The sequence below is a fragment of the Phacochoerus africanus genome, chromosome 9, assembly GCF_016906955.1.
Source record: "Phacochoerus africanus isolate WHEZ1 chromosome 9, ROS_Pafr_v1, whole genome shotgun sequence".
In the NCBI taxonomy this organism is placed as follows: domain Eukaryota; kingdom Metazoa; phylum Chordata; class Mammalia; order Artiodactyla; family Suidae; genus Phacochoerus; species Phacochoerus africanus.
In genome coordinates, this window is record NC_062552.1 from 90,184,035 (window position 1) to 90,328,213 (window position 144,179).

Genomic DNA, 144,179 nt, shown 5'->3' on the forward strand with positions numbered 1-144,179 from the left:
AGCCATCATTATTCTTCTTTAAATTGTTGAGGTTTCTGGGAGGCAAAGAGTGGCATGTTGCAGACTTGAGAGCATCACAAATCAATTCAAAGAACTAGTTCTTGCAGACCAATGTCCACCTGGTCGCAGCAAGTTCCCTTCTAGTGGCAGGAGCTTACAGGTTCTCCTTCCTTCCATGCAGGACAGTTCTGCTGAGTTAAACATAATTCTTCTCTATGAAGTCAAGACTTCAGTCTATTACTGACCTTTGCCGAAGCAGTATTTTCCAGGCTTCTCACCCCACCCTCACAGCCACCCTCATTCTTGTTCCAAACTGGATCTCAGGAAAGCGTTCTCTTGGAGCACTGCAGGAAAACATATGTGACATTCCTTGACAGTGACATCTGCTTTGAAAACCCTGAACCAAGACACTGAGTGTAGATTTTTCATGGGACCTGACTATTACAGCAAATACGGATCATGGTTCACTGCTAAATTTACACTTTGAAAAGCTGTGGCTACATTTCCTGATTCTCCCTCAAAGCCCTCATGTTGTCCACTGCACTTTATTCTAGACTACAACGAGGGTCCCAGAGGCCACAGAACACTTCTCATGTTGCTTCTGGATGAGCAGCAAAGTCAAATGCCAGGATGGAAGATGGTGAGCTTGCATCTCACCTGTGATCTGTGTAAGAGGGGAAAGTGACTCTTTCCCCCACAGGAAGAAAAGTGCCTGCATTAAATGACCTGCACAAAGTGAGTTTGCCAAGCGCATCCTCCTGACAGCAGTTTAAATGGCTATGAGAAATTGTGCTTGCTCTTCATTCCATCAGCCCCAATTTCCAGGGACCTCAAACACCAAGTCCTCTCAAAATATGGCTAAAGGCTGGCAGATATTCGCAGATAGCGTTTCTGCAAATGGAACCCGAAGACAGTTATGTACAAAGTTAGTTTATAGAATACCTATCCCATTGTTTCTTGAACTAGATCAAAATAGGAATAAATATTATTCTTACCACCTAATCATCATGGAAAACTTAGGATACATGGAGGGGGGAAAGTAGATTTCTAAAGATATTGCATCAAATATTTGATTTTCTATATCAGACTATCTTTGATGCTATTGCGCCAATTTTCAAATGGAAACTATGATAAGTGATATTTTTATATGCAAAAATATATGTAGCCTGTACTTCAAGCCCAATATTCATATGATCACTCTAACTTCCCCGCCAAGTCAATTTGTTAGGTCCTTGGGATCTGAGGAACTTTATGGATGAGCTTGAGTGTTTCTCATCACTTTGAAATGCATAAAAGTTATTGCACATCCTTACACACCCCTTGCTTAGTGTGCCCAAGGGCTATATCCTTCCTCTTGCACCTTGGGCCCAGGACACTGGAAGCCAAGCACACAGCTCTGGGATAATAAGGGAGGAAAGCTCAGGACACCCCCAAATCAGTCACCTGAGTTACAAACATATGGACAGCTGAAATGGGTGCTAAACTAGGGGTCACAAAAACAACTCTCCCCCTGGGCTATCCAGGTGTCCTCTGGACAGCGATGGACAGGAAGGGTGGGGCAGGTAAGGTTGCTGGACAAGGTTCTTCCAACATTTCCTTTCCCCAGAGGTTGTCACATCAGGACCTGTTCTCTAGTCTCTGGCAGTCGAAGAGCAATCAGGCCACCCCCAACGAGAGAAGTGGCAGCCAGAAGGATGGGGACCACTTTGGTGATCCCAACAAAAGAAGCAAAGATAGTGTTTCCCAGGATGGCACCAAATTTGCATAATCCATTGAGGATGCCAAAGGCTGTTGCCCTGTAAAAGAAGAAGAAAGCAAATCATCCTGGAAGATAGAAAACAGATCTCCTTAGATGTGTGGGACTGGGTTTTTTTAAGGAAATATAGTGAGGGTGTGGGAGGGAACTTTTTTCCCCTAAATATAAAAGTAACATATTCTCATTTTAGTCAAATTTGGAAATACAGAATAACAAAAAGATGCAAGAATATACAACTTCACCACTGAAAGAAGTCACTATTATTAACATTTTGGAGTATTTCCTTTCCTTCCAACTTGAAATGTTCACAGGGAGTACATGAATATTGTGACATACTGAAAAAGGATGAAGCAAAAAGTGTAAGTGTTCCCCATTAATAATACCTCGACCCTCTTGTGGCTGTTAGTTATCCCTAAATAGTATTTCTCCAAATGTAAGACTACATTTCCCAGACTCCCTTGCTTCTGAGCCTAGTCATGTGACTACGTTTAGACCAATGGGATATAAGTACAAGGGGCAGCTCCTGAGAAACTTCCTCCTCAAGAGAAGTCAAGAGTGGTCCTTTTGGAGTTCCTATCAGGGCTCAGCAGAAAGGAATTTGACTAGCAGCCATGAGGATGCAGATTCGATCCCTGGCCTCACTCAGTGGGTTAAGGATCCAGCCTTGTGTGAGGTGTGGTGTAGGTTGCAGATGTGACTCAGATCCTGCATTGCTGTGGCTGTGGTGTAGGCTGGCAGCTACAGCTCTGATTCGACCCCTAGCCTGGGAACCTCCATATGCCTCGGGTACAGCCCTAAAAAGACAAAAAAAAAAAAAAATAGAGAGAGAGAGAGTGGTCCTTTTGCTCTCTTCTTTCTCCTTTATCTTTTTTCCTTCCATCCTGCTTTCTGAAATACAGATGGTCTCCTCTTGGACTACAGCTGAGGTCATGAAAGAGGAAGAACAAGACAAAAAGAATCTACAGTGCCTACCTTCCTATGTTTGCAGTTATTTGCAGTTTCTATCTCCCATGGCAGAACCTAATCCTAATTATTATTAGTCACACTTTGCAGTGATAACTATTATTAACCATCAATCTTTCCTTGATTCCATCCATATACAGAGACAATATTCCCAGCATTCTTTGTCCCAAAACTAAATAAAAGATCTCTATTTCATACCACAAATTTATCAAGAATGTGGTTGTATTTTGTATTTTAAATTCTTTTTATAATTATTCTATAACCATACCACACTATAGCTTTATCTTTTTTCACCAACCCCAATCCCATTCTTTTTGTTTCAGAATTTTCTTGGACATTTTCACACATGTATTTTTTCCAAATAAACTTTAATTCTTTCAAGTTCCCAAAGGGAGTCTCATTGAGTTTTGAATTGACTCTTTAAAAACTAAAGAATATTTGATATTTTGGTAAGATTAAATCTTCTAAGAATTCATTAAGATGTCCCTTGACATATATTTGAGTCTTCTTTTATAGCTCTCAGTAAAGCTTTATGGTTTTCTTCACATAAGAGTTGCACCTTTTTTGTCAAAGTGATTCCTATATTTTATGATTTCTACTATTATTAGATTCAGTTTTACCTTTACTTCTTGACATTTTAAGATCTATACATTATTAGTTTTATTATTATACTATAATTTTATTTTATTTTTTAAGTTATAATTTATTAAACAATAAGTTATTATTTATTATTTTTACTAGCACCTTACCAAATTATTTTGTTTCTAGTAGTCTCTTTGTTAATTTGCTTAAGTTTTCTTGGATTTAAAATCACATACCATCGAAAACATAACTTTTCCTCCTCTTATTTTTTTGTAAAACTTAGAACAGTTCTTTGCTTCACAGAACAGAGGCTTCAGATATGATATTCTGTGATTTTCCATAGCTACCTATAGCCCAATACCTCTGCCAGCAATCTTTGGAATATCCTTAAGACTTTCTGCAGAACATTTACCTGCCTTCCACATCACTTCATATTCTTTTCTGGCCAAAGAGCCACTTACCTGCTATCCTTAATATTCCCCCTCCAGAAGGAGAAAACACTGATAAGAAATGGCCTTGACACTATGCCTTTTAACTAGTCCTCTTCCCATAGGGCTTGTACAAAATAAAAACAAACCTTGGGCAGCCCTGCCACATTCACCACAAAACCCTAGACCAACATGCCTCATGTTCACCTTTATTTCTGCCCCACTCTTTGCTTGTCTAGTTCTTCACCTTTTTACTTCATTTCCCATTGGCAGGCCTGTCCCCATCTCTCCTTGGATTGCACAAAACATCTGGTTTAGCCCTAATTCCTTTCTCCTGGACAAGGTCTGCACTGTCCTTTGCATCTTGCCATCTATCCCACCCCATCAGGCCTTAGCCTTCCCACTCCCAGACCTATGCCAGCCCCCAGGTGGGAGAAATTCAACTACCTAAGAGAGGGTTAGTCCATGGAACACCAGGAAGACCAAGATGGATGTGATGGAGGAGTCTAGGGCAGGTAGACTTTTGGCCAAAGAAGTCCATGCAGGCCCCAGAGGGAAGCCCAGGGAAGAACTGACCTCTGGTTGGTGGGATACAGCTCCACAGTGATCACATCCAGAGCATTCCAGGCAGCAATGCTGGTCCCACAGAACAGGCACTGCCAGCCAATCATCGCAGACTCACTGTTGCCAAAAAACAGGAAGAAGCAGCAGACAGCCGAGATTAGCATGGAGCCACCTGCAGAGGGAGATCAGCACAGAAAGAAACATGAAGCCCTTGTCAGACAAGACCTGACAGAACAGATTCATCTCCACACGAAGAGAACACAGCTTGGACTCCCACATGGCTCCTCAGCCATGGAATTAGAGACTTCTGCCTGGGTCATGTCACCAGAATTAGCCTCCAGAAAGGATTTTGAAATCTTCATACTGCGGTGCTGCCCAGCCAAGAACAACTGAGGGCAAGGCAGAGAGCATGGTTAATAGCTGAGAATCCATTATATACCAGACATTGTTCTAGGAGATGTATGCTGAGATACACAGTATCAAAAGACTCCATTCTTGGAGTTTCCATTGTGGCTCAGCAGTAATGAATCCAACTAGTATCCATGAGGATGAGGATTCGATCCCTGGCCTTGCTCAGTGGGTTAAGGATCTGGAGTTGTCATGAGCTGTGGTGTAGACTGCAGATGAGGCTTGTATCCCACATTGCTATGGCTATAGTATATGCTAGCAGCGGAGACTGATTCAATCCCTAGCCTGGGAACCTCCATATGCTGTGGGTGCGGCCCTAAAAAAAGCAAAAAAATAAAAAGACTCCATTTTCATGGTGCTTATCTTCCATTAAGAACCCAGCTGTAAATGGGCTACAGGACAACTAATCAAGGGCCATGCGGCTTAGTCTCCATTTACACTCACATCCACCCCCAGATAGCTGAGCTGCCCCTCTAAGGCTGCTCTGCGCCTCGGGAAGCTAACCCCAGTAACTGCATACTTGTAGCTCCCTTGTCTGTTGAGAGGAGAAAGGAGTTGGAGTATTTCTTCCCAATTCCCATCCCGCTTTATCAGCCCCTTTTTGGAGAATGCTGCATCCCACCAGGACTACCATGCCTTCCAGGCACCTCCTCCTCCTGGGCTCCAGCTCTCACTGGACCTAGTTACTGCTATTTTCTTCCCTTGTCCCTGCAACCCTAGAAGTAGTGCCTGTTGCTCACTTTTGCTAGTATCTGGGTGCCTCATCTGTATCATTTGTTCCCATAACCCTGCCCACACCTCTAAAGGCTGCCCCATAAAGTCTTACTAGAACCATATGGGGTGAATTCTTTTTCCCAGCAGGATGCTGAGTGGTACAGCTAACAATAAGAAATCCCATTGAGGGAGTTCCCGTCGTGGCGCAGTGGTTAACGAATCCGTCTAGGAACCATGAGGTTGCGGGTTCTGTCCCTGCCCTTGCTCAGTGGGTTAATGATCCGGCGTTGCCATGAGCTGTGGTGTAGGTTGCAGACGCGGCTCGGATCCAGCGTTGCTGTGGCTCTGGCGTAGGCCGGTGGCTACAGCTCCGATTCAACCCCTAGCCTGGGAACCTCCATATGCCGCGGGAGCGGCCCAAGAAATAGCAACAACAACAGCAACAAAAGACAAAAGACAAAAAGACAAAAGACAAAAAAAAAAAAAAGAAATCCCATTGAAAGAAAGCTGTGTTAGATATAGAGAATAGATTTGTGGTTGCCAAGGAGGGAGTGGGATGGACTTGGAGTTTGGGGTTAGTAGATGCAAACTATCACATTTAGAATGGATAAGCAATGAGGTCCTACTGTGTAGCACAGGGAACTACATCCAGTCTCTTGAGATAGGGCAGGATGGCAGATAATATAAGAAAGGGAATATATATATATATATATTTATATATATATATGGCTAGATCACCTTATGTACAGCAGAAATTGGCACAACATTGTAAATCAACTATAATTTTTAAAAAGAAAGAAAGAAAGAAAATGAAAGAAGGCTAGGTCAAGTCCTGCCCAAATCCAAGCCCGGAGGAATTTGGGATGTCTGGAGTGGATTCAGGGCATGGACCAGGAGCATGGCTGGAAATGCAGTGGGAATAGTTAGCAAAAAGGAAATCAGGTTGGTCCCAAACAACCAGCTGGGAAACAGGGCAAGAGTTGCCACCAGGCATGAGGACCCTAAAAGTGGGAGGTCTTCAGGTTGCCAAGAAGCCAGAAGCCTGGTCTGGCCTCACCAAGTACCTCCCTGGGAGGCTTTCACCTGGAATCTGGCCCTTAGACCTGTAGCTGCCAAATCTGGTACCACAACCTGCTGATTTGCTGGGAAATGGTAACTGTCTGCCTGGATTCCACTGATTCTGGGAGGGGGTAGGTAGCCTGGTAACCTCTTTCCAAACCATGGGGAGAGAACTAGAATGGGAGGAGATTGGCATCTACTGGACCACAAGGGCCCTGAGAACTGTGTCATTCACATGCATGCACCCCTCAAAGTGGCCAGCCATAGCACTTGGCATACAATGTTTGTTGAGTCCAAAATGTTGTCACCAAATAAGTCAAGTGATAGTCAGGGAACTGACCCCTCAACTATGTTAGCTCTTCCCATTATAGCTCATTATGGCCCTCAATTCTTCCACTCTCATCATTAGTTCTCATTCTCCTTGTGAGCAAGAGGCCTGAGGTCAAATCCCAGCGCCCCCTGTGTGACCCTGCGTGAGTCACTTAACCTCTCCATGCTGTCTCACTTTCCCCATTGCAGAGTTATTATGGGGGTTAAATACGCTAATATTTCCAAAATGCCTGGAACAAAACCTGAGCTATAATAAGCACTTCCTAAGCACTAGTTAAATGAAATTTCTAGTTGATATCTGTCTCTGCCAATAGATCATTTGGTTCTTAAGCACAAGGATGCTGTCTGTCTCAATTACTGTTGTATTTCCTTTGCCAACCCTACAGCCCGGTGGAAAATTGTGCTGCATAAATTAATGCTTATTGAATGAATATATAAGGAGTAATAGGCTCATCAGGAAAACTTCCACTCTGCTGTTAACAAGGCACTACTTTGGGGCAGGAAAGGGCGCAGTAACAGAGTAAGCAGGACAAATGATGTTCCAGCAGGCTCTGTGGGGGATCATGGAAAAGGCAACTTCCAAACAGGTTACCTACATCCTATCAAGACAGTTATTAAGCACATAGTATTTACTGAGCCCTGAGACTATCACAGTTGATCCACTGTATGCCAGGCCTTTTACTAAAGACACAAAGAGGACACTGTGCTTTTAATAATCTGGCTCAGCAACAAAATGTAGACATTAATAAAAGAACAAGATATAAAGAATGATAAATATTGGTTGCAGATATCCACTTTGGGGAGGATGGCTCTATGCAGCATTATAGAAATCAATTTTTATCTTGGATACATTCGTGATGACAAGAAGGGCTCCGACAGCGAAGAAAAGGAGGTCCACTCTCTCCCTGCCCTGCCTGCTCCCTGCATCCAGCCCTTCCTCTGCTCCCAGTCGAGCGGGAAGGTCCACCCTGGTTCACAGGAACACCCAGCCCACCTTCAGACCCTCCTTTTCCAGGAACTTCCTTAGTTCCTCCAGGAGCTCACCAAAGAATTCGCTGTTAGACCCTGGGACTCAAAAGGCCAGTGATCGAATGGCAGAAATGTCACGTGTCTACTCTTATACACCTTGCCTCACCAGAGCAAAAGAAGGTATTATTTTAACCATTGCACAATGGAAGCTCAGAGAAATCAAGGAAGTTGTGCAGACTCTCAAAACCAGTGGTGGCCGAGATGGCCACCTGTCGCCCAGCCACTGGTCTTTGACACCATGCGGCCCCAAAGCGCCTTCTGCTGAAAAGCTTGGGGCTTCCAACTAATCTAGGAAAGAGGCCACCTTTGCTGGGTACCGTCAGTGCCACAGCATCACTAAGTGGCCCATGATGGCAGGCACCATGCTGGGCATGGGCATCACAGGAGTTAATAAGCCACTGTCTTCCCTCAGCAGGTGTCAGGTCTACCCAGGCACTGTCCCCAACAAGGGACACAGTTCAATCTGCCATGCCTGAGAGGTGACCAACCTAGCCACAAGATTAAAAAGCAGGGAGTTCCTGTTGTGGCTCAGCAGGTTATGAACCCAACTAGTATCCATGAGGATGAGGATTCGATCCCTGGCCTTGTTCAGTGAGTTAAGGATCTGATGTGCCACAAGCTGTGGTATAGGTCGCAGATGCGGCTCAGATCCTGCATTGCTGTGACTATGGCATAGGCCGGCAGCTGCAGCTCTGAGTCAATCCCTAGTCTGGGAACTTCCATATGCCATAGGTATGGCCCTAAAAGGCAAAAATAAATAAATAAAAAATAAAAAGCGAAATCACAGGCATGTCTTGGGCTCACCATTCCAAACATTCAGGCTACTGTCTATAATAATTACATTCCATATGAGCCAAATGCTCAGAAGAGATTCCCCGCCCATAAAGACCAGATCAATTTGCTCTTCTCTGACAAAATGATTGTGATTTATTGTGTTTCCTATTGAACTTTGCTGCTAGGATCTTGGAATTAATTTCACTGATCAACTACATCCCAGGGCAGAACTCACAGCATGTTTATTAGCATACTATCTGCTTCCCCTCCTCGTCTTGACTCATACTGTAATGTGTACATTTTCCCTGGCCCTGGGGGGATGTATTTTGCTTCTTGTTCACCCTGCCCGGCATGTGTCTCTGTAGCAAACTGCTGCAAATCAGGTGGAATGAAGCCAGGCAGATGTGAATGTAGCTACTGCTTTTGAGAACCTGCAATGCATCAAGCACTGCAGCACTAATAGGAAATGCTTCAGGTTCATTATGTTCAACCCTCACAAATGCTTTTGGGTACATTATGTTCAACCCTATCAGCTCATTATAGGTTCCCTTATCTATAAGATAAGGCCCAGAGAAGTAAAGAAATGTGTCCAAAGTCAGCCTTTGGGTGGTAGGATTCCAACAAGAGCCTGTCCAATTCCAAAGCCCAAATTTTTATCACTCTTCAACAGTAATAGGCATTGGCATATAAACATTGTGGTCTACAGAATAACTGGCCAATGTAGAGTTCCCTGTACAGCACAGGGAACTCTACCCAATATTTTGCAATAATCTACATGGGAAAACAATTTGGAAAAGAATGGATGTGTGTATATGTATAACTGAATCACTGTTGTACAGCAGAAATTATTACAACCTTATAAATCAACTACCCTTCCATAAAATTTTAAAAGTGAAAAAAACCAATAGGTAATAGGATTTATTTTAAATCATCAAATGAAACCAATGCTCATTTAAGAGCATTTGATGAATTTTCCAACAAGAATAATACAAAGTGGGTAGAGTGGAAATATTTAATATCCCATCGAAGTGCTAATAGAATAGGTAGCTGTCATAGAATTGTTGAGTCAGGAAATGAAGACATGTTCCTGGCCTGGACCAGAGGTCTCCACGGGGCCCTGGAGTTTTGCAGATGTGCCTCCTTGCTTCTACACCGGCAGATTCCATCTTACCTGTGTGGTTTCCTGTGCAAGATTTCCTTAAGAAAAAGAAGACTTCCACTGCTCTACTACACTTTAAGGCCCTGCCCTGGCCCCCGAGAACACGGATGTGGTGACCCTAACTACTCACCGATCATCTTGAGCCTTCCAACCCTATCCATGAGCAGGGCAGAAATGATGTTCCCAGGCAAGACGGACAGGCTGCCCAGGAAGCTGACGAGGTAAATCAGGAAGTCGTTATCTTGCTCTACATCCATGTGGCAGCCCTCCTTCTGTTCCAGAAAGGTGACGTTGATAAAATGACAGTCGATGAACTTATGCTGGTAGAGGTCTGCAGAGAGAAGGAAACCTTGGGTTCGTGTGAAATGGAGGGAGGTGGGGAGATTTGGGGCAGAGGTGATGGTGGAGTTATGCCCCTGCCTTGAGCAGGGTGCCCCTCCCTTTGGCAATCAGACAGTCTCAAGGTCACGGTGATGTGTGCCAGGTATGGAGGACGTGGGAAACCGCTAAACATGTAATGACCTGTTCAAGTTCCTATAAGCAAAGAGAAATGAAACAAACATTCATTAAGGGACTTGATTGGTTTGTTGTTTGTTTTTATGGCCCCACCTGCTGCATGTGGAAGTTCCCGGGGAAAGGGTCAAATCAGAGCTGCAGCTGCTGGCCTACGCCACAGCCACGGCAACACCACATCCTTAACACCCTGAGTCAGGCCAGGGATTGAACCCACATCCTCACAAAGACAGCATCAGGTCCTTAACACACTGAGCCACAACAGGAACTCCTAGGGACAAGTTTAATTACCACTTTTAAACCAGATAACAGTCCTTTTTTGTTTCAGTGAAATGACACTGAAGGCCATAGGCTCCAAGGCTACTTGGCTTATAGAAGGCAGATAGCCAGAGAACTGGGTCCAGGTTGAGTAATTCACTCTAAAGCCATGCAGAAACCTGAACACATTTCAAAATTTTTAAAAAGTTGTGGGAGCTCCCTTGTGGCACAGTAGGTTAAGGACTCAGTGCTGTCATGGCAGCAGCTCAGGGTCACTGCTGTGGCTTGGGTTTGACCCCTGGCCAGGGAACTTCTACATGCTGCAAGCACGACCAAAAAAAAAAAGTGCTCAGTGGTTGTAGGGGCAGGGCAGGAAAGAGGTGACTAGGTAAGAGGATTTTTAGGGCAGTAAAAATACTCTGTGTGGGAGTTCCCGTCGTGGCGCAGTGGTTAACGAATCCGACTAGGAACCATGGGGTTGCGGGTTCGGTCCCTGCCCTTGCTCAGTGGGTTAACGATCCGGCGTTGCCGTGAGCTGTGGTGTAGGTTGCAGACGCGGCTCGTATCCAGCGTTGCTGTGGCTCTGGCGTAGGCCGGTGGCTACAGCTCCGATTCAACCCCTAGCCTGGGAACCTCCATATGCCGTGGGAGCGGCCCAAGAAATAGCAACAACAACAGACAAAAAGACACAAAAGACAAAAAAAAATACTCTGTGTGATATTATGATGAGGGATATACGTCATTGTCCATGTGTCTAAGCACATAGAATGTACAACACCCAAAAGGAAGCCTAATGTGAACTATGGGTGATATTGATGCATCAGTGTGGTTTCCTTAATTATGATAAATGTACCCCTCTGGTGGGGGACATTGATAATGTAGCCTATGCATGGGGGCAAGGAGCATTTGGAAATCTCTGTACCTTTCCTCCAATTTTGTTGTAAACCTAAAACATCTCTAAAAAAAATGTCTTAAAAAATAATAAGAACCATTTGCTTTGGAAGCAGTTCCCATGTTTTCTGACACCTTCTAACATCAGCTGTTTTAACAGAAAGATCACTATATAGGCTCTCAGGAAACCTGGGTTTGGGAACTGGCTCTGCCACTGACCCTTTTTAACCTTCTTGAGTTTCTGCCTATAAAATGAGAGAAAAACACCTCATTATCTCCACCACTTCCCATGACTGCAAGTGTTTGCAAAAATTCCCATGTTAAGAGTGAGTAAGCAGAGACATCACTGAAACTTGAAAGAAGAAAATAAAAATATGCCAAGGAGTATAGAACTCACTAATAATTTTTTAAGTTCTGGCTAAAATAAGTTAGTAGGATAAATCCCGTGAAGACCAAGGAATATTTAGAGAACAGATATTGAAATTTTCAACGCTGACATCTTGGAGGAAAAGATGTTCTTGCAAAAACCATGCCTTGGTGCCAATGCCAAGGAGAAAGCACTGATCTGGACATAAGACAAACACTTCCATGGAAAAATCACAGACTTTAGAGTTAAACAATTAAGGGATGAAGCCAAGCTCCCTCCACTCACTAGCTGTGGCTGTGGGCAAGTTGCTTAAGCCTCTGTCTCCTTAGCTGTAAGATGGGGATGATAGTACATTTCTTACTTGAGACAATGTAAGTGAAGCCTGTGCTAAATCTCAATTAGTTTCCTTATAACTCAGCTCCACTGGGGATTAATTTATAATGAGAGTAGTAAAAATAACAAGGAGTGGTGGAATTTTGTGAATTTTTCTTTAAAAATCATTGAAATCTGTTAATCCCAAGGACCCCCATCCACTGGTGTGCTTTAAAATATTCTTATCATCCCATTTCATGCACAAAGCTTAAACATATGCAGTCTCCCATTTTCATTTATTATTGGGAGAACACGAGTCTGGAATTTTCTAAGTTTCAAATTATGCTAGGTCTTCCATAATGCACTCTATGCATAAAATGCAGCCCTCCTGGAATGCTGGGTTTTTTTTTTTTTTTAATCTATGTTGTATTTTGTTCTGCCCAAAGACCCTTAGAGAACAGCATCAGTTTCATTGAGATCAGAAAACTTGCCCAAGTACTTTTGTTTCCATTTTACATGCAAAGAAGCTGAAACGCAGGCAAATTAAATAATTGCCTTGGTAAAGGCTATATAGGGAGTTACCGTTGTGGCTCAACAGTAACAAACTCAACTAGTATCCTTGAGGATGCAGGTTTAAGCCCTGGCCTCACTCTGTGGAGTTAAGGATCTAGTGTTGCTGTGAGCTGTGGTGCAGGTTACAGACGCAGCTCGGATCCCGAGTTGCCGCAGCTGTGGCTGTGGCCAGCAGCTGTAGCTCCAATTTGACCCCCAGCCCGGGAACTTACTTTTTAGAGTGCAGCCCTAAAAAGCAACAAAACAAAACAAAACAAACAAACAAAAAAAACTGCTGTGTAACTTCTGTCTGCCATACCTAAGGCTGGAACCCGTTTCTCCACACACAGACTCAGCACTCACATTTGTGAGTACCTTTCTACTCCCAAACTGAGCAGTTTGGTTCTAGACCAGCCCACCCTGTCCGCGCTCTTACCTGTGTTGTAAAAGATGGTGGATTCGATGGTGCAGTTTTTGAAATAGGTATCAGTAGACGTAACGTCTTCAAAATAGCACTCATCAAATAGCGTGTCCTCAAAGAGTACATGTTTAAAGTACATCTTTGTGAACCTGTGGGAAACAAAATCAGCCCTTGAGACTCCAATGGAAAACACAGCAAGCAGAAAAAGGAAAACTGCAAACCCGAAGGTGCTGGAACATTATTTTCAATGTGTTTTTATGCAGGGAGGAGCCCCAGGACCATGGAAACTGATTCTATTTCAGTACCTATGGGGTTCTGTGCATCAGCCTGGTGCTTCCCAAATGCAGGTTCATGGACCTCCTGCATTAGAATCACAGAAGTGTGAAATGAAAATATTGATAACACCTCATTTTAGGAGCTTTAAAGACATGAATGTCCCTCAGTGGGTCCTAGAAGATTTAGAGGCAATAGATGTGTGAGAGCCTTAGAATCCTTGTTTCCCAAACAAGATGTGGGGAACTAGGCACTTTCATTTACATTGTTGGTAGAATATAATTGGTCCGGCCCCTTTGCAGAGCAGTTTTGCAAAATTTAAGACATGACCTAGGAATACCACCTCCAAAACGTTATCATACACATACTTTCTCGTGCATTCAAAGAGACACATACATTGATCTTCACTGCAACATTACTATGTTTGGATTATTAGATAGATAGTTGATAGACAGACATACAGACAGACAGATAAAAAGATACCACACAATGGAACACCATATTAGGTAGATCTATATGTCTTAATACAGAACCATCGTCAAGATACATTGTTAACTGAAAAAAAATTAAATGCAATATGGTGTTTATAGCATGTGGCCATTTGTATAAGAAAAGCTACGGTACCTATGCCTGCAAATACATGGCGTACACCTGGAGAATGACACAAGATGCTGGCAGATGTGGTTACCCCTGGGCAGGTGAAATGGGGCTTAGGTACGAACCAAATTTAATTTTTTCTTTATACCAGTGCACATATTACTTTTTCACTTCAAAATAAAACAGTCAATAAAAAGGAAATCACCTAGATGACTATGAGTTGCAGCCACATTTGCAAGCTGCTGCACGACTCCAACTCCTAAATAAACTCAACAAGGAAGAACAATGCTACATTTTTTATGGATTTCTAATCATTTGTTTATTTTTTCCACGTTTTAAAGTTTTATTGAGGTATAGTTGATTTATAATGCTGTGATAGTTTCTGCCGTACAACAAAGTGATTCAGTTATACAAACACACACCTGTTCTTTTTCAGGTTCTTTCCGCATATAGGTAATCACAGAATACTGGGTAGAACAATATTACATTGAAAATATATATATATACTGACACACACACTAACATACATCATCCTCTGCTGGTTATATTTACCAAGCTTGGTTAAACTTTAAAGCTAGAAACCTTTGCCTATGTCTCCATTCATGAAGAATTACAACCTGTTCGTTCATTCATCTGTCTACTCCCTTATTTAAAATTCAGTCTTCAGGAGTTCCCATCATGGCTCAGTAGTTAACGAACCCAGTTAGTATCCATGAGGGTTTGGATGTGGGTTTGATCCCTGGCCTCGATAAGTGGGTTAAGGATAGAGCATTGCTGTGAGCTGTGGTGTAGGCTACAGACAAGGCTTAGATCCTGAGTTGCTGTGGCTATGGCCTAGGCTAGCAGCTACAGCTCCAATTCAACCTCTAGCCTGGGAACCTCCTTATTCCATGGGTGAGACCCTAAAAAGACTAAAATAAATAAATAAATAAATAAAATAAAATTCAGTCTTCAGCAAACTCTTACTGAGTGTGGTATTAGGTACTAGGAATCCAGAGAGGAAGGACATGGTCCCTGCCCTGAAGTCTAACAGGAAAACAAAAAACAAGCAACAGAAAACTAGGATACAGTGGGAATCACATCCCTGTGGGCTCACAGGGCTCTGCAGGTCGCTGTTCCTCTTCGGAGCCACCAGATCATTCAATCACTGATGGCCTATGACAGCCAGTGCCCCTTATCCTTCATGTCCTCTGTGTTCTGCTGAGAACCCTAACCTAGAACCACTTCTCACTAGCTTCTGCAAAAAGACCTCCCACCCAATGAGAAAGCTGGATGAGTGCTTCTCCAATGAGAAAGCTGGATGAGTCTTCTCCAAGAGAGGTACCCAGACCACTTGCATCAGAATAAGATGGGAAGGTATCAGGAAAGATGCCGTTTTCCACATTCCAACCTAGACCTCTTGAAGGATATCACCAGAGGAAGATGTCAGCTTATTACACTTTAGAAAATGTAAGAGTCATTGGTCTAGAAAGCCAAATTATTTCCAACAATTTTTCTTAGGGTTAAATTTGCCACAGACTTTTAAAGTGGATCCTCCAAGAGCTACCAAGGAACTCTTCAGATTTCCATGGGAAAATTAATTGGTAAGCCTTTTGTTACAGGAAGATGCTTCTTGACGTCAAAATTAATGTAATTTGCATGCTGAATGTATTTACTCAGTAAAGCTATTCCTATAGACTGTCTTGGGTCTTTGACTTTCTTAATATACCCTTCTCTTTAATATAGTAATAGACTGTGATGTGGCCTTTAGTGATATTTTAATGTTCTGCCAAGGGTGGGTGAGAAAGCAGGGCCATAAATCATAATAGGCCTGACACAGGCAGACCTTAAAATGTATCTCCAAGTGAGTTATAAAAAGCCAAAGTTATAAAAGAAGAGATAAAAGGAGAAAGGGCCAAGGCATATTTTATGAGTCATTTATATAAATCATCTCCTCTGATCTCTAATTTATATATTGAACTGGTCCAAGAGTCCTCATTCAGGAAAGTTCAAAGGCTGAAAGAAAAGTTAACAAAAGTATCTTGTGGAACTTTCCCTTTAAGGAAACAGAAGCCATTGGAGACCCAGAGTCCACGGCAGGATTATTATTCAAATACTTTATTTCAGTTATTCTCAGGCCCAATGCTTTCATCCATTGAGTTATCTAACCTATGCCAAAAGTCACATCTATTTAGTCACCATGTTTTAGGTTTGATGGCATCACCCTCAGAAAACTCAATCTAATTAAAGAGATAGACAAGAAAACTGATGATTAAAATTGGGTGAGATAATTATCAAGACAGAGATATGCTATAAAAGTCACTTTAAAGGGGGCACTTATCATCCAGTTGGGTAAAGCATGAGACGGCTTATCCTGAAGGACAAGTAAGAATGATCCAAGCAAAGACGTGGCGGAAGTGAATTCCAGGCAGAGGGAACAGCATATGCAAAGACACAGAGGGTATGTTATACATACCCTTAATTGCCTCTGTCTTAAAGTAGAGAATTCTCTTTCACATATTTTATGTCACCTTTCAGGGAGAAAATAAACAAAGGGTCTCTTTCCCCAAAGCTTAACACACACATACATGCCTAAAATAAGCCTTCCAGATAGAGTTCTTCAGGAGAGAAACGGAACTCCAGCTTCTCACACACTATCTCACAGCAAGTCCTAACCTGAGGCAAAGCAAAGCACAAATAAGAAAACTGTTCACTTCAGAAAATATACACTTAGCTTTAACTTGCTTAAAGAATGGAGGAAACCAAAAGTGTTACAGAATACTCTAACTTCTTAAATTCTCCAGAGGCATCAGGCCTGTACTTTACAAATGACACCATCCTCGAAAAAATGAAGATTCGAGTTCAACTTTTAGAGCCCAGTCACTGAAAGATTCCAGGCAAGTTTCTTCTCTACAGGCTGTCATTCAAAAGTCTTTAAAATAACAATCCTGAGGAGATGGCTGTTTCCAGTTCTAGTATATGGTTCTATAAGCGAAAATTACCCTCAACACAGACAGACATAGAGGTCATCATACGAAGTGAATTGAATCAGGCAGAGAAAGACAAACATCCTATGATATCACTTATATGCAGAATCTGAAAAATATGATATAAATGAGCTTATTTACAAAACAGAAATAGACTCACAAACAATAGAAAACAAATGTATGGTTACCAAAGGGGAAAGGAAGAGGGGGAGAGAAAAATTAGTAGTTTGGGATTAGCTGATACAAACTACTATATATAAAATAGATAAACAACAAGGACCCACTATATAGCACAGGGAACTATATTAAATATCTTGTAATAACTTAGAACAAAAATCTAAAAAAGAATAGATATATATGTATAACTGAATCACTTTGCTGTATCCTTGAAACTAACATTGTAAATCAACTGTACTTCAACTAAAAAAGAAGTACCTTAGTAGGGAGCCTGAAAAAGAAATAAAAGAGTGGGAGTTCCCTTGTGGCTCGGCAGGTTAAGAAGCCGAGTAGTATTGTGAGGATATGGGTTTGATCCCTAGTTTTACTCACTGGGTTAAGGATCCAGCATTGCCACAAACTGTGGCAGCGTAGGTGGAGGATACAGCTTGGATCTAGCATTGCCGTGTTCTGTGGCATAGCCTGGCAGCTGCAGCTCCAATTCCACCCCTAGCCTGGTAACTTCCAGCTGCCACATGTGTGGCTAAAAAAAAGAAAAAGAAAAAAAAAGAGAGAAATAAAAGAGTGGACTTGGGCGATGGCTCTCTTATGTCTCCAAACCACTGAACGATTAATTCATGAAGAATCAGCTGTATATGATGGGAAATATTGGTGCCAATGTGAAGCAAACAGACTCTCTAAGGCCATATGTTCTTTTTAAAAATTTTTAAATTTTATTATTCTTAAAGTATAGTTGATTTACAATGTTTCATCAAGTTCTGTTGCACAACAAAGTACTATATGTTCTTGTGCCTCAGAGAATCTGCCAGTAAATCCAACTTCCTTCCCCTCATCTTCTCTTATACCTAAGGCTACCTAAGCACTGGAATTATAGTATCTCATCCTGCCCCTTTTCTAAAGATCCTAGCACATTTTTAAAAAGAGGGTGCAGTGAGTTCCCATCATGTGTGGCTCAGCAGAAATGAATCTGACTAGTATCCATGAGGATGCAGGTTCCACCCCTGGCCCCACTCAGTAGGTTAAGAATCAGTATCGCCGTGAGCTGTGGCGTAGGTCATAGACACAGCTCGGATCCTGTGTTGCTGTGGCTGTGGTGTAGGTGGGCAGCTGTAGCTCAGATTCAACCCCTAGCTTGGGAACTTTCATAAGCTGCAAGTGCAGCCGTAGGGAGAAAAAAAAAAGCTTCCTCAATCCTTTCTTTTTGGTTTAGAGAAGCCCTTTCAATATTTCTTTTAGCCTGGGTTTTGTATTGCTGTATTCTTTTAGCTTTTGTTTGTTGGAAAAAAAAATTTATTTCCCCTTCTATTTTAAATGATATTCTTGCTGGATAGAGTATTCTAGGTTGCATATTTTTTCCTTTTAGCATTTTAAATATCACTTGCCATTCCCTCCTGACCTGTAGGGTTTCTGTAGAGAAATCAGCTTATGGGGGGGTTCCTTTATAGGTAACATTTTGCTTTTCTCTTGCTGCCTTTAGGATCCTCTCTTTATCATTAACTTTTGCCATTTTTATTATAATGTGTCTTCGTGTGGGTCTATTTGGGTTCAACTTCTTTGGGGCCCTCTGTGCTTCCTGTATCTTGAAATCAGTATCCTTTAGATTTGGGAAGTTTCCAGTGATAATTTCTTCAAATATATTTTCCACCCCCTTATCTTTTTCTACTGCTTCTGGAATTCCTATTATGCATAGATTGGCCCGCTTTATATTACCCCATAGGTCTCTTATATTGCTTTCATGTTTTTTCATTTGGTTTTCTGTCTGGTGGAAAAAAAAATGTATACATGTAAGTGTAACTTGGCCCCCATGCTGTACAGTGGAAAAATAAATAAATTTTAAAAAAGAAAGCAATTTTTCATTGTGCATTTGGCATAATAACCAGTCACTTATGATTTATCAATCTATGGTTTAAAACAAGTTAGTTATTTTTAATTTAAAAAATCATCTTAAAAAAAAGAGGGTATAACCTTGATACTACAATTGAAACAGAACAGTATAAGAAAAATACACCACTTAGATGCCAAAATCCTAAATAGAACATCAGTAAATCAAATTTGTTAATGTATTGCCATTTTTAAAAGTCCACACTGAATGATTAAGATATATCCCAGGAATCAAGTATGGCTGAATACCAGAAAAAAATAGTATTTTAATACACCATTTTAATAGGTCCAAGAAAAAAACATATAATGATCATAATAGGTACAGAAAAAAATATTTCACAGATTCAATACACTTTCAGGATAAAAAAAAAATCTCAGCATAGCTAAAATAGAAGAGAATTTCCTCAAGTTGATAAAGGAGGTCAATCAAAGGTATACAGCAAATATCATACTTAAAAAGTTAAATGCCCAAATTACCCCCACTGAAGCCAGGATGCCCATTATCATGGCTTCTATCCACCATCAAACCAGAGGTCAAAGTCAGTGCAATATTGTACATCAACTATACCTGAGTTTAAAAAATTAAGTAAAGATCCTAAAAGTAACAAAAAAGTTGCAAAAGTTGAGAATTAAATGTTCACATCTATAACACAGTATGATATTTGCCTAAAATTTAAACCACACAAAAGAATGTTGTACAATGTTTATAGGTATATAAATGCATGTGAAAAGTACAAAAACACAGATGAATGTAAGACTCCAAAGTGATCACTGTGGTACATTCAGAAGGGCAGCAGAGTGAGCAATTTTTGATCTATATTAAAATCTGAAGTCAATATTGCCTAGTTTATGATTTTACAAAGGTAGGTGCTCTGAATAGGGTTATCTGTGTTAGTCTCTATTCTCTACTTATTTAATATATTTCATGATGGACTGAAAAAAAGAAAGGAGACAAAACATTTGTTATCAGCAGATGATGGGATTGTGTAATAATAACAAGGGAAAACTCTTAGAAGTAATAAAAGATCTCAGAGACAAAACAAACATCCAAAAATCAACAGGGTTTCTACTGATTTGCAATAACCTAGGTAAATGCTCAGTGGAGAAACAGCAATTCTATTTTCAGTAGCCAATTAATTGTAAAATATTCAGGAAGAAGCTCTGTAAGAACTATGCAGGATGTATATCAAATTATAAAAATTGTACCTTCATATTGTATTAACTTTGAAGCCTTTGCAATAACCTGGGTAAATGCTCGATGAGAAACAGCAGTCCTATTTTCAATAGGCAATTAATTGTAAGATATTCAGGAAGAAGCTCTATAAGAACTATGCAGGATGTAGATCAAATTATAAAAATTGTACCTATATATTGTATTAACTCTGAAGCCTGATGGACAGTATATATCAATATTATGACTATTAGAAGATATACAACTAGAGGCTTAGATCAGAGATGGCTCAGCTAGCTACTAACCCTTCAAGGCTTGGAACCTAAGTCCCTCAAGCCTTGGCTACTTCCTCAGACCTAAAGCCAGAAGATACAGTTAACACACTTCCCACCATTGGCAGCTGCACAGAGATTTACTGCCCTGAAACATGCCCACCGCCGCTGAAGAAAAAAAAATTTTAATAAATTTTATTGGAGTATAGTTGACTTACAATGTTGTGTTAGTTTCAGGTGTACAGCAAAGTGAATCAGTTATACGTGCCTGTATATTATGTATGTATGAAAAGAATGTATGTATAATATATATTAATCTTATAGTAATCTTATATAGTATATAGTACATAGCATACAGTACATCTTACATATATACCTTCTTTTTCAAATTCTTTCCCATATAGGCTATCACAGAGTATTGAACAGATTTCCCTGTGCTATACAGTAGGCCCTTGTTACTTATCGATTTCATATACAGTAATGTGTATATGCCAAGCAGAAAATTCTTATTCATACCCTGCTAAAAGGAGCTTTTAACCAAGTGGGTAGCATTTCATTGTGATGCATGAAATCAACCTTCTCTTTCCTAAATGTGTGTTTGCTTGCTTTCTCTCTGCTCTCCTTGCCAAAAGTAAGCTTCCCCCATGTGTGACAGTCAATAAAGTAAATAATTTTATCTAAATTTTTAGTCAACAAAGTGTGGACAAAGTCGAAGAGGGAATCCTGGTACAAATGGGAAAATGTCCCACCCAAGCTAAACAACATCAATCACGTTCTCCAAAGAGGCTCAAGGTTTCCAAGGAAGAGGTGTTTTCTGGTTTATGACCAGCAGATGGCAGCATAACTCAAGAGAAGAAACCAAGTCTTAGTTTCAAATGCTCCTAAGCTTATGAAAAACTTTTTATTCACATTGCTGGGGTTAAAAATTATGGGCTTCAAATGACAGTGGGTGTACTTTAGAATCTGTTGGTTAAAAAACATATATTAACTCACTGCAATTTTTGAAAGAATTTATACTTTAATAATCACCCAGAAACTTTCCCATGCATTCGAAATACAGAAAAGTGATAGAACCTCTGAATATTTATGTGCAGAATATTTACATCCACTCCCAAACCAACCTTGGCCTGCCTATGCATTCCCAGACCCTTGTCAGTAACTATATCCCATGGGGTTCTGGGTCCAGACGAGACCACCACCCTCATCAAGTCTTGCTTCTCCTCACTCCCACCCAGCAGCCTGCTGAAAGCTTCAGGAGTCCTGGTCCTTTTAAAAGGGCAGGGTGGACCACAAGTTCCCATTTTATGCACAGCTAAGTCTTAGAACTCCAAAACCTACTGTTCAAAATCATAAGGGTTTTCACATGGCAATTAACTTTTTAATACAGAAAACATCATGTAAAACAGAGCCTCTGTGGGAATGGAATATTTCCCAATTAGATAATATTTGCAGTTGTCAAGGGTATGGGATTGAAGTCCAAATGCATGAACTGGGCGAGAGACATTTCTCTTTATGTTAGTTGTGTGATTTGAGCGAGCTACCCAACCTCTCTAAGCTCTTTTCCCCACCTGTAAAAGAGAAAGCACATTTCTTGCCTCCTGGAGTTTTTAAAGGAGATAATCTAGGAAAGGCACTTGAGGCAGCATCCAGCACACAGAAGTGTTTGGTAATGTTATTATCAGCCTTATTACCACTGCCATTACCGTCATTATTATCACTAATATCACAAGAGAGGATCACTGAACATTGGGAACTCCATGGATGAGATCTCTTCTAGTGAATTGTTTCTGCAGGGAAAAATTATCCTGGGTGACATCAAGCCATCCATAATGTGCTTGTTTCCAACATTTCTAAAATGTTCTCATAAAGGCAGAGCATTTCTTCCTTGGCATTGCCAACACAAGACCTCTTGGCTTATATGAAAGAGCCTTAACAGTGAGAAATCCTGGAGGGAGTTGCCATCCACTGCCAACCACTAGCCTTGGAGCTGCCATTCCTGGAAGTGGCCACTCTCTGCAGATTCCAGTGACTGAAGTGTCTCCACCAAGGGCGCGTGCCTGCATGGGCACGTGAGTGTGTAGATGTTTGTGACCAAGCCTCAGCCTTTTAAAAAAAATCACCTGAAAATCTGAACTCCATTCACTGATACTTGGTCCTAACTTTCCTCCCCCAAATATGAGTTTCGTAGAAATAATATTCTCCTTTTTATATCACACTTTCTTTCTCATCCTAAATAACAGTGAACATTTGCTAAGGTCCAGCCCATAAGAGCCATATGGACTAGACTGCCCAAAGCCCCCTCCTTGGACTTCCCCTTGGTCCTCTCCTACTGCAGCTGACAATCACAGGCAGGGCCACTTTCCTCAGCCATGTAGGTGGGTACAGGCTGGGGAGGTAAAACCCACACTGGAGGAGAGAATTCCTGGTGATAATTCTTGCACAGAGGTGTTAACTAGGGGGCGGTTTATATCACTGACACTGCACCACCTGGACTATGGAGTTACCTGTCCCAGTGAACCTGCTAAGTATAATTCCAGAAGGAAAACAGCAGGGCTGAATGTGTTCAGCTGAGTGCATCATGCAGCCCAGGGAAATTTTTGCCCTGCCCTCCTTGAGGGCGGTCTCAAGGAAGCATTATTTTTTTTGTTATTATTTTTTGCTTTTTAGGGCCGCACCTGTGGCATATGGAAGTTCCCAGGCTAGGGGTTGAATCAGACCTGCACCTGCCAGCTTACGTCACAGACAGCAACATGGGATCTGAGCCATGTCTGCAACCTACACCTCAGCTCACAGCAATGCCAGATCCTTAACCCACTGAGCAAGGCCAGGAATTGAATTTGCATCCTCATGGATACTAGTTGAGCCACAACAGGAACCCCTCAAGAAGGCATTCTTAAACCCCAACAGCCTGGACTGTCCATCTCAGTGTCCCAGGAGTAGAAAGACGAGGAGTCAGAAAGAATTGAGGAGGGAAAAGGTGGGACTTTTCTAATGCCCCTACTCATTTTTCCCCCAAAGGGCAATACTCTTGATGGCCAGGAGCCGTGCCCATTAACCCTTGGAGGTACTATTGGTGAAAGAATAACATAAGATAGTATTATATTAGCCCCTGAGTTTGTTTCTGAAGAAGCCTCCAGAACCAAAGAAAAAGCCTCAATACCAGGCTGTGAGTTGGTGAGAGCTCTGGGCCCTCTCTCCAGGCAGGCGCCACAAGGGGCAACAGCTCTCCACGCCTCACCACTGAAGGGGAAGGGTCTCAGGAAAGATGGTCTGGTGAACCCTCCTGGGATGAGTCAACCACAGCCAGGACGACCGGGACAGCTCAGTGCAGACAGAGCCACCAGGGGTATACAATGCCGCTGGCAGCCGCAGAAAGTTGTGCTACTGCACCAGCCTTGGCGCTCACTCTCCACCATACTGCACTCTTATCTTCCCAATGGCTCTCTCCTCAGCAGTTTCCACAGCCACCTCGATCTGAGGAAAGCCCGTGCTCACCCACTTACTTGTCATTCACAAGCTTCCCATGTCGGTGAATCTGATTTTCCATCGTGAAGTTGATTGTGACACCATACACGTGCTCGTTGTGAAATACCTTCATTTTGGACTTGTATGCTTCATCTTGAAAATACCGGATCATATCAGGGAACCAAACTATCAGTCCATAGTAACTGTGATAGAGAAGACAGGATATTCAAGCAGCGACATGATCTGAGGCTGCGTGCCTAACTCGCAAATCAAGCTCATTGTAAATGTATCAATATGGCTGATTAGAAAATCTAATAACTCCCCATATTAACGGATCTAAGGGGAAAAATCATGACTATCTCCTCAGAGGCCAAAAATGCATTTGATAAAAAGCAACATTCATTCCTGGTAAAAACACCAAGAGATTAGGAATTGATGGACGCTTCCTTAGCATGTAAAAAAAGATATATTCAGCTCAACAGGCAGGATCTTATTTGGCAGGGGAACACTACAGACATCCCCACTAACAAAAAACAAGACCAGGATACCCATCAACATTACCATTTAAGATGACATTGTAGGTCCTAGCTAACTCAGCTACACAAGAGAAAGACCAGAGGAATATAAGGTTGCACAGCAAGAGATAAAACTATCTCTGTTTGCAGATGATATGATTTTATACCTGAAAACTCAAGATCACCAACTCAAAAAATGGCCATTAAACATAAAAAAGGATTCTCAATCCCACTCATAAGAAAAATGTCCCTTAAAACCACACTGTGTTACCATTCTCGCCTACTAGACTGTCAACACCTTAAAGTGTGCCAAAACTCTACAGGTAAGCAAGCACTCTCACACATTGCTGGAAGGACAACAATTTACAATACCATAGGGAGGAGAATCAGTCAATGCCTAAAACAATTATTGATGGATTTACCCTCTTTGACACCATAATCCCATTTCCAAGAATCTATTTCACTGATAAACTTGCCCAATACAAAGTAGCCTACAAACAGTTACTCATTGTGACATTCTTTGCAACAGCAAAAGCCTGAGAACTCCTCAACATTCCGGAACCAAGACGGACCAAGACACTAGTGGAATAAAGCACAGTGGTCTACTGTGGACAGCTCTGCACCCACACTAAGTCACCACAAAGAAGAATGGGGAAAATCTCCATGTCCTGGTATGAGAGATGTCCAGAATATACTGTTGAATGCAAAAAATCAGAGCAAAATCGCTTTTTGCAGTCCTTTGCATGTAAAAATGACATAGAAATTTGTAAATATACCCATATGTGTGTATGTATACATGCATATATATTTGCTTAAATTTGCAAAAAAAAAAAAAAAAACCACATTGGAATGATAAATAGGAAAATAAAAGATAACAGAAGGGAATAGGTAGGAGGGAAGGAAGGGATGCCAGATTTCTGTGTTTTCAGCATTTGAAATGCATCCCTTATTCAATCATTAAATTAGATGTAAGCAAATACAAGTAAAACAAATCTTAAAACTCAGGGCACTGGATCATAGTGTCTGCCATCTTTGGCTTCTGAAATGTTCCCACCTAGTTGAGATGGAGCAGGTGGAGGGGAGCAGGGTCCAGCTTTCTCTCTACTTGAACCTGTTTGGCTCTCCATGAATATGGAAGACATTTGGTAAGACAGTGGAAAAACCAGGTCTCCCCATGTCCCTCTCATAATCAAAGAGGTCATTCGAGCCAATTTAAATTCCTGGGTTGAGGGAGGGAGTGTGCCTTTGAGCACAGGCGGTGGTGAAACAAAGTAATTCCATAGATGGAAGTTTAAAATCTCACTGCAAGTTCCTACTTGCCAATAGCAATTGAGCACATATCATGTGCCAGAAACATTTGCAAGCACTTTATAAATATACAGTAAAACAGTCTCATAAGGCAATAAGTGGGCCCCAAAACTTTCAAGGAAAGCAAGGTCATGTTATGTGGAGGTGAATGAAATGAAGGGGTGAGAGCCTACTCTTTAAGAAAGGAGCTGGCTAATCACCAATCATGCTATATTTAATTTTCTTTATTGCTGGACACATGATTGTGAAGTTTCACAGTTTTATCCATTTAATAGTCACAAGGACACTGATGGCTGCCTATTCAGACAGGAAATCGATTTCGCTTAGGGATCAACACTCAGGGAAGCTAATGGTATCTTCAGCTGAGAGGCAAATCCTGATTTAGTTTAAAATTACTGGGAAATCACATCCCCTTCACCATCAACGAGTTTAGCCCTGGGCTTGTGACACACGTCTGGCTAATATCATGTGTATGCATGGAGGCAGGGTGGGGGGAGGGTCTGCTGGGGGCTGCTGAGGATGGTTCTTTGCTGTTAAAAAGTGAGGCTCAGAGAGAGGCAGCCTCTCCTCGCTGCGACATTTCTGCATGTCTACCGTGTGCCAAGAGTAACACAGATATCTTGCCATCTGATGAGAACTAGCCTGAGGCTGGAACTCCACCTGGAGCCTGTCTCCCTGTGGAATTCTTGGTCCAATGGATAAGAAATAACCTCATGATAGAAGCCACTAGAGTGGGTTGCCTGTTATAGCCCGAAGTACCCAAACTGACACAGACTCTGTGAGTTAGAACCAACCGTAACTTTCAATGTATAGATGAGGCAACTAAAGCACAAGGAAATTAATGAGCTTAAATAAGACAGAACTTACCTTAAAGCCATGGTGAACCAGACCACGGCCAGAATCAGCGTGTTCATCCTGTAAGGGCCCATCACACAGTACAGAGCATTTTCCCAGACCTATAAGCCGCACCAGAGACGGGTTGTTAAAGGCAGAAACCTGTGACTTAGAAGAGCTCATTGTTAAGATTTTCCAATAAACTGTCTACAAACACATAGAGAATGGGCAACCATCATCTCCCAGAGGCAGCAATTCTGCTCCAATAACAAGGAAAGACTTTTCTCTTCTTACTGGCTGGTGGCAACCTCTAACAGGCCCAGAGCATCTGCGAGCAAAACAGTGCCCCGCGCATGTGACCACGAGCACCCTGAGTGAGGATGTCAAGGCAATGAATAACCCTGAATAGTGAATTCTGCTTCCTGCCACTGGAAGCGATGGTATTCCCAACACTGACCCACCCACCATGCCGAGAAGGTCATCCTGTCTCCGCAGACCCGGGCTGTGGGCTGCTCAGTGTTCAACAGCTGATCTGCTTCATAGGAGCCACTTCTCTGAAGAAATGGCCTTTCCCTTCTAGAAGACTTTCTCCAAAATCACCAACAAACCTCAAAGGGTCATTTCTTTCACTTGCACCTTTCTTCCTGTGGATTATTTTAAGAGGCATTGCCAGAGAGAAAAACATTTACTCAGACTAGACTTTGCACCTTTACATTTAAAAACTCTACCTTGATGGAGTTCTCGTGGTGGCTCAGCGGTAACAAACCCCACTAGTATCCACGAGGATGTGGGTTCAACCCCTGGCCTTGCTCAGTGAGATAAGGATCTGGCATTGCCTTGAGCTGTAATGTAGATCGCAGACGTGGCTCAGATCTGTTGTTGCTGTGGCTGTGGTGTAGGCCAGCAGTTACAGCTCCAATTCGACCCCTAGCCTGGGAACTTCCATGTACCCTGGGGCACAGCCCTAAAAAGCAAAAAAAAAAAAAAAGAAAGAAAAATTTTTAAAAATTAAAAAAAAAAAATTCTACCTTGGAAAAGAAGACCAAAGAAAGAAACTAAGGTCTATAGAATGTGTGGCCCAGGGATCCCAGGAGAGAGAGGAGAATGTCCCCATGCAAGGTTGCTTCCTGCCCATCCACTGCCTTTGGGTGACGGGCGTGTTCAGGACCTCTCCTCTTCATCACTGAAGTTACAGATATTCACAGGGCCTCCCTTGCACCCACCCCAGGTCCCCCAGTCATACCTGCTTGAAAGTGGTCTTGAATCTGACGAGCCAGCGCTGGTACCAAGTTCCTGTGGAACTTTGGATCTCAATGAATTCATCCATTTGCTTGGGAGTTTTAATGTTGGAAACCTGTAAAGCAAAGATGGGCTAGAAAATCTTAACTCCACCTTGTGTCAGTCTTTTCAATGTTTATTTTAAGGTAACTGACTTTATTAACTTTAAATAAGTTAATAGATAAAGGAGATCTTTGGTGACCATCTAGGGCAGGGATCCTTAACCAAACATCATAGCATCTCTGAGGGACCTTTCTAGGGTGGATCTGTCCCATTACAGACAAAGTGAATCAGAGTCTTTTCACTCAATTATGGCTTTGGGAAATTAGTGGGTTATATAATACACTGAATTCCTGTTTATATCTGATTTGCCCACAGTTGAGTTGATTCCACCTTGAAATTCCTAAGTTTATCCTTAATGAGTATTAACTTCACAGAAGTATAGAATCCATGTAGGCAACTGTTTGTGTGTGTGTGTGTGTGTGTGTGTGCAGGTGCACATGTGTTCATGTGTTAGGAGAGGGGGTTTGCAATATATGACATTTTTAAAACATAGCAGAATAAAAGACTATATCTCTTCCTTCCATGCAACAAAGGAAATCATCAACAAAACAAAAAGGCCACTTACTGAATGGGGGAAAATACCTGCAAATCATATACCTAATAAAGAACTAATATCCAAAATATGTAAAGAATTCATACAACTCAATAGTAAAAAAAAAAAAATCCCACAGTGATCCAATTGAAAAATGGGCAGAGGATCTGAATAAACACTTTTCCAAAGACTTACAGATGATCAACAGGCATATGAAAAAGATGCTCAACATCACTAACCATCAGGGAAGCACAAATTAAAACCATGGTGAGATATCACCTCATCCTGCTAAAATGGCTATTATCAAAAAGAGGAGAAATAACAAGCATTGACAAGGATGTGGGGAAAAGGCAACATTTGTGCACTGCTGGTAGGAATGCAAATTGGCGCAGCCACTATGGAAAACAGTATGGAAGTTTCCCCCAAAATTAAAAATAGAACTAACATATGATCTACTTCTGAGTATCTACCTGAAGGAAATGACAAGACTAAATCAATAAGGTATCTGCACTCCCATGTTCACTGCAACATTGTTTATAAAAGTGAAGATATGGAAACAATCTAAGTGCTCATAAATATGTGAATAGATAAAGATGTCTCTCTCTCTCTCTCACACTCACACACACACACACACACACACACACACACACACACAGGAATATTACTTAGCCATAAAAAAGAATGAAATCTTACCATTTGCAACAACATGGACTTGGAGGGCATTATGCTAAGTGAAATAAGTCAGAGAAAGACAAATACTATATGATATCACCTATATGTGGAATCTAAAAAACAAAACAAGCCAACAAAACAGAAAACCAAGCCCATAGATACAGAGGACAGATCAGTGATTGCCAAAGGGGAAGAGGCTATGGGGTAGATGAAATGGGTGAAAGGGGTCAAAAAGTAGAAACTTTTAGTTATAAAATAAGTCATGAGGATGTAATGTACCTGAGGTGACTGCAGTTAACAATACTGTATGCATTACTTGAAAGCTGCTAAGAAAGTAAATCTTAGAAGTCTTCATTATAAGAAAGAATTTTTTGATTTCCCGGTGGAAATCAAAAAGATAGGGAGTGAGGGAGTTCCCTATTGGCTCAGCAGGTTAAGGAACTGGTGTTTTCACTCCTGTGGCTCCGGTTACAGCTGTGGGGCAAGTTCAATCTCTTGGCATATGGAAACTTCGGCGTGCTGTGGCAAGCCCAAAATAAAAAGATAGGGAGTGGGGATAGGGTTGTACACATCAGGGCTCTCCCCACGGGCCCTGGAAAGTGTAGATTTGTCCAACATGAGCAGGAAGTCCCAAATAGCAATCCTGACTCACCAAGACAGTAATTTTCAGTTTAGTCAATGTTTAAAGCAACCACTGAATTCCATAACTAACCATTATGTTAAGGAGATTCCCGACCACACATAGGCTTAGCCAAGTTATCAAGGTCCATGTGTGCAGACCAATTCAGAGGAAACCGGAAGCGTGTACCCCGAAAAATTCAACAAATCTTTCTTCTAGGGAGAAAAGGCTTTCGTCCTAAGCGTTCTCCATCTCTTTCTTCACCCAGAGGTCTGAGAATGTGAAGGGACAGAGGAAGAGATGGGGCTGGGTATCCACAGGGGAAAACACAGTCTCTGAATTATGGACAATTGGCTCAGAATCCCCAAGCACTAAGAGGAGGATGCCTTGCCCTGTTTAGTGGTTCTTAAATTCTTGGAAGGGCTAGATGTCCCTTTAAGAATCTGATAAAGGCTTAGGAGCTCTTCCTAAAATTGCAGGTACCTAAGCAGGCCAGAGCCTCAAGGCCAGAGCCTTGGGACTGTCCTACCATTTCTTGGTGTGTGGTCCTTGCAAACGCTCTTCAGCCTGGGCTCAGATAGGGACTTTGGAGAGGGAACCCAGCAATCCCTCTTGTACACGTGCATCTTTCACAAGCATCCTATCTTAATAAACCTATTTCTTGCCTATCACTTTATCTCACTGAATTCCCTCTGTGTGGAGACATAAAGAAACTGAACACAGTAAGTACAGACATGGGGTGAGTAATTCTAATTCAAAACTGTGGGTTCAAGTCCCAATCTGGGTTTTGGCTAGGTTTGAGTCCCAGCACATGGGTTCAAGTCCCAACCTGGATGTAGGCTGGGTTCAAGTACCAATCTGGGTTCTGGCTAGGTTCAGGCCATTAGTGCTGTCAGTTTCAGTGGGAGGTGGACCCCAAATCAGGGGTCATGGCTTTTGGCTTTTTAGGGCTGTGCCCACGGCATATGGAAGTTCCCATGCTAGGGGCCAAATCAGAGCTGCAGTAGCAGGCCAGCACCACTGCCACAGCAACGCCAAAGCCGAGCTGCATTCTCAACCTAGGTTGCAGCTTGAAGCAACACCAGATCCTTAATCCACTGAGCTGGGCCAGGGATAGAACCACATCTTGATAGATACTAGTTTGGTTCTTAATCCACTGAATCACAAGAAGAACTCCCTCAGGGAACCTGTTAAGAATTGCACTCAAATGCAAATTTCATCTTTTCTTTGCTTCCAGGGAAAATAACACCCTATTCCCTAGGGATCTGGGAGTGGGTGTGTTGACAACTGCGAGCACAATTACTCTAATTAACAATTAACTAGGATACTTGTCTTTGCTTCAGTCTAAATGAGAACACAGACAAGACCAGTGTTGGCCCCATTCCTGCAGAACATCAGCTCTAGGGGGAAATCATCAACTCCTTCCCCTTCCAAAGGTTTCACTGGGGCACCTGCCAGGGAGCAGCACAGAAGCTCATGGGGTAGGAAGGAGGAAGGTCACTCTGACTGCCCCCTGCCTGACCTTCCCTCTTCTGCTGTTTTCTCAAACTCCTTCAGCTACAATACTCAACATGCCAAGGTTGGGGATATTTGGAGATAGCAGGTCCTGAACCCCATCAGCCCAGAGGTGGATGTGAGCAAGGTCACAGCCAGGGCTCACCATGAGCACGAGGAACCTGGTCTGCCCTAAGCTCTTCCTCCAGACCATTCAGTAGCTCAGTACATTCACCATGAGGACGGTCATGAGGGGAGCGCACAGGACAGGCAGATGACCCCATCCAGCAGGGCTGTGTTCACTCCTGACTGTCAGTCACAACCCAGCGGTCTGAGGTCAGTAACACTTGGAGTATTTCTTTTCTCTTCTCCCCCTCCACCCCCAATCCAGTCAACACATCCACATAATTAAGATGATCATCAAGTCAGTATAGAAATACTGAACCCACAAACTTTTTAATTCTCTTTTCCTGTGAAAGAGTGAAAACTACTCAAAGCAGAAGTTACGCCCAAAGACTCAGTAACTAGCATGCATGTTGGGATAAGACAAAATTCAGCTTTCATAGCCCTCAGCTCATTGATTCCTGCCTGAGCTTTCTTTCTAGGGATGCACTCTCATTCTGGAATGAGGAATCCTGGTCTTGCAGTCAAGGCTGAGTTTTGCCTTTGGGAATTGGAGTTTTTAGTGATTTCCAGGCTAGGACCCCATTCCCCAAAAGTGGGCTGTTTAGGTTAGATTGGGTTGTTAAGAGAGATAGACCACTTCTCTAGAAAGGGGCTCCCAGTGGCTCAACCCCTGGGGTGATCGGCTTAGAAGTGGTCCTTCCAGAAGCCACATAAGGAAAACCACTGTGTGTAAGGTCCTGCCTGAGACCACCAGGGTGAGATAGGAGTGGAAATGAGGCAGAATGTTAACTCAGGTGTCAGTAGAGGAGCACGGGCTTGGATGCATTCTTTGATGTGGCCATTGATTAACATTTGTGGCTTAAGGGCTTCAGGGAGTAACATCCCCACAGGCCTTGTTTTATTACAAGAAATGCGCATTCCCCACAGACTTTGTTTACTATAAAAAATGTGAATCTCTAGCCCACTCCTCAACTGATAAAAGAGGAATGAGAGGAATGGTAAAAGAAAAGGACAAAAAAAAAAAAAAACCATAGAACTTTCAGGACTTTTCCAACCCCAAAAGCCCTATTGGACAAGGACTGATATAGGTAATTGAATAGGGCCAATGGGAGAAAATCACATTTTTCTGAGCCCCACTTTGGTGCCTCTCCCCACCTTTAAGAGATAAAAACCTCTACAGGACAATAGAGAAAGGGGGGGGTCTTCTCCCCCCCCCCCAGTAACCCTGGGAGCTGCTTTTCTTCAATAAAAACTTTGCTTGCTTGCTGCCTATGTGTTCGCGGAGTTCATTTTTGACCACCAGGAACAAGAACCTGGATTCCGGTATCATAAGATCAGGAAGGCTTAAGGTTACAGGGACAGACAGGCAATGCAGTAGAGAATAATCGAACTGTCCGACTTCTCTAAGGAGAGTCAGGGTCTGTTTGGAATAAATATGTAATAAACTGCTTCGGGTGTGGGAGAATCCCTGGATATAGGCTCAAACCAGTAAGCCTCTGGAGTTCAATCCCTGGCCCAGGAACTTCGGCATCTGCCTGCCATGGGTGCAGCCAAAAGAAAAAAATACTGAAAAGGAGAAAAAACCCAGGAACCTTCTTTGCAGGAGCCAAGGAGAAGAATGTGTTTTATTCCAGAGGGGGGAGGGGACTAAAGAAGAGGAAAAGAGGAGAGGGATGGGGCCGGGAGAAGGAAAGAGGAGGCCTTGTACCCTGAGAGGTAGGGCCTCTGTTATCCTCATACTGTCAGTAAGATTATTAAGCCCACCAATGCTTGACATGGGTGACATGTGCCTGTCTTTGTCTCTATATGTCTTTGGATCTGTATGTATTTATGTGTCTGTATGTGTGTCTATATATCTGCCTAAGTCTGTGTGTGTATGCATGTGTGTATGTCTGTGTGTGAGTGTGTTTGTGTATGTCTATGTGTGTGTGTATTTATGTGTGTCTGTGTGTCTATAAGCCTGTGCGTGTGTGTCTGTGTGTGAGAGTGTTTGTATATGTGTCTGTGTGTGTCTGTGAGTCTGTGTGTGTGTGTCTCTGTGTGTGTGTGTCTATATAAATATATAAATCTGTGTGTGCATGTGTGTGTCTGTGTTAGTGTGTTTGTCTATATATGTTTCTATATGTGTATTTATGTGTGCATGCGTGTGTGTCATGAGTCTTACATACATGTGTGTCTTTGTGTGTCTGTATATCTGTGTAAGTTTGCATGTGTGAGAGTGGGAGTGTGTGTCTGTGGTCTGTTTCACTCCAAGTTGACTGGATACAAAGAACAATCCAGCCAGTTCAAGTTCAGAGGCTAGAGATAGAGACAGAAACCCATGAAGACATCTCCCAGGAATAAGCAGGTATTTGAAGAGAAGGCCATGGGGAGGGGGCGGTGGCAGGACTGAGCCAAATGTACCCAGATCCCAGTGGACAGGGTTCCCCCCAACTGCATTAAAATCCATCACGGGGAGCAGTGGGAATGGGAGGTGGGGAGTGCCATCAACTCTCTTCCTGTATTAACTGTAGTAATTCTGTTCATTGTGCAGCTTTTTTTTTTTATGAGTGGGATTTTTTTTTAATAAGAAAGTTAATTGAGAAAGGATTAAGCAAATGAATTAGTTAAATGTTATATTTCCAATTACATTTAGTTTAACCAACCTGAAAGTCTATTAATATTGTTAATTGTGCTTCTTAATAAATGTTTGTGATAAAGGACTGGTCCCATAGTTTAGATAATTGAGAGCATTAGAATTGGGGGAATATGTCATTGAACAGTTTTCCATAAAATTTATTACTTGAGTTTATTAAAATATGACATTCAATACTTGGATAATAGTTAACATCTATGTAGCACTTACTCCAAGTCCTTTTACTCCAGGTACTGGTTTAGGTGCTTGATTTAATCATTACCACAAATGAATTTACAGATATTATTATCCCTCCTTCCCTAAAGAAAACAAAGCACAGACAGTACCTTGCCTAAGGCCACACAACTAGAAAGCGTTAAAACCAGGATTGGGGAGTTCCCGTCATGGCGCAGAGGAAAAGAGTCTGACTGGGAACCATGAGTTTTCGGGTTCTATCCCTGGCCTTGCTCAGTAGGTTAAGGATCCAGTGCTGGCATTGGCCAGCAGCTACAGCTCCAACTCAACCCCTAGCCTGAGAACCTCCATATGCCAAGGGTGTGGCCCTAAAAAGCAAAAAAAAAAAAAAAAAGGATGATTCTGAATACTATGAGACACATGTAGACATGTAGAATGTCTTAAAGTAATATCTATGTATAAATACATGTACATACATTTATGTACGTTAGGTACATACACATATGAATACAGCTAATTTTTCTTTTGGCTTTTTTTTTGGAATAATTAGTGATACTAAGAAGGATATCTATCAAAATGCAAAGAATAATTGGTGACATGGTGGTAGGAATGTCAGGGGGTTTATTCCCCCTCTGACAAATTTTCTGTGATGTGCTTATATAATAAAATTATTTTTCAGCAAACCCAAAACAGTAAAGAGGACAGGTCCACTGTGGCTGGCACAGGTGACCACACACTCACCGTGAACACCTTCTCCGGGGCCCCCTTAGCTCTCATATTGGTATCATGCACGTGCTTGAGAATCATCCAGGCTTCATCGTGTTTGCCCATCTGGTAAAACCAAGGAAGCACACGTCAAAAATCCTTTGCTGATTAGGAGTGGAAAAACCCACACACCCAACGGGGTGCTGATGCTCAAGTCCAAGGCGACTAGCCATGGATGCATTACCATCTAGGGCTTGTGAAAGACTAGGACAAGTCTCTGTCCCAGCCCATCTTGGAAGGATAGTAAGGTTGTGCCTTCAAGGTCTAAATGCTGGGTGTTATCATCATTTTAGACTATCATAGTCCAACCTTAGACTCATAGTTTAAGGTGGAATAGACTGCAGGCTGGGAGCCATGCTGCTCACTGTCAGGATCAAGCAAAGACACAACATATAACGAGTTGAATTGTGTCCCCATCCCCAAAGATATGATGAGGTCCTAACCCCCAGCACCTCAAAATGTGACCTTATTATGGAAATAGGGCTGCTACAGATGTAATTAATTATGATGAGGTGATACTGAGTACAGTGGGGCCCCCAATCCAATCTGACTGATGTCCTTATAAGAAGAGCCCATCTGGAGATGCAGAAACACACAGGGAGAACCCAGGTGATGACAAAGGTGGGAACTGAAGTGTAACAGTTCAAGCCAAGGAATGCCAAAAAAAAAAAGCAAACAACCCACCAGAAGCTAGAAGAGGCAAGCAAAGGGCTTTTGAGGGAGTGCGGCCTTGCCAGCACCTTGATCTGGAACTACTAGCATTCAGAACTGGGAAACAGTAAATATCTGAGCCACTCCGTTTGCGGTCCTTTCTTACAGCAGCTCTAGGAAACTAATACACAACAGAGGATACCTTTTGAGATATCCCTGGATAAAAAAAAAAAAAAAAAAAAAACTTCCTACAGGGTTCCCACTATGGTACAACAGGATTGAAGGCATCTCCGCAGTGCCAGGATGCAGGTTTGATCCCGAGCCTGGCACAGTGGGTTAAGGGAATCCAGCATTGCTGCATAGGTTGCAGCTGTGGCTCGGATCTGATCCCTGGCCTGAGAATGCTATATGCCACAAAGCAGCTAAAAACAGAAAAAAAAAACCCTGCTCACTACATCTGCCCCCTGATCAAGGGGATGAAAGAGAATTCATCAAGGAGGATGAGCATGCAGAGGCGCATAAGTGGACTCTGAGACCAGGGCTATAAGAGCCTGGGAGTCCTATCCACCAGCCCTGCCCCTCTGAAAACTGCAAGCACGAGATCATCCCCCAAGTCAGAAACCTCACAGGACTCTGGGAGCAGCTTTCTGGAGGGGAAGGGTCCTGCAGAGCTAGGAGTCTTGAAGGGTTTGGAAACAGCGGCAGCTTTACCAATACCTCACAGCCATAACAATGGGAACACTCCAAGCAGCTCTGAGGAGCCTCATAATTGGGACTTCTGGAGAGAGTGGGTGTGGGAAGCCTCCTCAGGATTGAGGGTCCCCCAGTTCCGCTCAGTCTTGGGGAGCAGTGCTGCTGCTCTGTGCTTAGTGATCTGACTCCCTCTGACTTCAGCAGTCCCTGAGCCCCAGGCACACAACCATCACAAGCAGCAATGGACCAAATGATGGACCAGGTCAGCTGACATGGGACCAAGGGACTGAGATAGCAGGGCTAGCTACTGTCACTTTCCCATGGGGTGGGGATACCAACTCACCTCTAGCAGAAATCTTGGGCTCTCTGGCATGAACTTCAGGGCCACCATGGACACAGTGCAGGGCAGAGCACAGACGATGACAAACACTCTCCAGCTGTGAAAGTGGTAATTGGTGCCCATGCTGAAGCCCCAGCCTACAAAGAAGCAGTTAAGGGTCTCTGACACATGATCTTAAAGTGACCTTCAAGAACTGGCTCTCAAAACATGGGACACAAGAGCACCACCTGGGGAGCAGGAGTCCCCTGACTATGCCCCCAAAGCCACTGGGAATCTGCATCTTGTCAGCCCTACAGGTAGGCCTGGCCTGATATTTATGGGACCTTGGATAGGAGTGCAAATAGAGGCAGCATCCTATATATCTATATATTCATGAAAATTTCAGTTAACAAACTGTTAGATAACAGGTGTCCTATCCTGCTGCCTTGATAAATAAGGAGCTGGAAAGCCAAGCGCAGACCTGCCCAGGACCCACCCCTTATGGAACTTCCTTCTGTTCCCCCCGCCCCGCCCCCGTCCCATCCCTCCTGCAGAATGAGAGGCCTCATGCCAACACATGCAGTCATACCACACCTGCCACCGTACTGAGGATGGGTGTTCTTGTCACAATCCCTTGAGTTTAGTGTGGATTCCTAGGTCTCCCACTCCTCTGAGAACCCAGAGCATGATCTGGATGGAGTGGGGTCATGGCCTCAGGTAGCCCTTGCCTCATGGGAAGGGGTACAGCTGGAAAAAAGCCAGAGCAGGGCCTTACATGACCCAGGATTTTAGTGTAGTATTACTCTTACCCAGGTCAAAGGGCAACACCAGCTCTCAGTGATTCCAGTGCACAGGGTTCTGGACTACACTTTGAAAAACACTGTGAGCCACAATACTAATTTTTTTTTTAATTTTAGAGAAACTGAGCTTCTATATTCAAATGAATTCTACCATCACTGAAATGGAGAGGTGACTAGCTCCTACTCAGCTTTCATTATTCGAAGCATTTCTAAAATTCATTTTTAGAAACTGACTTTAGGACCTATGAAACATTATTTCAAACATCCTCATAGGCAGCAAATTTCCTCTTGCAAAGAATGGTAACACAGTGGAAAGAGTCTGGACTTTGGCAGTCACATAGCTCAAACTTCAAGATCTGGCTTTCTCACATTGTTTTTGTCTTGATGGTGGGTTCTCACAGCCGTAGAATGAAGATTATGGTATCTCCAGATTTGCCGTGTGTGTGAGTTCCCAGCAACCAATAATAACTATAATTCACCTGCTTTGAAAGTCGATTTGATATGATTAGAAATAGCTGGAGTTCCTGCTGTGGTGCAGTAGGTTAAGAATCCAACTGCAGTGGCTCAGGTTGCTGTGGAGGTACAGGTTGGATCCCCAGCCCAGCACAATGGGTTAAAGGATCCAGTGTTGCTACAGCTATGGTATAGGTCACAGCTGCGGCTCAAATTCAATCCCTGGCCTGGGAACTTCCATATGCCCTGGGCGTGGCCATTAAAAAAAGAAAGGAAGAAAAAAGGAACAGCTATAGGACACTTAATTCCAAAGGTGGTGAGAGAAATAGACAAATATCAACCCAGATCAGCAAAAGAATTATTTTTTTAAGCCAAGGTTATAAAATAGACTGGTTTTCTCAAAACCACTTAAAATATCTCTGAAGACAATTCCAATGGCATGGGAGGGGCGCTTTTTAACAGCCACATCTGCAACATATGGAAATTTCCAGGCTAGGGGTGGAATCGGAGCTATAGTTGTTGGCCTATGCCACAGCCACAGCAATTTGAGATCCAAGCCCACGTCTGTGACCTACACCACAGCTCAGGGCAACACCAGATCCTTAACCCACTGAGCAAGGCCAGGGATGGAACCTGCATCCTCATTTCAGGTTCTTTACCACTGAGCCATGATGGGAACTCTCCCAATAGTATTTTTTAAAATGATAAAATTTTATAAATAAATGTATTGATTTCTAAAGTTCAGAAAGTAAACATGATTCAGTTGTAAAATCTCCATTCCATTTACTTAAAAATACATTACATGGCTAACTCGGGAGATTGGCAATTTATGTCTCAAATTCTATATTACTTACCATTGTGGTTCAATTTGTTCTACTTGCAGGGGCCACCTAACCAATATCTTCTGTTTCTGCAGATATTTCTTACTCTGTTTGCACAACAAAAGGATGGCCAGAGGGGACTCCAGGTGAAAAAAAACATGGAACCGTGACTGATTTTACACAATGGCCACAGAACATAATACACTCCACAGCGTCCCCAAACAGAACCAGATCTCTTTTTTCACAGCCTGATCTTTGCTCCTTCCCATCTCACTGGGGTTTATTTGTTCATTTTAATTTTAATTTAAAAGTCTTCCTTTCTCCTGGGAGTGACAACAGAAAGAGGAAGTTAAAACCATAGTAATTATTTCCACATCCTCAGCTCACGTCCAAAAACCATGGACAGGAGTTCCAGTCATCGCTCAGGAGTAAAGAACCCAACTAGCATCCATGAGGATGCAGGTTTGATCCATGGCCTCGCTCAGTGGGTTAAGGATTCAACATTGCCATGAGCTGTGGTGTAGGTCACAGATGTGGCTCAGATCTGGCACTGCTGGGGCTGTGGCATAGGCCGGCAGCTGCAGCTCCAATTGAACCCCTAGCCTAGGAACTTCCATATGCCCTAAAAAGCCAAAAAAAAGGACATAATTATTTCTTAATTAGAAATAAAATTGATCAAAACTACACAGCAGCCAAATTCAGGTAGGTAACAAGAGAAAAAAAGGCTGAAGCATGTATGTATAGAAAGTATTTTGCATCATAGACTTGGAGAAAAGATTTGTGGCTGCCTGATGAGAGGGTGAGGGAGTGGGAGGGATCGGGAGCTTGGGCTTATCAGACACAACTTAGAATAGATTTACAAGGAGATCCTGCTTAGTAGCATTGAGAACTATGTCTAGATACCCATGTTGCAACAGAACAAAGGGTGGGGAAAAAATGTAATTGTAATGTATACATGTAAGGATAACTTGATCCCTTTGCTATACAGTGGGAAAATAAAAAAAAAATTAAAAAAGCAAGTATTTTGCCTCAGAAAGATTTTTTTCCTTAATGATAAAATGGGCAAATTATCCAAAATCCATTATTCCCTCATGCCTCTATGGTTTTTACAGTGATTTTACTAATCTGCACTTATCACATTCATTAGGCACATCTTTGGGGCCTTAAATTAAATAAAATTAAACAGTGAACTGCTTCCAAATATATGGAGCAGCTATTTATTTGAAGACAGGGTTTGTTCTGTTCACTGATCTTCTAACTTGCCCTACTTTTCTCCATCAGGATTTCACAAACAGCTGGTGCTTCTGACTACAATGGGAATTAATCTTCCATAATATCTCCATTTTTTTCTGGGCAGTGCCCATGACTTCCCAGAAAAACATTCTGAATTTCGTAATTTTCTTTCTCAATGACTCAGTTACCCAAATTCCTGGTGCAGAGACCTCCCATCACTTCATTCCTGCAAAAGCAATTAAATGGGTTGCACAAGCCGTGTACAGGCATCAAGTCCCCTTTCTGGATCACCCTTGCATTTGTCCCTGCTGAGTGGAGGGTGTGTTAGAGGATTAATGTCTTAGGCCTGTTGAGAACTATCATCAAATGTCTGGTTCACTGTGGACAGAACATCTGGTCCTGGTAAAAAAAAGGAGACTTAAAATAAATAATCATTCCTATTACACTGTGATTCTAGGCTACCACATTTCTGGGATGGGTTTTTCCCAAGCTAACGCCTGTTTCAATTAAGCCTAATCATCCAAGAGGCTAGTAATTTTAAATGGACTGTAAAAGTCACAGATTTCATAGAGGCATGAAATAGGAAAACATCCCGTCCATTTGGAGTAAGATAGTTAACCGCAAGCCTTGCTAAGAGGCAGCAGTAGTCAGCCAGCGGACATGTGGTCCCTTCACCATGGGCATCCCATTCAGTCCTGGCCAACATGTTCCCAGTCTGAATTCTTTTATTGCTTTTTTAGAAACCAGACATCCAGACGTTGGTGTGTGTTTGTGTGTGTAAAGGGAAGTGAAAAAATTCTGCGGTTTGTAGTGACTATTGTGGGTTGCTTCCCTCACAAGATCCTTCTCCACTGAGAATCTTAGTTTAGACGGCCACCCTGCCACCCCCAGGGACCCAGTGCCCGAGATGAGGATGGAAGTATATCAAAACCCTGAGGACCTGCCGTTTAATGATTGGCTGAGGTGAGCACATGACCTAAGCTGATCCAATCAGAGAAGCCAAGGACCTTTGCTTGCTGGTTGGGTGTGAGGGCATTTCCCTTGCGGAACAGACTGTCTGCAAATAAGGCTAGGATTGCTAATACAGACTGGAGGGAAGCCAGCCCAAGGACTAGAGTCATCTCAAAAATTTTCTCGACCTCCCTCTTTGCAGCCCAAGAACTGCTGAATGTTAGGGCTGGCACGGTTTTCTACAGTCAATTCTCTTTGCTTCCTACACTGCCCCCTTTCCTTTAAAAGGTGAAAGAAACAAGGCTGGACAGGATGGAGTGGTTTGTCCCAAATTACACAGAACCACTGTTCGACTCAACTTTTACTCAGTCTTTTCGTCCCCCTCCCCCCAAAGGTTACTAATTCACTTAAATTTAAATGTAGAAATAATTTCTCAGTGTTAATACATTTGGATCAATTAACAAGAGAAATCACATTATAGCAAAGGTTGGGGGGGCAATTCCTTGAACCCATATAACCAACAACATAAATAATAAAGTGTGCGTTTAGGGGTATGGTAGAGTGCAGAGCCTGATATTAAGAATAATACACTTTTGTATATAAAATGATGGAAGACTGGCAGTTTCTGTTGTGGCTCAGCGGAGGCGAATCTGACTAGTATCCATGAGGATGCAGGTTCGATCCCTGGCCTCGCTTAGTGGGTTAAAGATCCAGCATTGCTGTGGCTGTGGCATAGGTCTGCGACTACAGCTCTGATTCTACCCCTAGCCTGGGAACCTCCATATGCCTCAGGCGCGGCCCTTAAAAGATAAATAGATAAATAAATAAATAAATAAATAAAGACTGCCCACAGTGGGACAGAATTATCTGGAAATGTCATGAATTTTCAACCCTTTATTTCATTATTCCTGTTCATAGTATCTTTTCTCTCTCTGATACAAAGTCCAGTGGAGTATAGCAAAGATTACATGATGTTCCCAAACCTATTTCCTCTACTTTCTGGGCATACAGCTAGGTTACATTTCCCAGTCTCCTTTGCCATAGTGGGTGGTCATATTACAGATTTGAGGCCAGTGGGAATGTGAGCAAAGAGGATGTGGCCCACTTCCTAGCCTGCCCTTCAAAACCACCCACATACAACTGCCTACACTCTTTCTCCAAACCAACATGTTGATTCCACATGCTGGAGGGAACCTGACGCCTGGAATTACTGAGGGAGCATGAGCTGCCTGCAGACAGAAACACCAGCCAGGCTTTGCAGGAGGGGAAAATTCTTTGGTATTAAAGCACTGAGATTTCAAATTGTATCAGGTTCTCAGGATAATACACTCAGGATCCCTTTGACTAAAACAGTAGGGATTGTCTACACCAAAACTGTTTCTTAAAAAGATGTACAGAAGCCTCCATTAGCCTAGAACATCTATCAGAGAAGATCAAATCTAAATAAGCACACCAAGGAGGGGAATGGATCCAGAAGTGTTGGTTAGGTTCAGGGGCAGTTGCCTGTTACTCTCTATGGTCTGCAGGATTCTAGATGATGGCAAAGCCTACATGAATAGCTTACCCAAAATAATTTTGAAGGATGCTGTTGACATTACCCAGGATATTCAAGAGGCATAATCAAATTCAAAACTACTGCCTTCTCCCTCCTTTACTCAGTAAAAACCAATAGTGAAAGTAAATGTTGCCAAGACTGTCCAGAAAGTCCAGTTTTTACAATTATCCAGGATAATAAAACATTGCCCCAGCTGAAACCAAGACCTTGTCTGTAAGGGCTGCTCTGTGTCTACACCAGACAAGAGTAACAGCAGGCACTAGAATGGAACATGTACAAGAGTACCTTACTGAGGGAGGGAGGGGCATTGGGATTCAAGGTTATGCCAAGGCCAAGGCATCAGTTTGGCCAAGTCACCAACTTCTTCGCTTCTGTTGCAACATCTATAAAAGAGGGTTACTGAGCTCAACTTTCTGTGAGGAGGAGGGCTGGAGAAGGTAAAGGCCGGAGTCCTTTCAAATAAAAGGAGGGAAAGAAGAAAGGACAAGAGAGGAAGAAAGGAAAGAAGGGAAGATAGATTGTATTATTTCCAGAGAGACATGTATATTGAAATTGCAGTGTGTCTCCAGAGTTGGAAGTTTTTTAGAAAGGTCACGGTCCTGGATTCCCGTCGTGGCACAGTGGTTAACGAATCGGACTAGGAACCATGAGGTTGAGGGTTCGGTCCCTGCCCTTGCTCAGTGGGTTAAGGATCCAGCGTTGCTGTGAGCTGTGGTGTAGGTTGCAGACGCGGCTGGGATCCCGAGTTGCTGTGGCTCTGGCGTAGGCCGGTGGCTATGACTCCGATTAGACCCCTAGCCTGGGAACCTCCATGTGCCGAGGGAGCGGCCCAAGAAATAGCAAAAAGACAAAAAAAAAGAAAAAAGAAAAAAGAAAGGTCACGGTCCTACTCGGGAACTATGTGAGTGTGGGAATAAGGCAGAGGGCAGGAAATGTTGCTCAGAGATGGGTGTCATAGTAACAAGGTCCCTGGGCTCCTTTAAGCCAACATTCTCACCGTAGTGTGGAATGATGCTCCAGGCCATGGCAGATGCATAGATGCCCCCGGTCATCCAGAACATGCCCAACCAACTGAGATGCTCTCCTCGTTTCTCCCGGGACAAGAATTCAGAAAAATAGGCAAAAACGATGGGCAGGGCACCCCCAATTCTGCAGAGAGAAAATGCCAGAAAGAAAGAATCAAGTGAGACACTAAACATGGTCATAGCAGGAACCCAGTTGCCTTGTCCAACCGTGAGACTCTGTGGAGAAATAGCCCAGTGAATTCAAAAGACTGGCCAAGGCAGTGTTTGGTTATTTTGACTTTACATGCTGAATTTACATCCTACCCTCTTTTTAACGTTCAACTTTAATGCAGTATCTTGGGAGGCAAACAAAAACTCAGTCCAATGTCTTCTGGAGGTACAACTCAGAGCCAAAGTACCAGGATGGATGGGGCACTGGTCTGAGGAGTCCAGGGGACCTTCAGTGATTACATACCCTATGCCTGAGATGAGTCTGCAGAAGAGAAAGGCTCCATATCCCTGTACGAAGGAGGAGAGGGAGGCGAAAGAGGCGTTGATGGCCAGGGACATGCTGAGGACACGCTTCCTCCCCAGCTTATCAGCCAGGCCCCCCAGGACGAAGGCTCCCCCCATCATTCCTAGATAGACTATCAGACCTGTGAGGAGGGGGCAGAGAGAGGGTGGAGAGAGAAGACAAGGTATTAGAGACCATGTGATGTCTTAGAAAATCAGATGCCCACTGTAATGTATCCTAGAAATTCACACAGACGTAAAAGGTGGAATGTGACAGATGTCGGTGGCAAATTAGAAATGTTGTACAAATATGACTTCCTAGGAATGCTATTCTAAAAATATAGCCTCACCACATTTACACATATGTACACAAACTGAAATAGATCAGCCATAACTGGGTTTGATGTACCTTCCTGGCAGATGTGTAATCCACAGATGACAAAAATGCTGTCATATTATTTTTAAGGAAAAAAAAAAAGTGTGCTACAAAAGTCCTAACCTAGGGTTACGTTTAAAGAAAAGATTTCCAAGGAAAATTGTGACAAAGCAGAGATGGGGCATATTAGGAAGGAAGAAAGTAATGCAAGTGAAAAGAGCAGTTGCCAACAAGACAGCTATTTTATTAAACACCCAAAAAAAGACTTTTCCAAGCTAGGGCCAATGCTCAGATTTCTTAAGGGAATGTGGACGAGAATAGCAATGAGCAGTCCTTTTTCCAACACATGTAACTACTATGTACCCTGTCATACAACCAGTTCATCTGAGATATTGTATAAATACATTACTGTAGATATACTGTGGTATTCCAATGAAGCCAGAATCCTCATAGAGGTGGCAAATCTCCAGAAGCATTTGAATAATTCTTTCCTACTAAATATCTAGTACTTACTAACTATCAATGGCTGTGCTAAGTACATACTTTATTTATTAAACCCAAGAAAGAAAGTTTGGAGAAGGTCTGTCATGCAGTGGAAATATTGAATACGAATTATGTAAGTGTCCTTTTGTCAGCCTTGACTGTAAATCAATTAATCAACACAAACTGTGCGTTACAGATAGGAAACTTCTCCTGACCTGCAAGTGCCTTATTTTTGCAGATGTGTGCTAGGAAGGACCCACGGAAAGCAAAGAGTTTCATTAGCTTGTTAATTAACTTGAAGGTCGGTCCCCCCACAAGAGAAATTGGGCTCTGCTCTGCTTTATCTTCCCAGTGGTAGATTTCCTTCTTTTATTATTTTATTCTATGGGAGGAACAGAAATGATAACTTTGGTGTTGACAACGGTTTTCACTAACCAGGATTTCCTTCGCTCATGCACGTTGTAACTTTTCACCTCTACATTGCTCAAGGGCATGTAGTATGCTACTTCCCTTTTCTTTTCCTTATATGATGTCGCTTCATGAAACACACCTGTGAGTCTACAAGCATTTATTAAATGTCAGTTATTAGGTAAGCGCTGCTTTCATTACTGGGGATATGGCAGGGTACAAACACATGAAAATTCCTGCCTTCTTGGTGCTTACATGCTAGCTGTGAAAAAGAGATGATAAAAAAGTGAGAAAATACACAGGAAGTGGGTTGTTAATAAGTGTCATAGAGAAAAGTAACACAGAGGCAGAGCAAGAGAAAGGCAGGGTGGGAGGTGACTGTTCTAAATAAGACAGCTCAGGAAGCCCTTGGGGAAATGCAACATTTAGGCAAAGACCTGCAGAGAGCCAGCCATGGGGAGATCTAGGGGAAATTGCTGGCCCTGTGCTCCTGGACCCAAGGTTTCTCTGTGTACATGAAGGGCAGAAAAGTGATCGTAAGGCTTAGAATCTACTACTTCTACCAGTTCTCAAGCCCACAGCTCAGAAAATGTAGTAAGTTATTTCCCACTATATTAGGTCACTGACACTTGTGTTTGAGAAAATGAGTCCAGACTCACAAACCCACCTCAAGCCTGGGTCATGCTATATTGTAATAAAGTCTGAGCTGGTTCTCCTGCTAGATTTTATCTGCATGATTCAGCCTTGACCAGCCAAAGGCTTTCAGCATCTGGTTCCCTGCAGACTTAATCTTGCCTAATTCTTAGCCATTGAATGTTATGTCTAGCAGGACTGCCCTACTCACTGATGAGGTATCTTAAAACCATCTTTTGGTGCCATGACCCTTTTCCATCAAGAATGAATTTGGTCGGGCCTGGGTAAGCCTCGGGCTACAGCCTCCCTATTACTGTCACTGGGTGGTCCTAGTCTGCATGACTGTCTTTGTGCCAAGGCCTGAGAGCCTAATCATCACGCTAGTTTCCTTACAGTATCTGATGTCCCAACCAATTGGAAATGTCCCAAATTCTGCCCATGCCCCTCCTGGCCTTCCCCAGGAAAGAACTGGGTTCTGCTTCCTCAGATAGCCCACCTAACACAATGACCATGGCCAAGACCCCCACGTTTGAGTTACCCTCCCTTCCTCCCTACACCCCTGGAGAGGTCTCCACCAGCCCTCTCACACTGGGGTTTCACACAACTTATACTTGGTAATTTAGACTTCTAGACCAGAGAAGAGAGGAAACTTTTTTCCAAGTTAGGTCTGTTCATCTTCCAACTTTTGTTGGCCTCATTTTAGTATGACTCCCTGCCAAGGATTTCCAACATCCCATTCAGCCAACAAATGCCTTGTGTTTCTCTCATGATACCTGGTCATTAAGCATTTGGATAAAGAAATAGATATTGAAAGGAAGGAAGGGAGAAAGGAGAAAAGGGAGGGAAGGAGGGAAATTCCACCCAAATTGCAGATCCATGAGCGAAGTAGGTGCTATGGTTGCTTTAAGCCACTGAGTTATGCAGCAATAGATAATGGGACAGTAAGTGCCTAAAAAGCTTAAGGACCCTAATATATCATAGAATAGCAGCAAAATAGCCAACACGGAGTAGGTAGTTGCCGCTAGACAGGCTCCATGCCAGGCATTTCACAGCCATTGATGATCCCATTTAATGCTCTCACATCAACCCACTGAGGTAGACACCAATTTCTATCCCTATTTTATATAGGAGGAACCCAGCTGACAGAGAGACAAAGTTCTTCCCCAAAGTCACACAACAGATGGAAATATAAAAATTTGGGAACAGTCATTCTGACCTCAGAGTCCCTGCTTTAACTACTGTAAAGATTTGGTCGGACTTCATAGCTCTCGGTCAATTCATTGTTTCTTCATTTGCTCGTCCCCAGGACAGCTTGCTAAGTAGGGCATGGTTCCCTCCATTCAAGGAGATAAACAACAAAAACCTATGATTATCTCCTGGTGGGAAAAAATGCTCCAATAAAGGTATATGACAGGTATTATAAAAACACAGAGAAGGAGCACAGCTTGGATACACCTCATTCAATGTGGGAAGGTTTCCAGGAGAAAGATATTGAGCTTTGTTGAAGGACAAATAGAAGTTAGGTCTCCATCCTGGTGGTGGGGGTGTATCACAGACAGCAGTGGACAACACGTGCAAAGACAAGGCAGAAAGAACACCTGAATGTGTCTGAGCGACTTCCTGCAAGTAGTTCAGTGTGAGTAGAGTAGAGTACACATGGGACTCCTGGTGAGGAACTGGGGCTGGAGGTTAGTACAGAAGCCAGATCATAAATGGCTCAGAAAGGATGAGTGTGTGTGTGTGAGAGAGAGAATGAACGCACAGGTATGAGTGCATGCAGTGTGGTATTTGCATGCACATATGTGGGCTTACAAATTGGGAGGAAGGGAAGAGGAGAATCAGAGGAATCAGAGGAATAGTCAGGATGTCTGTTAAGAACCAGTCTGAACACCCTCATACTCTGGCCCCACTGAGAAAAAACACAAGCATCCAATAAAAGTTGTTTTTCTCTCACTTCAATAAAGCTTTCTTCAGCACATCTTAAATTTTACTGTGCACATACATTATGGAGGTACCTTGTTAAAATCAGATTCAGACTCCCCAGTTCAGGAGGGATGAGATGAGGCCTGAGATTCTGCGTTTCTAACAAGACCAGTGCTGCTGGTGCACGGACCACAGTCTGAGGAGTGAGAAGCTACGCCCCCACCTCAGGGAAACACAGGGCAGGGTAGTGGTGAGAATCTTGGCCTCGGAACCTGAGATCTCATTCACTGGTTGTGTGATTTGGGAGAAAAGACGCGCACCCTCTAAGGGCCTGCCCATCACATCTGTAAATGGGATGTTTTGGTAGCTCATCTCCAAGCTGCCTTCCCATTTGTTTGTTTTTAAAAAGCGGAAATCATGAAAGAAGAAATTCTGTGGATTTCTCAGGAGGAAAATTTTTAGATTAAAAAAAAAATGCAGACACAAATACTTGATTAAATGTACATGACAGTCACGCAAGACATCTATGGACCATATGTGGCCCTAAGAGGCTTCTGGGCCACGAGTTTGCAATCCCAGCAATGAACACTGTGTCCATTATTAAGCTATTATCGCTCGTCTCCAAAGCCACCATCCTAGCCTCACTTGGTCTAAGACTCCATGTGCTCTTTGCCCACCGCTCCCTGTTCAGCCCTGCCAATAGGGGGCACTAGAGGGAGTCTTAAACTGGGGAAGAAAAAAGGACCTGCACTTTCTGTTCCTCTAAGTTTCACTTGAGCAACACTTCTTCGCCCTGGCCAAAGCAATGCCCTTCCACAGCAGCAGCAGCAGCTGAATCCAAAAAGCAGAACTAGCTACAGCCTGCCTTCGGCTCCCCTCACATAGCAGCACCAGCCAGCCAGGGCCCCTCTCCAGAGATCTGAGCTGTAGCTCCATGGGGCGCCCTTCTCTGAGCTTCTAAATTATCATAATTCCAATATCCCCTTTATTTCCCCAGCCCTAGAGGTGACAGCTGCTCCCTTTCACCACCTCAGTACACTTTTTACAAATATTTCACCTACCTGGCTAATGATTTTTTACATTAAATTCTCTCTGTTCCAATAACTGGTAGAATTTCTGTCTCCTGACCACACCCTGACCGATTTGGATACGAAGGCAAATTGATGACTCTTAACAATTAGATATAGAACTCAATCCCTTAGCTGGATTAGATGAGGAGGCTGAGCCCCAAAGATCAGTGACTCTCTTGGGAGCTCTCTGCCGGCCTGGGACCTGCTGGTCCTGCACTCTGATCTCCTGGCTCCCAGCCTGCTGCAAAGGAGGAACTAGAAAGAATAAGAATTGTGTCTCAAAATGCTGCCTGCCTTAGGGGATCAGAATATGCAGCCTCCCACTGTGCCACTTTGATATAAGGATTATTCTGAGCTGAAGACAGTTGAGAAAGAGCAGACTCCAAAAAAAAGCTCTCTGCCTTCCCCCACATTTGCCTAAAAGCAGGCTTAGACTCTAAATCACCAGACTCTTATCAACCCAGAGACGACAGTGCAAAGAGGAATCTACGTAACAAACCTCAGTAAAGCAACTCTGTATTAGTTTGTCCATATATTTACCTTCCCACAGTTTGCCGCTCATGGAAGCCTCAAATCCTTTTTGTCTTGTCACTTCTCGGCAAATGTATAGTTCTCAGTGAAGATGCTATCTAAGCCCAAATTCTAACCATCCCTGGAGTTTCAAGTATGTGCACTGTGCATGGTAATAAAGTCTGTTTTTCTCCTGTTAATCTGTCTTTTGTCAGTTTGATTCACAGGGCCCCCCAGTCACCAAACCAAAGACAGTAAAAGGAAGAAATTTTTCCTCTCCTGCACTGTCTTGGGAAGCCAGGAAAAAGGGGGAATGGAAGAAAGATGAGCCTATTCACAGAGAAGGGACATAGAAAATTAATAATGCCTCGGAAATGGCTGTGCTATTAAACTCATTTAAAATCTGTCCTTCACAGAAGAAATTAAGACAATACATTTGGAAAATGAGAATACAATGGAGTTATCAAAAATTACTTCAGCATGAAGCAGATAAGGGACTAGTTGGAAAGCTAGAAAGTCTACCATCCTTCAATTCCATTCAACAAGCTCAGTGGCATTTTAAGGCAAAGTCCTTCTGGATAACACTGAGCTTTCTGAAGTAATTAAAAACCATGATTGCTTGCAGAGTTGGGAGGGGATGGAGGTGAAAGGTGGGGGGGGCATGTGGTGAGGTGAGAAGGGCATTCAATCTGTGATAACACCACAACTAAAGTGGAATACCCTTCCTTGGGAGATGGAGGAGCCCACACTGATAGGTGTTCATAAAAGGAAGAATCCAGGGGAGCTCCTTGTGGCTCAGCAGATCATGAACCAACTAGTATCCATGAAGATATAGGTTCAATCCCTGGCCTCACTCAGTGGGTAAGGATCCAACATTACCATGAGCTGTGGTATAGGTGGCAGACTGGGCTTAGATCCTGCATTGCTGCTGCTGTGGCTGTGGCTGTGGCTGTGGCCGCGGCCAGCAGCTGCAGCTCCGATTCAACCCCTGGCAACCCCACTCAGCTTCTCTGACCATTGTTCCTTCATTGTAAAATGCAGATTCTAGTGCTTGTCTTGCACAACTGTTTGGATAATGCAGGATGGGGGTGCAGGGGGTTGAAAGTACCTGGGGTGGGGGTTGAAAATACCTAGCGGGAGGCCAAGCTCAGAAGTTGCTATAGCCATTAGAAGCAATGCAGCTTAGAATTGGCTGGGACCTGAGATGGGATCCTTAACCCTCTCAGCAGCAGGGCCAGGGATCGAACCCACGTCCTCATGGATACTGTTTGCGTTTGTTACCACTGAGCCACAACAGGAACTCCTTGGTGGGTTTTTTAAAATCAAACCAAAAAAAAAAAAGAAGGAGTTCCCGTCGTGGTGCAGTGGTTAACGAATCCGACTAGGAACCATGAGGTTGCGGGTTCGGTCCCTGCCCTTGCTCAGTGGGTTAACGATCCGGCGTTGCCGTGAGCTGTGGTGTAGGTTGCAGACTCGGCTCGGATCCTGCGTTGCTGTGGCTCTGGCGTAGGCCTGTGTCTACAGCTCTGATTGGACCCCTAGCCTGGGAACCTCCATATGTCGCGGGAGCGGCCCAAGAAATAGCAAAAAAAAGACAAAAAAATAAAAAATTAAAAAAAAATAAAATCAAATCAAACCAAAGATATATTAGAATTTGAGGAAAGAGGATCAGGACAAGCTGAAGAAATGTATTTATAGTAGCATGCCCTTTAAGCATACCTCCCTCTCTCTTTACCTGAAAAGGAAGCCAGCTTTCAACAAAAAGCTTTTCTGGACTAAAATATTTTTCAGGTTTCCTCTAACAAGGATTTCAGAGGTGAAACTCTTTTCCTAACTCTTCTAAGTTCCCAGACTGAATGTCATCTCCTTGGAGAGACAAGGAAACTCTTAGGACTCAACAAACTTTTTCTGTAAAAGGCCAGAGAATAAATATTTTAAAATTTTTTTACTAAAGTATAGTTGATTTACAATGTTCCTGCAATTTCTGCTGTACAACAAAGTGACCCAGTCATATATATATACACATATATATACACACACACATATATGTGGCCTTTTAAGGCAAGGTCCTTCTGGACAACACTGATACACACATATATATAGACATATATACATATTCTTTTTTTCCATACTATCGTCCATCATGTTCTAACCCAAGAGATTGGACATAGTTCCCTGGGCTGTACAGTAGGACCCCATTGCTTTAGAGAGAGAGAGAGAGAAAGAGAATAAACATTTTATTTGAAAATAATTTACTTTACAGATGTATTGTGGTCTCTTTGACACATTCATCTCCCTTTCTTTCTTTATAACTTTTTTTTTTTTTGGTCTTTTTGCTATTTCTTTGGGCCGCTCCCGCGGCATATGGTGGTTCCCAGGCTAGGGGTTGAATCGGAGCTGTAGCTTCCAGCCTATGCCAGAGCCACAGCAACACAGGATCCGAGCCGCACCTGCAACCTACACCACAGCTCACGGCAACGCCGGATCGTTAACCCACTGAGCAAAGGCAGGGATCGAACCCGCAACCTCATGGTTCCTAGTCGGATTCATCAACCACTGCGCCACGACGGGAACTCCTATAACATTTTTTAAATGTAGAAACAAAAATAAGCCACAAATCTGTGGGCCATAGTTTGTTGACCCCTGCCCTGTTCCAAATGAAATTCTGTCATCCTTGGTCATCTTTCTGCTTCACACAACTGTTCTTTCATATCACATATGTCCATTTGCTATTATGTATTTATTGGCTCAACATTTGTCACACTCCCTTGACTACAAACTCCCAGAGAAAGGGACCGTGTCAGTTCTGTCCCAGTGGAGTTTCCAACTGCGTTTCTAGCACCCAGTACAAAGAATGACACATCATAAGCACTCCATTAATACTGTTCAAGAAATAAACAAAATAATATTAAGTAATTTATACCCATGTAGAAAAATCTGAAAAAATATTTTTAAAATGTACAAAAGGTAAAGCCCAGAGTTCCCATTTTGGCTCAGTGGTAATGAACCCAACTAGTATCCATGAGGATGCAGGTTCCATCCCTGGCCTCACCTGGTGGATGGGGGATTGGGCATTGCCATGAGCTGTGGTATAGGTCACAGATGCGGCTTGGATCCTGTGTTGCTGTGGCTGTGGTGTAGGTCAGCAGCTACAGGTCTGATTCAACCTGTAGGCTGAAAACTTCCATATGCCATGGGTGCAGCCCTAAAAAAAAAGACAAAAAAAATAAAAAGTAAAAAAAGGTAAAGCCCAAACTATCCATCATACTACAACTCAAAGTCAGCCATTATTAGCATGTTTTATTCTTTATATTTGTATTCATACACATATAGCTACATGGTCAAGAACATTCTGTATTGGAAGTATCATGACCTATTTTTTCCACTTGATAAATAACTCAGCAAAGGACATCTTTGTGCCTATGTCCTTGCCTGTGTTGCTTGTTATTTGCTCAGAATCGATTCCGAGAAATAGGCCAAAGAGGGTCTTGACACACAGCCCCGAATTTCCTTTCAGGGAGCTGGTACATATCAGAAACCTCTCATCATCTCCATGGATGCTCTTCACACAGACAGAATATACTCTCAGTGCCAGGGGCAGCAGGTTGAGGAGAAAAACAATCAGACTGTGCTGGTTTATATGTGATGTGACAGAAGAGGTCCCTGTAGGACAATCTTCTTTCTTTAGCAATTAACCAAGGACAAAGAAGGAATTTTTAACATTTTTTTGCTTGAATAAATAGAAATTAAATGCATTAATTATCCTAGGTTCCCTTTTCCTGCAACTACTCCAATATTTATTTGACTGCCTGAATGCTTTGCAGGAATAAAAATTAGCATCTCCCAGTGGAACTATTTCTATTCTCCTTCTTTATTATTCAACCAAATATGCCTTCTTAAAAGGTAATGTTCTCTTGGACTAGCATCTGGAATCCACAGATCTATAAGGTAATAAATGTCATAAAGATTGCACATATAGGAGTTCCCATTGTGGCACAGTGGTTAACGAATCCGACTAGGAACCATGAGGTTGCGGGTTCGATCCCTGCCCTTGCTCAGTGGGTTAAGGATCTGGCATTGCTGTGAGCTGTGGTGTAGATTGCAAACACGGCTTGGATCCCACATTGCTGTGGCTCTGGCGTTGGCTGGCAGCTACAACTCCGATTGGACCCCTAGCCTGGGAACCTCCACATGCTGCGGGTGCGGCCCTAGAAAAGGCAAAAAGACAAAAACAAAACAAAACAAACAAAAAAAAAACATTGCACATATACAGGAATCCCCTGGAGAAGTCTCACTTTGGCATTAAGTCATGGAAGAACACAGAGTTCCCACCATGGCTCAGTGGAAATGAATCTGACCAGCATTCATGAGGACACAGGTTCAATCCCTGGCCTTGGTCAGGGGATCCAGCGTTGTCGTGAGCTGTGATGTTGGTTGCAGATGTGGCTCAGATCTGGCATTGCTATGGCTGTGGTGTAGGCCAACAGCTACAGTTCCAATTCAATCCCTAGCCTGGGAACCTCCATATGCTGGGGGTGTGGCCCTAAAAAGACAAAAAAAAATTTTGAAAAAAAAAGAACATCAGGGTATCTATCTTCATATCCCTAAGAAATCAGATTCCTAGGGTAAGTTAGCCAAGTGCTTTGTTTATATGATATCTGGATACCTGGAAACTTCTGAGACAAGTAAATACTTTCTGTTGAGTCTAAATGCTTGGCACAGAAAATATTTGGCTTTAACAGTTTGTCTAATGGAAACCAACTGGGCAATCACTGCATTGGACTCTTCCAGTACTTCACATGTCCAATAAACTCAAGGGAATGACTCTTTGGAAGTAGGTTAACTTTCCCAGTCTACTGAAAGTTGGAACTCTCCAAAATATCACATAAGATATTTGGAAATAAAGGTGGGGAGGAGAAAGGAAGGAACAAAGAAATTAGTATCTTTTAAGATCCTACCTTGTGCTAGGTACTAGGCTAGGTGACATATATAATTTTAATTTGTCATTCCAACTATATGAGGGAAATGTTAATATTTTCATTTAACAGATGTGGTTAAGAGTTTTCCTCTATGACCATAATTATTGAAATAGCTAAGTTAATGTTTCCAATATGCATTGGAATGGATGGATGGAAGAAATCTAGGTTTACAGTTGAGTGATTCCTCAATGCCCCAAATTATGGAGTGGTCCATGAGAAAAGATGCACCAATATTATTCAAGCACAACAGGGTTGGAGGCATTTGACACTCTCCCTAAGGATGAAATACATTCCCTCATGCTTGGTCCTTCAGCTCAGGAAAAGCTAGAACCCCATAGAATAGCAGATTCATCCCTTCTGAAGTTCAAGGTTCTTCATGTGGCCAACAGATCCAGAAGTAGGGGTCTGCAGGCAGATTGGAGAATCTGAGATACCCCCCTGCTTCAGCAACAGAGTGTAAGGATAGGACCTCAAACCAGGAAGGAGTCCTTTCTCCATCCATATGTAAGAAGGAAGCAACCAAAGTGTCTATCAACAGATGCATGGATAAAGAAGATGTAGTACATATGCACAATGAATACTACTCAGCCATAAAAAAAAGAATGAAATTATGCCATTTGCAACGACATGGATGGAATTGGAGGGTATTATGCTAGGTGAAATAAATCAGACAGAGAAAGACCAAACACTATATTATATCACTTATATGTAGAATCTAAAAAATACAACAAACTAGTGGATATAACAAAAAAGAAGCAGACTCACGGATACAGAGAACAAAGTAACGGTTACCAGTAGGTAGAAGGAAGAGGGGAAGGATGATGTAGGGGTAGGGGATTATTATACATAAAATGAGATACAGGGTATATTGTACAACATAGGGAATATAGCCAATATTTTATAATAACTATAAATGAAATACAACCTTTAAAACTTGTGAATCACTATACTGTACACTTGTAACAAATAATATTGCACATCAACATTTTTATTGCACCATTTTTTAAAAGATTCAAGAGGAAACCAAAATCTTTACAAGGCAATTTTCTCAGCCTTATTCTCTGCATATCAGTGTGGATGAAAAGGGGGCATAGAGATTAAACAAATCTCAGTTATCTGTTTTCAAACACATTCACAATAAAGCAGAAATGAAGCGGTGAAAACAAGCTAAATGGCTGAGCAGGGCAGAGCTCAGAGAAGGGCCACAGCAAGAACTCTGGCAAGTTGATGATTAGAGAGAGGGTTTTGGACAAAGCTTGGCTGTCCTAGAATAAGTGGATGGCTGGAGTGCTTAGGGATGGTTGGATGGGGCAGCAGGACTGAGCTTCACCTTCAGGGGATCAGAAGGTGATGAGACTGGTTATTGGCAGAAGTCAAACTCATGACCTTCCAAAACTTGGATGTCTTTTTGGTATAATGACTCTGAACAGCTGCCTTCTCTTCCAAGAACATTATCTTTTATGTTAGCATAGAGTTGATTTAAAGCCGGGCTGGAAAAGATCTATCTTTCTCTCTGGGGACACCTGGATATCTGGCTCTGACTCATGGCCAAGATAAGGGCAATGAGATCTGCGATGTGCTGTTTAAAGTCAGAAACTCCCCTGGCAATTCCTAGAGCCACTTTGTTTATTCATGGTTTTCAGTGGCATAACTGCTTAGTCAACCTGGCTCAATCACACAACCTGAAGGAGAAGAACACTCCTCTGGGAACTTCTGCTTTGAGCTCTCCCAAAGTGAAAATTTATTGCATAGATCTTGGTGGTTCCATCTGGAAACAAGTCCATGTGAGGATAAGACTTGTTATCTGGGGACTTGGCCTGGGGATCTGGGCCTGGATGTCTCTTGAATGTCCAGTGCTTGCCTACACTCTCTTTCTCTGCTCCATTGTGTCCTTTGCCATTATTATTATTGTTATTGTTATTATTATTGCTTTTTAGGGCCGCACCTGCAGCATATGGAAGTTGCCAGGCTAGGGGTCAAATCAGAGCTGCAGCTGCTGGCCTACACCACAGCCACAGCAACATAGAATCCAAGCCATGTCTGCAACCTACACCACAGCTCTCAGCAATACTGGATCTCCAACCCACTGAATGAGGCCAGGAATCAAACCCACATCATTATGGATACTAGTTGGATTTGTTTCTGCTGCACCATAATGGAAACTCCCTCCTTTGCCTTTAAATAAGAGCCTACTTGACTATACTCAGAAGAGTCTTGTGAATCCTTTCAAATCTCCAAAGTGATGAAGTCTTTTCACCTCTTAGCCCAAGGATTTCAAAATCACATGCTTACAGGGGGACAAGCAGTAATACAAAGGAGCAAAGTTGAACAAGCATACTTAACAGCAAACAGCAGGAACAGGGACTATGTGCCCATCTAAAGGGAGCAGCCTTCCTTAACTTCAGCCAGATGCTGTGCTGCAGAATATACTCTATTCCTAGAGTGCCAAAAAAGAGCCAGAAATCTGATTTCTAAATAAAATTTTTTGCTTTTAAAAACCCTGTACTCACCAATTGTTTTCATCCACCATTTGTGAACCTTATGTGACAAATCTGTGCAGGTTTTAATATTAGTATGTTAGGGAAGCGAGTGTTTGTACTTTTGTTGAAATAAAATCTAAAAATTAAGATCTCTCAATCTCTCTATTCCTGTAATAATTACTCTTAATTTTCTCTTTACCTTTTGATCAGGTATTGAGTACACTCTCAACAGTGATATCCTATGCTCTTTTCCATATGAGTCTTCACACGGCTTATTTCCTCATCTAGCATGTTTTTCATTCAGGTCTTTGCATGGCTGGGTCATCCCATACTCCAGCCCAAAATTTTCCTGACCACTCATCCACAGTGGCCTCTTCCTCTAACAGGTAGAATAGCAAAGGCCACTGACAGCTTGGAGACAGGTGATAGGTAGCAGTGGAAGTGGTAAGAAGTGGCTGGATTCTGGACATCTTTTAAAGGCAGAGCCAAGAGAATGGGTGGTATATAGAGATTGGCTCAGATCTCCATAGAAGTTAGTGGCAATAGGGAGGAGTTTCTGTGGCTGAGTACTGAAATGTTCCAATATTTAAGGGCCAGGAAGGTGAGGAAAAATCAGCAGTGGAGAATGTGCAAAGTGGCCAGTGAAACAGCAGGAAAAGTGGGGGCAGGGATTAGCCTAGGAGTCCAATAAAGGAAGTGTGTCAAGGAGGAAGGAGGGATCAACTCTTACGGTTGCTGCTGACAGGTCAGGAAAGCTGAGGACTGAGATCAAACCACTGGATTGACCAAGTAGGGTTCACCAGTGATCTAGACCAGAACAGTTTTCTGAGTGCTGTGGACTAAATCCTGCTCAAAATAGAGCTGGAATGGGAAGTTTGGGCTTGGATTCCATGACTTTTACTGATAATGGAATAGAGAAGACGGTATGTGGGGTCCAGATTGGAGAAACTGTATCATGCTTGTGTGCTGATGGGAATGATTCCATATAGAAAAATACATGAGAAACAGGAAAGTGGTAATTATGAAAGTGGTACCCTGGGGAAGTGAGAGGGGATGGGAATGTAGTGTGCAAGTGGACGGGTAAGCCTCACAACTCCTTCACAGCAACAAGAATAAGGTGAAAGCACAGGGGATGTTAGGAAGATAAGTGTGTTGGAAGTTCTTTTCTGGTTGCTTATTTTTTCTCAGTGAAAGGAACTGAGTTCATTATTCTGAAGGTAAGGATGAAGAGGAGGTGCTGGGAATTGGAGAACAGAGGATAAAGCACAAAATAGTCATCAAGGAGAGTGGAAAAGTGAGTGATTCAGGGACATGAAGGATGATGGCTGGCAGCACAAGGGCCCCCTTGAGGTTCTTGACAATGAATTTAAAGTGAGGCCAGTGGACAACATTGTGTGTATCTCACCAGGTGTGTTCAGCTACAGGGTACAGGGACAGACTGATGAAGAGTTAGATATAACCAGAGGTGAGGAACACAATAAGAAAAGCACAAGGAAGTTTATAGTGTATGCAGGGAATGGTTATGACTCCGATCCATAGGATTTAAGCTCAGACATACCTACAAAACAGAAACAGACTCACAGACATAGAGAACAGGCTTGTGGTTCCAAGGGGAAGCGGGGAGTAGAGAGGGAAGGATTGGGAGTTTGAAATTAGCGATGCAAACTATTATATGCTGGATGGATAAACAGCAAGATATAGCAGAGGGAACTATATTCAGTATCCCATGATAAGCCATAATGGAAAAGATATGAAAAAGTATATATATATATACATATACACACATATATATATATGTACACACATACACACACAAACACGTATCATATATATACATGTATAATGAATCTGTGTGTGTGTATATATATATAAAATCACTGAATCACTTTGCTGTATAGCAGAAATTAACAAATCATAAATCAAATGTACTTCAATAAACTTCTTTTATTTTAAATATGCATAGAATTTAAGTTCAGTGAAGAATGCAGCAAGGACAAGAGTGTAGTGAGAGACAGACCAAAAGCTCTAGGTGTCATGGGGTTGAACAATTGTGGGAGCTGGAGGACTGGATAGAGTGACATTGGGATTGTGGAGGGGTTGAGTTATTGATAATGATAAGACCCGGGGTAAGATCAGGACAGTAAGTGATTGGAAAAGGGGATATCATTGCAGAGGACCTTAAGGAACAAAGAAACTAGGATGTTGAAAAGAGCTTATTGAAATCACCATGATTTATAATGGAAATAGTGTTGGAGTCTGACAGTAAACCTGAAACTAAAATCCACAAGGAATGAGGGAATGTGACCCAGAGGGCCAGAGACGACTGCAACAAGGATGCATAGTAGGTGATACCCTCTGATGACAGGAGATTCAAATAAAGGATGTTTTAGGGGGAAGGGAGGGAGAATGGTCTGTACAAGTCATGGAAGAACCATGAGGAGCAATGGTACAGGAGCATGGAGTGTGAGAAAGAAAATAGCCACCCACTAAGACTGCAGGGTTAAGTAACGTCCTCGGAGGAGAATACATTTCAGTTGTAGCAAAAAGGTAATGACATTAAAAGAGCTTGAGGAGTGGGAGACAAGTGAGGGAAAGAAGAGATGTACCGTGCTACATGGGGATGAAAGTCTGGGTGATAGACCTAGACCTCTCATAGCAACCAACACACAGTGATAAAGAATGTAATGATACTCCTGAAGGTCTCAAAACCAATTTTGGAGGCAAGGCTGGTAGTGTTGGGGGAAAAGAAGAATTGAATAATGTACCTAGAGCACACTGAGTTCTGGAGCCCCCCCTTCCTCCTGCCAAAGGAAGACAGGTGGTTAGGAAGGGGGTGGAGAACCATCTCATTTACTGTTTCCCCCTAAAATGTTAGCTCCATGAGGAAGGGACTTGTATGTCGTTCATCAATGAGTCACTCAATAAATAATTGGTTCCTCAAACAGCTATTCAATAAAATAGAGACAATGAAGAGTAAGATCCTATTTATTGGGTCCTTATTGGGCATTTTAATGAGCCTTAATGTGCAATATCTTATTTAATCCTCACAATGATTCCGTGTGGTAGATACTAATAATATCCTAATCTTACAGATAAAGAAACCAGAGTTCTAGGAAGCTGAGTGACTTGTCTAAGGTGGTAGAGGTAGTCAGCAATAGGGCCAAAATGCAAAGTCAGACAGTCCACCTTTAAAGCACTTACACATCTGGTAGACTCTGTTGGTCACATTTACAGCAAAATTTTTTTCCAGCTTGTTAAGGGAAGCATGGTTTTTGTTAGGTATTGAAATGTGTTCAGAGAAATTGCCAGACACACACATGCATGCATGCCTGCACTAATGCATCCAATCCTAGGGAATGAATCATAGTTAATTTAAGATGGTCATCTAAATCCAATTCCTAATTCAGGGATAGCAGTAAGACATATGGGGATGTCTGTCAAAGGTTTCTGGGCAATATTTTTGCCACCAAAAGAGAGAACTTTGAAGAAGAGTCACTTTCTTGGCACAGTCTCTCATACTTCCTGCTTGGAAAGCCTTTATAGGACGATGAAGAGCATAGTGCTCTGGGGGTCATTTTATGACTATGAGGGAAAGGCCAGGAGAATCACAGAAATGTCAGATCTCATGCCCTGATATTGATAAGCCATTGACCCAACCCAGGAACCACATACTGTAAGAATTCTTGACAAGTAACGAATAAAACATCTTCATTATCCAGTCATTAATACCAGCAGTTGAATGCAGCTTAGACACATACTACCTCCTAAAAAAGAAATAGTACAGATGAAAGATTATCTGATTGATTTATATAGTCATTCCCTAAGAGCAAAAGGCAAGACAGCTCCATGGAGAGGAAAGAGCTCTGTGCCAGTAGTTGGGGGCCCAGGACCTGCTCTCAGAGAATGTGACCTTGACCAACTCACTTCCTCCTTGGGGTTAGGTTTCCTCCAATTGGAAATGAAGGGCATATTAGGAGTTCTCCTTTGTCTCTTCCACTTCTAAGATTAGATAATTCTATAATGTTGTGAGTAATGGCTAATGCCTTAAAATCTGTTGTCACATCTCCTTTGAAGGATGACTTACCCTTCTGGGACTCAAGGAGAGGTAAGGTAGAAAAGCCAAGGAAAGGATGCAACTTCTTTGGGCTATTTGCTACACATCCCCAGTGGAGATTGATGTATGCCTCTGAGTCAGCAAAGTCTCCAGCATGAAACAGAAAATGCTCACTCTGCACATTTGATCAGCCCAGGCCAGTCCCCATGGAGAGAAGGGTGTTCACATTCAGTCTGTTCAGGGTCAAAGCCTATTACATTTCCAAGACCATCTATCTTCCTCTCCCTTTCCTCCTCTCTGCCCTGCTAATATCTGAGACTTTTCATTTCTCTGGAAATGAAATCAATCCTTTAAAAAGTGAAAACCAACTCATCTGAGCTTGTGCATAAGAGTTGTAAACACAGAAAGATTTTATACCTGCTGGCCTGCAAAGGGCCACTTAGCTGTGCAGTCATGAACGCCACATTGGACATGAGTGTTCTGCTGTCTCATGTGATTCCCGGAAGAGAGTGGGACAGGGAAGTCCTTTGTGCCTCTGCTGCTCTGGTCTAAACAGGGAGATGGAGCATTTCTTGGGACCCTTTTCATGGGAGGATGGCAGTGTTGCTCTTCAGCTCTCTGATATAACCTGTTCTGGGCCCACAGTCTATGCTTCAGATCACTGCAGATCCCTGGTGAAATTCTGGTCCAGCTGGTTGGAATGTGGACTACATCGCTGTTTCGCCTACAAAAATAAACTGTAACTGACTTCAGCACTCCGATGGAGTGATTCATTTTGCATAAAAGATTGTTCAAGGTTACATATAAAAAGGGCACCTAGAAACATCTTCCACAGGCAGGATGGTAAAATAAAGGAGAAGCAATAGACGCTGAAGTCAGACATAACTGGTTTCAACTCCTGGAACCATTACTAACCAGTTTTCACAAGTTACTTTAACCTCTTAGAGACTAAGTTTTTCATTTGCAAAACAGCAAAAATAATGCTTCCCTTGCAGGTTGTTCTAAGGATCAGAAATGTCACATATAAAATGCCTAGTACAGGATTTCCCTTTGTGGCTCAGCAGTTAACAAACCCAACTAGGATCCATGAGGATGCAGGTTCAATCCCTGGCCTTGCTCAGTGGGTTAAGGATCCAGCATTGCCATGATCTGTGGTGTAGGTTGAAGACGTGTCTCGGATCCTGTGTTGTTGTGGCCCTGGTGTAGGGCAGTAGCTGTAGCTCTGATTCGACCCCTAGCCTGGGAACTTCCATATGCCACAGAAGTGGCCCTAAAAAGCAAAAAATAAAATAAAATAAAAATAAAAATACCCATACAAAAGAGCTTATCAAGTTGTAGCTCTTCATGATAATGTGAGAAAAAAGAATCTATACATATATGTATAATTGGGTCACTATACTGTACAGTAGAAAATTGACAGAACACAGTAAACCAGCTATAATGAAAAAAAATATTATATAAAAAAAGTTGTAGCTCTTGCTGGTGGTAGTATAATTATTAAAATTTACTTTTAATTTAGAAGAAATATAACAAGATGTTGTACCAGCACTGGGAAATAATAGACCTGTTAGCATTGGTTCCCTTTGCTTTCTCTGAAGAAATCTGTACATAAGAAAATACACCATCCAAGCTCACCACTACTAAGTAACCCACAGTGAACACGAGTGTAGGTAGTGAGTGACAACACAGGCCAAGAAGACTACTTTAGGAACTGCATGCTTAAGATCTCCGAGCAGCTCTTCCTCCACTCTGTAAACTGGGGATCACCACGCTGACCACCTCACAGGGTATTTAAAGATCAAATGTATCTATGAAAATCACTGATAATCCTGAAGCACTATCCAAAAGTAAACAAGATTTGGGGTACAACTCCATTTTTTTTAAGCTGGTCAAGACGGGCAAATATCCCACCACAAATACAAGAAAGCCATCTGGGGATAATTCCTACGTAGCACAATAAGCAAAACCCTGACAACTCAGCAGCATCTACTGACCCTGAGTTTCTGTGTTAACTATTTAGTTCTCTACCCTGGTTGCACAACAGAATCACCAGAGAGCTGTTTAAGTAAAAAAAAAAAAAGTCTATGCCTTAGGGGTTAAGTATCTGTGTTGTCACTGCTGTGACTTGGTTCACTGTTGTGGTGTAGGTTCGATCCCTGGCCCAGAAACTTCCACATGCCATGGGCACAGCCAAAAAGGAAATGCCTATGCCACATCTCACCCATAGAGATTCTGACTTCTTTATTCTAGAGCAGGGCCTGGGTTTTTTGTGTGTTTGTTTACTTGTTTGTTTGTTCTTTAACAGCTCCTCAGATGACAAATGGACAGACAGAAGGAAAAACACTCATCCTCCGAGGTGGTGGTTCTTAACTGATGGTGATTTTCTCTCTGAGGGCGACATTTTGCAACGTCTGGAAGCATTTTTGGTCCTAACTGGGTGGGACCTGGAGGCAGAAGCCAGTGATGCTGCTAAATATCCCAGAATGCACAGGACAGCCCCTGAACCCCGACCCCCAAACAAGGATTTATCCAGCACAAAATGTCAATAATGCATGCTATTGAGAGAAGCCAAGCAGAGGACTGGTTCAAAAAAAAAAAAAAAAAAAAAAAAAACAGTTCATTGCACTGTACAGAAAGGCTCAGTAGCATTTCTGGCCCCATCTGCTCTCCACCAAGAGATGGAGTCCATTTCCCCTCTCCTTGAAACTGCAGAGGTCTTTGTAACAGCCTCAGTAAAGAGAATGCAAAGGAAATAACATGCCTTGATTTCTCAGGCTTTGGATAAAAGGCAATAGGACTTTTATTTGTCATTCTCTCTCTCGGGATAGGCTCCTTGGACACCCTGAGCTAATAAGTATGAAATCCAACTCCCTTAATGCTGCCACATTGGAAAGATCATGTGGAGACAACATGTAGCATGTAAACAGCCCCCAGCTGTTTGAGTCTTCCCAGCCTGAGCACCAGACACGTGCGTGAGTGAGCTTCAGATGACTCCAGCCCCCGTCTTCCTGCTGCCCCAGATCATGCTGAGTGGAGCAGAGCCCAGGTATCCACCAAGACTGAAGGTTCATGAGCAAAGTAAATGATGTGGGAGGGTTGGTGCTACAGGAGTATACATTTGTTTGTTTGATATGCAGCAACAAAGAGCTGGAACAAAGTCCATTATGATTCTGTGAAAGAATGGGCCACTGACGTCAAAGGCTTGCATATACTTGTTCAGGGAATGATATAAACTCCATGTAAGACCGCATGTATATATTATCTCCAGCCCATGCCTGACCCTGTAACTTTACCTTCATTCTCAATAAATATAACAGTTGACTTAAGTATTCCTCCTATTCATTACTGTTGTATTTTCCATGGTCTGAAGGTTATATTTTCAAATATGTGGGGAGTTCCCATGGTGGCTCAGCAGAAATGAATCTGACTAGCATCCATGAGGATGTGGGTTCGATCCCTGGCCTTGCTCAGCAGGTTAAGGATCCAGTGTTGCTGTGAGCTGTGGTGTAGGTCGCAGACGTGGCTTGGATCCTGTGTTCCTGTGGATCTGATGTAGGCTAGCAGCTACAGCTTCAATTCGACCCCTAGCCCAGGGAACCTCCACATGCCAGGGGTGCAGCCCTCTAGCCCAGGGAACCTCCACATGCCAGGGGTGCAGCCCTAAAAAGACAAAACAAACAAACAAACAAAATATCTGGATTAATAGCCTTCTGATCTCTTTATAATTTACTGAAGTTCCATGGTGGGGGCAAATATAAACATAGGTGAATCCATATAAATAAATATATGGATTTCCCCCCTCTTCTTCCTCCCCTCGTCCTCCTTTTTCTTCATCTCTCTCCAGACAATGCTGTTTACTCCCTGTAAAACTAAAACCTGTACACATACAAGTTCCAAATAGCTTTGATTCAATCATGATTAAAATCAGAGTAGAAATCCAGGACCCATAAGTTTGAACAAGTCGTTAATAATTAGAAGTTGTTGACACAAGTGCTTTCAGATGGAGGTAGGCTCTGTCCTTTGATGTAAGACTAAGTTGAAAGGCACAAAAAAACAAAATAGCTGTAGACAAGTGGGAAAAGTGCCTCACTCAAAGCTAAATCCATACTTAATCTGTATCCCACATCATAAAAGCGAGGGTTTTGTTTCAAGAAGTTTCCTTGCAAGATTTTTCTTAACTCCATGGTTAATTGTGAAATAACTTTTAATCTTGAGGCTGCGATGCTAGTTTTTTCGTTGCTTGGTTGGCTGGTGCATTGGTTGGTTGTATGGGAGATTGTTTTTATTCACTGTGTGTTTGTTACAGAAAATTGAATTCACTTAGCTTTGTAACAGTCAACCCTCTGACTGTGAATTCACTGATCTTATTATACTACACACAACTAGCTGTGTAAAAACGTGTATCTCTTGAAGAGGGGTTGTCTTCTTTGCATAAGTCATCTGTTTTTTTCCTTGCATATATTAAGAAAAAATGGTGGAATTCATTGGTGGTCAGCAGGTTAAGGATCTGGTGTTGTCACTACTGTGACCTGGGTCACTGCTGTGGCATAGGTGCGATCCCTGGCCCGGGGACTTCTGCATGCTGCTGTCAAGGCCAAAAAAAATGGTGCTTATAGCAGAAATATTTTAAAGCTCTATATAGCAGTCTCAATTTTTCAAAACTCTCAAACAGCTTCAACAATTTCTTCTACATACTAATCCAGGAATTACACATTCCTCCCTCGGACTGCTCCAATAAACTTCTGCCAGATCTTCCACTTCTAGTCTCTCTCCCTGATAATCCATTCTTCATCAACGTGAGGATTTTGCCAATCGCTAAGTATGCCTATTCCAATAAGGCATTCCAGTCCTGAGGAAGTACCCAGCAGGGTGGGTTGGGGAACTACTGCACCCACTGTGCGATGGATCTGAGCCAAAACTCCATTGATCACCTGACCTCCATTAGTTCCTAGTCTGAATAATAGACCACAGTGATGTTTTGGGTCTTCTGGAATTAGTGTCAGTCAGATCCACTGTCCAGTATTCTTCAAAAGGTCTGATTATTTCCTTTTCACCAATGCACAGCCACCCTGGCAAAAGGCCACAGATCTCTTGGGGAAGACTGGATAAAAATTAACCCATATTAAGTTTTAATAGTGTACTGGGATCTTTCCTTAAGGAGACCCAGCTTCCCCTTCACTCATGGGTTTTGAGTCTATAAACTGACTCAAATCTGGGAATTGATTGAGGGGCTGTGACTCTGTTTTTATGAGACATATTAGACTTCTCTTCACTTGACCTGGAATTTTTTTCTGCTTATACAGATCAAATGAGAATTCAATAGGCTCCCTATCTATTTTACATCTGGGAATACCCCAGTGTACAAGAGTCAGCCTATTCTGATTGCTCTTTGACTCTGTTGTCCACTAGAGTAATCACACCCACCTTGCCTTTGGTGGTTAAGTGCTGCCACTTGGCCCCTGCTATCCAGAATCCAATTACTCCCACTGCATTTAGCTTTCTTAATTCAGTCACTGAAGTCCCCACTGAGAGGTCTGGTTTATATTTAGAAGTGTTCACAGAGCACTTCAAAAATGCCAGAGATTCCCCTGACAAATTTATTTCTTACAGTCCTGGTGAAAGGTGTGTCCTGTGGACCCTCCCGAGGTGGGTAAATAGGTCTTAAATGACAAACCCCTTCTAACATGCTGATCTCCCTAAGCCTTTAAGTCTCCTCCTCTACAATAAATCAAGGCAGGTCTGGCATTCAGGTCCACTTACTCTGGGCCAACTTTTGGTCCATGCTTTAGCCAACCAATCAAACTGTTATAACCCTTTCTAACCTCCCAAGCTTTAACATTAAATATGGAATCTCTTTTGACTAGGTCCATACCAATTAACCTGGCCCAATCCAACCATATGTTCTTTCACCATTACCCTTACCCTTAATATTCATTCCCTCAGATACTCCCTGAGTTTCTGTGTAAATTAGAAAAACCAAGTACCTCATTTGCTGTATAGTAAACCTCCTCATGGGTCCCATGTTTAACCTCATTTTTAGGGGTCTGCAGGGACTTGAGTGTAGTTAGAAGTCCAGAAGAAAAGAGGGATAGGTGGAGGGGAGGGGTCCTGAGGAGAATCAACTGTGTCTTGCAAGGCAGCTATCTGAGGGAGGCCACTAGAGCTTCCTCATCAATGCAAGGTTAATCCCCCTCAAGATGGTGGAGAGGCTGCTTCTACTGGCAAAGAAAACTCATCAGAATTTAGGAGTTCCATGTCCCCAGCCGCATCCCCATGTCAGCTTCCAAGATCCCATTTCTTCCCTATCAACACCTTTACTTTAACGGAAGACCCTGTGTGAGGCTGGGGACTCAACCTGTGCTGTAGTTCAGCCACTCAGAGGATGAAATTCTGGGTTGGGTTGTCAGCAATCTCATAAAGACACTAAAGGTCTCTTTCAGGGCAGACGTGTAGCTTTCCAGGTCATTTATGCGCTGGGAATCCGAGTCCTGAGCTCATTCATTTCTTTTCCCATTTGTCAGTGACATTAGGAGAGATTTATCAATCTCATACTGGCAAATTTGACAAAAGTTAGTTTGACAAAAACGGTCATCTATAAACATTTAGAAGTAAAGAAAATATGGCTGATTCCCAGGCCCTCTTGGTCTTCTATCATGTCATGCTACTTGTGAAGGGAAATAACATGGAAGTCATTGCTGCCTGGAGGCACCACCACCACCAACAACAACAAAAAAGGTCACCGAGATCCTTACCTCTTCTAAGTATTTGAATAGGAGTATTTAATGATGATATTTTCGGTATCTCTATGGTCACATCATGCCCTGAACAAGAAATGCTCTTTAGAGTCAAATGGAGTCCCCATTGTTTCTCAGTGGTAACAAATCCAACTAGTATTCATGAGGATGTAGGTTCGATCAATCCCTGGCCTCGCTCCTTGAGTTAAGGATCCAGCATTGCCATGAGCTGTGGTAGAGGTCACAGACATGGCTCAAATCCTACATTTCTGTGGGTGCAGTGTAGGCCGGCAGCTGCAGCTCTGATTTCACCCCTAGCCTGGGAACTTCCATATGCTGTGGGTTCGGCCCTAAAAAGAAAAAAAAAAAAATAGCGTATTTAAATCTAATCAGATTAGAGTGCTAATTCCAGAAGCTCTAGAACCCATTTCAGAAAACACATTCTTAAGATTCTGTTCCTCTAGAACCACTCCCAATAGCAAAATCAAGGGAAATAGAGGGATCACACTAAATCACAGATCCCTCCTTTTCACTCCCTTTCTCAAAGGCATCTAATAACTCCCCATTAATCAGCTCTCCACTGCTTATAGAATCAAGTCCACACTCCTAAATATAGCAGTCAGTCTAGACTGTTAAGGGAGCCCTCTCTTTTTTTTTTCCCTTTTGTCTCTGAGGGCCGCACCCATGGCATATGGAGGTTCTCAGGCTAGGGGTCCAAACGGAACTGTAGCCACTGGCCTACACCAGAATAACAGCAACTCGGGATCTGAGCGGCGTCCGCAACCTACACCACAGCTCATGGCAACGCCAGATCCTTAACCCACAGAGTGAGGCCAGGGATCAAACCCACGTCCTCATGGATGCTAGTCTGGTTCACTAACCACTGAGCCATGAGGGGAACTCCATTTTTTTTTCCATTTTTCAAAGTTGTATTGAAGCATAGCTGATTTACAACACTGTGATAATTTCTGCTACACAACAAAGTGATTCAGTTATACATGTACACATAGTGATTCTCTTTCAGATTCTTTTCCAACACAGATTATCACAGAATATTGGGTAGAGTTCTCTTTACTATACAGCAGGTCTCTCTTGACCAGTCATTCCATATACCTCAGTGCCCATATGCCAATCCCAAATCTCCAATCCATCCTTCCCCCCTCCGCCTGTCCCCTTGGGTACCCATAGTTTGTTTCCAAAGTCTTTGAGTCTGTTTCTGTGCTACAATTAATTTCCTTTGTATCCATTTTTTAAAAAGAATCTAAATGATCTAAAAGATGTAGATATGAATGTATATAAATCAAATACAAAAGGATTATATGAAAATTCCTAGTGACTGATTTCATCATTGTGGAGTATTTGTCTCCACAAGGGTTAAGTATTTATTGAGCACATATTTTGTGCCAGGCTCTGGGGTATAGAGTGACCTCTCCTTTCAGGAATTGACATTCTGAATTCAGGATTAAAGAAAAAGTGGCTCATAAATTAAATGTTCTTCCCTGATGCTCAACTCAAATTTGCATATAAAACAATTAAAGGATAATCTTTCAAGATTGTAAGCAATACATCGACCTCTGAGCTGCTATGGAAACTCAATGCATAATTTATTCTAATGAATCCACCCCATCTGACATTGCTCCCTGTCCTTCCTTAGCTCACACAGACACCAAGCCTCAGGGGTCCCCCATCAGGTTTTAAATCATTGTCTAAAGCCCAAGACTCCCTGAGCCTTCCCGCTGCGGAGGCAAGAAAAACTAACAGCCAATAAAATATCTACCAAGCAACTAAACCCATCCAAGAAATCAAAATTCTGAAGGCAAAAGTGGAAATCTTGCCTAAAAATGGGGACTCTCTTTCTTTTGATCAATGTGAAGATGGGAATCATCCACAGTTCCAGCTGAAGGGGTATTTTTTACAATTATGGGAAAACTTTAGTGTCGATTTACCAAATGCAGGCAGAGGAAGATGCTGATGGCTTGCCCTGCCTGTCATCAATATTTAGTGCTATCCTAGCTATAAGGAAACAAAGCTTTGAGATGCCAACGATTCAATGTTGCTTGCTTTTTCAAATATCATACCAGATAGTCCTAATTTTCCTATCTTTAAGTATTTTGAAAGTTTTTTTCTACATATAACTAGAAAAGACATAAACAATACTTGAAAAGAATTAAAAAGAAATACAAATTCATTCATCAACCACCTCAAATCATGGACGACTTTAGAGGAAAACTCCAGATCAGCACAAGGTCACACCACCATTAAACAGTAGAGCAGATGTAAAAAAAAAAAAACCACTTAACTCTAGACCTTGCAGACCTCAGACTCTATCTCTTACACTGCCTCTATTTTCTTCATATTTCAATTAAAGGTGTAATATCGAACACTGCATTGCATAATTGCAAAGCGCTGGTTGATATTTTATATTTCTTGTGTGAACTATATTTTCACCATCAGAATAAAACTCCCTGAGCACTAGGACTTGCCTAACTTGCTTGGCCATGGACAATTTTTTTTTCCCCCACCATTTTCACAGGAATTTTTTTCCCCAGGTGAGACAGTTCTAGACAAGTGACCCATTAAACACAACCCTTGAAGGAAGCAAATTTTCATCTTTCTAAAAGCTCAGCAAAGTGGCACAGCGGCACTTAGATGTTTTTGTTACCTGGCCTGGGGATGCTTCCTTTTATTTTCTGAGCAGGTTTATCCATGTCCAGAAAGAAAATATCAAAAAAAGTCTATGATTTGAGACCTGAATTTGGGAGTAGGGGGAATTCTCCTTCTGAATTCTTTTCCTAGAACATCAACTAGGAGTCAAGTCCAGAGGCATTACTTTCAATTTCTTTTTAAAAGAAAAAGAAAGTTAAGAGAATGAGAAGACAGGTCACAGAATAAAAATGTGACCTGGTAGAAAATGTTTGCAAAAGACACATCTGATAAAGGACTATTATCCAAAACCTACAAAGAACTCTTTAAAGTCAACAATGATAAAACAATCTGATTTAAAAATGACCCAGGAGTTCCCGTCGTAGCGCAGTGGTTAACGAATCCGACTAGGAACCATGAGGTTGCGGGTTCGGTCCCTGCCCTTGCTCAGTGGGTTAACGATCCGGCGTTGCTGTGAGCTATGGTGTAGGTTGCAGACGCGGCTCGGATCCTGCGTTGCTGTGGCTCTGGAGTAGGCCGGTGGCTATGGCTCCGATTCGACCCCTAGCCTGGGAACCTCCACATGCCGCAGGGGCGGCCCAAGAAATAGCAAAAAGACAAAAAAAAAAAAATGACCCAAAGACCTTAATAGACACCACACTAAAGAAGATACACACACACAAAAAAAGAAGATATACAGATGCACGTAAGTCTTATAGAAAAATGTTCCACATCATCTGTCATCAGGGAAATGCAAATTAAAACAATGAGATAATACTTCATACCTATCAGAATGACCGAATCCAGAACACTGACAATACAAAATGCTGGTGAGGATGTGGAACAGTAGGAACTTGTGTTCATTGCTGCTAAGAATGAAAAGTGGTACAACCACTTTGGAAGACAGTTTGGCAGTTTCTTACAAAAGCAAACTTATTCTTACCAAACAATCCAACAATCACACATTTTGGTACTTACGCAAAGGCGTTGAGAACTATGTCTACACAAAAACCTGCACCTGGATATTGGCAACAGCTTTATTCATTTAACTGCCAAAATTTGGAAACAACCAAGATGTCCTTCAGTAGGTGAATAGATAAATAAATTATGGCACATCCAGACAATGGAATATTATTCAACACTGAAAAGACAAGAGCTCTTGATGCATGAAAAGACACGGAGGAAACTCAGATGCATATTAATAAGCAAAAAAAGCCATTTTAAAAAGGCTGCATCCTGTATGAGTCCAATTATATGAAATTTTGGAAAGACAAAAACCTTATGGACACATTGAATAAAAATTGGTGGCTTCTAGGGATTAGGGAAAAGAGGGGAGGGATGAATAGTAGAGCACAAAGGATTTTTAGGGCAGTGAAATATTCTGTATGATACTGTAATGATGGATTTATGTCATTATATATTTGTCCAGCCCACTGAATGTATAACACCAAGATTGAACCCTAGAGTAAAAATAAACTGTGGACTTTGGGTGATTATGATTGTCAGTGTGGTTCATCAATTGTAACAATGTATACTCTGGTAGAGGATGTTGATAATAGGAGACAGGGGCATAAGGAAAACCTCTCTACCTTCCTTTCAAGTTGTCTGTGAACCGAAAAATGCTCTAAAATATTGTCTTTAAAAAAAAAGCTAGGAAGGGGAAGGAGAGAAAGAACTGGGTTAGCACTTAAGCAGAAAAGGCCTTGCACCAGCCAAAATAGGGAAGCTTGACCTTGAAAGTCTACTATAAATAATTTGGGGTGAAAGAAATGGGTGGTACACCTGTGAAAATCTAGTCCTGAATCTGGGTGAATCATCATCAGTATCATAATAAAGCAATCAATTTAGTAATAACCTCAACAACAATAACTAAGATATCTTGAGCACTTACTATGTGCAGGCACTGTTTTAGGCAAGTTAAATGCATTAAATTCATTTAGCCCTCAAAAACACTGTGAGGTAGATACCATTAGTAGCTCCATTTTTCAGAGAAGGAAACCACAGCACAGAGAAGCTAAGCAATTCTCTCAAAGTCATCCTCTTAAGCATTGGCAGAGCAAGGACTCAAACCAGGCCACCTGGCTCCAGCATTCATGCAGCTCCATTATCTCCCACTGCAACTATAATCTACTGCAAATGCTTTAAAGGGAGACGGTCAAAATACAAAGTAACAAGAACTAAGAGTAGTTGAGCCAAGATGGAAGGCTGTTTGCTTTACCAGTGTTATCTCATTTAATCCTCACAACAGGTGTATCATTACTTTATTCCATACATGGAAAACTGATTATTAAAGAAGTGATGAGGTCACTGGCAGATGAAAGACAGAGCCTGTTGTCAAATCCTAGGGGCCAGACCCCAGTGCCCATAGCATTATTCCTTAGACCATGTTACCTCTGTTGGAAGCAACCCATGGTGCTCAAGCAATCTACGGGGTACTTCATGACATGGAGAGAAGGCCTGCCCCATGGCATGACCTGTTTCAGAAAGGCAGTGTGGTATAGCAACATGAGCACAGACCCTGAAATCAGAAAGACCTGGGTTGAAATTCCAGCTCCAGCTAATTACTGTGTGACATTAAATACAGCTCTCTGAGCCTGCTTCCTGATGTGCAGAAATGGGATAAAGATCTCCAAGTACCAAGTTGACTACAAGGTTGACATGAGACAGTATGCAGAAAAGCTGGTCTCCTGAGACTCTCCAATGACCTACCTTCCTGGACCCATCTAGATCCTTATTTCCTGATCACAAGGGGAACCCCCAAGTGCATTGGGTGTCCATCTCTGCTCAGGGGTCTGCCTGTCCCTCTTGGCCTGAGTCATAGCTCATCTTCATGGTAAACATTGGAAGCAAGATTGCACAAATGTGTGCTTTCCAGATTGGGGCCATGTTCCTTCAACTCCAGAGTTTCCCTGGGAGCCAACAGGAGCTGTAACCATGCTACTGCTCTGTTAATGAGGTTGCCATGCACTAGGATGGTGGAGAGACCAAGAGGACATGAAATCGTTATTGACATGACCAGTTTGGACTAACAGGGACCTGGGTTTCAGTTGAGAATACCACAAAACAAAATAATGGCCTCAGAAATGTTTAGATCAACTGGGGATGGTTTGGTTTGGTCAGGGGGGTTGTTTTGTTTTTTGCCCTTCCTAAAAAAATCTACTGCAACTTAAATAAACATGGTAGAATTTTGTTGATAAAAATAATTTTAAAAAAATAAAATTTGGAGTTCTCCCTGTGGCACAGTGGGTTAAGAATCTGACAATAGTGGCTTAGGTTCAATCACAGCTGGGTAAGGATTTGGTGTTGTCGCAGCTGTGGCTTGGATTCAATCCCTGGCCCAGGAACTTCCATATGCTATGGGTGTGGCCATAAAAAATTAACAAATAAATTAAAATAAAAAATAGCATTTTGTTAGTGTGTAAAAACTCTGGGTGATATCTTCTCAATTCATTTCTTTTGTTTGTATATACTTGTTCTCTGGTTCCCTGATAGCCATATCTGACAGTTCTCTTCATTTTAAATGTCCCTTTAATGAAGCCAGAATGAATAAAACAATTTTTAAAAGCCTCCAGGGACAATTATTTATGCAGACATTTTCTTTATTTTATATTCCAATCTTATTTATTGTGGCTCTAAATCAGGGGCCAACAAACTATAACCCATAGGTTAAATTCAGCTTACTGTATTTTTTTGTAAATAAAGTTCTATTGGAAGACAGTTGTGCCCATTTTTTTTACATACTGTCTAAGGATGCTTTTGTCCTAAAGGCAACATTGAGTAGTGGTGACAAAGACCATATGGACCTTCAAAGAAAATGTTTACCAATCCTTGTTCAAAAGTAGGCATTGGGACCAGAATGACACCAAGCATTTCACAGCACGTGTCCCTACATCTAATTATTCTCTGTGTTTATTAATGCCTGTTCATCTTGCTTTACATAAATTCTTTGAAAGGCAAAGACTACATCCACCTTGTTCAATATTTTCTCCCCAAGGCCTGGGCACAAAGACTAAAATATGGTACATGTAATAAATATTTGTCGAATGAATGAACTAAGTAGACAAATATTTATTTGATTTTTGAGTTCTTGAGGGCCATAACTATGCCTCAGTCTTGAGTAAGAATCTGACTCACAGTAAGTTCTCTGTAACTGTATGTTTGCTAAACAATCAGAGTGCATGGACTCTAAATTTAGAGAATGGAAGGATTTTAATGACCAAGACAAGCCCTGTGTATGTTTTGATGAATCCTTCCTATGCCACACTGTCTTTGCCCATCCTCTCTCTAACTTCACAAAACCTCTCTGCCTCAAGCCCTGATATCTGATGTTTGGCTCTGCTGGTGCTAGTCTCATCACTGACTTGCAAAGCTGGCCCTCCATCCTGCAGAATCCATCTGTGCTTCACTGTGTGATTCCCAACAGCCTGCAGGGGCTCTGTGGGTGGGCTCAGCCCAGCATTCATCACCAAGGCACACAAGCATTCAGCCCACCGACACTTACATACAAGAGAAACCAGGAGCAGATGCTATCAGATTCTGGAAGGATGCAGAGAAAAGGACTGAGTAGAAGAGACCTCTGGCCTGCCCCCCACAAAATTTGTCATTTGGATATGGAAGATGGTTTAATATGAAGAAGACAGAAATCAGACTCTCAGTGTGGGAATAAGACTTGGAAAAAGGCATAACCTTTAAAAATTGTGAATCACAGAGTTTTCGTCATGGCTCAGCAGAAATGAATCTGACTAGCATGCATGAGGACGCAGGTTTGATCCCTGGCTCACTCAGTGGGTTAAGGATCTGGCATTGCTGTGAGCTATGGTGTAGGTCACAGATGTGGCTCAGATCTGGCATTGCTGTGGCTGTGGTGGAGGCCAGCAGCTACAGCTCCAGTTCGACCCCTAGCCAGGGAATCTCCATATGCCGTGGGGGCGGCCCTAAAAAGACAAAAAAAAAAAAGTGAACCACTATATTGTGTACCTGTAACTTATATAATGTTGTACATCAACTATACTTCAATTTAAAAAAAAAAAAAAAGACTTGGAAAAAAGAACTAAGAGGTTGGGAGTCAGACAGATCTGGATAGAAATCCAAGCTCCAATACTTACAAGCTACGTAAATTTCTGCCTACTAATTTCTCTGAGATAAAAATACCTTAATGACAAAATGGATGTAAAATGATAATGCTGCAGGGACATTGTGATAGATTTAAAATGCCTAACAATGACAGGTGCTCTACAAATTTTTCCCTTTCATTTTTTAATGCCACGAAGAGAATGATCTTTGAAGATTTCTACTTACCGAGCATTCCTTTCTTGGAACTGGACAGACACATGTCCTTCTCTGCACTGGGCAGGGCAAAACTCACCACAAACACTTCTACCCCATCAGCCATCAGGGCCAAACCCAAAACAAAAAAGAGGGTCCACTGGAAGCGCCCGTGGCCACACTCATCAATGATGGTCTCATACTGGTGGGCCAGCTGCTCCTCATCTTCCATCCTCTCAGCTATCAGGTCTTCCTGGCCCCGAAGACCATCCGCCCTGGAGGGTGCCATCTTGGTCTGCTTGGCCTTGATGTCATCTGGGTGAGGGATGCCCTGGTACTCGCCCTCATAGATCTCATCCTCCTCATCATGGCCTTCCGTAACATCACTCTGTGCATCTTCTTCTGGATTGGACTCATTGCCACGATAGTAGTTGTCACTGGGGGCATAGCCCCCATAGTTGTCCTGATATCTGTAGTCATCCATTCCTTAGTTCTGGGACTGCTTGGTTATCTCTCACACTATATCCCTTGCACTGTGATAGAAGTTTGGACTATTTCAATAACCATCATCCATTATATGTACCAAAGTTTAAATGTAGACTCCTTGGATGAAAGTGACACCCGTATTTTTCCTCTTTGTCTCAAGGGCAACCTAAGTATCCTTTTGCATTCAATGTGTATTAGAAGTCTTGGGAAAATTTCAAATTCTGGTCTGGTCTCCTTCACCGATCCAGAGGTGTTGTATTGGGAGACATTGATTAGAAATGGATCCAGCTGTTTTCCTTGACAAGGGGCTTGCAAGACTTGGCAGCTTGCTGGCTGGCCTGATTTGTTCTGCTATTGAAGGCTATGCCCTGGAAGTACAGAGAAAGGAAAGAGGAGAATGTTATGAAATGCGGAAATTCTGAAAAAGGTGGAGAAAATCTTGGTTAGATATCAGATTCAAATCAAATGAATGAGCCTTCAGTCAGTAAGACGAGGGAATAAAGAGTAAGTGGTTAAAGAAGCCCTTGGAAGCATTGATTAACCCATGAAAGGGATCATGTCTTACATAAGAATGAAATGTAAAGTAGGCAAGAGATTTTTCAACACCAGACAATTTGTGTTATGGATTCTTTTATTAGAATTTATCTAGCTTTTGGTAATAGTACAGGTTTATTACAGCTCAGCTTCTGCTATGAGAATGCCAACTTTTCTAACTTTGTTATGAGGTGGCTATACAATTTTACATCTAGAAATGTATGGCAAAGAAATATCCAGGACCATCTTACCCAAGGCCCAGATTATTTTTGAGATTCATCATGTGGTTCCATGGCCACTTTAACCTTGTACTTGCCTTAAACAGGCAAGAACAGTTGCTGAAGACCCAGGGCGAGAGAACTTGTGTCTGAAATTTGATTCTGCCATGTGATGTCTGTGCAATGAGGCACACATTTTTCTAAACCTCAGTTTTTTCAACTGTAAAATGTTGTGCATAAAATACTTAAGACAGTGCCTAACCTGCTTGGTAAACACTATTTAAGCCTTGATGTTATTTTGCTCATTTTGTTCTAGTTCCGAGTCTGGAAACCAAGACCCAATGATGTCTACCGGGTACCAGAAACTGTGCTAAATGTGTCACATTCCGAATCCCTAATTCCTACAACAATCTGAAAAAGAAGGAAAACATGATAATATGGGGTTTGATCAAGGTCACAGAACCAGGATTCAACCAAGTCCACTGATCCCCAGTGTCCATTCTTTCCATGGCTGCCATGCTTCCCAAGTGCTGTTCCCTGGGACTTCCACATTAGATCACCTAAGGAGCTTTTAAATATACTCTAGAATGCATGCAGAGGGACTGGTTCAAGTCAGAAACCTTGAGCTGAATCCCCAAGTGGCTCTGAGGCCCAGCTTCTTACTGAGCGGCCCCTAGATAGAGACAAGGCCTCTCCAACACATCCTAACTCACTTCAACTCTCCCCATGGCCAAACCCTCAGACCTGGATGGATGCTCAGATCTCCTCAGTGGGGCTGCCAGAAATCCACTCCCCAGCTCAACACATGTGCCAATAAGCACACACTCATTCCATCAACCTTTTCAGGCCTCGCTGTTGAACCTGAAGTCCACGCTGTCCTTTCGCCAAGATCAGCAGATGCCACCTCACAGCATATGGGACACGCTTGCCCTTGCTGTGCCCACAGTGCAACCCTGGGCCCTCTGCACCACACTTGCCTGCCTCGGTCTCCTCACCCTCAGCCCTGGACAGGCTCCAGCTCATTTGCCTCAACACAACACATTTCTAGGGGGGTAAAGAGTGCCTGATACCAGTGGTTCTCAAGTGCAGGGTGGGTCAGAATCACCCAGGGCAAGAGTGGCTCACTAGAAATACAAATCCCAGAGTTCCCTCTGTGGCTCAGCAGAAATGAATCTGACTAGTATTCATGAGGATGCAAGTTCGATCCCTGGCCTCACTCAGTAGGTTAAGGATCCAGCATTGCCGTGAGCTATGGTATGGGTCACAGATGCGGATTGGATCCTGCGTTGCTGTGGCTGTGGTGTAGGCCCATGGCTGCAGTTCCAATTCGACCCTTAGCTTGGGAACCTCCATAGGCCACAGGTGCAGCCCTAAAAAGCCAAAAAAAAAAATAAAGAAAGAAAAATAATGCAAATCCCAGCACTCCTCTGCCAAAGACTCTGAACCTGTGGCGGGGGGGCGGGGGGGCTGGAAGTCCACAACTTCTATAAACACCGTAAGGAATCCAGTGGACTACACTTTGAGAAACAGTACAGTAAAGATCAGCGAGAAATACTTACTGAGGAGTGATTCTCACTTTATCCCTTCATATTTTTCACCATCCCCAGTAAATAAATTTGTATTAGACCATGCTGGCTGAACCATGTCAAATTAATATTCTAAATCTGTTTTTATTATATCCATTTAGGACCACAAGAGGAATATAAATCACATGTAAACAGCATGAGAGTTTTGCAGAGTGCTATAAAAAACAGAGAAAGAATGCCAACTGCCTGAGATCTGGTGTGTTATTTCCATCCTGGGGGTTCTGCAAAAATGTCATGAACCAAAAATGATAGATTTGCAATTCCAAAAGCACATATGGGAAATACCACTTGGAGCAAAGGTCCCGGGACTTGCTTTGTGGAAAGAAGTAGATCTTTGTCAAAATGAATTCCACTCATCTGATCCATTTAAATGAGCTGCTGTGAATGGCAAGTGCCTTGGAATCAGGAGGACTCGCTGTGGGTTTTGTTTTTTTTTTTTTTTCTCTTTTATTGAGAAATGCCAAGTTATTTTTTCAGCAAAGTATTTTCAAGAATAAAATGATTAGTCATTTTCTCTGATGTGGGTTGAATTGTGATCCTCACCCCCCTCAAAAAAGGAAGGTTGAAGCCCTAACCCCAGTAAGTCAGAACGTGACCTTACTTGGAAACCTCTTTATAGAGGTAATCGAGTTAAAATGAGGTCATTAAAGTGGGCTCTAATCCAATATGACTGGTGACCTTATAAAAGGTGGAAATTTGGGTGCAGAGACAGATACGCAGGGAGAGAAGATGATGTGGAGATACAGGGAGTGTCCTGTGAAGGGAACTGGCAACGCCTGAGGCTACCAGAAGCTAGGGCAGAGGTCTGGGACAGACCCTCCCTCACAGCCCTCAGGAGGAATCAACCCTCTTCAGGGCTGATCAAAACCATCACCTTAATTTTGGACTTCTAGCCATCGGAACTGTGAAATAAGAAAGCTCTTTGTTTAAACCAACCCAATGGTAGTGCTTTGTTATGGCAGCACCAGGAAACTCATCCATTCAAAAACATTAGCAAGAATAGTGTTTATCAACTAAACAGCAATAATAAAAAAGAAAAAACAGAAAAGCAGCTCTTAACTGGGGACTAAGCTGAGCCTGTGACAAGCATTACCTCATTTATCCTCACAGCCAATACTGAAGCAAGATTATTCTCTCCATTTCACAAAGAAACTGAGGCTTAGAGGGTTAAAGAAGGTGCCCAGATTAACACAGAGAATCAATACCAGGGCCTGGATTTGAAGGCAGCTTCAAAGAGCATGTTAGGGATGATGTACAGTGGAAGAGACTGGGAGTCCCAGGAGACAAATCAAGGTCACACATCGAGTTGTCTGTAGAGCTCAGACTGACACGGGGCTTCTGACTCCCAGGTTTGAGTGTGTTTGCCCATCCTCCACAAACATTCCCCAAGATTTGGGTGCTGAAGGCATTGTATTAGATATTCTCATTCTCAAGTGGTCTCCCCCTCGTGAGAGAGTCAAACAACACAAAGCATCATGCAGCCACAAAAATGACAATCTTAACTGCCAATAATAGTAGCTTTCATTTACCAAATACCTGCCTTGTGGCCTTTTTTTAATTGTGTGCTTGACATCTTCCAACTGGGACAACAACCTTATGAGGGAGAGGATGTTTATACACTCAGTTTATAATAAGAAGACTGAGACTGAAGAGGTGGGACAGGTGACCAGGGTCACAGGTTATCAGTTCTCCCAGGGGGTTCAGAGGAGAGAGGGCTCCCTATGGGCTGGTTCTGCTGAAATAGCATTCTAGAGGTTGGGGGACTTCCAAGTGTAGGAAAGGGCTCAGAGAAACAAAGAACAGAGAGGAGGGCATTGCAGGCTGGAGGAAAGGGAGAAGCAAGGCACAGAGGCAGGAATGGCTTTACTCGTTTTGGCAGCAATGAAGCATCTACCCACAGCAGATGCTCCCAGAACAGGGAATTATTGGACATTCACTGGGGAGGTAAATAGCAATCCATCTGAATGCCCTGTTCAGGGACTGGGAATTTTCCTTCGAGCAAGGGGAGCCATGAAGGTTGTTGCTGAAGTGTGTAGGGCAGTGTGTCACCCAGCAGTTGTAGGGATCTGGAAAGATTTCCCTGGTGGGAAATGAAACCTAGGGACAATGAAACCAGGTTGAAGTGTGTGTGTGTGTGTGTGTGTGTGTGTGTGTGTGTGTGTGTGTGTGTGTGTTTATAGACACCTGGGAACTTTCAGGAGAACAAGTGATGCATTTCCTGTCAGGTGAGAGGGAACACCAAGGATGACTGGGATGACGATGATTCTAAAGAGACAAATCCTAGACTGGAAATCTTTCCAGCACCCTACAACTGCTGGGTGATTAAGACAACAGAAATCTCCTTTCAGGCTGATATGCCTGTTTGGAGTGGTGGTAGGATATATAGCAGAGTGGTTCGAGAACACAACCCCTGGTGTTGGGGCCCCAGGTTCAAATCCTGACTCTGCCACTTCCCATTACCCACATGCAAGCCACTAGCTACTCTATGCCTCAGTCTCCTCATCTGTAGAATGGTGGTAATACTAGTACATATGTTAAGAATTTGGGAAGATAAGCCACCTAGCACAGTACTTGGCAGAGATGTGATCAACATAAATTTAATTTTTAAAACTAACATTGTTGTCATTATGATTATTATCTGACTGAGGACTGATGAGGAAAATGTAGCCAGGATCTCAGCTTGAGCCTTGCCTGGCTCCACTTGAGATCTGGGACCCAACTGGACTGGACTGGGGAACAAGTACAGAGACAAATAAACTGACATTTATTTATTCATGAAAACCACTGCCTCTCAAAAAATGTCCCAGCACAAATCTCTTAAGCACCCTCCTTTAACCCTTACATTCTATTAACCTCTGTATCTATGCTATCTGATTCAAAATCATCATGTGGTAAACACTTGCTCATAATTAAATATCACAGAGAACAAACTAAAAATAATATTATAATCAAATGATGTAATGCTTCCCAAAATGTGTTCTGCAGTATAGTAAGCCTATTAATACACTCATTTAAGTGGGAAAAAATAATTTCAAGAGCAAATATATTTAGGAAAGCTTGCATACTCAATTTACCATTTTCTTTCAGAGATTCATAATGTACATGGCTATATTAAAAGCTGTGAGAAAACCTGAACAAAAACCTATTTCACACGACAATAAGCTTCCACTACTTACTCATCAGAATAGCTACACTAGTAGACAGATGATAGCAAGTTTTGGCTAGGATGTGGTGAACTAGAACTCTCATACATTGCTGGTAGGAATGGAAATTGCTTTAGTCACTTTGGAAAACATTATGGCAGTTTCTTAAAATGCCTAACATACACTTATCAAATAACCCAGCCATTCCATCCTAAGAATCTACCTGAGAGAAATAAATATATATGCCCACACAAAGACTCATCCATGAATGTTAATAACAACATAATCTATAATGGCCTCATATGGGAAACAATACAAACTCCCAACAATGGATGAATGGATAAACAAAAGGTGGTATATCCATGCAATGGAATAATAACCAGCAATAAAGAAGGAACAAACTATTGATCTATACTACTACATGGATGGACCTCAAAAACATTATGCCAAGTAAAAGAAGGCAAACACAAAAAGCCACATAGTGTATTTATCGATTATATGAAATCTCTAGAACAGGCAAATCCATGGAGACAGATAGTAGATAAGTGGCTCCCTGGGGCCAGGGGTGGGAGTGGGGATTGACTATAAGTAAATCAAAGGACACCTGAGTCAGAGGAGTGTTGGGAATGTTCTAAAACTGGATCACCATGAAGGTTATTGCACAGCTCTATACCTTTACTAAAAATTATTTAATTGTACACTTACGAGGGGATTATATGCCATGTATATTTTAATAATAAATTATTACAGTCAATAATTTTATAATTTATATAATAAAGCTGTTGTTCTTCCTCTCCTTCTTCCCTCCATAATCAATTTAACTGGTTGAAATCAGTGTTTTCCATAGTCATAGGCCTCTTTTTCCTTGGAACCTGTGTTAACATCTAGGGAACATAGTCTCTTCTAAATAGTGAAGTACTGATTTGGTACTTAGAGCCTAAACTCTATTCATCCTAGGATTTTTGTCATGTCTTGAAAGGCCATTTGGCAAGCATCCTGGAGTCTATTCGAATGCAGGACACATTAGAAGTGAGAATTAGGGAAAATAGCCTGTTTGGAGGAAGAGATGATTCTGAGATCTTCCACCAGATTCAGTCAAATCTTGGTGGTATATCAACAGACCAGAAGGTAGCAACTTTTGAGTGCAAACAATAGAAGATAGTCCCTTGAACAAAGATACCAGTATATGTGGACCCACCCTTGGAAAGCTGGGTACACTCATTAGGAACCCCTTTGGCAGGAGTCAGCAGCAGCTGTGTCTTCAGCTGCCAATGGCCTTGATGGGAGATTTCCTCCCAAAGAACATAGGCAGAAGAAGATGGCAGATAACCCTACACTTTGATAGACTAGTCCACCAACACGAGATAGACTTAGGTACTCTTGAAACTATTTGGCAGGATTTAGGGGGGAACTGGGGTTTCAAGGGGTAAGGCCTGAAAAAATGTTATTGGGGAACCTTATCGTAATTCTACTTTACATGAACAAGAGATAAGAAGGTCAACACACTTAGAGGGTACCAATGAGAGATCCAACGTGTCAGCTTTGCAGACACCTCTTACTTAGATTCATCCTAATTGTTCAGATCATGTCAATATTGTCCAAAGAGAGGGCAAGGGGGCTCAGTACAAAACACTGTCAATTGTTTAAAAGAAAGACTGCTGGACCACTGCATAGTGGATGTGCACTATAGCCCTATACCTGCCATCGAGTCACTGTGGGACCCTGGATGAGGCCCTCAGTTCCACGCATCTAAATGACAGGCTATGATGGACTTCTCAAGGGTATTTCCAGCTCTCTGACTCACTATTTTCTTCTGTATTTGTGACAATGCTTTGAACTACCTAGATAATATACAAAACATTGTATTAGCATTATTTTAATATCTGGGATAGTGTCCATTTTAAGTTAAGAGAAGCATTTCCAAATCGATTAAGCATTTTTTGGCAATGTGATGGCTCTTTATTCTTGAACATTTAGAATTACTCCAAGAGGTCCCATGGCATTCTGCATATCTCTCTATTATCACATCATACCATAATCGTTTATGTGTCTCTCTGCCAGGAGATTGTGAGTAATTCTAAGATACACAAAGTCCAGGGTTTTACTAATTTTTTAAACTCTAGCACCAAATACAAAGTCTTTAAACATAGAAGGTCCTTGAAAACATTTGCTCAATAAAAAGGGTTAATAGTTATTTAGTGTCTGCCTGAAAGAAAGTAAAAAACAGCCCCTGGGCTAGAGTGCCCTGCCCTTGCTGTAAATAGACCAACTGATTTACCTTCATTTACCAAAAAAAGTCAGGTCAGCTGACATCCTGAAGATGCCTCCTTTTATGCGGAGTCATTCATTCTTCCACTTCCCTACTGGCCTTCTATTATCACCAAGTTCCCCTGCTGAGGTTGCCCGGGGTGTAGTGGTTCAAAGGACTACTTGAGTTATTTATCAATTTGCAGACTATAAAATATGTGTTAACCACCTATGATGCTTCCTGAAATACTCTGCTTGATGATTCTGGGGTCGGTTACATCTACTGTGAGGTGAAAACACCAAGACTTAACCTGGCTGGTATCAGAAGACATGTCCTTGTCCCACTTAAAACAGTGTGGGCTCAGTAGTGTGACTTTAAAAGTACTTCTCTCTTCTTAGCTGAATCATCCTGCTATTCTATTGTGTCAAAACAGAAAGCTAGTTTCCAAGGTGTAAGAAATAATTGGTTCTTCAATAAAAATCAAATCACCTGATCTTTTTGTTGGAGGAAAAAAAGAAACGAATGTTTTAAAGTCATACCAGAGCCTTCAAAGTAATGCCAGCCTCAATTTGACTGTTTAGAAAGGTTCTTCGTTTTAAAATACAAAAGCAAAATAACAATTTGTGGAGAAGTATGTTAATCAAAGCATCATTTAGAACATCAAGCCTGGAAAACAACAGTGTGTTAAAGGACAGGGACCAGGGAAATAAATGTCAGTATATTTATATAGTTAAATATTATGGTGATGCAAAAATTATGAGTTTTGAAGGACTTATTAAGAAAAAAGAAAATGATCAAACTATAACAGTAGGTGAAAATCCTAGGTAAATCATGTATTCACATTATTGTATATACAACTAGCTTCCATAATATTATATAGCATAAATACATACTTATATTATGCAAATATATCTAGTGGGATGATCTTAACAGATGTTGACCTAATAATCCCTGAAATGCTCATTTTCTCCCTCTCTGTTCCTCTGGGCTCTAAAGCCAGGTCAGGGTTTTCCACAGTGTGGTCCTCAAACCACCTATAGGAGTATCACTAATTAAATACAGATTCTTAGACTCGATTCCAAACCTTCTGAAACAGAAATCTGTTTTATCAACAAATTCTGCAGGTAATTCTTATGCTCACTCAAAGTCAAGAACCTCTGGTTCATGCTCTTCTTACCCCAGGAAGCAGCTAACAATTTCTTTGCGATTCAAGGACAAGTCCAAAGAAGCCCTTGACCAGGTCTTCAGGCAATTAGACCCTTCTAGGAGCTAAGCTAGAAGGGAAGGAGAAGAGGGGCTGGTACTTTAACTTGCAGGGAGGTGCCCAAGCCCTGACATAAAGCCCCCATAAAGCAGGGGGATGTGAGTCCCCTGAGAGAAGATAAAACCCTGTCCCTCTTGCAGGCAGCACTCTGAATGAAGGACAGGCTGTGGGTGCCCATGGAGGCTATTAACACTGCAGCCCTGGGATCAGCAACGAGGGTCTCACCCAGTAGCACAACCTATGGAGAGTCAAGAATTGTTGAGTGATGTCACTGTATCCATCTGAACCAGAACTGCCCAGTAGACAGCAGAAAACCTGTTCCCATGGGCAATACTGAGTGGCAGAAAGAACCAGCACAACCTCTGTGGCTGCAGCCATGAACCAAGAGCCGGGCATCCTATCCCCACCATTTGGGACACGACTTAAGTAGTACAATGGAGTGGGAAGGGAGCCCCAACAGAGACAGATAATGGCCATCTTACCAATCCTACTGTAATTTGATTAAGAAAAACATTTTTAATGGTATGCATTGCCTTGGAGTGATACTATAAAGCAAATTCTTACCCACTGCATACCTTTGCAGATACCAGCTCTGCTGACTTGCAAGTGCTGAGAATCAGAGCAAGCTGTTTCACCTTTAAGCTTCAGTTTCCTCATGTTTGAAATGAAAGACTGTGGCTTCTTATTCACTGGGTTGTTATGAGAATTAAACAAGTTAATATTTTCAAAAAGTACGGCACAGTGCCTATCACCAAGAAAGAGCTCAATAAAAATAACTATTATTACAGAAATGAATGACACATAGATATGCATTTCTACATACTCACTAACCTCTGCAGCAATGCCTAAGGAGCCAAAAAGATTCTAAGAGACTTTACCTCACCCCACAAGCAGAAAATCTGCAGCCTTTGAGGTAGGAGTCTCTGGATTTTTAGCATTCCACGCTGCTGGAGCCCTGCTCAGATTCCCAGCCTCTGCCCAGGGTCCTGACTAACTCTTTCTACTACTCTGTACCAGCTCTTTTCTCTAGAGACCCCAATCCTGACCCACATCCCTACAGCCACTGCCTGGCATTTTGCTCCTGTTGGGGCTTAGGGTGTCGCCCCCAAAGAACCGTACCACGATGGCATGTAAATTACTTTGAATTACAGTTACTTAAGAAACAGCCAATGCAAGAGGAACACTCTGACCTTCCTTTCTGTCTCCCTGAAAGCAGGAAATAAATCTCTCATGTAAAAGGTACATTCTGTACATCTGGAGGTGGAAGAATATCCCTATCACCAGAGATAAGGGACTCAGGCCGAGAAGCCTATGTAAACAAATCTTGTCACTTCTTTAATTTACTACTCCAAGCCCAAACCCTAGATTCTTTGCTAAATGAGCACCCAAAACTGAGGTCTCTTTGTCCTGTCAACTCCTCACAACTACATAGTTTCCTTGTCTAAAAGATACAAAAGCACCTACTTTGGCCACTTCTTAGGCCTCATTTCTATGGGACCTCTATAAGCACAAATTGAAATTTGTTTCTTCTGTTCATCTTTCTTGCATCAATTTTATTATTAGTCCAGCCACAAGGACTCAAGAGGGGTTGAAAGGGAAATTTCCCCCACCTGACACTCCCAGGAGACTGTTGCCCAAGGGCAGCATTTCCCAGAGTAGAAGATGCTACCTTTCTTGGTCCCTGACACGATTACAAGAGATTTTTTGAACACAGCATTAAATAACATCAAATAGAATAGAGGAAAAAGTGCATTTTCAATGTTCTTTCAATCCCTTTTGATTGTCAAAGGAAAAGTCCCCTTTGGGGGTCCAGCACAGCTCTACCACCTACTTGCTGACTTGCTAACTGCCCTTTTTAATAAAGTGAAAACAAGCCTCAGATTCAGAGCTTTTAGCAGGCAATGGTATCTGGCTAAACATCAATAACATAACATGGCATTGTTTTTCACTGTGGTTTTTTTACAGGTATCCTATATTTACAGGGCAAAAATCATTTCCTTCCTAAATAAGTGTATTCCTTTAATAACGGTGAGTGGATTGTTTTTTTTTTAAATTAAGTAAGAATATGATCTTTGCCAGGGATATGGTAAAAATCTTGAAGATCATGCAAAAACGAGGGAAGATTGGCAAATACCACCCAGACAGAACATACTGTCTTCAAGGTAGAATGAAAGAAACACTTGTTTATCTGGGTACTTCAGATTTATCATCTCATTTCAACTTCACCACACTACAAGATAGTTACCCTACTTTTTCTGATGAGAAAACAGACTGAGAGGTCAAGTCACTTGCCAAGGTCACACAACTAGTAAATTTGAGAGTCAAGATGCAAACTCTCCACCTTGACCAAGCTTCCTCCCCGACACCCTATTGCCTCTCCTGCTGCAGTGATTCTTGGAAACCAATGCTAGCTTGAAGAAAAAAAATAAATGTACATAATAGTCTAGTGACACCCGTAGGGCCTGCCTACCAGACAACAGAACCCCCAACCAGGGCCCTTGGGATCCTGGCTTCCTCTATAGCAGAACATTCCTCTACAATTCCATTTTACCTTACAATCAAACACACTCTGCAGAGTATGTACCGTAAGCAACAACTGAAAACATCCCTATCTGTTCACTTAGAAACATGTGTGCCCTAAGTCAATTCACATACTGACAAAATTATGCAGCAGATTTGGGTAATATAGGGGCACAAAAATGACCTTTTCTTCCCTAGGTTCTTTGGCTGGCCTGATGGTTACACTGACATAAGACAGGTTAACAGAAGAAAAACAAATTTAATTTTATGTGTACGAGGGTCTCATAAAAATATGAGACGCAAAGAGATGACCAACACAGGTAGCTTTTATACCTTTTAGACAGAGAAACGACAAATGTGTAAGGAATTGGCATGACAGAGGGATTTGGACTTAGGGTAGTAAATTAGTGAAGAAGTAACTAGATTTTGTGTATACAGCTTCTTGACTCTAAATTCCTTTTTTCTTGTGATAAGCCCTCTGCCTCCTAGTACAGAGAGGGTACCTTTCATGTGGGAGATTTATTTCCTGCTTTCAAGGGAAGAAAAGAAGATCAGAGTGTTCTTCTTCTTGTACGAGCTGTTCCTGAAGTAACCTTAATTCAAAATAATCAATATGCCAAGGCGACATCTTCAGGGGCAGCATATTCTGCTCCCTTTCAGTAATGTCAGATTTTCTAATGATGAGATTTACGTGTGGGCCAGTGCGTTCAGCGGAAGCTTAGAGGGACTTTGGGAAGATGGCTGGAGGTACATGTGGAAAGGAAGGTGGGGCCGGATTGGAAATGGCCTTGAGTAACAACAGAGGGTTAGAACACACTGTCACCTCAAAGCTCGAGGAGTGACACAGCACAGATACAGTTGAGACTAGTCTGAAGGAAAGGAAAGGAATGGAGTCAAGCTTTTTTTTTTTTTTTGTCTTTTCTAGGGCCACACTCGCCACATACGTAGGTTCCCAGGCTAGAAGGTGAATCAGAGCTGTAGCTGCCAGCCTAGCCACAGCCCCAGCAATGCCAGATCTGAGCCATATCTGCGACTTACACCACAGCTCACAGCAATGCCGGATCCTTAACCCACTGAGCAAGGCCAGGGATCGAACCCGCAACCTCATGGTTCCTAGTCGGATTCGTTAACCACTGAGCCATGACAGGAACTCCAAGCTTCTTATTTTTTAATTTTTGTTTTCTTTTGTTCTGTTTTCCCTGAGAAGCAATATTTCCTTTGGAAAGAAAAGTAAGAGCTATTAAAATGGAAACCTCTGACCTGCCCACATCTACCTGGAAGCTCAGAGAACATAGCACAGGCTTATCCAAGGGAAGATGTAAAGAAGGGTCCCATTGCTGGTGGACCTCCATCTCACAGAGCAAGAAGAGATACTAGCACCTGCTGGGCATTTCAGATATGCTTTTTTCCCTTCTTCTGAACCAGAATAGATTTGATTCAAATATAATTCTGGTTGAAAGTGCAGCTTAAAGATAAGAAACAAATGGTTTAGAGCACTAATGCCAAGAACAGAATTGAATATAAGCTTGACGGCTGCCATGGTCATCATCAAGAAAACCAAACACCCAGGACCCCTTCTTGTGTGGTTTACAGATTTTTGCCTACTAGTTTTCACATTTTGACACCATGCCAAAGAAATAAGGTGGGCAAACAAACCTTCCACTCCATCCCACTGACACTGCCTCAGAGCATCTCTCAGAGCTGAATTACCCCAACACCATCAGGCCACCTCCACACAGCCTGACTAATATCTCTAGTGGTTTCTCAAGACCTTCAAACCACTGTCCTCAAATATGGCCTTGACGGACCTTCACTGAACAATACCCACTCCACCTCCCCAGCTGTATTTTCTCCTTTTCTGATAACTCCTCCCCAGGAGACTAGCCTTATTGAATTGTCATCATCAAAGTCACTTGTCTATTCCATAAATACATTGGTGGGGGGGGGCACCTACTACATGGAAGGTCCATGCCAGGTGCCGGGGACAAGGGGAATATAACAAGTTCCTGCCCTCATGTCCCTTAGAGTCTGGTTCATAGACATTTTACCAAACCTAAGAACAACAGATTTCTGGAAGGAGAGGGCCCTCTCTTCACACCTAAAATAGTATCCATCTTCTTGTTTCTTACAATCTTTAGAAGTATATCCCCAAAGTAAAAATACAGAACTATCATTAAAATTAAATGAACTCCAATAGGGGGACACTCATTGAAAATCTGGACCTCTTCCTAAAAGACAGAAAACTCTGTGGCTTCAGATCTATGAGGAAAATGAAAAACGGCAGATGGGCAAACTAGTACAGGTGATTTCGAGGAGACCCAAGACACCCCCCTCAACATGCCATGAGGGCCACAGGCAGGGCTGAAGGATTTGCCCTGCTTCACATCTTCATTTGCCTCTGCTCTCCTCTTAGCCCTCCTCCATTTTTTTCCCTAAAACTAGTCTGCTCCTTGCCACATTCCAGCCTTGCAATAGCCCAGCCACAGAAATGCACTGCTTTCTAGGGTTGCCTGCATCCAGCAGCCCCCGCACTCAGATCTTTGGATTCACCGCACAACCCTGGACTAGTGGTTCTTGATCTCCACTGCCCAGTACCAGCTATGCCCTGTACCCCATCAGCCTCCTGCTCTTTTGGCCCCTAGATATCTCTCCTACCTTTCTTACTTTGAAAAAACTACAAATAGGGAGTTCCCGTTGTGGATCAGAGGGTTAAGAACCTGACGAGTATCCATGAGGACTAGAGTTTGATCTCTGGCCCCACTCAGTGGGTTAAGGATCCGGCGTTGCCATGAGCTGTGGTGTAGGTCGCAGACACAGCTTGGATCTGGCGTTGCTGTGGCTGTGGCTGGGGTGTAGGCCGGCAGCTGCAGCTCCAATTCAACCCCTAGCCTGGGAGCTTCCATATGCCATGGGTACAGCGGTAGAAAGAAGGAAGGAAGGAAGGAAGGAAAACCGGGAAGTAGAGGCCTCCTAGCTTATCTTGCTCTTCTCAGTCCCCCGTATTTCCCTGAAATTATATTTTTTTAAAATTTATCCCAGGACATTCTCATTCTTGTCCCCATCTCCTAATTATCCCAGAATGATTCAGTCTCTGTGTGTGACTGGCCCTGTGGCTCTCTTCTGCCCCCCGCTCCAGTGTATTACATCTCCGTAATTAGTCTCCTTCTCTCCATCCTTGCCTCCAATTCAGCTTTGGCAAAAGTATAAACTTTGTAATTAGAAAGGGCTAAAATGTTGCCAGGAATGCAAACATATTTAGTGCTAAAGCCTAGCATTTTGTACAGTTCTGGGCTGCATTCCAAATCCTAGAGTATTAGAGAATAAAAAAAGGGGAAAGGAAGGAACCCTTTAATGAGCTTGTAGTACATGTCAGTAGCTCTCACACACACAAGTTCATTTAATCCTCTTGAAGACCTAAGAGGTGGGTTTAGCTAACAGGAGCTCAGAGAGGCCAAGAGAATTGCCCAAGGTCACAAACCTGGAGAGAGGCAGACCCAAATTCATAACCAGGTCTATACCTGTGGCCTCTGCCGGGGTCTTTGGACTTCCCCATATCATCACAAAGGGTCACATAAATATGACACCTGACAAGCCTGGCTACTTGGGTAATAAAATTCCTTGGCATGTTTTTTTCCACTGTTGGCTTTCCTATTGAAATTACTCCTACTTATCTGGCAAGGAGAGATTTCAAATGATGTCAACATTTTAAAGAACTCTACTTAAGGCCACCCAAAGCAGGACTGCCAGACTCACTCACTCTTGTTGCTGACTGCCTCGATTGCCAGCACCTTGAGGGCAGGGTCCACCCTTGCGAGACCCTACTTTGTCCCCAAGTAGCAGGTTTCAGGACTTTGCGCTAATAGGCACTTAATAAATACATGGTTACAAGAGAAAATTCAAGAGAAGACTGAACTCTAACTGAAGCCCAGAGCAGTGGAAACAGATAATCCATCATGGCATACTTTAAACTGTCCTTGGGTACCAAAATGAACTCTGAGAGAGCTTTGCCCTGGAGTCCTGAGCAGGACAGAAGATAGCAGGCAGGTAAGAGGAAGCCAAATGAGCAGTAACAGGAAGCTCATTTTCTTCTAAGATGCATCTTCCTTGTCCTCCTATTCCTAAATTGCCTTATGATATAGACGGTTGCCATATATCCTCTATGGGGAAAAGATGAATTTTAAGAAGACCTGAGAGGGATATTTTCATGGGCTCCCCAACAGCTACTGGAATCATCCTAGAAACAGATGGCCCATCCCTGCATCATGCTGCAGGAAGGACAATTCCTGCTCAGTCGTCATCCAGGATCCACCCCCAGAGCCGCCTGCTGCTGCCTTTGGAAGCCTTGAAACTAAATGCACCACGTCTTTCTGTGCTCTGCAAATATGTGCTGTCATTAGCAAAATGATCTTTGGAAACTTTCTTCTCTGAAATCAACTAACCCAATGTTGTTTTCTTTGCAGAATGGAAAAAAAAAAAAACTTTCCTCTTTATCATAAACCACACAGTCGTGATTCCCCTTAGAGGTCTAAGGAAAAGTGAGTGATTTTTGAGCCGTTGTGCATATAAATAGAAATGTAGATACACATTGTTTTTGCAAAATGGGAGGATTCTGTGCTGGGGAATTTGAAACCAGCTGCTCAGCCACCGTTAAGTTTCTACTACATCAGAAAAATTGCTGCTGCTTTGTCTGGGCTCAGAGACCCTGGCTTGACTGGTGTTATCAAGGGGATCAAAAGAATTTAATGGACAGGCCCTGGAAATTTAGCCCTCTGTTTGCATGAACTGGAGGAATGACTTCTGTGGGGCGCACCACACAGCAAACACAGGCCATTTTCAGGGACAGGGATTAGAAAGATTCTTTACAGAGGCAATTCTTTGCTCTCGACACAGGATGATTTCCATAGAGAAATTCTTCAGTCCCATCTTTCTAAATGTTCAGCAGAAGAAAGTTTTCAAAGAAAACAGCTTGTGGTTCGATTTCACATCTTTCATAGAATTAGCTTCTTGACCTGGGTCTCAACCAAATGCCCCCTTCTTACAGTCTCAGGCCTCTCAGGGTTTATAAACTGGAGGTTGTCATTTGCCATCTGCCTCCACGGAGACTGAATCATGAGCCACCGCAGCTGCTGACCCTCAACACCCCCTGGGGGGAGCTCAGGGTGGAGATCAGAAGTGAGGCACTCTGTGCTCTGGGAAAACTGGCAGAACAGATAGATATTTTCAGGAGAAGATTTATGAGCCCAATTCTGGCATCTCTTTGTATCTAGAAAAGCACTAAAATCTTTCATGGTGATGTCTGTTTCTCCTGACTAGTAGTAAACTTCAGCAAAATGACTGCTTCACCACATGTACCTTCCCCTTCACCCAAATCATATATATACTGACTTTCCTCCCTACCTCTTGGGAGTGGTTTCTCAGAGCCATCTGAAATGCTGCCTCCCCAGCTATAGTCCTCACTTTGTCCCAAATAAAATTCTCACGTTGTTTCTTTTAAGTTGACAGGTCAGATCACTGTCTTCTTTCCAGGTTGGGGTGATGGAGCTAAAAAAGGGATCCTGGAGTTCCCGTCGTGGCGCAGTGGTTAACGAATCCGACTAGGAACCATGAGGTTGCGGGTTCGGTCCCTGCCCTTGCTCAGTGGGTTAACGATCCGGCGTTGCCGTGAGCTGTGGTGTAGGTTGCAGACTCGGCTCGGATCCAGCGTTGCTGTGGCTCTGGCGTAGGCCGGTGGCTACAGCTCCAATTCGACCCCTAGCCTGGGAACCTCCATATGCCGCGGGGAGCGGCCCAAAGAAATAGCAAAAAGACAAAAAAAAAAGGGGATCCTAACATCAGAACACGAGCCTTTCAAGCCTCTCAGTGCATCAGAGGTCCCTCCTCTGGACACACCTGACTTTAAACTTGCTCTCTTTACAATATGACCAAGTCAAGAGGAAAGATGTCACGTACTAGGCCTAACATTTATTTCCTCACAAGCACATCAGCTGACAAACCAGAAGGCAACTCCCTATCCTCTTAAAGGAGCATGGGCCCCCTCACTCCCACCCCCACTCCCTCAAAATTATTGTGTGACTATTAGTTTCCAAGCAGGCCTTGCCCACACTGTCCCCAGATGAATGGCCCTCCTCATGGCTCAAGCAAATGGAAAGTTTTCCATCAGATTCTAATGCAGAGAAATTCCCGAAAGAGTTTCTGACTTTTACTGAACTGAAATTCAAAGAAGCAAGCATAATCAGGCTTTGAAGAGGTATCCTATGCGGGTCCATGTACCAGCCACATATGAAAATGGCATCCATATGGCTCTATGCACAGGGAAGCTTCTGGAAGGGTGAACTTCATTAACAAAATATTAACAGTAGTTACCTCTGGAAAGGGGGAATCGTATATTGTACCCAGATGATAAAACCTTCTAGAAGAGGAGGTAAAGGACAGCAGCAATAAGGGGTCAGTAAGCTTCTGTCTGAAGCGTAGTAAACTGACAATCTTTTAGCATATGCGTATTCCAGAAGACAAAACCTAGGGTCCAATAGAAAACAAACATGTGGTTGCCAAAGGGGAGAGGCTTGGGGGAGGATGGAGAGGGAGGCTGGGGATAGCAGATGTAAGCTGTAATACACGGAGGAGATAATCAACAAGATCCAACTGTATGGCCCAGAGAACTACATTCTATGTCCTATGATAAACCATAATGGAAAAGATTATTTTTTTGCATGTGGAATTTCCCAGGCCAGGGATCAAACCCATGCCACTGACGTGACCTGAGTCACAGCAGTGACAGCACCAGATCCTTAACCCACTAATTAACATATTAAGCTACAAGGGAACTCCAGGAAATAAAATTTTTGCAAAGAGTATATATATCTATATAGATATAGATAGATAGAAATGAATCACTTTGCTGTATAGCAGAAATTAACACAACATTATAAATCAACTATACTTGAATAAAAATTAAAAAAAAAAACCTGGGGCCCATACTTCAGCCTTAGACCAGCCTAGGTTTGAATCCAAGTTCAGATCTCCTGCAAGTCCTTTAATCCCTCTCAACCTCAGTGCTTCCCAGCTTACAGGGCAGTGATGAGGAATTGAAGAAAGTAAGTGGATAGATAAATATAGTGGATGTCTGTAAACCTCCATAAATACAATCTACCATCATGACTCTCAACACATCACAAATGTGAGTTAATTTTTCTTCTAAACAATATCCCTATTCAAAACTAACAAGTGTTAGAAATTTAAAAGAAATGAAGGCATTGCCTTTGCACACAATGCAGGAGAACTTTCAGGGCTGCCCATTACAGTAGCCATCAGCCACAACAGGCTATTGAGAATGTGGAATGTGGTTAGTGTGACTGAGGAAATGAGTTAAATTTGGCGGGTGTTGGACAGCACAGATCTAAATGTGCCCCACTTTCATCAAGGGGGTAATGAGCTTCTGAGACATTAAGGCCTTGGAGGAAGTTCTCAGTTTGTTACAAGACACCTCATACTAGACTCCTGTTCTTCAGACTGAAGCCCTTGTTCTACCGTAACCCCAACTCTTCTCAAAAAAAATGAAGTCGGGCTTGTTTTCACTAAACGTAAAAGAAGCCCAAGCTGAACTATAACAGGATTGCCACATTTAGGATATTTTAAAATAGAATAAGCCTTTCATTTTTAACCAGGTTATTTGCATTTCAACAGAATACTCTGATGCTTTTTCAAACGCTTCAATACAAAGTGAAATTCTAATAGTAGGATTCCAGAGGGTGGGAAGATTTCCTTTAAGTGGCACCTTGCACTTGCCTACTGACCTACACAACTCAGAAGGCTTGCCCTATTTTGTTCTTTTTTTTAAATTTACTTGTTTTTCCCCCATACATATATTTATATAATTTTTAAAGGTTACACTCCACTTATAGTTATTACAAAATATTAGCTTTATTCCCTGTGTTGTGCAATACATCCTTGAGCCTATCTTATACCCAATAGTTTGTACCTCCCACTTCCCCACCCCTATTTTGCCCCTCCCTCCACACTGGTAACCACTAGCTTGTTCTCTGTATCTGTGAGTCTGCTTCTTTTTTGGTTTTATTCACTAGTTTGTTGTATTTTTAGATTCCACATATAAGTGGTTTCATAGAGTATTTGTCTTTTTCTGTCTGATTTATTTCACTTGCATAATACCCTCCAGGTCCATCCATGTTGCTGCAAATGGCAAATTTTGGTTCTTTTTTATGGCTGAGTAGTATTCCATTTTTTTTATTTATACTACATCTTTTTTATCCATTCATCTGTTGAAGGACACTTCAGTTGCTTCTGTATCTTGCCAATTGTAAATATTGCTGCTATGAACACTGGGATGCATGTATCTTTTCAAATTAGTGTTTTTGTGTTTTTCAGATATATACCCAGAAATGGAATTGCTGGGTCATATGGTAGTTGGTTCTATTTTCAGTTTGGGGGGCAACATATGGTAGTTTCTCCAAAAACTAAAAATACACCTATTTTGTTTTGAGACACAAAACCTATTTTGTCACAAAACCTGAGTCCAGACCTATTTTGTTCTGGATCTCAGGGAATAGGGTAGAACCCACTGACACCTCAGCCATGATCTAAGCAATTGGGCAGCTGAGTGAGGCCTGTCCTTGAGGAAGTCCACAGGAAGTAAGACTTGTAGACCAAATCCCATCCTAAATCTATACAAGCAAGCCAAGATTCTCTAAGGATGACATCTGTTCTGTTCTCAATGGGCACTAGAAAAACTAAAGGTGCTCAGAAGAAAGTGATTGCTGGGTTAAGACAATGCAGTAAGGAGGTGTGATTCTAAGCACTTACTGAAGTTTACTGCAGGGGTGCTGGCAAGCTCCTCCCAAACCTTCATACTCAACTGGTCGGCAACCCTCATTCCTCAGCTTCTCCCTAGAGACTGGCCTCGCTCAAGGCCAAGCCTTTTTCCCAGAGAAGTCTGAAGTCCATCACTAAATGTTATGAGGGTACAAAGGCCCGGCCCACCTGCCCCAGGGCAGGCCAACCCTATGGGCCTTTCAAGATCCTGCACTCCCTGGAGAGGTGAGACTGCAGCCCACCTCCCTCTGACCAAACTTGCTTCTTTGACTCCTTCAGGTGCTGTTCCCAAGAACACTAATCTCATGTACCAATGCCCTCCCACTTCCCAGGAAACCCACCTACAGTAGGTACTACATGTCGAGCACTGTTCTCTGGACTTACATGCACTTGCTCTCAGAAGTAAGCACTATCATTACCTTCTTTTTAAATATAAAGAAACCAAAGTTAAATAGAGATAAGTAACATTTCCAAAGACACTCGGGTAGCCTTGGGAGATCTTTTTTTTTTTTTTTTTTCGGTCTTTTGTCTTTTTAGGGCCGCACCCATAGCATATGGAGGTTCCCAGGCTAGGGGTCGAATCAGAGCTATAGCCACTGGCCTACGCCATGGCCACAGCAACACCAGATCTGATCCTTAACCCACTGATCAAGGCCAGGGATCGAACCTGCATCCTTATGGATACTAGTCAGGTTTGTTAACCACTGAGCCACGATGGGAACTCCAACTTTGGGAGATCTTGTGAAAATTAAGAGATTGTGCATATAAACATGTTTATAATAGGGATGAGCCCAGAGTAAGTATTCACCTCATTCCCTATTGTTTTTCATTCATTCTATAACTATGTATTGAGCATCATTACTCACGAAGTGTTATTCTCAGCATTTCAGATATAGCATTGAGCAAAAGAGTCAAAATCTCTACCCTCATAGAGCTAACATTCTGGTGGAAGGGGCAAGAAATGCACAAATAAACAAGTAAACATAAATGTCATATGAGTGCTATTAAAAAAGATAAGCCCAAAATGGAGTCACTTATGCTAGGCTACCAAAAGAGTTAATACCTAACCTAATTACAATTTCAACCTTCCCCAAGAATATGCCCTTAAAATATCCAACTGTAATTTCTGGTCAACACTAGGAAATCTACTGTAGACTCTCCACTCCACTTCAGAGGGCAATCTTGCCTAAAACAATGGATTCTTTGCTAATTTCTACTCCTACTCCTGCCCCACCCTCCCTCTCTCCCTTTAAAAACTTCTCCTTTTCTGCAGTTCACTAGTGCCCCTTTTCTGTTGCTAGATGAGATGCTGCTCAAGTTATGAATTGTTTTTAAGAAAGTCGATTAGATCTTCAAGTTTACTCTGTTGAATTTTTGCGATTTAACAGTGCCATGTATAAAAACAAAGCATGTTAAGGGCACCTAGAGACTACAGCAGTCAGAATGGGCTATTTTAGGTAAAAAAGTTAAAGGAAGACCTCATTGATAAGTTGACATTTGAGAAAGAATCAGAAGAAATAAAGGAGTGAGTCATGTAAATACAGTCAGCCCTCTAGGATCCACAAGGTCCACATCCACGGATGCAGAACCCACGGATATAGGAGGGCTCGCTATATTACATCAAATATAAAGAACTTGAGCATCTTTAGCTTTTGGTATCCATGAAGGGTCTTGAGACCAATAACCTGAAGTTACTGAGGAACAAGTGTAGTTGCAGAAAGGATTTCAAGTAAAGAGGGTAAGCACAAAGTCAGGAACAGTGAAGGATACTGAGCAGAGGTATGCCATGATCCAACAGAGTTTTAAAAGTATCACTCTGGCTGCTGTATTGAGAACAGAACAGTAGTGGGCAGACAAGAAAAGGAGCAGGGAAGCCAGAGAGGAAGAGGTCTCTTGCCATAATCCAGACCAGAAGTGGCAGTAGTCTAGGCTGAGATGGATATGATGGAAGTGGTAGGAAGTGTCAGATCTGGCTTTATGCTGGAGATGGAGCCACCTGGATTTGCAGATAGATTTGATGTGGGGTGTGACAGCAAGAAAAGAGTCAGAGGGCCCCAAGATTTGGGACCTGAGTAGTTGGAAGGATGGAGTAGCCTTGGACTGAGATAAAAAAAACATGCAGGAGAACCAGCTTTGGCTAAAGATGGGGCAGGATCAGATGTGGATTGATGCAAGTCAGCTATTGTTAGCCTTTAGGGAGAGACAATTTGGCATGCTGGTGATGGGGTTCAGGGCCAGCTGCCCCAAAATAAGCCACTCTGGCATATTGATTGTTTTGAATTAACATTACTTAGGAAATAGCTTGAACAAGGACACTCTGACCCTCTTTGTCCCCCTGGAAAAAGGAAATAAACCACCCACATGAAAGGTACCTTCCCTGTACCAAAGACAGATATCTTTATCACCAGAGATAGGGAATTCAAGGCCAAGAATGCTATATAAACAAACTTTGTTACTTCTGATTTGCTACTCAACTCCAAATCCCTTTGTCTTGTCAATTCTTCACAAATTTACTGTTTGTCTAAAAGGTATAAAAGCTGCCTGTTTTGGTCACTATTCGAGTCTCATATTTTTTAATGGTTTCTCATATTTTTTCCTGTTTTGATCACTTCTTCAAGTCTCATATTTTTTTATGGTTTCCCATACTTTTTTATGGTACATATAAAATTAAATTTATTTTTCTCTCCAGTTAATCTCTCTTATGTCAATTTAATTATTAATCCACCCAAAAACCTGGAAGAAAAGAAGGGAAACATTTTCCTCCACAGCACAGGCTATGAATATATATTCCATAGCCAGGCTACCCAGAGTTGAGTCTTAGCTCTCTACTATTAGCTGTGTGCCTTTGAGTATTTAACTGCACCTCTCTGGGCTTTGTTATTCTCATCTGTAATATAGAGAGAATATCTGTATTTACCTCATATGGTTGCTTTGAGATTTGAATAAGTAAAAATATGTAAAAGTACGTAGAACTAATAAACACCATATTAGTATTTAAAAATAAAAACTAGGCCATTAATAATGTTAAACTTGAGAATTATACAATACGTAGAGGAGAAAAAAGGTGTTTTCAACCCTGTTAGGGTCCCTGACTAGATCTGAAAATTAAAATGGCAAAAACCATTAACAGGAGAAAAGCAAACAGATTTATTTACTATAAATTTTATGTAACATAGGAGCCCTTGTAAGGAAATGAAGACCCAAAGAAACAGTTAGACCTGGAGTTCCCACTGTGGCTCAGCAAGGTAATGATCTGTATTGTCTATGCAGTGGCACAGGTTTGATCCCCAGTGCAGCACAGTGGGTTAAAGATCCAGCGCTGCCGGCAGCTGTGGCATAGGTCACAGCTGAAGCTCGTATTTAATCCCTGGCCTGGGAACTTCCATATATCACATATGTGGCCATTAAAAAAAAAAAAAAAGAAAGAAACAGATCTGCATATATTTATGCTGAGTTTGATGGAGAGTGAGTGCTCGTGGAGGACTATAAAAGGTTAAGGGGTAGGAGATGAGTGCAGCAAACTGGGGGAAACTCAGCAAGATCTGCTTGTTGGGATTTTTCTTGGGGTCCCTTTGTTTTCAGAGACACAGATGCTTCTTTCCTCTGGGTGTAGTGAGGCCATCTCTGACATGACAGTATTTTATCACCCATTTCGGGGGAGGAGGGCAAGGCAGGGGGTGGTCAGAGTGACCTTCCTGCTCCTGCCATTTTATCCAAACTCCTTTAGCTTAAAATATTCAACACGCCAAAGTGCCATCTTTTGGGGTAATGTGTCCTAAACCCCATCAGGTACAAGTTGTTGCCCAGGAAGAGTAATTCACCGTATTTGAAGACTTGCTCCCCCAAGAGGGTAAAGCCTGAGCTTGACTTTGAAAGATGAATAGGAAGTAGCCAGGTGGACAAAGGAGGGAAGGAGTGGGAGCATTTAAGACAAGGTCCAGCATGTCCATTTCCCTGAAAATATAGCCAGAATGCAGTAAAAGCTAAGTGTAAAATGGTTATCTCATGCCACCTATATTAATCCTTCTTCCTGATACTGCGGAATCCATGATATGTCTAAAGAGAATGAGAATGGCTTTGAGTTTATTTATGCAAAAGAAATAAACTCTAGCACAGTCCATCTGACCTTCTCACACACTTGTCTTCACTGAGTGGTGGGCTAACACCACTAGCCATGTGAAAACCCATGTTGACGTATTAGTTTCCAACAGTCTTGAGGTAGCCCCTGCTGACACCCCTATAGTTTCCTTCCTTAACCCCCAGGCAAGTGTGTTCAAAAAGCAGTCAACAGGGGCTGCCATTTGCCTTTCTTTTAATTATAATTGAACAGATTTCAAGGGTATACAGCTCAATAAATATCCTTAAACTCTCTGTACCTTATCATTCCTATCAATTCTGCTGGGAAATAGCATTTCAAAGGTCAAAAGCTTGATTACAGTAAAGCAGTTCTGCCTGGATCTCAGTGAAATGGGCCACAAAGACCAGACACAGAAGTAACACAACTGATTCCCTCAGCAGAACAGAAACAACTGGAAAGGCTTGAACTTGCGTGGGATCAAGGTACTTTCCAGATATTTTTTTCTTTTTCTCTTTAGGGCAGCAAGTGGGGCATGTGGAAGTTCCCGGGCTAGGGGCTGAATCAGAGCTACAGCTGCCAGCCTACACCACAGCCACAGCCATGCCAGATTCGAGCCTCATCTGTGACCTACCCCACAGCTCATGGCAACGCTGGATCCTTAACCCACTAAGTGAGGCCAGGGATCCAACCAGCATCTTCACAGATCCTAGTTGGGTTCATTACCACTGAGCCACGATGAGAACTCCCTTCCTAGATATTTTAATGCAACTTATATACATAAATATGGAAAATATTTTTAACTCTTTTTAACTGCAATAAATTTTATTATATTTATAGTCATGCAATGATCATCGTAACCTAATTTTACTGCATTTCCATTCCAAACCCCCAACCCATCCCTCCCCACCCCAGTCTGTCTCCTTTGGTAACTATAAGTTTTTCAAAGTCTGTGAGTCAGTATCTGTTCTGCAGAGAAGTTCATTGTATCCTTTTTCAAGATTTCACATATAAGTGATAGCATATGATGTTTGTGTCTCACTAACTTCACTTAGCATGATAATTTCTAGGTCCATCCATGTTGCTGCAAATGCCATTATTTCATTCCTTTTTTTGGCTGAGTAATATTCCTTTGTGTATATATACCACATCTTTATCCACTCCTCTGTTAATGTGCATTTAGGTTGCTTCCATGTCTTGGCTATTGTATATAGTGCCACAATGAACACTGGGTTTACAGGTATTTTTTCAAGTCATGGTTTTCTCTGGATAGATGACCAGGAGTGGGAAATATGGAAAATCTTAACCAGTGATGACAGATAGTTAAGAATAAAGCCAGACTCTGATCTGTCAAAGCTTGCCTCTCTGGACAGACCACCCATCTGCAGCCCCTTGGCCTGCAGACACAGCCCCAGTCAGTCCCCAGTCAATGAGAAGCAAACTTAGCCATTCGGCTGCACTACCAGCTTGACAGTAATATGTTCTAAAGGGGAGCAGAATATATCACCTCCAAATATGCCATTTCAGCATATTAATTATTTTGAGCTGAAGACAACTGAGAAGAAACCGATACAAAAAAAGCTCTCTGCCTTCCCCTTATAGGCCAAAAAGCAGGACATGAACCTGTAAAGGTGGCCCCCTCGTCTCTCTACCAGGAAGGACAAGTTTAAGACCCTTCAGATCTAAGGGTTCAAGACCCAAGCTCAGAGGCAGCTTCAGAGGAACCTACATAACAAGTCTTACTAACTAGCCCTTTTCTTCCATTGGTTTCCTCCATATATTTGCCTTCCCACAATTTGCCACCCTTGCAACTCAAAGTCCTCTTCCTTTGTCTTGTCACTTCGCTAAAAATTAATTGTTCTTTTGTTAAGATGCTACAGGAAACCAAGTTCTAACCATCCCTTGGAGATTTTCACCCCTGAGTGCTTCTGTATACGTGTGTTCTGCACATGTTAATAACTTCACTTTGTTTCTCTTGTTAATAACTTCACTTTATCTCTGTCTTTGGCAGTCTAGTTGACAGGACCCCAGTCAATGAACCTAAGATGGATAGGGGAAAAGAAAATTTTCCTCCTCTCCTTTGCAGGGTAAAATTGTTTCCTCATCATCAAGTGGGCTTGAAATTAATAGCCCTTAGTCCAGAGTAATCTGCCAAGCCCTCATCCCCACTGGGAATGTCTAGAAACTCCGACTGGACCTCGACTCCATTAGCTGGTTTACCTATCGCCCCATTTGGACACTGAAACCTGGGTCCCAAAGTATTCCCTCTCAGCTCTTACTGCTCATGGTCCTGATTCAACAGTGACAGGCTTAGAAACAAACAAGGACCATCACTGCCTGCAACTAAGATTCTCAAAGAATTTGCTCTGCACCAAGAACCTTAGGGCCTAACATCTCTCCAGAGGCACAGTTGATGAGAGCAGCATTTAAAAAATTGAGCCAAGACCCATTTACTCCCCTTCCATGTAGGGAGATCTCAGGGAGCTAGAAGAACATGCTTTGTTTGTCAAACTCCCACATCCCCATCATCATCACCAAGATTCTAGTCCCCTCAGCACACCAGCCTAGAAGAGTATATTCAACCTTTTTCACTTATGCTCCCCCTCCTTCAACAAATCTCACACATTTTCATTCCCTAACCTTCATTCTTCCCCCTAAGGAGGGATGGCTGCATTTAAGAGTCAAATTATTTTTTGAAAATTCCTCCCCCAAGATTTGTTGAGTTTAGCTCTCTACAGTTTACAGGGCAAAAATATATATATATAATATTTCATATTCAAAAGAGAAAATGTATTTTATAATACCGAATATGCTGTTTCAAATGGTAAATACACACGCAAAGCCACAGGAGATTCTGCCAGTCCTAGAGAATGGATAAGCAATCAGGTCCTACTGTTACAGCACAGGGAACTATATCCAGGCTCTTGTGATTGATCATAATGGAAGATAATATGAGAAAAAGAATGTGTGTGTGTGTGTGTATATATATATATATATATATATATATATATATGACTGGGTCACTTTGCTGTACAGCATAAATTGACAGAACATTATAAATCAACTATAATTAAAAAAATTTTTTAAGTTTCTCTTGACATATTATCAGAGGATAATTCATGACTTTGCTGATTTTCCTCCCTCTCTGCCTCTGGTATTTATCCCAAGGCATATGTGCCAAATGAATATGTCCCTACAACATCCCTCCCTTGCCTGCAGAATCAAATCCAAATTCCCCAACATGGCATCAAAGGTCTTACAGCCAACCTCTGCTCGTCATCTCATCTTAGCCACATCCCACATCATGCCTCCCAAACCATACCTCCTTCTACCCCACAGGACCCTACACAGCCAAAGGGTGTCCAATTAGCCTAGAAACCCCAATCCAAATGCCACTCCCTCTCCAAGGCTTTGGACAAGACCCACCTAGACACAGGATATTACTTCCACATCTATGCTTCCATTGCCTTTGGAACCTCAGAACTCTATAATGCAACAGCACTTACTGCATCTTATTTTTTTTTATTATCATGCTGACTGCTTGTTAAAATTCCATAAAACATATTTTTCATTTTCCTACTTTATTTTTATGACCATTTTTACTGAAGTAAAATCTGGTATTTACCAAAGTTAATTTACAATGTTGTGTTAGTTTCAAGTGTACAACAAAGTGGTTCATAGATAGATAGATAGATAATACATATACATATTTCTTTTTCAGATTCTTCTCCATTATAGGTTATTACAAGACAGTGAATACAATTCCCTATGCTATACAGTCTTTGTTGGGAATGGGATTAAGATGGCGGAATAGAAGGACTGGAGCTCAACTTCTCTCCTAAAAACTACAAAATTTACAACTAAATGCTGAGCAATCTTCAACCAAATGGACCGGAAACTTTCAAAAAGATATCCTACTCCAGAAGACAAAGAGGAAGCCACATCAAGAGGTAGGAGGGGCAACTACACAAAATAAGCAACCCCATGCCTCCTGGGTGGGAAGCCCCACAGACTGGAAAGTAACTGGTTCACAGAGACTCACCTACAGGAGTGAGAGTTCTGAGCCCCACATCAAACTCCCACATGTGGGGATCTGGCACTGGGAGAAAGAGCTCCCGGAGCATCTGGCATTGAAGGCCAGTGGGGCTTGTGCGCAGGAGCTCCACAGGACTGGGGAAAACAGAGACCCCATTCTTAAAAGGTGCACACAGACTTTCACTTTCACTGGGTCCCAGGGCAAAGCAAAGTCTCCATAGGAATCTGGGTCAAACCAGACTGCAACAATCCAGGTGGGATCACAGCCCCACCCATCAATAAACAGGCTGCCTAAAGACCCCCCCAGGCACACAGCTGCCTCTAATCTCACCCCAGAGACAAAGCCCCACCCACCAGAGGGATAGGAATCGGCTCCACCCACCAGTGGGCAGGCATCAGTCCCTCCCATTAGGAAGCCTACAGTAAGCCCCTGTACCAACTTAAGCCACAAGGAGGGCAGCCACCAGAAGCAAGAGAGGCTACAACTCTATTATCTGTAAAAAGGTCACCACACCAAAACCCTATAAAAATGAAAAGACAGAGAACTATAATTCAGATGAGGGTGAAAAGAAAAACCCCCAAAAAACAGCTGTACAGTCTTTGCTGTTTCTCTATTTTATGTATAGTAGTGTGTATATGTTCATCTCAAACTACTAATCTGTCTTCCCCAACCCCTGTCTAGCCCCTTGGGTAACCCTAAGTTTGTTTTCTATGTCTGTGAGTCTATTTCTGTTTTGTAAATAAGTTCACATGTATCATTTTTTTAGATTCCACATATAAGTGATATCATGTGTGATTTGTCTCTCTCTGACTTGCCTCACTTAATATGATCACCTCTAGGCCCATCCATATTACAGCACCTTATTTTAATTCTTTGTACACAGTGTTCACCTCCTCTAGACTGCAGCACCTCAGCATAGGGGCCCCACTTTATGTTTTATTTTATACTCATGCTTTGCCCTAGACGTAGAATGAACAAATGTTTCATCAAATGTGATTTTTTCCATGACTAATTTGTAGCAAGAAGAAGGGAATTTTAGTATCTTGGCCTGTGTATGAACTATTGATTGATTAAAAAAAAAAAGACACTCTTAGAAGATCTTTAATAAATTATTATGAACATGAAGTCTAAAGCACTTAAACAATTTCTCTTGTATGGATATTTTTCCTGTCTGCAGATTTTTTAAAGAGACAGGCATATTTTGTTCTAGTTGTAATAGAATAGAATTGCAGAAACCCAACCCTCGCCCAGGCCCTCCAATCCCAACCAAAAAGGCACCTATATAACATCAGTATCCTTAATACAGACATGGCAACCACAGCAAGGAAACTTCAAGGACTCATGTCATGTACTGTGCTGTGCCTTTTCTGTACTTCAGCATTTAACCTGCTTACCACCCTATAAACTGTGATGACTCATTTTATGTGTTAATTTGACTAGACCATGGGGTGCCCACATTAAACACTACTTCTTGGTGCTTCTGAGAGGGTGTTTCCAAAGGGGAGGAGCATCTGAATCAGTGGACTCAGCAGAGTATAGAGTTGCCCTCGTAGGTGTGGGTGGGCACCATCCAGTCCAATCCACTGAGGGCCTGAATGGAAGGAAAAGCGGGCACAGGGAGGACTCATTCCTTTCCCGCCTGCCTGCCTGCTTGAGCTGGGACAGCAGTCTTCTGCCCTTGGACTAGGATTTATGCCATCAGTTTTCCTGGTTCTCAGGCTTTCAGACTCAGACTAGAATTACACTATCAACGTTCCTGGATCTCCAGCTTGCAGACAAACAGCACAGGCAGGTCAGGAGATTTCTCAGCCCCCACAATTATGTAAGCCAATTCCCCATAGGAAATCTTCTTTTGATAAATGATAGATAGATACACGAGATGGATAGAATAGATACATATAGACGATATAGTATCCAACTGTGTGCATATACATAGAGAGCATACACACACACACACACACACAAACACACACATATATATGATGTGCATTAGCATTCTCCAAAGAAACAGAATAGTGTGTGTGTGTGTGTGTGTGTGTGTGAACTAATAGTGGGCACACACACACATATATATACATATATGGGATGCCTCCCTCCATCCCAAAGGGCCCTACATATCCAAGTTTTATATATATGTGTGTGTGTGCGTGTGTGTGTGTATGTGTGTATGGAATACATATACATGTATTCTATCCAAAGGTATTCTCCGTACTTTTCCAAAACAGGCAATGAAGCTCATGAGGCCCAGAGTCATGGGTGGGCTAGCCCAAGGTCATGCCTTTGCAAGGCAGAGTTGAGTGGGAATGACACATGCATTGCTCTGTCCGTCACCCTCAAGTCACTGAGCCAGGGCTCCCTGCTTCTCCATCCTACCATTTCTGCTTCACTGAAACCCTGTCTTCTCTCTGGAGCTCTCCTAGTACAAGACACTAATTGGAACTGCCCTTGACTAATCCCAGCTGACTTTGCCTAAATTCAATTCTGTCCTATGCTGGCCACCCTCTCCAGTATCCCAGTGTCTTGGCCAGGATCCTATAGGAGAGAAAGCTCTCTGATTCACCTATACCCTGGTAATTAGCTGGCAAACACAAACACAGATTTGCAATTTCCACATTTCCGCTATAAAAGTAGAGGAAAAAGTTGTGGGTTCTTCGGGTTATAATTTTGGTTTGATAAATCTCAAGATGCTGGAATGTGGAGGAAAACAAAATCGTTCTCTAGCCTGCTGTCCCTGAGACAATAAGCACATTCAGAGCATTTAAATCTACTCCAGAATCTCTCTTGTTGTCATTTTACACTCATTTCACTTGAGAATTAACCCTCATGTTAATATAAATGGACAGATATGAAAGCTGAGTGCTTTCTAGAACTAGGATGTGAGGTAACTTTGAGAAGATGAAAGCTGCTTTCATTCTGTGTTGGCAAAATGTCCTTGTGATTTCTCACATATTTGGATGTCTTCAAAGGCCTTAAAATTTTAAAAATCCACAGGGTGGGTCTTAGATCTGCCTCTTGCTTAGACCTGGCAAGCGAAGCCACCATCTGCTCTGCTCCAAGAAAAGAGAAGGAAGAGCACACAGTCTCGGTCTTCCTAAGAGGGTTCCCTGGCTCTGATGCTATTTTTTTTCTAATCTTCCCTTTGGAAAATGTCATGGAAAAGCAAAGTGAACTCTGCTTCCTTGGAAATGAGAGGTTAACTGTACACATCAAGGTCAATGGTACATTTTACAGCAAATGTTTGTTGAGGTACTACTGTGTGGTGGGTACCGGCAGACACGCCTAATGCTCCCAGTACAGAATCCCCTCCTACAGCACTTGAGGGGCTCCTTTCCATCCTGATAACTTCTCAGGCTCACCTCTCCTGACTCCTTCATCATTTCTAAGAGCTCAGGGCGCAATATTCAGCAAACACGCCTAATAAACAGGTGTCTCACTGAGTAAAAGTGACAACTATGTACTAACAGAAAGAAAACAAATTAGTGACCAGATTTGTTTCCCTTTTTTCACTTTAAAAAATGGGGGGGAGGGGGTTAGTATGTGAAGTGAAAGCAGCCACAAGCCTGAAAATGACAGATTTAAAAAGCCCAGGCTAGCTTACTGCATCAGGAACAGCATTCCGGCCTCGGGAGCCTGACAGCAGGTGCCTGGAAAATAGTGTAGTTTAGTTTCAAGGTAGAAATCACACACCAGTCTCTAAGGCCTAACTTATAAAAAGCAGCTGCTGAAAGCCATTAATCCATCCACAGCAAGAAAAACTGTCTGTGATTTTTTAAAATGGAAAAAAAATTGCAGTGAATTCCCTTGACCGTGTAAACCTGAAGAAAATATCACCTGCTCTTCCCATTTCTTCCCATCCTTTCTTAATGAGAAGAATTTTGTCAAAAAAATTAAAGCCACATTAGAGGCAACTCAGTGAGCATTTTACTTAAAGTTCAGAGAGGTCAAAGGTCATTTCCAAGATAAACCTCAGCTCTCAAAATAGAAACTCAAGAAGTCATATTTACAAAGACTTAGAGAAAGGAACAAAATTCAAAAGAGCCTAAAATTTTATGTCAGCCAAACTTCAATTACATGCAAAATTGAAGTAGAGATATTTTGAGTCATTCAAGGCTTCGAGTTATATAATAAACAATCATTTTGAAAATACTTTTAAAGAGAACTAGTACTGCAAAAACAGAAAATAAATTCTGGAAGGACATTGATAAATACAGGAAGGAAAAGTGAGTAAATATATTAATGAAGTTTATTTTCTACGTATATGATATCTCAAATATAAAAACCTAGAACTGAAGCTCAGTGCTATCATAGTGGTGGACAGAAAGGGCCAGACCAGAGTGAGGTGAGAGCATGATAATGTATTTGCTTCATTTGTAAAGGTAAGTGTAGTTTTAGCGATCTAGAGGTAACCATCAGAAAACAAAAACTGGAGTTCCCGTCGTGGCGCAGTGGTTAACGAATCCGACTAGGAACCATGAGGTTGCGGGTTCGGTCCCTGCCCTTGCTCAGTGGGTTAATGATCCGGCGTTGCTGTGAGCTGGGGTGTAGGTTGCAGACGAGGCTCGGATACCATGCTGCTGTGGCTCCCGTGCAGGCCTGTGGCTACAGCTCCGATCCGACCCCTAGCCTGGGAACCTCCATATGCCGCGGGAGCGGCCCAAGAAATAGCAAAAAGACAAAAAAAAAAAAGAAAAAGAAAAAAGAAAACAAAAACTTTAACTTGAGAAACCTGTGAAATAGAATTCAACAAATGTACTAGGTAGTAGGAAGGGAGGAAAAAAAAAGGCAAAAGCTATGCAAAACTAAAAATAGAAAACAAGTAGAGCAACAAAATCCCACCTTAATAATAATAACGGCAATTAAAGAAGTTAAACAATGTGATTAAAAGATATGTTCTCAGGTTACATTTTTTTAAATATCCAGCAAATTGTTGCCTATAAGATTTATTTAAAACAAAGTGCATGGAGATGTCATGTAAAAGAAATATTTTGTACCATTTTTAAAAATGGCAAGAGAAACTTTGAGTTATTGCAATAGAGGAGAGAGACTCCAGTGAGAACTGAACTCAATTCCAAATGCCACAAAGACTGCAGAGGCTTTATAGCCAGAGAATAAGTAGAGTGAAGGAGCCAGCAGATGAAAAATCACTGAGAAGAACCTGGCCAGATAGCAAAGGTGGAGGGATTTTTGCTAAACTGACTCAACAAGATTCTTGCTACAGGCAGGTCAAGGACTTGGATATCAATGGTGGAGGATGAGGAACTTGATTAGACATGGAGGGTGGGGGATTTTTTCCCTAAACTCACTTAACAGGATTCTTTGCTAAAACTGGACTCAGCAGGCCAAGGTCAAGGTCTAATCAAGAGGAACATAAAGAGGAGTGTGACAAAAATTTGGTCAAAGAGGAAGTCTGTCAGTTGAAAATAAAGGAATGGAAAAGTAATAACCCAAAGAAATTCATACTAAGAATCTTAATATCAGATTAAATAGAATGTAAGGTAAGAAGTATCATAAGGAAAAAGACCTATGATGTATACTGGTAGAAGCAACACTAGATCATGAAACTATAATCATGAACATAATGCTCTGAATAATACCATATCAAAATATATGAAGCATAATTGATAAAAACCACAGGAAGATATAACTAAATTGTAGCTGGTGATTTTAATGCTTTCTTTTCAGAGAAAGATAAAAGCAGATAAAGAGAAAAATCGTATTGTAGAAGAACTAGATATGTGCATAGGTCTGCTGATACACATGAAATATTAGCAAAAAGTTATAGTGTACAAGGCCACAACAGAAGTTTCATACAGATTAGTTTCAGAACATAAAGCAGCAAAATTAGAAATCAACACTATAGGTCTGAAAACTAGGAAATACTCTGTCTTTGGGAGAAAGAAGAAATACAAATTGAAAGTTAAAGATAATCAGAACTGGTGAAAAAGAAATCACGACAGGTAAGCACTACAAGTAAGTATTTATGACTATAAATATTGATTGCCAAAAAACTACAGCAAATATACTTACAGAGAAATTTTTATATGCATTCACTTTAAGATCAAGAACAAGAAAAAAATGCATTTTTACCACAACTATACAACATAGTATTGGAGGTCCCTAGCAATGCAATTAGACAAGAAAAAGAAATAAGGAAAAAATAGAAAATATTGGAAATGAAAAGGCATAACATTACTTTGATGAATGATATATCACTCATGTAGATTATTCATATAGATGTAATAACCCAAGGTTTATGGATGAAAGATCAACATACCAGAATAAATAGCATTTCCCTTTATTAGCAATAACTAACAAGAAAATATAATATTAAATAAGATCACCTACACAATAGCAATGAAAACCTTGAAAAGTATCAAGGAATTATTCTAAAAATTAATGTACAAGGCCTGTATGGAGAAAATTTTCAATTTTGTCAAAGAAAACTTTTTAAAGACCTCAATATTTGGAAAGATTTACCATATTCCTATAATGAGATTACATTATATAAAAATGAGGAATTTTCTTAGAATTAGATTGTATTGGTAAATTAGTTTAGAGAAAATTTACTTCTTATAAAATCAGAAGTACTAAAATACATATAAAGATCCACACTAGATAGATCTCTAAAAGTAGCACTGAGTGAAAAAGTGAGAAACAGAACAACAGTATACTACAATGCCATCTAAGTATGTAAAATATATATAAATAACACAATACGTTTTAAGAATACAGCGTAAATAGACTTATTGAACTTGGAGTGAATGTCTATGAGAGGAGATAAATGAGTATGGCCCTAGAGAAAAATGGCAATGACTTAATTAACACAAAATATAGGGCATCTTCCCAAGGACCAATTATGACAGTGTGCCATGAACTAAATACAGTCCCCAAAAAAAGGAATAGAGGGGGAAAAAAAGACATTTGCACAAAAAAAAAAAATCAAGGTAAAAAAGAGAATGCAGATAAACCAGGGCTTGGCATTAGAAGCTATTAGATCATGAGAGCAATAAGACAAACAACCTGTAATACACAATGGGTCATAGAAGTAATAAGAGCTTTCAAAACAATTTTTTTCAAAAAGTCTCTAAATAACTTTCATTATTAAACCACACATTCATGTTCAAAGGAAAAAGGCATTAGCGTTGCTTCCAAATGCTCTGGTTTCAAGAGGTTAAAGCACACACTGAGCTGACAGACCTCTTCCTGGGTTCTCTCTTAGCCTCTGTAGAAGGCAGGTTGTAGAACTCCAATTAATTAATTGGTCTCTTCATAATTATTCCTTTTAAAATTAGACAATCAGGAGTTCCCGTCGTGGCTCGGTGGTTAACGAATCCGACTAGAAACCATGAGGTGGCAGGTTCGATCCCTGCCCTTGCTCAGTGGGTTAAGGATCCAGAGTTGCTGTGAGCTGTGGTGTAGATGGCAGATGTGGCTCGGATCCCACGTTGCTGTGGCTGTGGCGTTGGCTGGCAGCTACAGCTCTGATTAGACCCCTAGCCTGGTGCGGCCCTAGAAAAGGCAAAAAAACAAAACAAAACAAAACAAAAAAAAAGCATTGCACATATATGGGAACCCCCTGGAGGAGTCTCACTTTGGCATTAAGTCGTGGAAGAACACAGAGTTCCCACCATGGCTCAGTGGAAATGAATCTGACCAGCATTCATGAGGACACAGGTTCAATCCCTGGCCTTGGTCAGGGGATCCAGCGTTGCCGTGAGCTGTGGTGTAGGTTGCAGACATGGTTCAGATCCCACATTGCCGTGGCTCTGGCACAGGCCGACGGCTACAGCTCCAATTGGACCCCTAGCCTGGGAACCTCCATATGCCACGGGAGCGGCTCTAGAAAAGGCAAAAAGACAAAATAAAATAATAAAATAAAATAATCAAATGAAAGCTAATAAAAACTTACTGATAAAATAATTAAATGAAAGCTAATATATAGTCTTAGTAAAATATGTTAAGTTTTCAGCCCCAAATTTCTTTTTTTTTTTTTTTTTAGGGCCCCACATGCAGCATATGGAAGTTCCCAGGCTGGAGCCACAGCTGCCAGCCTATACCACAGACACAGCAACGCCAGATCCTAGCTGCATCTGTGACCTACACCACAGTTCCTGGCAACACCAGATCCTTAACCCACTGCATGAGGCCAGGTATCGAACCTGCGTCCTCATGGATGCTAGTCTGGTTCATTAACCGCTGAGTCATGAAGGGAATTCCCAGCCCCAAATTTCTTAGTAATTCATATTTGGATATTTTAAGAGTACAAGATAGCTTAATAATTACTATTTTGTTTATTATGGCACTGAAGCTTTAAATTAAATCCAAATATAATGAATCAAAGGGAATTTAACTTTCAGATATGTGGTTCAGTTCTTCAAAAAAGCTCTAAGCACCAACACGCCAGCCTTAAAAAAAATACAGTCAGTATTTTGTAAAGATGAAAAACTACACATCCCAAGGGAGACTTCCTAGTAAATAAATATAGAAAATTATTAAATTAGTTATAATTTATACTCAGTAAAAATTATACATACCCACTTATCTTTGCAATAAGGAGAAATTTTTATATGTTGCCACAATAAAAAAATAAAATCAAATTATTTCAGGATTATCACTATTTTTCTAGGTATCAAACAGTATTTGACAGATGTTATCCTACAAGCCATACGAAGCTTTAAATACCATGAGGTGTTTTTAAATATTGGATTATATATTGGAATGAGGTGCCTTCTAGAAAACAAACCCAGGGTCACTTATTTCATAAGCTGTAACGGCTTTTCAGCACATTGGACAGTGACCTTTACCTGTGCTTTTCTGATGCTGGTGAGCAAGCTGGTTGGAATGCTCTCTTCTACTTGCAAGTAAAATATTATTGATTAAATGTGAGACTCTGAAATTCGTCTCTTACTGAGAAACACTTAAGAGCATTATAGGATTCGTTTTACCCATGCAATAAATCTATTGAAAAATGAGACAGAAGAATCCACTTGCAAATATGGAGAAATATTTCCTCAAGCAGTCACATCAGATAAATTATTCACCTCTAACAGTACGCCACAAAATGTAGTGCTGGTAGTTTTTTTCAATGCGGTGTGCATGTATCCAGGGATGGATGCCTGGGAAATGTCAACGCCTGTCCGTTTTCCTTAAAAGCTTGCCTTGTGCGTGACTCAGGCCTTCTTCTGCACTCATTATAGACATAGGACATATTCAAACAAGTATCTCTTTCTAGTGCAAAAAGAAAGTATACTTTTAAAGTATAAACAAGCCCCCCCCAAATAAATCTCTTTTATATATTTAGTAGATATATCATGCTTCCAAGTTAATTGCCTAAGAAAGATTTGTCTTATTTTTTTTAATTTACTGAGCATCTAGGATCTCTTCATTTTTCTACAATTTGTTCAATAACTTCACTGGGAGGTGTGATTACCTCCTCTTAAAAATCAGAAAGCCTCAAAGAGGTCCAATGACTTGCTAAAGGACACACAGCAGGTCAGCGGCAGAGCTGAGCTTTGAAACTAGCTTTGACCAAGTCCTTGTATAATTACTTTTCCTCTTTGTCATCATGTTGTTTCATAATGTTTTATAAATAACTTTGCTCCCTGGCTATCTCATCTATAGATAAACATAAAGAAATAAATTTTAAATTCTACCATTAGTTCTATGTACATAGAAGAAAGCAAATTTATGACAGTGAGCTGACAAATAGGTGTCCTGAGGACATGAAGTTACTGGCTTTGACCATAAGAAATCAGTCTCAGCCTTCTTCATTCCACATCTCACTAATAAATAACCAGATTGGCCAGGGCCCATTTGTTAGGAGAAAGTAAGTGGGTAATTCAAAGACAACACCCACACTCTTTTTCAAAGAACAAAAAATACCATTGTGTAATAATCCTTTATAAAGAATCCTCCTGTTTATAATGATAAAGAGAGGAGAAGGAAGGAGCAAGGGTCCAAAGACAGCCTCAGACAGGCAGCAGCCCATCTCAGGAGGGGTCTAGTTCTTCCGACTCCATTGGAGTGTCAGAATACACTGATGAACAAACACTGGTCAACCTCATAGAGTGGTGGAGTGGTGATGAATGTGGGATTTGGAACCAGGCCACAGCAACATGACCTTGGGAAAGTTACTTTACCCTCTGAGCTTTGAGTTCCTTCATCTGGAAAAAGGGAGATAATGAGATCTACCTTCGGTGTGTTCTGAGAGTTCAGTGGGTCCCTGAGTGCAGGGAAAGAATTGAACGAATACTAACGATTATTATCATCCTCCTCATCATCCTATCACTTTTCTAGTTTAGAAATTTGACCTTTGAAAATGCTCAGTATTATTTTCCTTAGGAAACCTCAAAGGACCCTAACCTGTGGATGTGAAGGGCAGAAATATCTCTGCTCCATGTCACTTATTCCCAAATGCTTTTCTGGGAAAAATCATAATATCTTAGCATATAGCTATGAACTCTGGACCAACAAGACCAGGACACTAAACATCCATGTACTGGAGACAGCTGCACACCTGAGAGGTTTAGCAGTTCCCACTGACTGTTTAAATGGAAGAAAGGAAAATATCATTCACATCATGTCAAAAGAACTACTTGCAAAAATTCAAAGATGCAAACGAACAGACACACACACAAATATGCTACACATCTTTGTAAATTAGAAGTCAAACTAGAATAGATTTTGAAGAGGTTAATTTTTTCTCAAATGTCTTTTAGTTGATACTCAACTGGATGGACAGAACATCTGTTTCAAAAGAAACTTCCAGTGACAGGATAAAATAATTTCCAATCTCACACCTCTTTAAAAATGAAAGAAACCTTCATAAATATTTATCTTAATTGAAGTAGATTCATAACATTTTTATTATACTAACATTAATAAACCAAGTATATATGCAGATTCTCATGTGTACATTTATGCCAAATAGTCTGAGAAATCTTCAAACACTATGATAACATTTTGACCTAGAGTTTTTAAACAAACATTTGAGGCCGTGAAGGGCAGTTGCTTCTGACAGCTTGGATTCTGAATAAAGTGGTGAAGGTCAGATACATAAGTTGGATGCCGATGATAAAATGAAACATATGGCTTTGAAGTAACAGATAAGTCATGAGTAGACACTTTCAAGCTCACAAAGAAAGAAGCAGATGACTAGCAATGGAAAAAAACAAGGTAAAGAAGAAAGAAATTGGGGAATAGAAAGTGCTGGATGATGATTCAGAAGGCAGGATAGATTCCAGTAGCAGGACTTTGGGTAAGATTCTAAGAGAAAGGAACATTTTAGAGAGCAAGACCAGAGCCAAAAATTTCCCCCAAGAGACAAGTGGCACCATCAACTCTCACAACATCCAACATCCATTTGTGATGCCCTAGTGATGTATTAATAGGTAGCATTTATTGAAAAGTTATTTGTGATGAGCATTTTACATGCATTCTCTAACCCTGGGAGGTAGGAACCACTATCATCCACATTCTTCAGATGAGAAAACTAAAGCTCTGAGAAACTGACTTGTCTAAGGACATGCAGCAAACCAATGGTGCTATCCAGGTATGACCCAGGAAATGTGGCTCAGAGTTCATGCTCTTAACTTCAAAATGGCACTTCTGTATACCCAATGGAATAGATTTCTTAGAAATTAAAGAAATTCATACAACTCAACCTAATAAAATGAAAAAGAAAGAATTCCACATGCAGCCCCTCTTTCTTTGACAGTAAAATCTCATTATATGATGATGTATTCAAATTCTCACCAAACCAATATGGCTTAGTTCTGGGACATCATAGGAGAGTCCTTGGGGTTAAGAATTTCATAGCATCAGGAATTTTATCAAGCTAGGAAGTGTTTTCTCCCTTTCCTTTTTATATATACAAAAGAACACTATTCTTACTACCATAAAGTATTTTTTTTAATTTTTATTTCAACTCTTTGTCTTTAAATAATGACTCACCCAATTAACCAATTAGATAAACAATAAATAAATGGAAGAATCAGTTTGATGATCAGCCTGAGGCTGCCACTTCCCTGAGAAAAGGAGTTGTCACATGTCACTTCTTTCATGGAGGAGTCATGGTTCAATCTGTATTGGGTTATTTGTGAAGTAAATTTGTAAAAAAAAAAAAACAACAACAACAAATAAATAAATAAATAAATAAATAAAACTTCATAGCATCTGGTCTCTTAGAATGAGAAAGATTTTAGTTCAAGCTAGATTGTATATCTCTGCAATCTATTTACAGAGATAGATGATAGGTAGGCAGGTAAGTAGATGATAGATATATAGATAGGTAGGTAGATAGATAGATAGACAGACATGTATCCATATATTTACACTATAGGTATTTTTAAGAGTTAAGTCTAAAGACAAAGGGGGAAAATTGACCCTTGGAATTTTTAACTTTCTTCCTTCATTTTGAAATACTTAACACATATCAAATGTAAGATTGTCTAGAACCACATTATCACTGGCCTTCTGATTTAAAAAAATGCATTCAAATGAAAAACATACTGACGCTTCAAAATAAATTTAAGTGGTACAAACAAGCCTTGTACAAAACATGAGAGGAATGTTTTTCCTATGATTAATTTAAAGCAAGGATCAGTTCAAGCAGGGAGAGCTTTCTTTTTCAGAAACCTCTCAAAGTCTAGTGTGTGGCCATCCATCTCACTGTCACTGTGATGGAATGCCTGCAATAAATGGAATGCCTTGCTTTGTGGCTTGCACATATCAAGTGCTCAATTAACATTTATTGAATGCATGCATAAATGAAAAACCCAATAAAAAGTGTCTCAAAAGCTCAAAAGCTAGAAGATCCTATTTCAAGTGTCTGAAAGAACATCATCAGCCCAAGTATACATCCAATGCTGATGACAGCACGGATGGTACTCTTCAGGCCAGGCTCATTAATTGATTTCCATGGAGACTAGTTAGCTTGTGTTATTCTGAGCTGCCACACTGTGCCCTATGCCCAGGCAGCCATCTCTCCAACACATGCCATTGATCACAAGGGCGTCTAAGATGGGTCAGCACTGAGTCATAGCTGGATAAACAAGTCCAAGGGTCTCAAGGCAGAGATTAGAAGCACCTCTGGGGCCTTCATTTCAAGAACTTCATCTAAAGTATTCTGTCCCTTGGAGTTCCCGTCGTGGCGCAGTGGTTAACGAATCCGACTAGGAACCATGAGGTTGCGGGTTCGGTCCCTGCCCTTGCTCAGTGGGTTAACGATCCGGCGTTGCCGTGAGCTGGGGTGTAGGTTGCAGACGCGGCTCGGATCCCGCGTTGCTGTGGCTCTGGTGTAGGCCAGTGGCTACAGCTCCGATTCAACCCCTAGCCTGGGAACCTCCATATGCCACGGGAGCGGCCAAAGAAATAGCAAAAAGACAAAAAAAATTAAAAAATAAAAAAAATAAAAATAAAAAAATAAAGTATTCTGTCCCTACCACCTTTAAAATGCCACTTGTTAAGGGGGAAAAAAAAAAGCCACAATTTTGCTGGCTGTTAGTTAACCACAAACCTGGCTCAAAAGCACAGAGGACTATCAAATTTGTAAACTGCTATGGAGAATTTTCACCCGTATGTATGTCCAAGGGCTCTACGATTTGCACGACCACTTCACATGGTCTCATTCAACAGTCTCTATGGGGCACCCATGTGCCAGGCACAGTAGCAAGACTGAAGAGACTCACTGTAGATCCTGTTCTCAGGAGTTCCTGCTCTAGGAAAGAGACAGACATTGCAAATATATCATCCTATAAAAGCAATGGAGAAAGTATCATTTGGAGTAACTACCATGAGGATTTTACCTAATCTGAGGAGGTAGCCTTTGGGTAAACTGAAGACTGAAAATTAGCTAACAAATAGCTATGACTACCATGTAATCCTGATCATACAAATTGGGATTAAATTACCTAGATAAACAGGGGAAAGTCAGTTTTTGCTTGAACTACCCAGACACTGCAATTTTCTTTTCTACTGTGAAGTACTGATATATCAAATGGAAAATCGAAGCAATTGACCAAATCTTTGGACAGAAAATATTTTGGCCTTAATTACACAGACACGTCAGGAAAAGTGTTCAATAACAACGTATAAATAGCTCTCATTTGGTGCCCTTACACCTAGTTTTAATATCTAGCTTAAGATTGATGACTTGTTATCAAAGTCAAAACTTTGAGGCAAATTTCTTCAAAACTCTTTGCACAATATGGTTGATTCCATCACAGGTTATTTCCTTTCTGGTAGGTTGTCATCTAGCCTTCCCCACAGACTAAGCTCCAATGTGGAATCGGTTTCGTTGTACTTCACAGCCATTTTGCTATGTAATTGTGCAGGCATTCATCAAGATGACAAAGGAAATGAAAACCCCAGTCCCAAAGCTGTGTGGATGTCAGTGAACAAACGGATCAAAGAAGTAAACAAGCCAGATCCACATTCACTTGTGATTAACAGGAAAACAGAGGGGGAGGAAACTATTTGCCAAGGACAGGATGGAACACAAATTGAATTTTCCTCCTGGCCTTTGAAAATGTTGACACTGTCATCTGCTCATCATTTCTACACATCTTATGTTCACAACTTGCTTAACACCAAAAGCAATAAATAACTGCCTGGGGCCAAAAAAAAAAAAAAATAACTGCAATACCATAAGTATCTCTTAACATTATCTCTGGTCTTGTTAAGAAGTTACTATAGTTACCTTCATCTTTTATGAAGTGTATAGAACACCTAACATTCACAACATTGTGAACTCATAATGCACAAAGAATATACGCCTCTCATTTATCTCTGTTGCCCCAAAGAAGCACATACCAGTCACAAAGTCCCATTAACTACAGCCCCTGAAAGCCCTTGAAAAGGAAGGTGACTTGCCAAAGTGCCCATCATCAGTAGGAAAAGTAATTCAGTGAGTGGAAATTCATGGTCTCTGGAGTCAGACAGATGCAATTTTGAATTTTGACCTCTGTTTCCTATTCACATGATCCTGGACAAATGGCTTAAACTTTCTAAACCTTAGATTCCTCATCTGTCAAGGGGAGGTAATTATCACCAACATCACAGGGATACAGGGAAAAGCAAATCAGATGGGCATTTACTAGGAAATAAAGAAACATGTGCTCTCTTTACTTAAACACCCAATAGATCAGCTTACGGCGTGTCAATGACAGGGAATTTTTATTTTATTTTGACTAGTGGGGGCAAGATGACAGAATAGACCACATTACATTTGATATGACAAATAATTTATTGGGAAGTTACGCTTGTCTAGACTTGCTTCTTTCATGCCAGAACACTATGTAATCATATCTGAAGTATGCCCCCCTACAGTGACATAGCTACAGAGCTGACAGAGAAGACACCACACATGCATGGTCTTAGAGACCCTATCCCATCATCTCCTCACCTTCTTTGATGCAACAAACACAGAGAACCTCCTGGCCCTCCACCCCATCTTGTCACCTCTTCCGTGAACTGAAGATAGGAAAAGTCTCCCCCAGCTTCAGATGGGGATGGCTGGCTCTGAGCCCATCTGCACTCTGCTCAATGTCTACAACTCAAGCTGAATCCCACACTGGGCACGCCAGTTGGCTCAGAAGGTTCAATGGTCATATATATAAATATATCCATCCTTTTTTCCAATGTAGGTTATTATAAACTTGAAGTAGATTTTCCTATGCTCCACAGTAGGTTCTTATTAATCTTCTATTTTATACAGCAGTGTTTACAACATTGTAGGTCAGTTATACTCCAATAATTTTTTTTTTTTTAAGAAGAAGCTCAATGCTGAGAGACTGGCCCATGAAGGAGTGGTCTGAACTGTCTTTTTATTTTTATTTTTTTCCCCATTTTTGGCTGCTCTGTTCCCAGGCCAGGAATCAGGTCCCAGCCACACTCTCAACCTAAGTTACAGCTGCGGCAATGCCAGATCCTTAACCCACTGTGCTGGGCCGGGGATCAAACCCGAGTCCCTGCATTCCCAAGATGCCACCGATTCTGTTGCACCACAATGGGAACTCCCTGAACTGCCTTCTAATGAGCTACATAGAAATGTCACAGATTTGGAGAACTATCTTAGAAAAAGCTTTTCTTCCATTATCACTACTGTAAGACTCCTTTTGGCCCCTGAATTAAAATCCCCTCCATGGGCTTCTCCCTAAAGTATAAACTGCCTGAGCTACCCAGCACCTTTATGGATGCTGGATCCCATCTAATGAAGAATATTATTTAATGAGAAGATAAAGGAAGGTAGGATGGGATAGCGCAGGGGGCTGAAGCTCTTAAGAGAAGGTAATCTTTGACTTTAAGTCATTTTCACCCTAAATTAGGTTATTGCATAGCATTTCGACATTCAGTTCCAGCCAGGAATGGAAATAAAATATGTAGAGTACCTAGTACGTGCCATCAGACAGATAGTTACATAACTATCACATGCAGAACAATCACATTGGTGATTGCCAAGTGTAATTATCAACCCCACAGAAGCGCAAAGAACTTAAGCAACTTCCCTAAAGCCACAAAGTTAGTCAGTGAAGCTGAGATTCAAAACCACATTTCTCCACCCCTCAAGTCAAACTTTCTTAACCATAGAACATTCTTGTTCAGGCTCTAGCATACCCGATATTTGCTTTTTACACAAATTGGAATTGGAATTGGAATTGCTAAAGGCTGTAAAGATCCATTGGATCTTCGGGAATCAGTTTAGTGTTATCTGTATTAGACAAGTGATCAGAAATCCCATGTAATCAATACACTCAATTGCCAAATGACTAGAGAAATGATGACAGAGTGTATTTTCTCACATAGACACTGGCTGGTTTGATTTGAGGACCATTGCTATGGTTTTCAGACATACACTGGAACCAACATCTCCAGGATGAAATGCAAATTCCAAGACAAGCAGAGATAAAGGCAAAGCCACATCAAAGTACAGCTCTTCCTTGACTTATAGCAAGGTTACATCCCAACAAATCTATTGTAAATTGAAAATATCATAAATCGAAAGTGTATTTAATACTCCTGACCTACTTAACAGCATAGCTTACCCTCACCTACCTTAAATGTGCTCCAAATGGAGTTCCCACCGTGGTTCAGCAAAACGAATCTGACTAGTATCATGAGGACACAGGTTTGATCCCTGGCCTCACTCAGTGGGCTAAGGATCTGGCGTTGCCATGAGCTGTGGTATAGGTTGCAGGTGTGGCTCAGATCTGCCATTGCTGTGGGTGTGGTGTAGGCCAGTGGCTACAGCTCTGATTCAACCCCTAGCCTAGGAATCTCCACGTACCATGGGTGTGGCCCTAAAAAGACAACAACAAAAAATGTGCTCAGAACACTTACATCAGCCCACAGTTGGGCAAAATCACCTAAGACAAGGCCTAGTTTATAATAAAGTGTTGAGTAACTCATATAATATGTTAAATACTGTACTGAAAGTGAAAACAGCGTGGTTGTCTGGGTATAGAATGGTTGCAAATATATCAGTCGTTTACCTCATGATTGCCTAGCTGACTAACCAGGATCACAGAGATGGTACCATATTTCGTTTTGAAGATGGAAATCCAAAATTCAAAATACAGTTTCTACTGAATGTATATCACTTTTGCACTGTAGTAAAGTTGAAAAAATCATTAAGTTGAATCATCCTAAGTCTGGGACCATCTATACTAAAAAGACCAGAGGAAGAGACTTCCACATCAGAAGTACAGCAGAATCTGAGAAAACCACAAAAAATGGTCCTTTTGCCCAACACTTTCCCCAACTAGTTTGCATGATGGCTAATTCTGCAGATGAAAATAGTCACCTACATGTACCTGTATTTCCCTCTTTTCAGTTATTTTGGACAGACTTGAAACCTTTCCCCCAAATTGGAGCTGAACAATCACTTAGGAAGGTAAGGGGAAAGTGGACATGGGAGGGGTCAGTTTGGATGGGATGGGGGACAGGAGGATGGGCTGGAAGGACTTTGAGGACGGGGCAGGCCTGGGTGGGCCACTCTTCTGGGGGAAATGGTATTATAATACTACTATGAAACAGACAACATCTGCAAAAACAACCCAGAAGACAGTGTACTTAGTATGGCTTCAACTGGAAGCTGAAGTGATTCATGATCTGGTAGGATTAAACCCTGCTTAAGGTTCTCCAGTGGCTTCCAAAGCAATTGGGATGAAATTTAAGCTTCTTGACATAGCTGACATGTACTGGCATGATCAAGACTCCACCAGTCCCCTAACCCCATCTCCCAGCTTCTCTCTGCTCCTTTCTATTACTTAAACATACTAAGCTCATGGCCTCCTCACTGGCTGTTCTCTCTTCCTGGAATACCCCTCCTCCGGTCTTTATGTATCTGGCTCCTTCTCCTCACTCAGGCTTCAGCCATGTACCCTCCTCACAGAAGCCCACTCCCCACCACGACAACCATAAAGTCCTTTCCTCCAAAAATAAGTACTCCCTAGCATATTACCTTCTCTGTCCCTTTCATAGCAATTATCACAAAGTGGCATCATCTTGGTATTGATTTGTTCACTTGTCGATTATCTGAAATTTTCCACCAGAAAAAAAAAAAAAGCAGGATCTTGCTCATCTCAGTATATTCAGTGGGCAATAATGATAATAGCAATACTTATATAACCTTTATTACAAGCCATATACTGCCATTGGTACTTTACATATATTAATCCACTTAATCCTTTGGGGTGGAAACTGTTATGGTCCTCTTTATCTTACCAATAGGAAACCAAGGTACAAAAATGTTAAGTTACTTCCCCAAAGTCACATAGCTTAGTAAGGACCAAGATGGCCAGACTGTCTCCAGAATCCAAACTCTTTACTGTTCTGCTCTCCTGCTTCTATTTATTGGAGGGAGGATGGGAGACTTCTTGGAAGGAGGCACAAAAGAGAAGATTTGGGAGCAATCCTGAGGAACAAACATCAAGCAGGAAGCATAACTCTCCCAGACTTCAAGCAAAATTACAAAGCCACAATCATCAAAACAGTGTGGTACTGGCACCAAAACAGACATACAGATCAATGGAATAGAATAGAGAACCCAGAAATAAACACTGACACCTATGGTCAATTAATCTTTGACAAAGGAGGCAAGACCATAAAATGGGAAAAAGATAGTCTATTCAGCAAAAATTGCTGGGAAAACTGACAGCTGCATGCAAATCAGTGAAACCAGAACACACCCTCACACCATGCACAAAAATAAACTCAAAATGGCTGAAAGACTTAAATATAAGACAAGACACCATCAAACTCCTGGAAAAGAACACAGGCAAAACATTCTCTGACATCAACCTCATAAATATTTTCCCAGGTCATTCTCCCAAAGCAACAGAAATAAGAGCAAAAATAAACCAGTGGGACCTAATCAAACTGACAAGCTTTTTCACAGCAAAGGAAACCAAAAAGAAAACAAAAAGACAACTTACAGAATGAGAGAAAATAGTTTCAAATGATGCAACAGACAAGGGCTTAATCTCTAGAATATACAAGCAACTTATATAACTCAATAGCAAAAAAGTCAACCACCCAATGGATAAATGGGTAAAAGACTTGAATAGACCGTTCTCCAAGGAAGAAATACAGATGGCCAACAAGCACATGAAAAAATACTCAACACCCCTGATTATTATAGAAATTCAAATCAAAACTACCATGAGATACCACCTCACACCAGTCAGAATGGCCATCACTAATAAATCCACAGGAGCTCCCGTCGTGGCGCAGTGGTTAATGAATCCGACTAGGAACCATGAGGTTGCGGGTTCGGTCCCTGCCCTTGCTCAGTGGGTTAACGATCCGGTGTTGCCATGAGCTGTGGTGTAGGTTGCAGACGGGGCTCGGATCCCGCGTTGCTGTGGCTTTGGCATAGGCCGGCGGCTTCAGCTCCGATTCGACCCCTAGCCTGGGAACCTCCATATGCTGCAGGAGCAGCCCAAGAAATAGCAAAAAAGACAAAAAAAAATCCACAAATAACAAAGGCTGGAGGGGGTGTGGAGAAAAGGGAACCCTCCTGCACTGTCGGGGGAAATGTAAGCTGGTACAGCCACTATGGAGAACAGTATGGAGGTACCTTAGAAATCTATACATAGAACTACCATGTGATCCAGCAATCCCACTCTTGGGCATATATCCAGACAAAACTTTCCCTAAAAAAGACACATGCACCCGCAAGTTCATTATAGCACTATTCATAATAGCCAAGACATGGAAACAACCCAAATGTCCATTGACAGATGATTGGATTAGAAAGATATGGTATATATACACCGTGGAATACTACTCAGCCATAAAAAAGAATGACTTCATGCCATTTGCAGCCACATGGATGGAACTAGAGACTCTCATACTGACTGAAATGTCAGAAAGAGAAAGACAAATACCATATGATATCACTCATAACTGGAATCTAATATATAGCACAAATGAACTTTTCCACAGAAAAGAAAATCATAGACTTGGAGAATAGACTGTGGCTGCCCCGGGGGGAGAGGGAGGGAGTGGGAGGGATCAGGAGCTTGGCATTAACAGATGCAATATATTGCTCTCAGAATGGATTTACAATGAGATCCTGCTGAGTAGTATTGAGAACTACGTCTAGATACTTATATCGCAACACAACAATGGGAGGAAAAAGTATGTATACATGTATGTGTAACTTGGTCCCCATGCTGTACAGCAGAAAATAAATAAATAAATAAATAAACAAACAAATAAAATTTTAAAAATTTAAAAGAGAAGAGCTTTGGGGATCATATTTACATCACCTGCCAGTATCCAGACCCTTCTACCTGCTCATGCCTTCCCTCCTTTCCCTCTGATCTGAAGATCCCATGTGCCAGAAGAAGAAAAAGAAAAGATTCACTGTAGGCAAAAATGTTCTGTCCAGGGAGGAAATAGGCTTGCTCAGTGTGACCCAGGAAGGCTGAGCTGTGTCTTCTCCACCTCTATGGCTCTCAGGCACAGCACAGTGCCTGGCACATAGGAGATCTGGAAAGGAAGCGAAAGAGGGAAATTATCTTACCTGAAAGGGCTGAGAAGAGATTTCCTGGAAGAAAGAACAGTGCATGCAAATGTTTGAGCTCCTGACTACTGTTATTTTATTGAGGTGTAATTTACATATGACACTGCACCGATTTTAGAGATGCAATGTTAATGTAAAATTTGAGGAGTTTTGACATTTAACTACCACCACAAGCATGATAATCAATATCTCTATCGCCCGTAAAAGTTTCCTTGCCACTGAAGATTTTTAAGCAAGAAAGTGACACAAGCAGATTGATGTTTCAGAAAGATGTTCCTGCAGGGGCTTGGGGCGGGGGGAGGTGTAGAGGCAATGGCGTCTTAAAAACTCAGTTGTTTCAGTTCTTGATTCATACAGCACAACTGATTCATTGACAACCACTATAAACCACTCCCTGGAATATTGTTAATTCACAGACTTTGTTAAAATGCCAAAACAAAAGAGAGCACAAAACAGCAAAGCTAGTCTGTGTGGGTTAAGCATAGGGTTTTCTCTGAGAGCAGGAGACTGCTGCCCGATCAATAAAGCTGCAGCAATCCATACACATGACGAGGAGAGATGATGGCCATTTAAGCTGAGTCTGTGTGTTTTATGACTACAGGCACAGCCTCTGAGTCCCATTCCAACCAACTGCTCCGAGAAAATTAGCTGCCAACTTGACACACAACCCAAACCAGCAGACCAGGCAAGTGTAGTGTTTGACATCAACTGCAGTCTATTGCATAGGGCTAGGCTGTTGCCAGAGTTACTGCAGAGGCAGAAGGGCAGCTAGCCCAGGCAGTCAAGACTATTCTGGCACCAGCTTGGTACTCCCACCAACATCAAAGACCAAATATCCAAACTCTCTGTGCTCAGAAATGATGACAGGAAGTTAATCCTGTGAACTATATGCTTTCCATTAAAACTGAATTATCCTAACTCTACTGGGGGAGGGCTATAGTTGTGCTCATTTTAGAAGGGATGAAACTGAGACAGAGAATGTTTGAACACTTGTCCAATGTCACACAGCAGAGCCACGATTCAAAACCAGGAAACCAAACTCCAGAGACTCAGAAACTAATCCCATGCTTCCCTGCCTTTCCACAGCATGAGTTTAAGAGCAAAAGTTTCAGATTAGGGCAGATTGAGATCCACTCACCAGTTACATGACCTTGAACTTACCCCCTCTCCATCAGTTTTCTCATCTTCAAAAAAGGCAGAGTTGCTGAAGATTTAAAATATGAAAGCTCCTGGCACAGAGTGAGTCCACAATAAAGAGTATATGTGATAGTATTTATTCAGGAGCTCACGCTCCAAATTCTAAGATGCATATTATTCAAGCTTCACTGTTAACTAACCACCTAAAAAAAAAACTCTGAATACTAATAAATTGTGTTGGTTTTAATTAAAGCCTTATTATTCCATCAGATCAGAAAAACTTCCCTAGAAGCATTTATTCATTTGACAAATATCTAATACTTAGTGCCAAGTGTTGTTCTGGTTTTTAAAACACAATGGTGAAGAGAAAAATCCATGACATCACAGGCAGGGACAGTTACAAATTTTTAGTGTAATTTTAACTAAGTTTGTATAATGTTCTTTTTAATTTAAAAAAATTCTGACAAACCAACATGTTTATCTCTCATAAGGCTTTTTAAAAAAGTAAAATATCTTTATCTTTTGTCTGGAATTATACCAACCTCATCTATGAACACTGCAATCCCATGAGAAACCAGTTAATTAATTAGGGTGGGGGTTTTGGGGGGGTTGTTTGTTTTTTGTGGGTTAAACTATGAAAACATGGACCTAGGAGACAAATTAAATTATACTAAATTCTTTAAATTAACCTTTGATGATTAAAAAAAAACTGGCTAAAACAAATCAGTGTGATCCCTAGGACCCCTTTAATAATAAAAATAAATGATTCTAATTTTTTTTAAACACTTCTCTGAAAGTTTTATTTACACTCCTAATTGTTTCAGTTGAAACAATGCGTATGTTAAGCAAGAGGAAAATTCCAAACTGGTAGGTGACCTGTGGATGAATGAATGTGTATCTGCTCTTTCTCAGGACTTAGCTCGCACATGACCTCCACCAAGAACTTCCCTGACCATCCTGACTAAAGCAACCCCCCACCCCCAGCGTCTATCCAATACCCTCTTTTATTTCTCCCTACCACTTACCACCCCCTGCAATTATCTCATTTGTTTATTTGTGCCTGTCTCCCACACAATAGAAGGCAAGCTCCATGGGGCTGGGTTCCCATCTGCCTGCCTGGTTCACGTATTTGTTGAGTGAATAGATAAAGAGCAAAGCCGGTATGCTCCTTTGAAAGGGTCTCTTCCCTCAGCTGCAGAGAGGAAAGAGAAGCACGTAAAAATTCCTAAAAGTTTTCCTCCTAAGTAGTAGCCTATAAATCAGTGTTGGGTTGGTGGTGGTCTTGCATCCATTCATTCTCTGAGCAGATATTTACTGAGAAACTACTATGTACCAGGCCAGGCTAGGTGCTGGGTTCATACAGGAGAGAGAAATAGACATAGCCCAGGGTCTTAAAGAAACCATTATTGAACCAGCCAAAGTCTGGAACATCTGCAAAGTGTACACTGATGGGGCTACTTCAAAGATACATAATGTTTGGAGAGCCCTTAGCCTGGGTCCTGGAGCATAGTAAGCACTCAGGGACTGATGAGAGAGAAGAGGATAACCATGAAGACGATGCCGATTACTACTTCTTAGGTGGAAAGATAAAAGAACCTCCTGCAGACATCAAATGGGCAATAAATATTTACAGGGGTCATTTAAAAGTATCAATCATTTGGCCCTAGACTAACTAGGAGAATTCAGAATAGGTTCTTCCTGCAGATAAGAAGAATCACCATGGCCAAGCCTAGTGATGTATTTCACTTTCTCATCCAAAGCAACAGCCATATCATTGTCATTGACATTATTAATAATCTATCTGGGTCTTTCCATCCTGGGGAAGATGGAATGAGCACACTCTGTTCTATCTCTCCCACTGATTCCTGATAAAATCTCTGGACAAACTAGATAAAGCAACTATTATGAGGATTTTAAAGAGTAAATGATAGCAGGTGTGCCAGGAGGGAAAAGGAAAACTTACAGAACCAAGATAGCAGTGGATTTCCTGGTTTAATTTTTTAACTCTCAATTCTCAGTTTAGACTTAGATTTAGGGGGCCTAAATCCCAGAGCTGGATGGCAGACACAAATGGAAAAATATATATGTATCTCCAAAGGAAATTTTCTTCTTCTGGCCAGAAGATAGGGGAAATTTTCTCCTTCTGGCCAGAAGTGATTCAGATAGATTTAGATATGTAAGAATAGATATTCCTTTTCTGATTCTTTTCCCATATGGGTTATCACAGAATACTGAGTAGAGTTCCCTGTGCTATATGGGAGGTGCTCATTGACCATCCATTCCATGTACCACAGTGTGAATATGCCAATCCCAAACTCCCAGTCTCCTTCTCCTGCTTTCTCCTTTGGTAACCATAAGTTAGTTTTCTATGTCTTTGAGTCTGTTTCTGTTTTATAAATGTTTATTTGTATCATATTTTAAATTCCACATATAAGTGATATTATATGATATTTGTCTTTCTCTGTCTGACTTACTTTATTAAATGAAGTCTCTAGGTTCATCAATGTTGCTGTAAATGGCATTATTTTGTTCTTTTTATGGCTGAGTATCTTCTTTATCCATTCCTCTGTTGATGGACATTTAGGTTGCTTCCATGTCTTGGCTATTGTAAATAGTGCTACCATGAACATTGGGGTGCATTATCTTTTTGAATTTGAGTTTTCTCTGGATAGATGCCCAGGAGTGGGATTTCAGGATCATATGGTAACTCTATTTTTAGTTTGTTTTTTTTTTTAATAGCTACATCCATGGCATATGGAAGTTCCCAGACCAGAGATTGAATAAGAGCCACAGCACCAGGCCAGGGATCAAACCCACACCTCCATGACTTGAACCACTGCAGTTGGATTCTTAACCCACTGCACCACAGCAGGAACTCCCCTATTTTTAGTTTTTTAAGGAACCTCCTTACTGTTTTCCATAGTGGCTGCACCAATTTATAAGGAATGGGCCTCTTTGATGTGAAAAGTATGGAAGGAATCTTGTTATTTTTCTGTTTCTCTTTTATCTACTTTGCCCTATGGTGCATCCATTCATATAAAGTTTGGAATTGTGCAGGAAGACTAAAATCTCAGATTTCCAACCAAAGAACCAAAAAAAAAAAAAAAGAGATAGAGAGACCTGGCCAGAGAGTCTGGGGCAATCACAAACTGAAAGTGTCTGGGAAAAGCCATCCTCTAAATCTAAGTATGAAATTCTAAGCTGACACTCAAACTGTCCATCGAAGCAGCATAGCAAAGTCTCCAAGAACTGAAGTACATATAGACTATCCCTCAGATCCCAGACTGGCCTCTATGTGGGCAGACCCAACTAGTGCTACAAAGCCTTTGAAAACTAAATTGACATTGGAACCAAAGCCTATAGAACAGAGGATTTGCAATCTGAACCTTACAGAACTGATCTCCTGCTTTAAAAAACAAACCAAAAAAACCCCACAACGTTCTCCAGAGGATTTTAAAAGAACTCAGAATCTCATAACACAATACCCAATATGTGCAGGATGCAATCTGTGAAAGGCTCAATAATGCCCTCCCAAAAGATGGTCACATCTTAATCCCCAGAACTTATGAATATGAAGTAAAAGGGATGGTAACTTTCTCACATGGTAAAAGGGACTTCACAAATGTGGTGAAGTTTAGGATCTTGAGATAGGAAATTATCTGGATTCTCTGGTTATGCTCAATGAAATCACAAGTGTCTTTACATAAAAAGAGTGGGAAGATTGGGATCAGACAAAAAGGATGATAAAACCAGAGGTTGAAGTGATTTATTTTGAAGGAGAGGAAAGAAACCACAAGCCACGGGATATAGGAATTTCCAGAAGATGGAAAATACAAGAAATGCATTCTCTCTTAAAGCCTCCAGGAGGAACACAGCCCTGCCAACACCTTTATCTTAGACTTCTGACCTCCATGACTGTAAGAGAATAAATTTGTGTTGTCTTAAGCCATTAAATTTGTGGTAATTTGTTAAATTACTGACAGCATTTCAAATTACTCAACAGAAAACTATGACAATCTCATTAACTCTCAAAAAAAGACAACAGATGCCAAATCTAGGTAATTTAGATGTTGAGATTATTTGACAAAGATTTTTAAATAGCTACTGTAACCATGTTCCATGAAGTAAAGGAAAACACTCTTTAAGTGAATGAAAGGAGAGACATTTTCAGCAAAACAATAGAAATTACAAGATAGAACCAAATAAAAATTTTAGACCTGAAAAACATAACAATTGAAATTTAAAATTTCCTAGACAGGCTCAGCAGAAGAATAATGACTCAATAAAGAGTCAACGAACTAGAAGATAAATTAACAGGAATTATTTAATCTGAATAATGGAGGAACAAAAATTGGGGGGAAAAAAGTGTTCAGCTGTGGAACAGTATCAAAAGTTCTAAAAAAAATCTATCATTTTTGCCCCAAAAGGAGAAAGGAAAGAAACTAGTGCAGAAAAAAAACAAATGAAAAAGTAATGGCTGAATGATTCCAAAATTTGTAGGGCATGAATCTATAGATTCAAGGAATTCAGTGAGCCTCAAATAGGATAAGCTGAAAGAAAACCATGACCGGATACACTATAATCCCTGAAAACCAGAAAGAAAAAGAGAGGAGGAGAAAGGAAGGGAGGAAAAAGGGAGGGAGGGAGGACTATTTTAAATTACACATTATATAAAGGACGTGACAGTAATTCTCACCTGGGGTGATTTTGCCTCACAGGGCTGATAATGTCTGAAGACATTTTTATTTGTCACATTGAGAATAGGATGCCAATGGCATCCAGTAAGCCAAAGATGCTGCTAAACATCCTATAGTACATAAGACAGCCCCAAAACAAAGAATCTTTCAGCCCAAATGCCAATAGTACTGAAGTCTAGAATCCTGATATAAGGGAACAACAATTCAAATTACAGCAAATCTCTCATTAAAAAACATGGAGGCCAGGAGACAGTGAAACCACTGTTAAAGTTCTGGAAAAAGTTGTCCACCTATAATTCCATATCCAGTGACAATATCCTTCAAGAATAAAGGCCAAATACATTTTCAGATGAAGAAAAACAAAGAGAACTTGTTGCCAGAAGATTTGATCTAAGAAAAAGCACTAAAGGAAACTTATCAGTTGGAAGGGAAATAATAATAGAAAGAAATTGGAAATGGCAAATATAACACACTATTTTTCTCCTCTTAAATTCTTTACAATATGTGTTACTGTTGAAAGCAAAAAATTAAAACATTGTCTGATGGGATTTCAATGCTCAATCTTTTGATCCAGGAGTAGCTTTTTCACTTGCAGTATATCATTGTGGTAGGCAGAATTCTACAATGGTCCCCAGTACTCTTAGGCCCTAGTGTATTCACACCTTCTGCAAGTTATTTAATCAAACACAAGTCTATGAATTACTATGAAGGAATTTTGCAGATGTAATAAAGGTTTACCTTAAGACAGAAAGATTATCCAAGTGCAACTGGCCTAACCACATGAGTAGGTTCTTCAAATCTGGTTCTAAAGTTCAAAGACAGAAGTCAGAGATTCAGATTGTGAGAAGAATTTGACAATACTCTCTGCTTAAAGAAGGAAGGGAGCCTGTGACAAGAGATGCAAGTGGCCTCCAGGATCTGAGAGCAACCTCCAGTTCACAGCTAGCAAGGAAATGGGGACCTCAGGCCTACAACTGCAAAGAACTGGATTCTGCCAAAAAGAAGGAGGAGGCTGGATGTTGTTGGGGTTTTGTTTGTTGGTTGGTTGGTTGGTTGGTCAACAGAGCTTCCAGATGGAAACCCATTCCAGTCAACACATCAATTTCAGCCTTGTGTAACCTGAGGCCAGAAGCCAGCCATGCTAGACTTCTGCTTTAATTTGTGATAATTTGTTATGCAGCAATAGAAAACTAATACAAGAATATACAGGTTTCCAATTTTAAACAGATAAATGTTTGTATTTCTTTTTAAGGCTGTATAATATTATATTGTCTTCATTGTATTTTGATGTAGCAAAATATATTCAAACATATCCCAATTTACATAAATTTACCTGGTTCTTATTTCTTATTTTCAAATAACTCAACAAACTAATATTAATGCATTTATCTTAACATATCTGTGCTACTTTTTTTCTGGAAGGCAAATTGCAAGAAAAATGATTATTTTACCAAAGGCATATACATTTTATTTTTCTTTTTAGGGCCACATCTATGGTGTATGGAAGTTCCCAGGCTAGGGGTCGAATCAGAGCTGCAGCTGAGGCCTATGCCAGAGCCAGCAAATTCTGTGACCTACACTGCAGCATGCTGCAATGCCAGATCCTTAACCCATTGCATGAGACCAGAGATCAAACCCACATCCTTACAACCACTATGTCAGGTTCTTAACCCACTGAGCCACAATGGGAACTCCTAGGGGTTTTTATTCTAATAGCTATTATCAAATTAATCTCCAAAAGTGTTGAACTGATTTGCACACCCCAAAACAGACTTTATTTCCTCACACCCTTACAGATAATACTAAGTATAACCAAATGTTGAAATGTTGCCAATCAGTAAGTTTTGTTTTAATTTCTATGGCTACCTAAGCAAATTTTATTGTCCACCTGTATTGTCATCTGTGAATCTTCTTTGCTAATTTGAGCTTAGATTGTTTGCCTCTTTTAAATTTTAAGAAATTTAATAAGAAAAATTTACTCATTTTTTTTATAAATGATGCAAATACTTTATTCAAGTCTATTATCTGCATTTCACATTTCAAATGTGTCTTTCACCGTGAATTTTATTAATTTTATGCTACCAAATGTATATTTGTCTTAATGGCTCTTCTATGACTTCTCAGGAAAGTATTCCTTATCACAAGGGGGTACAAAAAATATTTTTTAATATATTACTTCAACATTTTATTATTTTATATTTTGTCATCGTTACTCTTAACACGGTTAATACTTTATTGAGGATAATTTACATACCAAAAAATCACTCATTCCAATTTGACAGTTCGATGAATTGTATAATAAATTTATGGAGTTGTGCAGCTATCACCCCAACCTAGTTTTAGAACACATTCATCGCCCCCCAGATTTTCCTCACTCCTATGTATAGTCAATCCCTGCTCCCATTTAAGCCTCCAGGAAACCACTGATGCCTAGAGCCTTTGCCTTTTCGAAAAATTTCATATAAATGGAATCATATAAGATGTAATATTCTGTGATTAGCAACTTTCATTTAGCATGCGTTTGAGGCTAGCCCAGGTTGTCGGATATGTCAGTAGCTAATCCTTTTTGTTGCTGCATTGTATTCCACTGTGTGAATAAACCACTTTTTATTTACTAACTCACTAGATGATGGCCATTTAGATTGCTTCCAATTTGTGGGCTATTCTTCAATGATTATTCCATATGAAATTTATTTTGATTATAAGATTTGAGGTAGGGATCTACTTTTTTCCAATGTGGGGGCTTCCACTACTATTTAAGGAATAGTATTAGCTCCAATGATTTGAATTCTACATTTATTGCATGTTGACTTCCCATTTATCTTGGATCTATTTCAGGACTCCCTCTTCCAGTCCACTGAATGTTTTAATCACAGTAACTTTATGTTACAATTTAATATCTGGTATGGTAAGTACCTTCTAGTTACTTTTCTTCTTTTTCAAAGTCTTCTTAGGCATTTTCACACATTTCTTATTTGATATGAAATTTAGAATACATTTTTCAATTCCACACCTCTCTAAGAAAAGATAACATACAATTCTCACCTGAATTGTATTATATGTTTATATTGGTTTCAGAAGGATTTTTATCTTTATGATGTCATTTTTCCATCCAAGAATATGGCATTTTCCTGCATTTATTCCTTTGATAAAATTTATATTCTTCTGTAAAAGTGTAGAGTTTTCTTCATGTTGCTATTATATTTCTTATTTAAATTTTCATTAGGTATTTTATAGTTTTGTCACTAATTTTTATTCCATTTTACTTTCTAAATCATTTCTGATGATAGAAAAAATAATTTATTTTTGCATATTCATTTTATTTCCAGCTTAATTTTCATATTAGTCATTATAGTTTTTCATTCAGACTCTTAGATTTTATAGGTATAAAGAGATCTCGGAAGCAAATAGTGATAATTTCATCATTCTCATTCAATATTTAAGTCACTTATTTTTATTGTTGTATTCTATCAATTAGAATCTTCAAATTTTTTCAATGATAGCATTAACAATAAATGTCCCTGCCTTATTCAAAACTTGAATAAGAATGTCCTATGTTACTTAGTATATGCTTGCTATTGATTTTTAATAAATTTCTTTATCCTTCTCATGAAATTTTATTCTAGTCTTAATCCATTTACTGTTTTGTCAGAAATTGATCCTAGTGGAGTTAAGAAAGCATCTCTTCTACTGAAAGTGCATGGAGATGCATACACAGGGGACCAGGTAGATGGAGCCCAGGTTGGCAGAGGACACTGGATACCAGGTTAATGAACTTGCTCTTCATCCTAGAGGCAGAGTGGATAAGAGCTTGGACTCTTGACCCAGATCGGAGGTTCAAATCCTGGCTCTGCCACTTATCAATTCTCTGATCTGGTACAAGTTAATTAAGCCCTCCAGTCTCAGTTCCCTCCTCTCTAAAGTGGGGTTAATAGCAGCATCTACATCACAGTGTTGTTACAAGGAATAAAGAAGCTAGAATGGTCAGAATGCCTAAAATGCTGCCCAGCATATTGTCAGCAATGAAAAGTGTTCACTTCCTTTTTTAATCAAGAAAGAGTCATGGGAAAAGTTATGTCTTCAGATTGTTACTCTGCCCAAAATTATCTTGGCGCCAGGGAGAGATGAGGGAAGTGTTAACATTTCCTCCTGGGTGGTATGGGAAGGGACAGGAGAGAAGAAAAAAGGGAGCAGGATTCTGGGTCTCCCAAGGGCGATCTAGAAGGCCTTTTCTGATTTCATGACTCTTTCTTGATGCTTCATGAAGGTAAGTTAACATAGAAACCATTTATTCCCTTAGCCTGCAGTTATTTCACATCCAATTCCTCCAGCCTAGGGATGGAAATGGAGGAAAAGAATCCTGAATCCTGCTCTCATTTCCCAGCTCAACTCCCCCAACCCTAATGCACCCTCATGATTTCAGTGTTTAACACACCTAGGGCCTTAACCTCTCCCTAACTGTGGCCTGACTGACCCCGCAGCTGGGGCCAAGTGCAGCAACACAGAGCTCCAGGCATCAGGCGATGAACTTGTACACGCACCTGTTTACCCAAGGTTATAGTTTCCAAATAAAGCATCTGCCCCAGAGCTTTATGCAAACACAAAAGCACAATTAGCAGCCCACATAAAGGAGGGAGGGAGTCCCCATGTGGCTCATAAAGCAGGGGGTGCGGGTATACTGAGAACAATGGGATGAAAGGACATTACACATGGAGATTTTCCAGGCAGTGTTAGAGGCAGGTGATACTGAGCTTCTTTGGGATTTTGGTTGTCACTCTAGCTTAATGATGAGTCTCCATCTGTCTGAGTTTGCCTTTGATTAGAGATTTCTAAGTAGGAATGAGTGCATGTCCCTGTATGCTTAAGCCAGGCCAATGGCCATCAAGGGTGACAGTGCAGAGCTGTTAGCACCTACTCTCCTGTACCTCTTCCCATCACTAACTCCCATTCTTCTGTAGTTTCTCCCATTCTTCTGTGTTTCTCCCATCACCTTGCCCTTGGCTTCAGCTACTCATTCCCACTCTGCTCCAACCATTTTGCTTAGGGCTTTGGCTTGATTTTTCTGAGCTTTGATTCATCTGATGCTTAGACACTCCTGCCCACCTCCAACTCCAAGGCTCACTTAGCTTCTGGTGTCTTGTGTCCCCTGCCATAGTTGCATGCCAGGGGATGATAATCCCAGCAGACCCCCCACTGGCCCCTAAGGAGGATCACTAGAAATAGGAAGGCTATGCTTGTGGCCCCGGTGACTAACTGAGTCACATGTCCCTGAAGTGCCCGAGTCTATCATCAGAATTTCCCAGGTGCATGCATTCACCCCATGACCTCACACAAGAGATACAATCTCCAAGGAGTCCTGAGTGACCACCATGGACCTCTCATTCCACTCCAGGGAGAAGGATGGTGATTTGTACCCCTTCCCTGAAACCTGGCAGGGACGGTGCAAGCTTACTGGGCCCTCTCCTTTCCCTTGGGCATTGCAGCCAAGTTCTCCTGAGACAGTTTCCCCCAAGCTCCAGCCTGGAGTGACCCAGAGGCCCCTATGACATGAACAGAACAGATTTCTCCATTCCTGTTTTCCACTTGATCTTCCTGCTTCTCTCCAACCAAACCCTTGTGTTTGAGATCCATGTCTATATGGGCACAGCAGAATAACAGTATCTGGGCCCCTCACTCCTTGGAAAGAGGGAAGACAGTATTCAAAATGAATCTTTGGAGTCTTTGGAGTGAGTCTTTGGCATGGCCACGTGGGTTTAAGGAAAACTACTTAAAATGCATGAGATTCCACTGAGTCCAGATGACTTTTAAACTGTCCAGAACAATGACCATATGCAATGTAAAAAAATCTGTGATCCAATCCTTCTAGTTTTGTCCCATGGCTCAGATTATTTTAAGGCACTTTTTTAGATTAAGTGAAACTCAACTGATGAGTCTTTTTTTTTTTTCTTTTTCTTTTCATAAAGGCTATTGTGAGGGAGAGGGGTACCTTCCTAGAACAGGTAGAAAAGGGACCAGTAACCAGCCCTGACCATCAGATCTCAGGTAGAACATTTAATCATCAGGCCTCAGGCCCCACGCCCTGACTCAGGGCCCAAGCAGAAAGTCCTCTCCTGTATTCAGAGTCCAGAGGAGGCCAGGGAACCAAAGAACATCCAAGGAATGCTGATCACACTCCCAGATCCAGATGAAAAACAACTACAATTAGCTTCTTCTGCCCTTCAGGCAAGAAACATCTTTAAAGCCATGTGCTGATGACCAGGCAGAGAGAACTGGTGTGTTAGCATCATGCACTCACTGGGAGTGACTTCTGCTCTAGGGCCTGGGAAACCAGGGGTCTACTCTTGACTGCGCAGGAAAGAATTCTGTTTTTCACATCCCTTCCTCCTCTCCCCACATGATACACCTCCTTCCTTAGTCATGCCCTTCCCTCTCCCCTATTTTGCTCCAGGGCTCTTACTTTTCACGGCCTTTATTGAAAGATGGGAACTGGGAGGAGGGTAGCAAGCAGGTGGGAAGAATCAGAGTCCAGGGAAGAGCCATGAAGTGGTGCTTTGGGATGTTTAGACACATTGAGGACAGCTGACATGAATATCAAGGGATCAGCAATAGCCACAGAAGGCTGGGACCTCACTCCGCTCTATCACCCCCATTCTCCTGAAGGTTTATGCTCTTGGATCAAAGGTACATAAGTTTCCCAGGGCTGCTATGACAAATAATCACAAACTGGGTAGCTTAAACTATAGGAATTTATTTTCTCACAGTTCTGGAGGCTACAAGTCCAAAGTGAAGATGTCAGCAGGCCATTCTCCTCCAAGTGAGTCCCTCCTTGCCTCTTCCAGCTTCTGGTGGTAGCTAGTGTCCCTTGGCATTCCTTGGCTTGCAGCTGTATCCCTCTGATGTCTGCCTCTGCCTCACATGGCCATTTTCCCTATATGTTCAAATTTCCCTCTTCTAAGAATGACAGTCATTGGTCAGGACACTCTAATCCAGCATGACCTCACCTTAACTTGATGACATTTACAAAGATTCTGTTTCAAAAAAGGTCACAGTCACACATACTGGGGCTTAGGACCTGAACATATCTTTTTAGGGGACACAACTCAACCCACAACAGAGATCTGGGACAGACCCTGAAACTATTAACCAGAGCCTACATAGCCCAGTGAGCTCTGGCCTCTGTCTGCCCTGTGCCCATCTGCTCTTTCCAGCACAGCTGGCCTCTCTAATCTCAGCTTCAGCTGCATAATCCCGGATCTCCAGAACCCCACATCCTGAGCCTTCCTGGACAACCACATCTCTGTGCTACCATGCCTAAAGCCTAGCACTGTACCCAGCATGTAACAAGCATACAAAATAACAATAATAATAATAATAATAATAATAATAATAATAATTACTGCATGATACCCAACTGATCTTGTTCTGGAGATAAGACCAGGGGCTCTAGACATAATTGTTTCAGGGTTGCTGAAGACTAGAGAAGCTGTTTCTCCTTTACTGGGACAGCCCACCCACACAAAAGATCAAGGGCCAGCCAAGACACATTTCAGCACTGCTTGCCTAAGTTTTGGGGGGCCTCCCTCTTGCTCCCACCTGTTCTTGGCAGATGTTCTAGCATAAGAGCCTGCCAGAGATTCTTACCTATTTTTTTTTAACCTTTGTCTCCAGCCCCGCTCTTACATCCTTGACACCACAGGAATTGACCCTCCACACTCAGCCTACTCTTCCTCCTTGGCCAGTTTGGATGGATAGCCTCTGTGACCCAGGTCTGACCTCTAGAACCTACTCAAGTATGACTATTCGCCAGATCCAACAAATCCATGACACAAGCTTGTCTCAGCATCCTAACTCACATCTATGGACATCGTTGTATTTGCCAAACATGGAGCCAATGGTTTTCTATGCATCATCTCATTAAATTCTCAGAACAATCATGAGAGGCAATAACAATTGCTATCCCCATTGGACAGATAAGGAAACAGCTTTGGAGAAGTTAGATACCTGCTCTAAGATCCCACACCTAGGAAATGGTGACACTTGATTCCTTCCTGGGCCCAAGACTGCACAGCCAGTGGTCTCAGAGCACATGCATATATCCCAGAGTGTGGGTCACACAGTCCTGTTGCCCCACAGATGTTTTGGGGGGTTACACAGGGCCCTAACTTTGAATTCCAGGGTGTGATTTCTCTATTAACTCTCTTTCATCTTTCTGATCATATCAAGGAGGAAGCATTGATTTGGTGCTGAATGGGATGTGATTTAACACCTTTCTGACATGTTATTATCATCTTCTCCACCACCCTGTTCTTTAAAGGCAAGGCAAGACTTGAGCTCAGGCAATTTCACAGGAAATCATCTAGGGAAAAAAAATGATAGTAGTCACCCTCTTATTTCTCTTTTATGGTTACTTTGAATTTATGCAAGTGACACTGCTTCTCCTTTTATGGTGGTGATTAAAGGCTTCGTTCTGTAAGCATTTATTTAAGTACAAGATGTGAATTCCCTTCTTTAAAATGAAGTCAGTAATAGTACATCTGATATACCCAATATGGAAAACTCAGGAAGATGAGGCACAGGAGGCTCCAGAGTAGAGCAATGCCCTGGGTTATGCCACCTCCCAAGGCTGCGGGATCCCAGCTGCCACATTAGCCGAGCTGGCAGCTCCCACCCAGCTGTTCTTAAATCCTGTGATTGGCTTCATTTAACATAGCTACAAGTTTTCACAGGTTTTGGAAACACTGAAGAGCACTGATCCATTAACCATCACATTCTCCTCCAAAGAGACCCAAAGTTTTGAGAAAGTAAAAAATTAGCTCAGACTGAGAAAGTAAAAACCTGCCCCTGCCACATTCATCAGACTGGGATAACAGATAAAAATAAAGCCAGCTTCCAAGTCATAGGAAACAATATTTCTCCCAAGGACACTCGACATTATAACCTTCTTTGAGTAACTACTGCTTTCCTTCATCCAGAAAAACCTTGATCTCTAAAAGCAGAGACTACCAGAAATGGTGCTATTGGAAATAGCATCAGTAAGAATTCAACATTTCACTCTTGCCTGGTGGAGGACCTTAATCTCTTTGACACAAAGATGCAGCCTTGATTTCCTGCCCAGGTGCAGAACTTCAGAGAAGAGGGTTCTGAAGACAACATGCACATTTACCATAACTTCGTTGTTTCCAAAGGAACAGGAGCCAAGGGCCAATTTACAGTCCATACCTGACATTGACACCTTTATACATAGCTCTGCTCTGCTTTGAATCTTTATTTCCATTTCACCAAAACTTTACTCCCAAAAATCCTATAACAAACCAACCTTTTCCATTTTCCCTGAAATGCTCCACAGTTCCTCTGAATGCAGCCTCTCCCCCTGCAAAGGGCCAGGACACCTTTGTCAGGCCACAGAGGGTGGTCTTAAGCTGATTGGGTTAAGAGAGCTTATATTTAACTTTTGTTATTCCAGGCTTTTCTGCTTACTTGTTTCTCCTTTTTTAAGAAACACACAAATCATGATTCATCCCTTAGGGATATCAGAGCAAAATTATAAAAACTGCAATTTAATTCTTCTATAGAAACTACTTCATTATTCAACACGACTTTTCTGGGTAACCATTACTGTTATGGTTGTCTCTTCTGATGGCTGTGGTTTGGTTCTGTTTCAGGTAGGAGCTCTGGCTTTGATCGATGTTGCAAATAAACACACAGGCTTGGGTTTCCACAAGCCTACTTAGCTGTCTGTGTTCCGGGTCAACAGGGAGCCAAGTTTCATGCCCACTATGAGATGTGCCCACAGACTGTTACACAAACCCTCTTGACCATGGATGGAAAGAAACCCACACCCCCTCCCAGCTGTAGGTGAGAGGGAGGTTTCTTTTTTTTAATTTTCATTAAAATTTTAATTAATTTAAATTTAATTATAGAAAGTATAGTTGATTTACAATATTGTGTTAGTTTCTTTACGTTTTATTGAAGTATAGTTAATTTACAAGGTTGTGATCATTTCTGCTGTGCAACAAAGTGACCCAGTCATACATATACGCATATCCACTCTCTCTCAAATTCTTTTCTCATAGAGATTATCACAGAATACTGGATAGAGTTCTCTGTGCTGTACAGCAGGTCCCTGTAGGACAGTCAGTCCACATACCTCAGTGTGCATATGCCAATCCCAACCTCCAGTCTATCCCTCCCACCCCACCCCCGCCCCCTTTGATAACCATAAGTTTTTCAAAGTCTGTGAGTCTCTTTCTGTAAGGTAGGTTTCTTTAAGCAGAATCACATATGCACACTGAGGTATATGGAATAATTGGCCAAGGGGACCTGCTGTATGGCATAGGGAACTCTACCCAATACTCTGTGATAATCTATGTGGGAAAAGAATCTGAAAGAGAATGGATGTGTGTATATACATAACTGAATCACTTTGTTGTACAACAGAAATTATCACAACCTTGTAAATCAACTATACTTCAATAATACTTTTAAAAATGAAAAAAAGAAAAAGAAAAAGAAAAAAGAATCCCATGGCTGTCTTGGGCAAGGGGAAGAAAGTCTAGCCCAGGGAGGGATTTGACTCCAGGGTCTAAATTCCTTCCACAACGAGCCATCTGTTCTCCTGTGTGTGCTTTCCAGCAAGCCCCACATACTCTTGGCTCATTCCCAGTTCCTCTGCTCCCATATCTGAGGCTTAGACTTGATTTGATAGCATGGCTGGCCACCGTGAAACTATTTCAGACTCACAGCCTCAGAACTAGATTCCCAGAACAGAAAATATGATCAGACTGGTTCCCTCGCAGGCATAGGTCCACCCCTGTGCTCATGAAAGCAGACACAGACACAGACACATAGTCCTCCCTTCAGCAAGGTCTGTGGGTCAAGAACAATTCCAAAGCAGAGGGCGTTATGGACCCATTTATGCAGTAACTCAGATATTGCAGCTACCTGAGTGCTTTATAGCTATACGTCAAGGGTGTGAGTTACCAAGCATGAGCCGACCCAGGAATAAGAAACCAGGTCCTATCAACGGGGGGGGGGGGGGGGGGGGGGGGAGGGGAGGAGATAGGGAGGGGAAGGGCCAGGGAACAGAGGAGAAAGGAAAAGGAAAAGGAGAGGAGAGAGGTCAGAGGGTCAGTGCAACCTATTCCCCCAACAGAAAAACAACTTATTTCCAAAGGCCTGGATGTGAGTCAGCACAAGAAGTGTAAAGGTGCATAATTATACCCTTATTAATTCATATCGTGCCTTTGAAAGGTCATTTTCCTGGGGGGGGACAGCTGGGCATCACGGAATGGGCACCAGATTTATCATCAGGTGGTCCTAGACTCCACTCTGTGTGACTCTTCCAGCTGTGTGATTAGAGCAAATTCCTCTCCATCCCTGAGCCTCCGCTTTCTCTCTTGAGGACAGTAGGTAGCACAGCCTTGCGCAAGGTAGAATTTCAATGTCACCTAAGATAATGTGATTCTTCCTCCCTTTGGGCTCCAAACCCATTCAAGGTGGAGAGACTTCCAGCCATCCAGGTTGTAACATCAACAGCTCAGACACTTGAGATTCTGTTTGCAGGATCCTCATTCTTTCTTTGGTATGTTGTTCCCAGAGAAAAATGTTATATGAGCACAAGTTTCTCTTCTGAGATAAAATCCTAGAGGTTAAAACATCCAGGACTTAGAGTCAATCTGCAGCTTTAAAATTTTTAGAGATAAGAAAGCCTTAATAAAGACTTCCTTATATTTAAAATTTTTATTATCTAAATTTACTTAAAATTTTTTAATCCATTAAGGGAATTCCCATCATGGCACAGTGAAAACAAATCCCACTAGGAACAATGAGGTTGTGGGTTCAATCCCTGGCCTCGCTCAGTGGGTTAAGGATCTGGCGTTTCAGTGAGCTGTGGTGTAGGTGGCAGACGTGGCTTAGATCTGGTGTTGCTGTGGCTGTGGCTGTGGCATAGGCCAGCAGCTGTAGCTCCGATTAGACCCCTAGCCTGGGAATCTCCATATGCCTCAGGTACGGCCCTTAAAAAAAAAAAAAAAAAAAAAAAAAGGGCAAAATATTTTTAATCTATTAAGGATAAAAAAGCATTTATTGACTATCCAAGTGCTTTGCCACACCCTATGTCAGATTTTGTTGATTGAAGTAGCTGACGCTATCTGAGCCCAGCTTTTGCCCTCATCTTATCACTTTAGGGTTCCTGCCAGACTCCCATTGCCAGCACCCACTTCGAACCTTCAAGCCTATTTGCTGGTTCATGGGCAGAACAGAATGTCTTGGATGTAACCTCCCCCAGCAGCCGTCGACCAAGGCCTGCATCCCATTGGAAGTGTGATAACTCCCTAGGGTACATGTTACTCTGGCTCCCAAAGAAGCTCTAGCAGGTTAGGCACAAGTTGCCCACAGTTGCAGCCAGCCCTCCTCCCTGGTATGATGGGTAACTCAAGGTGTCCGTGCAGCTGGGCCATGGGGTGCCCAGATGTTTGGTTAAACACTGTGTGTGGATGTGTCTGTGAGGGCGTTTCCGAAGGAGGTTTACATTGCCTCGGTAGACTGAGTAAGGCAGATGGCCCTCCCCGTGTGAGAGGCTTCATCCAGTCTACTGAAGGTCTGAATAGGATGAACAGCTGAGTAAGAAAGAACTCTTTCTCTCTGCCTGCCTGTCTTTGAGTTGTACATCAGTCTTCTCCTGTCTTCAGACCCAGACTCAGACTGGAAGTTACACCATCGGCTCTCCTGGGTCTCCAGCTTGCTGTTGCTGACTGCGGAGTTTGAGTATCTCAGCTTTCACAGTCTGTGTGTGTGTGTGTGTGTGTGTAGATATAGATGTGTATAGATACACAGATGTCTGATTGGTTCTTCTTCTCTTAGGAACTCGGCTAATATGCATGGCTCTTCCCTCTGCCTCGCTTCCCCACCACTCTACCAGGGTTAACTTCATCA

The 144,179-nt window shown here is 41.7% G+C and overlaps 1 protein-coding gene across 3 annotated transcripts; it reads right to left on the reverse strand.

Annotated features, from left to right (window-relative positions):
* Positions 1-1,171: 1,171 nt before the first annotated feature.
* Positions 1,172-76,301, reverse strand: SV2B (synaptic vesicle glycoprotein 2B). 3 transcript variants are annotated; one of them, XM_047795979.1, is made up of 12 exons: positions 75,482-76,301; positions 43,853-44,033; positions 43,371-43,522; positions 36,585-36,718; positions 34,874-34,963; positions 27,783-27,893; positions 26,573-26,661; positions 23,921-24,085; positions 13,096-13,229; positions 9,897-10,097; positions 4,306-4,465; positions 1,172-1,796 (listed from the first exon to the last, which is right to left on the reverse strand). In XM_047795979.1, exons 1-12 carry the CDS (start codon positions 75,930-75,932, stop codon positions 1,613-1,615), a joined length of 2,052 nt encoding a protein of 683 aa, XP_047651935.1. In that variant the 5' UTR covers positions 75,933-76,301; the 3' UTR covers positions 1,172-1,612. The 3 variants fall into 3 exon arrangements, with proteins under 3 accessions (XP_047651935.1, XP_047651936.1, XP_047651937.1); XM_047795980.1 differs by lacking the exon at positions 9,897-10,097 and having other exon boundaries at positions 75,482-76,228; XM_047795981.1 differs by lacking the exons at positions 43,371-43,522; positions 43,853-44,033 and having other exon boundaries at positions 75,482-76,228.
* Positions 76,302-144,179: the final 67,878 nt, after the last annotated feature.

Excerpts from the sequence above, each read along its gene's own strand:
- SV2B (XM_047795979.1), bottom strand. The coding sequence starts at position 75,932 with ATGGATGACTACAGATATCAGGACAACTATGGGGGCTATGCCCCCAGT. Across the intron at positions 34,964-36,584 it reads GCCCAAGATTTCTGCTAGAG|ATGGGCAAACACGATGAAGC; the intron begins GTGAGTTGGTAT and ends TGGTTTTACCAG. Across the intron at positions 27,894-34,873 it reads CCCCGGAGAAGGTGTTCACG|GTTTCCAACATTAAAACTCC; the intron begins GTGAGTGTGTGG and ends TTTGCTTTACAG.